The following is a 144,179-nucleotide window of genomic DNA, read 5'->3' on the forward strand; positions in this document are numbered from 1 at the left end:
GGAGTTCCATCGCGTTGGGCAGTCACAAACTAGACGTCTGACGGGCAGGTTGTGTCGCCGCTAAAAGTCAGCAAGGCGAGCCATGGGTTGTGTTAGATCTTCTGAAATGGCCAGAGATTTTCATGGCCTGCCGCAAGATGTCCTGGCCCCCGGGGTATTTGGCAACAAATCGCTGCACGACTAAGTTCAGGACGTGTGCCATGCACGGCACATGTGTAATTTTGCCCTGTTTCAATGCGCTCAGCAGATTGGCACTGTTGTCGCACACCACTTTACCAACTGTCAAATTGAGCGGGGTTAGCCACTGATCTGCCTCCGAACGCAAAGCTGAAAGGAGTGCAGGACCCGTGTGGCTCTTGGCTTCCAGGCACAACAGACGCAGCACAGCATGGCAACGTCTCACCTGGCAGGTCTAATAGTTTCTGGGGATCTTGGGGGCGCAGCGGAAGAGAGGGTAGCTGCAAAAAAGGAGGAGTCAGCCGAGGAGGAGAGGGAAGATGGAGTAGGAGGAGGAGAAGAAGAGGCAGGCCTGCATGAAATCCATGGCGGTATCACCAAATCTACACGGGTGCCACAGGTTGCATGCTTGACAGCCATCAGAAGGTTCACCCAGTGGGCAGTAAAAGTTATGTGCCTTCCCTGCCCATGTTTGCTAGACCACGTGTCTGTGGTCAGATGTATCTTGGCACTGTAATCTCCTGGCACCCCGACCGAGTACCTCCGTCGATAGATGCTCCTAGTGCTTCCCGAGGACTCCAAGCACTCCACTTGACACCGTAAGCGCTGCAGACCCCACAAACCGCTGAAGCTTGGTTGAGGTCTCACCATCTCCTACCCACCCTGGACCTACGACAAGGCTCCAGGCTCCAGTGGGTGAACCTCTCCTAAATCCAGAGAGTAGGAACAGCTCTTACAAGAGCTAATAGTATAGCCAAGGGAGTTCAGCAAATCTTCAGCGTATAGCAATCCCCAGTGTCAATCAGTTACCCAAACACCAGCCTCAACATGATGAATGGTAAAACAGGAACTCTTTATTGAACACACAAGCATAAACTTAAACACATTTTCCAACAAGGTTACCACCCACAGGGTTTTGTAAAAACAACCAATAAACACGTACAATACACTCCCACACAAAATCCTCCCCTCTGCCTGTGATACAATTACCCCACACAATGGGTTGATGCAATTGTATCACAGACAGGAGAATACACAGTGTCTTCTGTCCTGGAGACAACCGAGGGTAATTCAATTATCTCTCAGAACATAGGGAAATCACCAATACACACATGGGGACAATAGGACAGACATCACTACTCAAATATACAATGTCCCACCCTTTACAGTACACATAGACATTTAACATATCTCAAAATGGCACGAATTAGACCAGGGGTTCAAACATTAGTAAAAGCCCTTTGTGAACAAAGGAAGCCTGGCTGATGAGAGGGCCCATAATCCTGGGGCAAGAGGCTGGTAGCCAGGCTTCTCCATCACCCAGTGGCGAGGTTGGTTTTGTCACAGAGATACATTCACTTGCCGCTGAACAAGGCCATATAGCTCTGGGATGCGCTTCTGGGAGAAATATTTCCTTCCTGGGACCTTCCATTGCTGTGTTCCAATGGCCACAAATTTTCTAAAGGCCTCCGAGTCAACCAATTTATATGGCAGTAGTTGGTGGGCTAGCAGTTCCGACAAGCCAGCGGTCAACCGTTGGGCAAGAGGGTTATCCGGCGTCATTATCTTTTTAGGCTCGAACATTTGGGCCATGGAAGCCTGCCTTTTGCCAGATAAACGTGAAGACAGCACGGTGGAAGGTGGAGTGGAGGACAATTGGGAGGAGAGAGGAGAAGGAGAAGAGGCAGGACGTGGAGTGCCAGGAGTGTGGCTTTGTGGGTTCTGATGGCATTGCTCCCACTGGGCTCAGTAATGGGAGACCAGGTGCCTTCTTAAGGCAGTCGTCCCTAGGTGAGTGCTTGGCTTACCGCGACTTATGCGTTGACAGCAAAGGCTTCAGATGGCAACACTATTGTAAGCAGCCGACACGTTAAAAAAAAGCCCACACTGCGGAGCAATGTGCCGGTATCCTGAGAGCGACAGATGTGACGGTGCATGGTAGATATCTCTCTCCTGATACATTTGAAGTCTGCTTTTTGGCTCCTGTCCAATGTAAGTTCTACCTGCTTCTCCTCCCTATCAGCTGCTCCGTCTCTCCCTCTGAACTCCCCTCCTCTTCCTCTCTTGTGGGCACCTACGTGACCTCCATCGACACGTCATCATCGATGTAACCTTCCCCACCACTAACATCTCGGAGTAGGCAGCAACAGCGGGGACCACCCTCCTTGGGCTGATCTGGGTACTGTCGTCAGACTGCTGAGTGGCGGCCGTTGCCATCTCCTCCTCCTGATCCGATGCCAAGAATGGCTGCGCATCGGAAATGTCTTGTAATGGATCGTAAAATAATTCCTGTGACTCGAGCGGAGGGTATATGGTGGTGGTGGTGTTGGTCGTGGTGTCTTTGGGGGTAGACACAGCAGGGAGTGAAGAGGGTGCAGATAGGGAGGATGAGGACGGTGCAGAAGCAGAAGGCTGAGTGAGCCACTCAACCAAGTCTGGGGCGTCCTTTGACGTAATCGCACCCACCTTCTGCAACTTCCCACTTAGGCTCTGGCCTGGTGCTTCTGCCCGACACCTACCACTCCTGCGGAAAGGCCTGCGTCTTCCTCTGAATGTCATTTTTGAAATGACCCTGTGACAAATGTCTCTATAGAAGCACAGTATTTGTGGAAGAAGGTATATAACACCCCACTTCTATCAGCTGTTTTTGGGGGCGACAGTTATAATAATTTTTTACAGTATCGTTTGTCACTGTGTGTAGCAGAGGGAAGCAGCAAAACAGCAAACAAATGCTGCAGTACCCAAATACACTATAAAGAAAGTATATTGGTATATAACACCACGCTTCTATCAGCTGTTTTGGGGGTCGACAGGTATATCACACCAGTTATAATTATTTTTTCCAGTATCGTTTGTCACTGTGTGTAGCAGAAGGAACGCAGCAAAACAGCAAACAAATGCTGCAATACCCAAATACACTATAAAGAAAGTGTATTGGTATACAAACCGGATTCCAAAAAAGTTGGGACACTATACAAATCGTGAATAAAAACTGAATGCAATGATGTGGAGGTGCCAACTTCTAATATTTTATTCAGAATAGAACATAAATCACGGAACAAAAGTTTAAACTGATAAAATGTACCATTTTAACCCCTTAGGGACACAGCCTTTTTACACCTTAGGACCAGGCCATTTTTTGAAAATCTGACCAGTGTCACTTTAAGTGCTGATAACTTTAAAACGCTTTGACTTATCCAGGCCATTCTGAGATTGTTTTTTCGTCACATATTGTACTTCATGACACTGGTAAAATAAAGTTAAAAAAAAATTTTTTTTTGCATAAAAAAAAGTCAAATTTACCAAAAATTGGGAAAAATTAGCAAATTTCAAAGTTTCAGTTTCTCTACTTCTGTAATACATAGTAATACCCCCAAAAATTGTGATGACTTAACATTCCCCATATGTCTACTTCATGTTTGAATTATTTTGGGAATGATATTTTATTTTTTGGGGATGTTACAAGGCTTAGAAGTTTAGAAGCAAATCTTGAAATTTTTCAGAAATTTACAAAAGCCCAATTTTTAGGGACCACTACAGCTCTGAAGTCACTTTGCGAGGCTTACATAATAGAAACCACCCAAAAATGACCCCATTCTATAAACTACACCCCTCAAGGTATTCAAAACTGATTTTACAAACTTTGTTAACCCTTTAGGTGTTGCACAAGAGTTATTGGCAAATGGGGATGAAATTTGAGAATTTCATTTTATTGCCTAATTTTCCATTTTAACCCATTTTTTCCACTAACAAAGCAGGGTTAACAGCCAAACAAGACTGTATCTTTATTGCCCTGACTCTGCCGTTTACAGAAACACCCCATATGTGGCTGTAAACTACTGTACGGCCACACAGCGGGGCGTAGAGTGAAAGGTGCGCCGTATGGTTTTTGGAAGCCAGATTTTGCTGGACTGGTTTTTTGACACCATGTCCCATTTGAAGCCCCCTGATGCACCCCTAGAGTAGAAACTCCATAAAAGTGACCCCATCTAAGAAACTACACCCCTCAAGGTATTCAAAACTGATTTTACAAACTTTGTTAACCCTTTAGGTGTTGCACAAGAGTTATTGGCAAATGGGGATGAAATTTGAGAATTTCATTTTTTTGCCTAATTTTCCATTTTAACCCATTTTTTCCACTAACAAAGCAAGGGTTAACAGCCAAACAAGACTGTATCTTTATTGCCCTGACTCTGCCGTTTACAGAAACACCCAATATGTGGCCGTAAACTACTGTACGGCCACACAGCGGGGCGTAGAGTGAAAGGTGCGCCGTTTGGTTTTTGGAAGGCATGTTTTGCTGGACAGTTTTTTTGACACCATGTCCCATTTGAAGCCCCCCTGATGCACCCCTAGAGTAGAAACTCCATAAAAGTGACCCCATCTAAGAAACTACACCCCTCAAGGTATTCAAAACTGATTTTACAAACTTTGTTAACCCTTTAGGTGTTGCACAAGATTTAATAGAAAATAGAGATACAATTTCAAAATTTCACTTTTTTGGCAGATTTTCCATTTTAATATTTTTTTTCCAGTTACAAAGCAAGGGTTAACAGCCAAACAAAACTCAATATTTCTGGCCCTGATTCTGTAGTTTACAGAAACACCTCATATGTGGTCGTAAACCGCTGTACGGTCACACGGCAGGGCGCAGAAGGAAAGGAATGCCATACGGTTTTTGGAAGGCAGATTTTGCTGGACTGGTTTTTTTGACACCATGTCCCATTTGAAGCCCCCTGATGCACCCCTAGAGTAGAAACTCCAAAAAAGTGACCCCATTTTAGAAACTACGGGATAGGGTGGCAGTTTTGTTGGTACAAGTTTAGGGTACATATGATTTTTGGTTGCTCTATATTACACTTTTTGTGCGGCAAGGTAACAAGAAATTGCTTTTTTGGCACCGTTTTTTTTTTTTTTTGTTATTTACACCATTCATCTGACAGGTTAGATCATGTGGTAATTTTATAGAGCAGGTTGTCACGGACGCGGTGATACCCAATATGTATACAATTTTTTTTATTTATGTACGTTTTACACAATAATTTCATTTTTAAAACAAAAAAAATGTTTTAGTGTCTCCATAGTCTAAGAGCCATAGTTTTTTAAATTTTTGGGCGATTATCTTAAGTAGGGTCTCATTTTTTGTGGGATGAGATGACGGTTTGATTGGCACTATTTTGGGGTGCACATGACTTTTTGATTGCTTGCTATTACACTTTTTGTGACGGAAGATGACAAAAAATGGCTTTTTTTACACCGTTTTTATTTTTATTTTTTTACGGTGGTCATCTGAGGGGTTAGGTCATGTGATATTTTTATAGAGCCGGTGAATACGGACGCGGCGATACCTAATATGTATACTTTTTTTTATTTATGTGAGTTTTACACAATGATTTCATTTTTGAAACAAAAGAAATCATGTTTTAGTGTTTCCATAGTGTAAGAGCCATAACTTTTTCAGTTTTTGGGCGATTATCTTGGGTAGGGTATGATTTTTGCGGGATGAGATAACGGTTTGATTGTTACAATTTTGGCATAGATGCGACTTTTTTGATCACTTTTATTACCTTTTTTGGGAAGTAAGGTGGGCAAAATTCCAATTTCATCATAGTTTTTAATTTTTTATTTTTATGGCGTTCACCGTTCGGGTAAAGTAACATTACCGTTTTATAGATCAGGTCGTTACGGACGCGGCGATACCAAACATGTGTAGGGAATTTTATTTTTTTCATTTTTAATCAGTGATAAATGTGTTTTTTGATTTTTACTTTATTTTTCACTTTTTTCACTTTTTTTTTGACCCAGACCCACTTGGTTCTTGAAGATCCAGTGGGTCTGATGTCTGCATAATACAGTACAGTACAATATATAGTACTATACTGTATTTTACACTTTGTCTGAACAGATCTATGCCTTTCAGCATAGATCTGTTCAGCACCATGGACAGCAGGACGCCTGAGAAGGCGTCCTGTTGCCATGGGAACCTTCCCCGTCTGCTCAGTAGTGGCCAGAACTGCGCAGACGGGGAAGGGTAAGGACGGGGCTTGGGGGGGCTGCCTGGAAGCTCTCTCCCTCTCCATTCGGAGGGGCTGCAAAGGCACAGCAGCCCCCCGATGGGAGAGGGAGGGAGCTCCCTGCGCTGTTAACCTTTTCCATACAGCGGTCCGTACGGACCGCTGTATGGAAAGGGTTAAACGGCTGACATCGCATCACCGATGTCAGCCGTTTATACCAGGGTGCCAGCAATGTGCTGGCACCCTGGTATAACCCACTAGACGCCAACGATTACGCAATGGGAGGCGGGCGGGGGATCGCGATCCCGCCTACCGCACCGCCCGCCTCCCGCACCGCCCGCACCGCCCGCAACCCTCCCCCTGCACCTCCCACCGGGCAAAAATCACTAAGGGGTGCAGGGGGGGGATACAGATGCACTTTAGGAATACTAAAGTTTCTGATCCCCGCGGTCAGGGACCGCGGGGATCAGAAACTGCAGAAATCGCAGCAAACCGCAGGTCTGAATTGACCTGCGGTTTGCCGCGATCGCCGACATGGGGGGGTCACGGGACCCCCCCACGCATTTAGCCTAGGTGCCTGCTCAATGATTTGAGCAGGCACCGGGTTCCGATCACTGCCAGCCGCACGGCAGTGATCGAAAATGCACAGGGCGTACATGTACGCCCTGTGTCCTTAAGTACCAGGGCACAAGGGCGTACCTGTACGCCCTGTGTCCTTAAGGGGTTAAGGGAAAAATATGTTGAATCAGAATTTCATGGTGTCAACAAATCCCCAAAAAGTTGGGACAAGGCCATTTTCACCACTGTGTGGCATCTCCCCTTCTTCTTACAACACTCAACAGACGTCTGGGGACCGAGGAGACCAGTTTCTCAAGTTTAGAAATAGGAATGCTCTCCCATTCTTGTCTAATACAGGCCTCTAACTGTTCAATCATCTTGGGCCTTCTTTGTTGCACCTTCCTCTTTATGAAGCGCCAAATGTTCTCTATAGGTGAAAGATCTGGACTGCAGACTGGCCATTTCAGTACCCGGATCCTTCTCCTATGCAGCCATGATGTTGTGATTGATGCAGAATGTGGTCTGGCATTATCTTGTTGAAAAATGCAGGGTCTTCCCTGAAAGAGATGACGTCTGGATGGGAGCATATGTTGTTCTAGAACCTGAATATATTTTTCTGCATTGATGGTGCCTTTCCAGACATGCAAGCTGCCCATGCCACACGCACTCACACCCATACCATCAGAGATGCAGGCTTCTGAACTGAGCGTTGATAACAACTTGGGTTGTCCTTGTCCTCTTTGGTCCGGATGACATGGTGTCCCAGATTTCCGAAAAGAACTTTGAATCGTGACTCGTCTGACCACAGAACAGTCTTCCATTTTGCCACACTCCATTTTAAATGATCCCTGGCCCAGTGAAAACGCCTGAGCTTGTGCATCTTGCTTACAAATGGCTTCTTCTTTGCACTGTAGCGTTTCAGCTGGCAACGGCGGATGGCACGGTGGATTGTGTTCACTGACAATGGTTTCTGGAAGTATTTCTGAGCCCATTCTGTGATTTCCTTTACAGTAGCATTCCTGTTTGTGGTGCAGTGTCGTTTAAGGGCCCGGAGAACACGGGCATCCAGTATGGTTTTACGGCCTTGACCCTTATGCACAGAGATTGTTCCAGATTCTCTGAATCTTCGGATGATGTTATGCACAGTTGATGATGATAGATGCAAAGTCTTTGCAATTTTTCGCTGGGTAACACCTTTCTGATATTGCTCCACTATCTTTCTGCGCAACATTGTGGGAATTGGTGATCCTCTACCCATCTTGGCTTCTGAGAGACACTGCCACTCTGAGAAGCTCTTTTTATACCCAATCATGTTGCCAATTGACCTAACTAGTGTTAATTGGTCTTCCAGCTCTTCGTTATGCTCAAATTTACTTTTTCCAGCCTCTTATTGCTACTTGTCCCAACTTTTTGGGGATTTGTTGACACCGTGAAAATTTGAATCAACGTATTTTTCCTTTAAAATGATACATTTACTCGGATTAAACGTTTGATCTGTCATCTACATTCTATTACAAATAAAATATTGACATTTGCCATCTCCACATCATTGCATTCAGTTTTTATTCACAATTTGTTTAGTGTCCCAACTTTTTTGGGAATCCGGTTTGTATAACACCCCGCTTCAATCAGTCATTTTGGGGGCGACTGGTATATCACACCAGTTATAATTATTTTTTCCAGTACCGTTTGTCACTGTGTGTAGCAGAGGGAACGCAGCAAAACAGCAAACAAATGCTGCAGTACCCAAATACACTATAAAGAAAGTATATTGGTATATAATACCCCGCTTCAATCAGTCGTTTTGGGAGGCCACTGGTATATCACACCAGTTATAATAATTTTTTGTAATTGCGTTTGTCACTCTGCGTAGCTGCAGTATTGCTGCAGAAGCGCTCACCAGTCACAATGCTGCACAATACAAATCCACTATAATATGCTTTCTATGTTAGAAAGTATATTATAAGTGTATTACACCCCTATGTACTGCACACCTATCAATAGTACACATATACCAGTCCTTATAAGGACTTTTGTGGACCTATTAGCTAGTGATTTGTGTCTCTAACAGTCTGTCCCTGCTCCACACAGCAACCTTTCCCTACACTGACAAAAGACTGAATGTAAAATGGCGGCCAGATCAGGTTTATTTATAAGGTAGGGGGTATGTCCATGTGCTGAAATGTCTCAGTTGGCTGTCCTGTACCACTTGATGGATGTCTCATGGGTCAAAGTTCTTCACAATGTAAAAGAATATGGCGGGCGCGAATATCGCCATATAATAGAGAACACAATCGATGTTTGCCGCGAACTGACCACTGGGAGAACCGCAAGGCCATCTCTACCTGGCATGCTTAGGCCTCTATTAGCGACAGACAATGAGAAGAAGACAAAGCTTCAAGATTGCTTGGAGCCCGGAAGAGTTGCAAATTTAATCACGATTCAAACCAACCAGGGCCCAGTCTCTTCGTCAGGGGTTCCCAGTCATCATGGAATAGAAAGGAGGGCATCCTTATTATATTTATATTTAATACATTTTATAATAAAAATTAAATTTTTCCTAACACAGGAGGAGGACATCCTGTGGTGCACGGAGATGGAGATGGTCTTCGGATTTCCACACACTCGTCTCAGAAATGAACCGCGGCTCCCAAAAGCAGCTCCTGGGAAGATCATGGAACGCCCTGATCATCCGTCATCTATTTGCCCCACTTTATTTTGGAAGTGAGTAGAACCGGTGTGGGACCCCCACACTGCAGAGTGATCATGGAGACACCAAATTTTATAATATATATGGAATAAATGTCATAATATGTTTAATAAATTTAATAATAACTTTTCATTTTTTTCTTAGGAGAGAACCGGCCAGTCTTGAGTTTATAAAACGACGTGGAGGGTGTTGTGATGGAGAAAGCATTCCAAAAAAACAACTCCTCTACACCTGGAGCCATATGCTGTCAAGATTGATGCAAATGCAGTATTGGCTGCTCATCCAGCAAGAAATTTCTGGGGAAAACTGCCTGCCATGCTTAGGCCTCTACTAGCAACTGACAATGAGAAGAAGACAAAGCTTGTTTTCTGTACATTGGATGAATAATTTTTGGGGCATGTACTCAACTGGCCTGCAGTAAAATTGATATCTAATGACAGTGTAATATACCTCCAGCCACATAATCACTTGATGTTTTCTGTCCGGTGAATGCCTAATGTTTGGGGCCTGTACTCCCATGGCCTAAAATAACATTTTTCTAGGCTCCAGCATGGCATATTTTTGAGAGTTTCAATTTAAGACACATAAAAATGTCCCCTGATTAAAATACATATTTGTTGTGGGAATTTTTGCCATTGATCCCCCTCCGACACGTCACTGTCCATGTTGTGGGACGATTTGTGCACTTCTTGTAATTATTTGGTGAGAAGGTGATTTGTGTCTGAAAACACACGATAGGGTACCTCTTTTGGCGCACAGGGACAACCACAGTTTCAAGTTTTTTTGGGTATAAATGATATTTATTGTTCAGTTGACAACGCGTTTCGGAGTTTATAACTCTTTTATCAAGTCTTAGGGGCGCCAACAGCAAGGGGCAACAGGCAGAAGATGGCCGGATGGCTGGGGACTCCTGCTGTGGTAGCTGATGCTGCATCTGGCGTCGCTTCCGTGTAATTATTTGGTGGCTGCAAATATGAGCTCAAGGTTTTTCAGGTTCGCCTGCCATTAAAGTGAATGGGGCCCGCCGCGAACTTGCGGTTCGCAAACATTTTATCACGTTTGCGAACCGTCCCGGCCGATGTTCGTCCATCACTAGTCACATGAAGTGGTCCATCCAACATCGTACATGTGACAGAACAGAACACTGGATATAAAGAATACCATTGTAAATGCAGCCTAAATTTGAACTTGTGGCTTCGGTGGAATGAATGCTGCAATTTCCAAATTTCCAAATATTTTATAAAAGCCAAAAACATTTACTTGTAATAAAAATAATCTAAATATACTACCTTTTTTCATTATCTGTATCTGTTTCTACTTTATTTTTCTGATTAATCCTTTCTATCCATTCTCTTTTTCTCAGACTAAATAGAATTATGAATTAGATGAACATTATAAAATAATTATCTTTTTTCTTATAAACTGGAATAAGAATTAATTTTCCACCCAGTTCTCTGCTGTAACTACTCTATTCTAATACAATCCTAAATCTTTTCTTAGGCTATTTTCACATTAGAGGCAGCCTTCTCCGGCAGGCTGTTCCAGCGGGTAAACAGCCTGCTGGATCCGTGCTGCCGCTAGAGCACGCGCGTTGTAGTTTTATTCCGGCCGCCTTTTGGCATGTTTGCCATGCTACAGCCGGACCTCCGTTCCGCCCCTATTATAGTGAATTTATAACCTCAGTGGATTATGTTTCTTCATAAAAATGCAAATACACATGTATAAAATGTATGAATTTGGAGAGAAACATTTTGACTGATCTGTTAGCCATTAACATTAGACATTAGCATTAGACATTAGTACACCAATCTACTTGCAGACCTTGTGTAATAGGTGCCTTCATGACCCAAATGTGATTAAAGAGGTGTACATGTGTCATGCCCCGCTCTGACTATGCGCGGAGGTCGGCTAGAATAGCAGCACGAGTTAAGTGTTTTGTTTTGGAGCCTTGCTGGATCCGCCTCTTATCAGGTGCACTGGGTGGGGTCATTAGTGTAAATAGCACTCCATCCCAGTGCTCTGAGCGGATTATAGGAATCACTTTGGTCTTAGAAGCTAGGAAGGAAGGTTGTCTGTTCCAGCTCAGAAAGATAAGTGTGGTTTCTAGTTTTGTCGTTTACTGGCTTGGTTGTTTTGTGTCATCTCTCCCATCCAGGTTCTGTGCGAGCAGGCTGCTCCTATTTCCCCTCTTCACCATCTCAGGGAATTTAGGGTGTTCCAGCCCAGGCACCGGGACACATCATACCTACCACCAAGGTTTGCATGTGGGCTGAGCAGTGCAGGGAGAGAGGTCAGGGATTAGCTAGGAGGTGACCCTTCCCCTGCCTCTCGCCCAGAGCCTGGTTGGTGGTTCATCTGTGAGTGCACACCCGCCGTGACAACATGGTTTACAAAATTCAAAAAATGTAGAACAGATGAGGTAGCCAGGAATGCATACTTATGTTATTCCAAACCAGATGACATGATGCCGGAAAATTAAGTATAAGTATAAAGGAAGGTCATCTGGTGTAAAGATGGGGTATGGTTTTTATTAAACATTTATTCAAAAGTTTACATCTTTGATGTCAGTTTGCAAAAATGATTACGAGAAGCAATTATAACAGTAAAATGAATATCACAAACATAATAACTCTAAAATGTATATAATTTAAAGTGGGAGTCAACATACAGTAATTATATACGTGATAAACGTGAAAATAGTTACTTGTAAATCTGTACTTCTATAGCCAAGGAACAGTTACAGATTTATAAGAAATGATCAAGAAAAAAAATATAAGAAAACTAAAGATGGCAGAGAGACATCAGTGACATCCAGTGCACTTTTTTGCATAGATGGTGTCCGCTGCGGAGAGTTAAATTATCTGCGCCACATCTCCTGATTAAAGTGTGCGCATCCCTAAAATATCAGTGACATCCAGTACACTTTTTCCGTAGACGGTGTCCCCTGCGGACAGTTAAATTATCCGTGCCACATCTCCTGTTTAAAGTGTGCGCATCCCTAAAATATCAGTGACATCCAGTGCACTTTTTCCGTAGACAGTGTCCACTTCTGACAGTGGCCTGACCAGGCCCACATCTGCTGTGTAACGTGTGCACTTCTATAAATTTTCTGTGACATAAAATTACATTTTTCAATAAACTGTGTCCTCTTCTGACAGTCGGGAGTGGGTAATTTGCGCACCTCCCACTTGCCTTCCTTGGATGTGGTAGCCATTTCTCAGGCTCCCTCTCTGGAATCGAACACTGATTCCCCGTTACCTGTAGTCACCATGTTAGGTGCATAAAAGAACATAGAAAGTTGATAGGTCAGACATCCAAATGGATCATCAACGTCACGGGGATGTGCGATCAAGCAGAAGTTATCTAGAGTCAACAAAGCGGAAGCAGGCCCTCGCCCATAATGTTTGCAATAGTCAGCTCACCTGCAGGCCCTCAACCATTATTTTTTCGATGGTCAGCTAGGCAGCAGGCGTGCTGAGTCTGGTCAACACAATCCTCACCGCCAGGGGTCACGTAACTAATTAGCACGGAGGAGTCTCGTTGGTTATCTGAATTAACCAGACAAATCGCTCCACCAACTCAGAACGGCCATGCACCACCACCCACAGAATTGAGAAAGAGCTATAAATCTGTCAATCCTTTCCGTGTCTGGGCCGGGTGCGGTTTGTCGAGTTGAGTCAAATTAAGCCACAGGCTCCACTCCTGGTTGTGCCCTTCCGTCAATTAGTTTAAGTTTCAGCTTTACAACCATACTCCCCCCGGAACCCAAAGACTTTGGTTTCCTGGAAGCTGCTCGGCGGGTCATTGGAATAACGCCGCCAGATCGCCTGTTGGATCGTCTTTGAACTTTCGACTTTCAGTGTTGATTAATAAAAACATTCTTGACAAATGCTTTCACTGTGGTTTATCTTGCGCCAGTCCACAAATTTCACCTCTAGCGGCGCAATATGAATGCCACCGGCTGTCCCTCTTAATTATGGCCCCAGTTCCGAAAATCAACAACATTTTTGGATGAACTTGCACTTTATATACAAGTAAATATACAGGAAAGAATGTTTCCTAACAATTTTTCCTCTAAAATCGATTTAATCTTTGGTTTTGTGCGTATTATTGTCAGTCTGTAAAAGTGACATACTAATCGGATAACATCGTTCCCAGCAGCAACCTGGGAGTCCAAGATGCATCCAGACATCCTCCCTATGCTGTTCCCAAACCATTTTCGTGGCGTTTCCATCAATTTCTGACATTTTCCTATGATCCAGACACCCTCCCCTCTTCAGAGCAGGGGGTACCTGGTTTAATACTCGGGCTCTCCCATTGACTTCCATTATACTCGGGTGCTCGGTCGAGACAACACCAGTTTTTTTGTTCTGTTTTTGCAGATGAAGGATGCTTGTTTCACCTGCATGGAAAGCTCCTTTGACCGCATGTTTACTTCTAAGCAAATTTTTCAAAATGCAAGCACCACATCTCAAATCATCTCCAGGCCTTTTATGTGCTTAATTGAGAATTAAATCGTGAAGGAATTGCCCACAACTGCCCATGAAACAGGCTTTGAGTCAATTGTCCAGTTACTTTTGGTCCCTTTAAAAGCAGGGTACCACATGTAAAGGAGTTGAAACTCCTAAACCCTTCATCCAATTTTAATGTGGATACCCTCAAATAAAAGCTAAAAGTCTGGACTTAATGTCCCTGACCATTATATAACTATAACTTGAATATGTTTTAGTAAACAGGTAAACAAAAACTTATTTGTGTCAGTGTCCAAATATTTATAGACCTAACTGTATATGAGTACAGCACTTTAGTGCGCAGATCCGGAATCTATACATTGATAGCACTGGAGAGAAAAACCGCATAATGCAGTTTTCTATCCAGCACGGTTTGACATCCGGTGTCATAAGTGATGTGCTGGATGTATGTGAACAATCTCATAGGAAACTATGAGATCAGTTCTGGCTTCAGTTCTCCTATGGCATTTTCAGCAGCACACAAGAGGGGAACTGAGCCGGATCTCTTGGATATGTGAAGTGGACCTTAGTGCCGTCTTTGCAAAACACATTGCACATAAAATACTTTTTTCATTTTTACATAGTTAAACTGCTTATTTATCAGAAAATAGAAACTTGGGAGGCTGAAACGCTCCTTTTTTTTTAAATGCCTTTTTCATACTGCTCTTCAATCATACAAGGTCAATGAAGGAGTCGGTGAATACAATAATGAGAGATGAATCATGTGCCTACGGTCTCATGCACACAGCCATTTTAGGTATGTCTCAGGTGCATGAGTCATCTACTGTACCTCTGTGTGCCTCTGATGTTATACAGAGTTTTTTTCCATATAACTCTGACAGGAAAAAAAAACATTGCGGCATGTTCAATTGAACTACATATATATGAAGATATTCTCCTCTAGAACAATTACTTCAAAAATATCTATGACTAATTGTCATCCAACTGTTCCTGTCCAGCGAGCATGAGCAACAAATGAGAACAAGCTGGTAGTCGTAACCTCACCAATTAAGTCATAGCATATCCTAGCAATATGTCATCCCTTCTAATGGTGAGAAAACTCTCATAAAGTTACAGGGGACCTGTGTGAACTGCATCTGTGCCCCTGCTACAATACTTTTATTTAAACATTAATTTTATTGACCAAAGCAAATTAAAACAACAGATATTGATTATATCTTTGGCCATAGATCGTCCCTCTTTTCCCCATGCACTTTAACAAGTTTGGAGTGGCATATACTCTATGTAGAAACATACAATTTATGAAAAAAGGTGAATAATTTAAAGAGATTCCCTCTATGGAAACCCCAACTCTTTTCAGTCACTACCAACAAATCCTTTCCCCTGTCAAAGCCGCTTCTAAGGCATCGCACTATACCAGCCAGACTATACCAACCATCCTACTCCGTACTGATGAGGGGCAAACATCTTGAAGCTGTCTACGGATGGATATCTGGTGAGAGAGGGTAAGAAAGGGGCAGATTCTTTGGGGTGTGTACCAATCTTTTTTTAGTCCTACTGTACCTGACATTGTTCCTAGGACCATACTGTACTGTATGGGTTGACCTATTGTTATGTTTATGGGGGTTCCCACTCTCTCTAATGCTCCACTCCAATAAGCATCAGTACTTATAGAGGGTGAGCTAAGAAGAGAGTGGGATTGTCCCTATCAGTGCAGCTATTCTGTTCTTGCAAGAAGGAGGCAAATTCAGTAAGCCTTTTAGATCTAATTTCCCACAAGAATGGCATTATGTTTAATGATAGTCCTTAAGAAATCTTAATACAGAAATAATCTAGTTGGTCAAAAACTTTAAATAGTAATTTGCTGGCAGGGAATGACCTTGTGGGGAAAAAAGCAGGCTAGATTCCATGCACAATGTTTTTATTCCTGACAATATACTAAACTCCTCATACATGTGGATGGCATGCCCCACATGGCACCAGCCTCCAAAATAGAAGCATGTCATCTATTCACATAGGTATTTTATACTCTCAAATGTAAAACCACTTATCTACCCATGAGATGTCATTTTATTAGCTAGAATCTCAAACTAATACATTAAAAAAACAATTGGGATAATAGACAACCTTGTCAGATACCCCTATGTAACTGAAAAGATTGATGGGTCATTTATCCAACTGGTGTAAAGTAGAACTGGCCTAGTTGCCCATTGCAACGACTCAGATTCCACCTTTCATTTTTGACAACTCCTTTGGAAAATGAAAGGTGGAATCTGATTAGTTGCTATGGGCAACTAAGCCAGTTCTCCTTTACACCAGTTTAATAAATGACCCCATTAGTTCTTGTACTATGAACTCCCATTAGAGCTACTGGTTCAGTATGCACCAATTAATAATGCCTTCACCAAGGCTGAACCTACCCATAGCCTCCAACACAAAAAGCCACTCTATTGGAAAACATGCTTTCATTGCACCCAGACAAAAGCATCAAAACACCCAGACTCTTCTAATGGTATCCCCCATAAGTTTCCGTACCTGTAACAATTTCGATAACAGGGGATCTTGGAATTACTTAGACACCTCATGAAATAATTCCTTATTATTCTGAGCTTCCTTCAAAGCCAATGTTAAATCTCATAGTGTTATAGGGTATCTAACATCTGTCTCCCTCCTCCCATTAACCTTATAATATCTATTTGATCCGAATATCTCAAGATATGATGGTCTATTTGACCCTCTTGTAAGTTGGCTTTATACAGTTTCTCATAATACTGTATATTAAAGAATTATTGTGCTATAACCCCTGGTTCTCTAATTGTCTGTGTTGATTTTCTATAGAAGCTAGAAAATTAGTGGAATATTGACGTTTGACAATTCTCTTCAGCAACTTGCATTGAATTACTAGCTTTCAGACAATAGTTCTCTGACTCTACTAACATCTGTTTACCAGTCTGATGTTTAAGATAAGTATCATAACTCATCTGTGCCAAAACCAAGCTTCCTCTTTTCCTTTTATAAGAGTTCCCAAATATTTGCACACTCCACTCTTTCCTTCATTGCTTACATTTTTTTCTTTATCAGATCTTTTTTTTTTTTACATGCAGTTTCCAAAAGAGCCCTCATAAGAAAGCTTTAGCAGATTCTCATATTATGTCCAAGCTAGTTGAACCTTTTTTAAAAAAAAATTGTTGTGAAGGAAAACTAAGTTAGTTGACCATAGCAACCAGTCAGATTCTTTGAAAAATGAAACGTGCAATCTGATTGGTTGTTATGGGCAGCTAGGCCAATTTTCCTTTACAACTATTTTGATAAATCTCCGACAGCATATTCCCTCTTCTTCATTAACAAACCACAAAACTTTTGCTTTAATTTGAAGATGTATCAAAATAGATACTCCTCTATCATCTGATGAATAAGTTGAGTGCATAGAGTTATCACCTCAAGGCCGACCAAACAATTTAAATTTTTTTCTAGACACACGAGTCACCAATATTCTTAGATAAAACCCTGCACATCATCTGTATTAAGGGGATTTGTAATAGATAGAGTTTCCCTTGGTGAGAGGAAACAAAGAAAAAAGATAAATTCCTCCCTTCTCCTTTGGTGGCCATTCACTCCGTAACCTCCTTACAATATTTGCATCCAGGAGCTCCTAATTTTTCATATGCTCCTCCGCCCCACTACACTTCCATATTCCAAGCTACCAGATAAAACACATTCAGATCATCTTAATACAGCTATTTTTACATATCAGAATTCATTAATAAAATATAACAAACTTAAAGAGGACCTTTCACCTGAAAATGAAAGTTAAACTAAAGATATAGCCTTACTTACATGCCCCCGGTATTGCTTATTCAGTCATTCATTTTTCAATCAGTGCCCCCGGCAAATATTCAGGGGGGGCAGCGCGGACAAACGGGGGCACTGATTGAAAAATGAATGACTGAATAAGCAATACCGGGGGCATGTAAGTAAGGCTATATCTTTAGTTTAACTTTGATTTTCAGGTGACAGGTCCTTTTTAACCTGTTCAAACTGGAAAGTAAGCACAGTTTTCTAAACTTTTTTCAGAGTTTTCAAAATTTGTAACAGCACCACTGGTGCTGTTACAAATGGTGTATTCATTTTTGTGGGGTTAGTTTTACTTTTACATTGCTCTGAATTAGAACCAGTACCTTTCTCCACTGTAGATTATGTTCTTTAACAAAGAGGAGAAACAACCCAACCAATACTACTCTAGCAGGCAGTACAAACAAATGTCAATACACAAAGGGACCAACAAATTTTGAGAGAAAGGAGGAGATCAATAAGAGATAAAACCAAAGTTCAATATTATTCAGGATATAATCCAGTAGAAAAGCATTTAGGAGCTACTATTCATTCATCAAAAATGTTTGAAGACTCCACAAATATTATCATCCTTTAGCCTAAGTCTATCAATTCATCAAATTATTAATAATGCTTATTGTTCTGTGTATTGCAACAACTACATTATGTGATTGCATGTTTCCAGACACGGGGTTTTGTTGTTAATAAAGTACTGCTAAAAAGAAAAGGCAGGAAGGAATGGAGACTTGCTGCATATGTACAGAGAGGGAGCTGAGAGAGAAGAAAGCCAGAAGCAGATATGCTGAGATTCTGATCTTACTGAAAGTTATATTCCTATGTTGTGCTGTTATTTCTGAATAAAACCCTGTTAAGAGTGCTACGCTACGCCTGATTAATCAGCTTCAACGGCTTAGCAGGATCAGACAATAATGCACACTCTATTGGACAAAATACATGAATCTGGGTAATCAGTTCATACACATGCCACTTTATAACAGTGGATTAATGGTCGCCTTACACAGAATTATTTTTGGGCACATTATCAGGAATGAACGTTCATTCCCGATAATTGGGCCATGTAAAGGTGCCGCCAATAACGCTTGTTCATCCGGTGAAATAATTGTTGATGCTGACACCATAATTATTGTTTCAAGGCAGCAGATCGTGGTTGGTGTGATCTTGCTGTGGAGTGGTAACGCCATGTCTGGGCACTTCATAAATTCCATTGGGATCAAGTGAGTACGTATGTGAAGATCTGTGCATACATTAAACAGTTCTAATGGCGTTGGCACCTGAAGGCGGAAGCTGATTGGCTCAACAAAAAGAATGTTTGCCTCAACATAAGATAACACAGATGTAACGGTACGAAGGTATCTCTATTACTATACAAGACCAGCTTAATGAAGGGATATACAATAGAACATATTACATAACTCGTAACGAACTGACATAACAGATGATGTATGATACAAGATATCTGCTCATCACAACCACTACTTACTAATACTGCCATATTCTAACGTTATTACCCTACTATTGCACCTTGTAGCAGATGTCAGTTGCTTAAGGTTATGTCCTGCATTGGAGCCATGTAGGATGCACAAGCATCATTGGTAAGAACAAGGAGCGTGGTTAGTGCCAGGACACATCTCACTGCCCTAAGGCATGATGGAGCAGCAGACATATGATAAACCAGAAAGTAAGATTCAAGCATGGGGGATAAGAGAAAATTGCAAATGAGGTAAATTTGGAAGAAGAAAAAAAAAACATAATCCAAGGAGCAATGCTAGAGTAATTGATGAAAATACAGTTTAGAGTGAAAAGTAGTTTATGGCACAACCCCTTTAAAGTAGTTATGTTACTACTTTTTCCCTCATGAAATTTATTTTATGTGACATTTGCAACAAAAGGTAATCTCAGTCCAGTATGAACTGCCTATGTAATCCCCACTCAAGTAGGCCCAGGAACTACTTGCCATAAACTATAGCCAAGAGTCACTAAGATACACATGTCATAATTTTGGCTTAGTTTGTGGCAAAAAACTGGCAATCATGCTCTGCATCATATTTAGTGTGTGTATTAGACACTTTTTAAGAACTGCATAGTTATTGCATCTGTGAAGAGGCCTGGCTTCAGCCATTGTGTGCCAAAATTCCTGGCAAAGTAAGCAAACTAATAGGTGGTAAAATATTAGACAAAAAATTTGATAAATGTGGTGCAACTTTAGTATGTCTAGGAGACTGGGAGGAGCAGACTGAGGGATCGGCACGCACCTTTGGGGTATTTACTATTGCCTGTTTATTTCCACATTTAGTTTACTAACTTTCTTAGCGGACCTTTATGTCCGGGGGCCACTTGTTCCTTGTTGGTTCTATGTGTGGCTTTTTCTTTTGACTCTGGATGCCCCTGTGTGTCGATCCCCCAGTCCCCTCTAGGGTTTTATTCCTCACCGAAGTATGTCTTTTTACTGCCGATTTTACATGTTATAATGTCTGTCTAATGCTTATTGAATAAAGAATCTTCTATTTATTTACATGGTGGAGCAGTAGTTCAACTTTTTTGTGTGTGAGTTTTGATTAGTGGAGGCTCTTTTTAGTATTTTTTCTATGACCTGGTGTTTAAATTGGTGGACGTTTAGTATGTCTAGGCTACATTTACACTCAAGATTAGATACCCTGTCTGTTAGGGTTCTGTCTGTTAGGGCAGATATTTTTACATTAACATGCGGAAGCAACAATTTAGCAAGCTGTTTTCTCGTTATTGTGATCGTTCTCGCTCACACCTAGAGCATTTACACTGCTAATGACTTAAGAAAGACTGTGCGGAGCGCTGCAGTCTTTTCTACATTATATCTTGTGGGACCCAAAAGTCAGGATCTGGGACTGCATGCACCTCCTTAGGAGAATTGGATTTATATCCACGCTTGTGGTTATACTGTTGTGCTGCTGATCGTTTTAGTGCGGCGCTAATTACTGGTAGACTTCTAATTAGATAAGAGGATGTGGTGGCGACTGATGATAATCTTTCAGTCAGGCAGATTTGTCAATGGAAAACAAGGGGTTTATTGCTCATCATTTCATCACTGCATGCTATTAGGCTACTTTCACACTTGCGTTGTTGTTTTCTGGTATTGAGATCAAGCTGCGGTTTTGTGGTGACAGATCCATGAATTTTAGAAACCTAAAAAACTAGATCCGTTTTTTACTGTTTTGATTTCACACAACCGCATCCTAAAGGAACGGATGCATCCTGATGTGTAAAATCAGAACAGATCCGTTTAATTCCGGCATTGAGATCCTCTGCCAGATCTCAATACTGGAATTAACAACGCAAGTGCAAAAAAGGCCCATATTTTTATGCAATGGTGATTTCTTATTGGAATAATATTTTATCTTGTTCTCTGGATTTGATGCGTCTCATTGTCAAATAGGAGCAACACAGACTTGAGGAATTTGATACCACAGTTTTTTGTGAATCACTGAGGGTTTGCACATCGTGTACTGCTTTCGGGATCTTGACACCAAGCCAAGCTTGAAGGAAAACATCAATAAACTTGAGGATACATTAACAAAGACCAAGAGAATTCAATCCTCAGAGACAAAAGATCACACACAGGGAACGGTGCATGCCTGGTTCCAGTCTAAAACACCATGTTCTATCTTTTAAAAAAAACACACACAAAAACGAGGCAAGATCTTTGGCAAATATAGGGTTATGATCACTTCCTCAGAACTAGATTCCACAGATGCATTTTCTGAAATATCTGATTCTGACAGTTTGAACAGGACCCTCTCTGTTAGGGGAAGATTAGAATACAATCGATATCTCCCACTGTAAGTCACTGTCAAAAAATGGACCAGAATGGCAGGGAAGAGACACAGGCAACATAAAACATAGGTACTGTTCCTGACAAGAAGCAGAAAACAGAGTCGCTAGGAGGGCATTTTGATTTTTATTCAACACCGCATCAGTCTGCAACTGATCATGTGAATATTAACTAATTGTTATTGCAGGCATCAGTGGCATTGCTACAGGGTGGGAATTGCCCCCCCCCAGGTCATTCCTTGCCCCCCCCCCTGTGCCCCGCCCCCCACTTCCGCGCCCGGCCGGCCGCACTAGTGATGTCCGGTTCATGAATGAATCGTTCTTTTGAATCGATTCAGTACACTGAACCGGAGGAGTCGATTCCTCTGACTGAGCTGATCCGTGTGAAGCCGCTTAGTCAGATAGCAGAGCAGAGACGCTGGCAGCAGGGAGGGAGGAGTGTAATCTGATCCTAGAGTGGAAGCTGGCTTCTGCCAGCCCCTCCCCTCCCTGCCCACCAACCAATCAGAGCTGAGGCAAGCACTAGCAGCTCTGAGTCTGAGTCAGTGAGTCACATAGCACACAACAGCAGAGATGCTCACGCTGGTAGCAGGGAGGGACTCGGGAGGAGTGTAATCTGATCCTAGAGTGGAAGCTGGCTTCTGCCAGACCCTCCCCTCCCCGCCCACCAACCAATCAGAGCTGAGGCAAGCACTAGCAGCTCTGAGTCTGAGTCAGTGAGTCACATAGCACACAACAGCAGAGACGCTCACGCTGGTAGCAGGGAGGGACTCGGGAGGAGTGTAATCTGATCCTAGAGTGGAAGCTGGCTTCTGCCAGACCCTCCCCTCCCCGCCCACCAATCAGACAGAGCTGAGGCAAGCACTAACAGCTCTGAGTCAGTGAGTCACATAGCACACAACAGCAGAGACACTCACGCTGGTAGCAGGGAGGGACTCGGGAGGAGTGTAATCTGATCCTAGAGTGGAAGCTGGCTTCTGCCAGCCCCTCCCCGCCCACCAATCAGACAGAGCTGAGGCAAGCACTAGCAGCTCTGAGTCTGAGTCAGTGAGTCACATAGCACACAACAGCAGAGACGCTCACGCTGGTAGCAGGGAGGGACTCGGGAGGAGTGTAATTTGATCCTAGAGTGAAAGCTGGCTTCTGCCAGCCCCTCCCCTACCCGCGCACCAACCAATCAGAGTTGAGGCAAGCACTAGCAGCTCTGAGTCTGAGTCAGTGAGTCACATAGCACACAACAGCAGAGATGCTCACGCTGGTAGCAGGGAGGGACTCGGGAGGAGTGTAATATGATCCTAGAGTGGAAGCTGGCTTCTGCCAGACCCTCCCCTCCCCGCCCACCAATCAGACAGAGCTGAGGCAAGCACTAGCAGCTCTGAGTCAGTGAGTCACATAGCACACAACAGCAGAGACGCTCACGCTGGTAGCAGGGAGGGACTCGGGAGGAGTGTAATCTGATCCTAGAGTGGAAGCTGGCTTTTGCCAGACCCTCCCCTCCCCACCCACCAATCAGACAGAGCTGAGGCAAGCACTAACAGCTCTGAGTCAGTGAGTCACATAGCACACAACAGCAGAGACGCTCACGCTGGTAGCAGGGAGGGACTCGGGAGGAGTGTAATCTGATCCTAGAGTGGAAGCTGGCTTCTGCCAGCCCCTCCCCTCCCCGCCGACCAATCAGACAGAGCTGAGGCAAGCACTAGCAGCTCTGAGTCTGAGTCAGTGAGTCACATAGCACACAACAGCAGAGACGCTCACGCTGGTTGCAGGGAGGGACTCGGGAGGAGTGTAATTTGATCCTAGAGTGAAAGCTGGCTTCTGCCAGCCCCGCCCACCAACCAATCAAAGCTGAGGCAAGCACTAGCAGCTCTGAGTCTGAGTCAGTGAGTCACATAGCACACAACAGCAGAGACGCTCACGCTGGTAGCAGGGAGGGACTCGGGAGGAGTGTAATCTGATCCTAGAGTGGAAGCTGGCTTCTGCCAGCCCCTCCCCTCCCTGCCCACCAACCAATCAGAGCTGAGGCAAGTACTAGCAGCTCTGAGTCTGAGTCACACACAGTACAGGGAGTCTAAGAATCGAATGAGTCACAGGCTAAAAGAATCTAAAGACCCGACTTAGAGACTCATTCGATTCTTTGAGTTAAAAGAACCGTGAGTCACTAGAACAGTTTACACTGAGGCTAAAGCTTTTGTTGCAGCAGTGATAAGGTTAAGGGACAGACGGACAGTCAGCAGAGAGATAAGACATGAGTGACAGGACACACAGTTTAGATTACAGGTTGAATTAACCCTTTAGGATCAAATTGGCTTCTTAAGGAGATATATATGTTAAAGGCATCCCTTCTTCTGAAACTTCTGTCTCATTCAGTAGCTATATAACTAAGGGTGGGTTCACACTAGTTATTTTCCTGCGTGATGTCTGTGCGGACTATTTTATTATAAGCCAGTGTTACTGTTATCAGCACATACAGTTTTCCCTGTGCATTCACTTCACTTGGTTGTACTGTCAGACTGTCACTGTGGGTGACAATGCATTGCACAACAATGCACACCACGGCTCCTGAGTCCTGTCCGCTTCCCTTCCTCACTCAATCAGAGCTCAGACAAAGTGCCAAGAGCCGACTCAGCAAGTCAGCAAGTGAATCGAAGCATCCGCGCATGCGCACCACCTAAGCTCTTCGGCTCAGCAGAGTCAGCGAGTGAACCGAAGATTCGATTCATGGATCGGTTCATGTGAAAGATCCGAACTTCCCATCTGTCAAGGAACCATGAACCAGACGTACAACAGAGATAAGTGGAAATAGAAGGCTTTATTGAAAATCAAGCTGTAAGCAAAAGTCCAAACGGATGGCTAAACCGAAGCAGGGTCTTGCGTAGCCAGAGGTCAGGAACCAGAAGGGTAGTCAGACGAAGCCTGGATCAGGAACCAGCAGGGTAGTCAGACGAAGCCAGGATCAGGAACCAGCGGGGTAGTCAGACGAGGCCAGGATCAGGAACCAGAAGCAGCAGCAGTCTTAGAAGCATGTGAACACAGGAGGACCAAGCAAGGAACTGAAGCCACAGACCTCCTATATATATGAGCTGGGCATCCAGCTCCTCCCAGTGGGAAGGAGAAGCCGCAGGGTGGGAGGCTACAAGAAACCCAGAAACCAAGATGGCCGCCAGCACATGTCAAACGAAGGAGAACAGCAAGAAGGTAAGACCATGACAGTACCTCCCCCTCAAGGGCCCCTCCTCCGCGGAGTAAGGAATTGTTTCTGAGGGAAGCGTGCGTGGAAGGCTCGGAGCAAAGCAGGAGCAGGACATCTGCGGAGGGAACCCAGGAACGCTCCTCTGGACCATAACCACGCCAATGGACCAAAAACTGCAACCGACCGCGGACCAGGCGTGAGTCCAGGATATTGCTCACCTCATATTCCTCACGATTGCCCACTTGGACCGGACGGGGCCGAGGAACCGAGGAAGTGAAACGATTACACACCAATGGCTTCAACAGGGAGACATGAAACACGTTGGAGATCCGCATGCCAGGAGGAAGCGCAAGGGCATAGGCTACCGGGTTTACCCTGCAAAGCACTCGGAAGGGACCAACAAAGCGAGGCGCCAGCTTGGGAGTGGGCACTCGAAGGTTGAGGTTGCGGGTGGACAACCATACACGGTCTCCGACCTGGTAGGAAGGAGCGGGCGCTCGTCTGCGATCAGCCTGGAGTCTCTGGCGCTGTGCAGAGACCTCAAGGGACCTCTGGATCTGTACCCAAGAAGCACGTAGGACGGAAAGGTGATCCTCCACAGCCGGAATATCCTGGGGAGAGAATACCTCCGGTAACACGGCAGGTTGGAACCCATAATTGGCCATGAAGGGAGACGTCCCAGAGGAAGAGTTCACCGCCGTGTTCCTGGCAAACTCAGCCCAAGGCAGGAGGTCAACCCAATTGTCTTGGTGATCGGAGACATAACAACGAAGGAATTGCTCCAAGGCCTGATGGGATCGTTCTGCGGCCCCATTGGACTGAGGGTGGTAGGCCGAGGAGAAAGAGAGATGAATCCCCAACTGGGAGCAAAAGGCGCGCCAGAACCTGGACACAAACTGACTCCCCCGATCCGACACAATCTCCTTGGGCAAACCGTGCAACCGGAAGACCTCCCTGGCGAAAATCGTGGCCAACTCTTGTGCAGAGGGTAACTTCTTGAGAGGAACACAGTGGCACATTTTGGAAAACCGATCCACAATCATGAGAATGACCGTATGGCCTCGGGATGCAGGGAGGTCCACAATGAAATCCATCCCCAGGTGTGACCATGGGCGCTCCCCGGTGGCTATGGGTTGCAAAAGGCCCAACGGAAGGTGCCGAGGGGACTTACTCTGGGCACAAACGGAGCATGCCGCTACATATGCGGCGATGTCGGAACGTAGAGAAGGCCACCAGAACAGACGTGAAACAGCCCAGGACAGCTGATTCTTTCCAGGATGCCCCGCGGCCTTGGAGTTATGGTAGGTTCACAACAACCGAGTGCGCAACTCCTCAGGCACAAAACATCTGCCGTTGGGTCTCCCAGAGGGAGCACCAGATTGAGCCGCCAAAATCTGCTCACCCAGGGGAGAGGTCAGGCTGGTGCGAATGGCGGCCAGGATCTGATTCGGAGGTATGACCGAAGTCGGAATCGACTCCTCCCCGGACAGCTCGGAGTACTGCCGTGATAAGGCATCCGCTCTGATGTTCTTGGAACCGGGTAGGTAGGAGACCACGTAATTAAAACGTGACAAGAACAGAGCCCATCTGGCCTGACGTGGTGTCAATCTCTTGGCCTCAGAAAGGTAGGTCAGATTCTTGTGGTCCGTCAGGATGAGAACCGGAACCACCGAACCCTCGAGCAAGTGCCTCCATTCTTTAAGGGCCTGCACGATGGCCAATAACTCCCTGTCACCAATCTGATAGTTGCACTCCGCGGAAGACAGTTTCCGGGAGTAAAACCCACAAGGGAGCAGAGGACCCTCTGGTGTTCTACGCTGAGACAGAAGGGCGCCTACTCCCGTCTCAGACGCGTCCACCTCGAGGACAAAGGGCAACCCAGGGTTGGGATGCGACAGAATCGGAGCCGACACAAAGGCGGACTTTAGAGCCTCAAAAGCTCGGATGGCCTCGAGCGGCCAGACCTGGAAATTACTGCCCTTCCTGGTCAGATCCGTGAGAGGCTTGGCTAGCATAGAAAAGTCCCTGATGAACTTCCGATAATAATTGGCGAAGCCCAAAAAGCGCTGCAGGGCACGGAGACCACTGGGCTGGGGCCACTGTAAGACAGCCGAAACCTTCTCAGGATCCATGGAGAACCCCTCAGCGGAAATGATGTAACCTAAGAAGGTTACCTGGGATCGGTGAAATTCGCATTTCTCAAGCTTACCGAACAGCCTGTTCTCTCGTAACCGTTGCAACACTCGTCTGACATCCATAATGTGGACCTCCATGGATTCAGAATATACCAAGATGTCATCCAAATAGACCACCACACACTGCTGCAACAGGTCACGGAAAACATCGTTGATGAATTCCTGGAAGACTGCGGGCGCATTGCACAACCCAAAGGGCATAACCAAGGATTCATAATGACCGGTCCTGGTGTTAAACGCGGTCTTCCACTCATCGCCCGCCTTGATCCTTACCAGGTTATATGCCGCCCTCAGGTCGAGTTTGGTAAAGACCGTGGCCCCTTTGAGGCAATCGAACAGCTCGGAAGTCAAGGGTATCGGGTAAGCGTTCTTGATCGTGATGCGATTGAGACCCCTGTAATCGATGCAAGGCCTCAACTCACCGCCCTTCTTTTTCACAAAGAAAAATCCAGCCCCTGCCGGGGACGAGGATTTGCGAATGTGTCCGCGTGAAAGCGCCTCCCTCACGTACTCCTCCATGGCCTCATTCTCCGCTACCGACAGTGGATAGACTTTGCCACGAGGAGGAACGGCACCAGATTGTAACTCTATGGCACAATCGTATGGGCGGTGCGGAGGTAGGGCAACCGCGCGCACCTTATCGAATACATCCCGGTACTCTTCGTATTCAGGAGGCAACAGAGAGTCCGAGGAAGTACACAGCAACTTGACAGGCCCATGGATGCAACTAGCCCCACACTGCGGTGACCACGAGAGGATCTCGGCCGATCTCCAATCGAATGTCGGATTATGCTTCTGGAGCCAGGGGTACCCCAAGACCACCGAGTAGTGTGGAGACGAAATCACCTGGAGACAGACCGACTCTCTGTGATCGGCACCAATGGCTATCCCCACTGGAAGGGTCTCATGAGTCACGTGTGGCGGCAGAAGGGGTCTGCCGTCTATCGCCTCAAGAGCCAGTGGGGAACCTCGAGGTTGCAGAGGAATGGAATTGGCGGCAGCGAACACACTATCAATGAACAAACCACCAGCACCAGAGTCCACCAACGCCTGGGTCGTCACCGAGCCCCCGACCCAGGAGAGGACAACAGTGATCAGTGGTTTGTCAACACGGGAAACCGGGGACGAGGAGACTCCACCCAAGATCTGCCCCCGACAGGATCTCAGGTGCGAGCGTTACCCGGACGGTTTGGACATGCCAACCGAAAATGCCCACCGAGACCACAGTACATGCATCGGCCCTCGCGTCTCCGGAGTACCCTCTCCCCCTCGGACAGGCGAGCAAACCCCAGCTGCATGGGTTCACCCCCAGACAAGTCATCCCCAGGAGGCGTGGGAGGAGAGGGAGGCACGGGTGGGACAGCAAACGTAGGCGCCAATCTGTTAGAAGACCTCCGCAGGCTCTCCTTAAAGGAAGGTCTCTCCCTGAGTCTGGTGTCAATCAAAATCAGGAAAGAAATAAGAGACTCGAGCTCCACTGGTAGGTCCTTAGCTGCAACCTCATCCTTCAAGGCATCCGAGAGACCATGAGAGAAAGCAGCGACCAGAGCCTCATTATTCCAGCCCACCTCTGCTGCCAGGGTACGAAACTCAATGGCGTATTCAGCTACGGATCGTGAACCCTGTCTGATGGACATAAGGAGCTTCGCAGCAGAGGCAGCACGAGCCGGCACATCGAATACCTTCCGAAGAGAAGCAACAAAACCGGAAAACTCGGCAACCACCGGATTGTTGTTCTCCCATAAAGGGCTGGCCCAGGCCAAGGCCTTGTCCGAGAGCAGCGAGATCAAGAAGCCCACCTTTGATCTCTCAGTAGGAAAGGCATGTGGCAGCAACTCGAAATAAATGCCCACCTGGTTAAGGAAACCTCGGCACTGAGTTGGCTCTCCCCCAAAGCGCTGTGGAAGGGGGGCAGAACCGGTCATACCCCGAGACACCGCAGGCGCAGCAACAGGTGTCGGGGTAGACTCTGGCGCAACAACCGGAGCGGCACTAGGAGCGGGCCCAGGAGCGACAACCGACCCATCGGCAACGGAAGCGAAATGAGCCGTGCGTTCAAGCAGGGTTTGCAACGCCACAGCGAACCGACCCAACAGGTGATCCTGCTGATCAAGTCTGGCAATCAGCGTAGGTAGCGAGGATGGCCCTGTACCGTCAGAATTCATGGCTTGGTCCTAATGTCAAGGAACCATGAACCAGACGTACAACAGAGATAAGTGGAAATAGAAGGCTTTATTGAAAATCAAGCTGTAAGCAAAAGTCCAAACGGATGGCTAAACCGAAGCAGGGTCTTGCGTAGCCAGAGGTCAGGAACCAGAAGGGTAGTCAGACGAAGCCTGGATCAGGAACCAGCAGGGTAGTCAGACGAAGCCAGGATCAGGAACCAGCGGGGTAGTCAGACGAGGCCAGGATCAGGAACCAGAAGCAGCAGCAGTCTTAGAAGCATGTGAACACAGGAGGACCAAGCAAGGAACTGAAGCCACAGACCTCCTATATATATGAGCTGGGCATCCAGCTCCTCCCAGTGGGAAGGAGAAGCCGCAGGGTGGGAGGCTACAAGAAACCCAGAAACCAAGATGGCTGCCAGCACATGTCAAACGAAGGAGAACAGCAAGAAGGTAAGACCATGACACCATCTCTAGAGTGATTCACAAATCACAACACAGACAACATACACAGACATGACAGATGGGGGTGGGGGCGGCGTTCAGGCCCAGCAGAGGCAGAGCGTGCAGGGTGGGTGCAGGCTGGGAGTGCGGCAGCCACAGCGTTGATGTCACCACGTAAAGCTGCATGCCTGTCCGCCCGCGCGAATGCTTGCTTCTTTTCTACAGCTCTGCTACTGCGTCTGCTAGTGTCAGTGAGCCTGTCTGTGCCCAGCCCAGGCCCCAGCTTCGGACAGGAGAGGAGGACTGTGTGTGGCAACTTCCCAAGAACTCTGCCTGGCCCTGCCCTGGCCGGCCCCTAGGCAAGCTAAAAAGAAAACAAAGCAAGAATAAAAAGTTTTAAAAAAGTATGTACCCCCACTACCTCGTCTCATGGCCTGACTGCTTGCGCCCCCAGCCCCTCCTCAACCCTGATACCCTTATAACTGAGGGTAATCAGGGTACATTATACAGGGCTAATATAACTAAGGACCCCAGTATAATGTCCCCTGATAGCACTGAGTCCTCCTTAGTTATTTTACCCTTGTATAATTTACCCTGCTACCCCTTAGTTATAATATTACCCATAATGTCCCCTGATACCCATCAGTTATATAACTGAGGGTAATCAGGGTACATTATACAGAGGTAATATAACCAAGGGGTATCAAGGTACATTATACAGGGGGTAATATAACTTATATTACCACCGTATAATGCCCGATAGGCCTCCTGAGTAACTTATATTACCCTTGCATAATTATGTACCTTGATACCCCTTAATTATATTACCTCGGCGCCAGGGGCATAGCTGCAGGGGAAGCGGCTGCTTTAGTATTTTTCAGTAGTATAATTAGCTGGCAAAAATGATTAGTGTCCCCCCATTTTTGACACATCTTCTGTGCCCCCCTATATATTGATCCTAGAGTCGCCACTGGCAGGCATACACAGGAACATAAACCTCAAGTAATACCATCAAAGTGATTAACCGCTTGACGAACATATTAAAGAGATTCTCCAGTTCAAATGGCCAACAGCAACATGTCCTAGAATATGAGCAGGGTTGGTTGCCTCCACTTGCAGAGCTGCTTAGGGGGTTGCGGGGAGGGTCTCACTACACTACTCTACAATAGATGGTAATGATGCAATCCTGCCAATGATATGCCAATCTTTTATTCCCACCTGTGCATGCGCCTTGTCATAAATTATCTCTTCTTTTTCTATATTTTGTTTTATTCAAATATATGTACAGAAACTGAAAACTGTCAATTATCTTCTTCTGAGATAACTGGAAAAAATATATATATAGCAAAATGTAATAATAATATAAAAAAGATATAATAGAGACAGATAATAGGACTTAGAGCTAAATACCCTTTCCAAAAAATAACTACTATGAAAATAATACCCTTTCCAAAAAATAACCACTATGAAAATAAAACCCCACTTCTGGGTTTTACATATATAGCTGTAGACAAGATCCCAGGAATATTGTTAAAATGACTAAGTGTCAATACATGCACAAGGAAAAGAGAAACTCAAAGTGCCGACATGTGCAGTGAGAAGAGAAAGAAAAATTATAAAGACCAAACATATGCGCAATGGATAGAAGGAAGAGTGATTTTTCCAAATTTCTAACGCAAGCACCAGGTAAGACAATGAATAGGGCAACAAAAGAAATGTCACTGATGCCCACCGCCTCCCATTGGATGAGGAACATACTATGTCTATTCCTGAAGGGTGAACATCACTGTCAGTAAAAAGATCAGGCGTCCGCAAGTGGCTGCTTAAGAAAGAGGTGGGGAAATCCCCCTTGTAAAACTGGAACTGTAACCCTTGTGTTTAAAGTTCCAATACCCCTGAGCATGCCACATAAGTGGCGAAACATGTTGGGGGAGCTCCATTTTTAAACTAAACAACAGCATTTAGTGTGTGGATCGGCGGGGCGCACTGCAAGCGTCCCAGTAAAACATGAAAGACATTGTATATACAGACTGATAGATAGGAAAACAGCAGCATGATAAACATATGCTAATGGCCAATAAGAGCTGAGCTGATCAGGAAGCCCTACACTCCTATTGTAGCAAAGGATACAGCACTAAGATTAATCAAAAACAGAGCCCCAGTAAAAGGAAATAGCCCTGGGGCAGACAAGTTTTAAATGTTAGTAATAGACCGGAGATAGGTCATTTGTATCAAAGTAAATATAAGTTAACTTATTAGCTACTCAGGAATAAATGGCTTCTATGAAGACTATAAACAAGTAAAGTGAAAAGATACAAGTTGCGGTTCAAATAGGCAGAGATAGTGTGAAAACTAACACATCTTGATACCCCTTGGATCATTGATTACAGCTCGGCCTTTAACACCATCCCTCCTAACAAGTTGGCAACGAAACTTAACAACTTGGGTCAGCTCACACCTGTGCAACTGGATACTGGATTTTCTTACAAAAAGACCACAAATCGTACGCATGGGCAAGCACCTTTCTTCATCCTTAACACTAAACACTGGGGTACCGCAAGGCTGTGTGTTGAGCCCTCTCCTTTACTCCCTCAAATGACTGTAAACCTATTCACAATACCAATACCATTATAAAATTTGCAGATGACACGACCGTGATAGGCCTAATCTCCAACAATGATGAAACAGCCTATAGGAAAGAGGTTGAGAACCTAGAGAGATGGAGTAAGAACAACAACCTCATACTCAATACCAAGAAAACAAAGGAGCTAATTCTGGATTTTAGGAAGAAGAAACGAAATGGACACCATCCCATTAGCATTAATGGTGGAAACGTGGAGATAGTTCAAAGTTTCAGATTCTTGGGAGTTCATATTAGTCAGGACCTATCATGGATAAAAAAACACAACAGAAATTACCAAAAAAGGCCTTCAGAGGCTTTATTTTCTGAGGAGTCTGAAGAAAGCACAACTCCCAAAACAGCTGCTAGTCAATTTTTACAGGTGCACCATAGAATCTGTTATCACATACTGCATTACAGTGTGGTACTCCGGCTGCTTTTCTGAGGACAAGAAGACCCTCAAGCGCATCAGAATGACTGGCAGAATCACTGGTACTCAGTTACCATCACTGGATGACATCTTCACTGCTCGCTGCAGCAACAGGGCAAAAATTATCTGCGGGGATCCAACTCCCCCCGGCCACAGCCTTTTCACTCCCCTACCCTCTGGTAGGCGTCTTAGAGCCGTACATGCCCGCACCACTAGGCTGAAGAACAGCTTTTACCCTAAAGCAGTCTCCTAAATGCTCGGACATTATTGCCCCTTCCTAGGATATAAACTACCACAGACTGAAAGTGACTGCTGCATTCATGACCCCATGATGACCGCTTGTCTGCAGTAGTGTCTGAATCAGTGTATATATACTCACAAGCACTTCCTACTTTGCTCTTGCTATATATATGCTGTGAACTGTGAATAGTAATGCCTTCTAGTGCAATGTTTAGTTTTTTTTCTAGTGTAATGCTTTAGTTTAAATGTCAGTTCTTGTTTCCCTGTCCATGGCATCTAGGATTGCTCCAAACAACATTTCATTGTATTGTACATTGTATTGTACAGTGACAATAAAGGCACCTTATCTTATATTATTTTATCTACTGCCAAAAAACGGTGGAATTAGTATCAGCATCTGAAAAATATATGATAATTACAAAATACTACACTAATGCAGTTGTTCTTTTTTTTATAGTATTTAGGGCTTTATATATATATATATATATATATATATATATATTATTTATTTTTTGGGGGGGGATTTTAAGAGAAGAGATGTAAGATAACCTGTCTCACACTCCGGTGTGACAAAAAAGGGTCCTCGTGGAGTTGCGGGACAGGTTACGCGCGTTTCCATTGATACACCAGCTCCGACCCCTTTGCGAACCGATGTGGGGATGCGTTCGCATGTGCGCCGGAGGGGAAGACCCAATGGGTCGGAGGGGAAGACCCAATGACAGCTTGGCCGGGCTAGTGGCAGTACGCTGCAGGCTAGCTTGTCTCTGGTGCCTATTGCGGATTCCATTTCAACGACCAAATCCAGGGGCCACCAAGCCAGCAGAAGAGCCATCTTACACAAGAGTAACGAGCTAGTCGCCAACAGAAAGGTCTGTGCCTGTTTTGAGGAAAAGCAGGACATCTCGTTAAGACCTGTCCCCTCCTGTCAGCGGGAAACAAATGTATCTAGGGGGCATAGAGGAGAACCTCCTAGGTGCTATTATCCCTCCTCCAACTTGAGTGATGGTACCCATTTCACTACAGTGGCAAGACAAAGTCCATGTGTTTTCTGCCCTGATTGATTTTGGAGCAGCAGGGAATTTTATGGACTCAGTCTTGGTGCATCAACTTGGCATCCCGCTTATCCAACCAAAGACCACCCTGTCGGTGACCGCTATTGATGCATCTCCTCTCCAGGATGGTCGTGCCGTGTGGATGACACCCAGGATGCAGGTAACAGTGGGGGCTGATCATCGGGAGACCTTAAGCCTTTTTGTCCTGGACATGCCATCCACTCCTGTGATTTAGGGTCTCCCTTGGTTGAGGCTACATATGTCCTGAGTTGCCACTAGCCTCCACAGAAGTATTAAGTACATTACCTCAGTATTACCATCACTTCCAGGACGTGTTCAGTCCACAGGGGTCTGATGTGTTACCTCTCCATAGGTCATATGATTGTCCCATAGATCTGTTGCCAGGTACCATGCCACTCCGGGGACATCTATATAATCTCACTGGGCCTGAGATTCAGGCCCAGCATGATTATATTAAAGAGAATCTCGAGAAGGGTTTCATTCGTTCATCCACTTCCCCCGCTGGAGCTGGGTTCTTCTTTGTGGAGAAGAAGGATGGAGGTTTGAGACCCTGCATCGACTTTCGCGCGATCAATCGAATCACAGTGAAGAACCGGTACCCTCTGCCTCTGATTGCCGATTTGTTTTCTCAGGTGGCAGAGGCCTGGATCTTCACCAAACTCGATTTGGGTGGTGCATATAACTTGGTACTCATCAGAGAAGGTGATGAATGGAACACCGTATTCAACACCAGGGATGGGCATTACGAGTATCTCGTTATGCCTTTTGGTCTCTGTATTGCTCCTGCGGTTTTTCAGAAGTTCATCAATGATGTCCTCAGGGATTTCTTAGGTAGATTTGGATCTGGTGTCTCATCGGAGACAAGTGTGTCAGGTTTTCCAGAAACTGAGGGAGAACCGCCTCTTTGCCAAACTAGAGAAGTGTCTGTTTGAGGTAACGGAATTGCCTTTTCTGGGGTACATTAATTCAGAATGGGGACTGGCTATGGATCCATCCAAACTTTCTGCTGTCTTGGATTGGCCTCGGCCTAATGATCTGAAGGGACTGCAGCATTTCTTAGGCTTTGCCAACTTCTACCGCAAGTTTATTAAGAATTTCTCTGCGATAGTGGTACCTCTCACTAACCTCACTAAGAAGGGAGCTAATCCTTCAAAGTGGACGAGAGAGGCAGACAGAGCCTTTGAAACCAGAGCCTTTGAGCCTTTTAAAGCAGGCCTTTTGCACTGTGCCAATCCTTACTCATCCAGACACTTCCCAACCTTTTGTCCTCGAGGTCAATGCCTCCGAGGTTGGTGTTGGGGCAGTTCTTTCACAGTATTCTGGGGTGCCTGAGAGGTTACATCCCTGTGCCTTCTTCTCTCAGAAGCTCTCTCCAGCTGAGTTTAATTATGACATCGGCAATAGAGAGCTTCTGGTAGTAAAATTGTATTTTCAAGAGTGGCGACATTCGCTAGAGGGTGCGGAACATCCTATTACGGTTTACGCTGACCACAAAAATTTAGACTACCTAAAGACTGCCAAAAGACTCAACTCCCGACCAGCTCGGTGGGCATTGTTTTTCACCTGCTTAAATTTTCGCCTCACGTATAAGTCAGGTTCTAAAAATGTGAAGGCAGATGCTCTGTCCTGCTGCTTCCATCCCGAGCTCTGAGCCAGAGACTATTCTTCCCACTAAATGTTTTCTGGCCGCCCTAGGGACCGCAGAGTTAATGGAGGACTTGTCCTCTCTTCTCGAGCCTTCACAGGCAATATCTCCAGTGCTTCGTGTCAGACTGCCAGGAGGAATGGGCCGCGCATCTACCCTTTGCGGAGGTGGCTTATAACGACTCTGAGCATGCTTCCACTAAGATGTCTCCATTCAGGTAAGTGGGGGGCAGGGATCCAAGGCTCTCTTCTCTGGCCTGGCCCTCCACTGATTCACCGGTGGTGGATCAATGGTTCGAGGATAGACGTCCCATTTGGTCGTCGGTTCAGCGGAATCTCGGTAGTGCGGTGGCGTAAACAGAAGAAATTTGCTGATCGTCATCACACTGTAGACAAAAAGTTTAAGGTGGGAGATCAAGTGTGGGTCTTCACCAGGAACATTCAGCTGCGTCAGCCATCCTCCAAATTGGGTCCTCGATTCATTGGTCCATGCCCGGTGATGCAGGATGTCAACCGAGTTACGTACAAGGTTGCTCTTCCACCGTCGATTCGAGGAGTGAACACCTTTCATGTATAACTTCTCAAATCGGTGGACGACTCCACCCCCGTTGGAGGTCCAAGGGGTGTCAGAGTTCGAGGTGAACAGGATTTTGGGCTCTCGTTTTGTCCAGAGGTCTCTCCAGACTGGAAGGGTTTTGGTCCAGAGGAGAGATGTTGGGTACCTCGTCAGGTGCATGCGGATGAGTTGATGGAAGCCTTCCACCGGTATAATCCGGGGAAATCTCGCTTGGAGTCTTCTTAAAGTCAAATATTTTTTATTAAAATATCTGGATGAACAGAGATATGTATTTCCATACCCATACATATATGTATATGGTGTAGCTAGGACTGCTCAACACACGCAGGTGAGCGCAGTCTAAGAGGGACAAATAAATGCCCTACAGAGGGCATGAAAGCATAAGACTACATAGGTATAAAGGTAATACCACAAGTGATGCAGAAATAATATATATAAAATCAAATCAAACAGTAAAAAAAAAAAACCCCATAAAATTCACAATTCCTCAGAGTGTACGAAGAGAAACAGGGGGGGGGGAGGTGTTGAGAAGACATATGAGAGTGAGGATCATCATCCAACATTTAGCAAGGGAGATCAGGGGGGAGCATGTAACTAGACAACTTCCACACATTCCACGTTCTTTCATATTTCTTTGTGTTGCAGGCTATGGTGTTGGAAGCTGAGGCCATGATTTGTTCATAGAGACAAGTTTTGTTGGCTTGGAGTCTTCTTATCCGCCTTCTCGAGGGGGGGGAGGGTAATGTAAGATCCTCACCTGTCTCGCACTCTGGTGTGACTAAAAAGGGTCCTTGTGGAGCTGCGGGACAGGTTCCACGTGTCTCCATTGATACCCCAGCTCCAACCCCTTTGCGAACCATCGCGGGGAGGCGTTTGCATGTGCACCGGAGGGGAAGACCGCATGGCTTTCGGGACAGCTTGGCCAAGCTAGTGGCAGTACGCTGCGGGCGATCTTGTCTCCGGCGCTTATTGCGGATTCCATTCCGGTGTCCATGTCGACGCGCTTGCGCACTCTCGCAGAGCCTGCCGTGCATTCGCATTTACGTTCGAAAACGGGTTCGAAAGGGGATACGCAGTCGCGCTTCTTATGTGCTTCACCAACCAGCGAAGGGAATAGCACCTGGCCAAGTTCAAAGCAGAATAGGGGGCCGGCGTTGGTCTAATTAACTAATGACCGACCAAAGCCTTGTACACAGGTGTAGGGCAGGATCATGACCTATGGGGAGTGGACACTTGGCGCCCTGGGATTTGTTAGCAGGCACATAAAAGGTGGCCTCCCAGGTCGGTCAGTGCCCACTGTTATCCTTCCTTATCCAGGTGCAGGTCAGTACTGCTAGCTACTGACTGAAGTTTGCTGGGACTACGTCTGTTCCAGTGGGACCCAGGACCCGGGACTTTCCGTGACGCATCAGTTTACCTGGCAAGTTGCACAGAGACTTATGCACGGATCGGGACTACTCCTTGCCTTCCTTCGTTTTTTGTTTGCCTGATGTTGCCCAGTGAAGTTAATAAACCCCTTTTACTTCATCCTCACTGGTCTGTTTAGTTGGTGCCTTGCATTACAAGAGATAATAAAAGTTCTGTCTTAAAAAATTAGGACAAAAACAGAATCATCATAGCCTATGGCTATTAACTTTCTTTATTATGAATACATTCTGGGCCACCTAGGGTCACTTTTTTTATGAAGATTATTATAAATTAGGCACATCTACAGCAATCCATGCATCTGGAGTAAAAAAAGAAGTTTATTGCCGTTTCCTAGCATAAATGTTAGTAAATTTGCCGGGCCTGGTTCCAGCCTCCTGAACTCCCAAGTGGCAAGGACGGCATAAAAACATCCATAAGACAAAACATTTTTGCACAGACATTTAAACGGTCTTGCTATTTTTTTTTTTTTTTTTTTTTTTTTTAACGACAAAAAAATTGGGCTAGGGATGTTAGTAAATGACCCCATCCAGTCTACTGATGAGGGTCAAGTGGTTTATGTTGCTCAGAGACCGACCAAGACAGGACATATAATATCACCCAGTATGTTCCACTATAAGCAGGTCCAACAGACTACATAATCAGGGTTCATATAAATATGGTTCTGGGCACAGCACAGAATTAACTCTTTCATTAACTTCTCTACTGACCACATGGTCTATATTATACAATGCAGCGGTTATAATATACAGTATGTGGCATGCATGAGACCACTTGGAAAAAGAATAGGTGAACATATTTCTGGCATAACTGGTGCAGGTACTTGTAACATGTCTGCAGCATCCCGTCGCTTTAATTCATCACATTAAGAAAACATGAACACCATGCAAGTTATAGGTTTGAAGAGGATCTCCAGACCCCGACTAGGTGGCAACTGGGAACACAAATTACATGCAAGGAAGAATTTTTTGATATTGCACCTAAATACTACGGTCGGTCTTCCCCCAAGGAATGAATAGAAGGTGTGATTTCATGTATTTGTATTACATTTTTGTAATATTCTCAATCACATATATTTCTCTTTCATGGTGCTATCTGATCGACTTATTCATGAGGCCATAGTATTGACATTGTTATCCAAGCCCAATATTGGTCTGTTCTGGATTGTTTTGGGGTAATCTTGTTAAGCAATCATGCAACCCTTGGTAGCCAAGTTTGGTTGTACAGTGTTGCGTATTATATGGAGAGCTACGCCACGACTAAAGAATGACTCCTCGTTTGAAGTGCACAGGTGTCTCTCTTTATTGCTACTGTTTGATTTTTTAAGAGGTTTTTAATCATATTGAATGAATAAAGCCCTGGAGAAACTTGCAAATCGTATATGGCTCGCATTTTATGTACTGTAATCTGCTGCCGACGTTAATGAATATGGTTATTCATATGGGCGTATAATTTCTGTCAGTATTTGAAGCCCGCAAAATGTCCACTACAGGTGAAACTCGAAAAATTAGAATATCGTGCAAAGTTCATTTATTTCAGTAATGAAACTTAAAAGGTGAAACTAATATATGAGATAGACTCATTACATGCTAAGTGAGATATTTCAAGCCTTTATTTGTTATAATTTGGATGACTATGGCTTATAGCTTATGAAACCCTAAAGTCACAATCTCAGGTACCCTTTGCTCAGGGGGTATGGATTAATTAGCTGAGATAGAGTGTGACACTTTGAGCCTAGAATATTGAACCTTTTCACAAAATTCTAATTTTAAGTTGCATTAATGCAATTCCTTTTAAGTTGCATTACTGAAATCAATGAACTTTTGCACAATATTCTAATTTTTCGAGTTTCACCTGTTAAGTCTATGGGAGTACATAAAAAGCCAGGAATGAAGCAATGTAAATCCAGATGAATACTGATGACAGTCTGGATGATATATCATCCAGAGTCCATGTGTATTCCATAGGCAGAATACACACGAATTTCCAAACGCTTGTGTGAAAGCGGCCTTTATTGGAGTATTCCCACCTCCTCCCTGCGTCAATTGCTGAATACAAATGCATGAGGTGAGCTGATTGGGATTTTTTGTAACTTCTGCTAATTTTAAACCTGGACAGAAAAGACAAAATATATACAAATACAGGACATATGAATTTTATTTTATACATCAGAAACTATTATTTATTGTATGTAAGATGCTTTAAGACACAAACATATACATATACAATGTAGAGAAAAGGGAGTGGTTATTAATATAATTTTTTTTTAAATTCCATGGCGCTGCACATCAAAAGGGGTTACACATACATAATATAAAAAATACAAATAGAATAAACATGAAACTATGGTATGGTATGGAGACTGGTACAGAGGGGAGAGGACCCTGCCCGTGAGAGCTTACATTCTTCAGCAGAGCTAGCTCATGGAAAGACTAGGCTTCATTGTACAAAAATACTACCTAGACATCAAGTCAGTAAAGTACAACCTGGCCATAGGATAACGCCTCAGAATCAGGGGCACAGACAAGGCTACTGGCTCATTTGTACCATAACAGTTCTCCATGCCTTTTCTTTGTCAAAGTCTCTCAAAGAATTGCTGGAAACCTGTAAAAAGAAAAAGTATCTCATTTAACAACTCCAATAATTGTTGCAATAACCAAAGAAATAAAATATACCTGCGTCATGAAATACAGGAATATAAAAATGACCCATCTACCACACAATAATTTCTCACATTGCAGCTCATTCGTTCAAATGATCCCTCAGTCAGCATGTCAATTTGCGCTTCACATTTCTGCCGCAGCAAAACCCAAGAATGTACGCAACAAAATTTTTGAGGAACATTTTTTCATGGCGTCTGACCAAGTGCCCTGGTAATTTATTGAGCCTATTTTTGCTCCCCATCCGGTACCACTTGCATCTGTGTTTATTTGAATCTCCGGATCTTTTACCCAGGGTACGCCCTTTTGCAGGTTTTCCTCTTTCGTCCACCATTTTAAATCTGATTTCACCTGATTCGAGATGGGGATTTTTTTCTCTAGAGAGCACTGTCTCTTGTCCCAAATTCTCAGGATCCAAGATTGGAGAATCCTGGTGTGGGCCTGAGACCAGGATACCGCTGTTATGCAGGAGGTCATTGTGCCTAGGAGGCTCATGGCATTGCGAATGGAGCACTGGGATTGACTTCGGAATTTTAGTGTTTTTTCCATAAACGACGTGACCTTTTCCTGAGGGAGGGATGTCACCTGGGAGACCGAGTCCAGTATTACCCCCAGAAATTTCATTCTGGTTGAGGGGACTAAGCTTCATTCATCACATTAAGAAAACATGAACACAATGCAAGTTATAGGTTTGAAGAGGATCTCCAGACCCCGACTAGGTGGCAACTGGGAACACAAATTACATGCAAGGAAGAATTTTTTGATATTGCACCTAAATACTACGGTCGGTCTTCCCCCAAGGAATGAATAGAAGGTGTGATTTCATGTATTTGTATTAAATTTTTGTAATATTCTCAATCACATATATTTCTCTTTCATGGTGCTATCTGATCGACTTATTCATGAGGCCATAGTATTGACATTGTTATCCAAGCCCAATATTGGTCTGTTCTGGATTGTTTTGGGGTAATCTTGTTAAGCAATCATGCAACCCTTGGTAGCCAAGTTTGGTTGTACATTGTTGCGTATTATATGGAGAGCTACGCCACGACTAAGAATGACTCCTCGTTTGAAGTGCACAGGTGTCTCTCTTTATTGCTACTGTTTGATTTTTGAAGAGGTTTTTAATCATATTGAATGAATAAAGCCCTGGAGAAACTTGCAAATCGTATATGGCTCGCATTTTATGTACTGTAATCTGCTGCCGACGTTAATGAATATGGTTATTCATATGGGCGTATAATTTCTGTCAGTATTTGAAGCCCGCAAAATGTCCACTACAGGTGAAACTCGAAAAATTAGAATATCGTGCAAAGTTCATTTATTTCAGTAATGAAACTTAAAAGGTGAAACTAATATATGAGATAGACTCATTACATGCTAAGTGAGATATTTCAAGCCTTTATTTGTTATAATTTGGATGACTATGGCTTATAGCTTATGAAACCCTAAAGTCACAATCTCAGGTACCTTTTGCTCAGGGGGTATGGATTAATTAGCTGAGATAGAGTGTGACACTTTGAGCCTAGAATATTGAACCTTTTCACAAAATTCTAATTTTAAGTTGCATTAATGCAATTCCTTTTAAGTTGCATTACTGAAATCAATGAACTTTTGCACAATATTCTAATTTTTCGAGTTTCACCTGTTAAGTCTATGGGAGTACATAAAAAGCCAGGAATGAAGCAATGTAAATCCAGATGAATACTGATGACAGTCTGGATGATATATCATCCAGAGTCCATGTGTATTCCATAGGCAGAATACACACGAATTTCCAAACGCTTGTGTGAAAGCGGCCTTTATTGGAGTATTCCCACCTCCTCCCTGCGTCAATTGCTGAATACAAATGCATGAGGTGAGCTGATTGGGATTTTTTGTAACTTCTGCTACTTTTAAACCTGGACAGAAAAGACAAAATATATACAAATACAGGACATATAAATTTTATTTTATACATCAGAAACTATTATTTATTGTATGTAAGATGCTTTAAGACACAAACATATACATATACAATGTAGAGAAAAGGGAGTGGTTATTAATATAATTTTTTTTTAAATTCCATGGCGCTGCACATCAAAAGGGGTTACACATACATAATATAAAAAATACAAATAGAATAAACATGAAACTATGGTATGGTATGGAGACTGGTACAGAGGGGAGAGGACCCTGCCCGTGAGAGCTTACATTCTTCAGCAGAGCTAGCTCATGGAAAGACTAGGCTTCATTGTACAAAAATACTACCTAGACATCAAGTCAGTAAAGTACAACCTGGCCATAGGATAACGCCTCAGAATCAGGGGCACAGACAAGGCTACTGGCTCATTTGTACCATAACAGTTCTCCATGCCTTTTCTTTGTCAAAGTCTCTCAAAGAATTGCTGGAAACCTGTAAAAAGAAAAAGTATCTCATTTAACAACTCCAATAATTGTTGCAATAACCAAAGAAATAAAATATACCTGCGTCATGAAATACAGGAATATAAAAATGACCCATCTACCACACAATAATTTCTCACATTGCAGCTCATTCGTTCAAATGATCCCTCAGTCAGCATGTCAATTTGCGCTTCACATTTCTGCCGCAGCAAAACCCAAGAATGTACGCAACAAAATTTTTGAGGAACATTTTTTCATGGCGTCTGACCAAGTGCCCTGGTAATTTATTGAGCCTATTTTTGCTCCCCATCCGGTACCACTTGCATCTGTGTTTATTTGAATCTCCGGATCTTTTACCCAGGGTACGCCCTTTTGCAGGTTTTCCTCTTTCGTCCACCATTTTAAATCTGATTTCACCTGATTCGAGATGGGGATTTTTTTCTCTAGAGAGCACTGTCTCTTGTCCCAAATTCTCAGGATCCAAGATTGGAGAATCCTGGTGTGGGCCTGAGACCAGGATACCGCTGTTATGCAGGAGGTCATTGTGCCTAGGAGGCTCATGGCATTGCGAATGGAGCACTGGGATTGACTTCGGAATTTTAGTGTTTTTTCCATAAACGACGTGACCTTTTCCTGAGGGAGGGATGTCACCTGGGAGACCGAGTCCAGTATTACCCCCAGAAATTTCATTCTGGTTGAGGGGACTAAGCTTCATTCATCACATTAAGAAAACATGAACACAATGCAAGTTATAGGTTTGAAGAGGATCTCCAGACCCCGACTAGGTGGCAACTGGGAACACAAATTACATGCAAGGAAGAATTTTTTGATATTGCACCTAAATACTACGGTCGGTCTTCCCCCAAGGAATGAATAGAAGGTGTGATTTCATGTATTTGTATTAAATTTTTGTAATATTCTCAATCACATATATTTCTCTTTCATGGTGCTATCTGATCGACTTATTCATGAGGCCATAGTATTGACATTGTTATCCAAGCCCAATATTGGTCTGTTCTGGATTGTTTTGGGGTAATCTTGTTAAGCAATCATGCAACCCTTGGTAGCCAAGTTTGGTTGTACATTGTTGCGTATTATATGGAGAGCTACGCCACGACTAAGAATGACTCCTCGTTTGAAGTGCACAGGTGTCTCTCTTTATTGCTACTGTTTGATTTTTGAAGAGGTTTTTAATCATATTGAATGAATAAAGCCCTGGAGAAACTTGCAAATCGTATATGGCTCGCATTTTATGTACTGTAATCTGCTGCCGACGTTAATGAATATGGTTATTCATATGGGCGTATAATTTCTGTCAGTATTTGAAGCCCGCAAAATGTCCACTACAGGTGAAACTCGAAAAATTAGAATATCGTGCAAAGTTCATTTATTTCAGTAATGAAACTTAAAAGGTGAAACTAATATATGAGATAGACTCATTACATGCTAAGTGAGATATTTCAAGCCTTTATTTGTTATAATTTGGATGACTATGGCTTATAGCTTATGAAACCCTAAAGTCACAATCTCAGGTACCTTTTGCTCAGGGGGTATGGATTAATTAGCTGAGATAGAGTGTGACACTTTGAGCCTAGAATATTGAACCTTTTCACAAAATTCTAATTTTAAGTTGCATTAATGCAATTCCTTTTAAGTTGCATTACTGAAATCAATGAACTTTTGCACAATATTCTAATTTTTCGAGTTTCACCTGTTAAGTCTATGGGAGTACATAAAAAGCCAGGAATGAAGCAATGTAAATCCAGATGAATACTGATGACAGTCTGGATGATATATCATCCAGAGTCCATGTGTATTCCATAGGCAGAATACACACGAATTTCCAAACGCTTGTGTGAAAGCGGCCTTTATTGGAGTATTCCCACCTCCTCCCTGCGTCAATTGCTGAATACAAATGCATGAGGTGAGCTGATTGGGATTTTTTGTAACTTCTGCTACTTTTAAACCTGGACAGAAAAGACAAAATATATACAAATACAGGACATATAAATTTTATTTTATACATCAGAAACTATTATTTATTGTATGTAAGATGCTTTAAGACACAAACATATACATATACAATGTAGAGAAAAGGGAGTGGTTATTAATATAATTTTTTTTTTAATTCCATGGCGCTGCACATCAAAAGGGGTTACACATACATAATATAAAAAATACAAATAGAATAAACATGAAACTATGGTATGGTATGGAGACTGGTACAGAGGGGAGAGGACCCTGCCCGTGAGAGCTTACATTCTTCAGCAGAGCTAGCTCATGGAAAGACTAGGCTTCATTGTACAAAAATACTACCTAGACATCAAGTCAGTAAAGTACAACCTGGCCATAGGATAACGCCTCAGAATCAGGGGCACAGACAAGGCTACTGGCTCATTTGTACCATAACAGTTCTCCATGCCTTTTCTTTGTCAAAGTCTCTCAAAGAATTGCTGGAAACCTGTAAAAAGAAAAAGTATCTCATTTAACAACTCCAATAATTGTTGCAATAACCAAAGAAATAAAATATACCTGCGTCATGAAATACAGGAATATAAAAATGACCCATCTACCACACAATAATTTCTCACATTGCAGCTCATTCGTTCAAATGATCCCTCAGTCAGCATGTCAATTTGCGCTTCACATTTCTGCCGCAGCAAAACCCAAGAATGTACGCAACAAAATTTGCACCTTTTGGTGCACATTTTGCTGCTGCAGAGTTCTACTGAAAACGAATGTAAAAAGATGCGGAATCCACCCTAAAACTGCGTGTTTTCTTCCCTGTGTTTAATGAAGTTTTACAATCAAAGTATTTTTTGCACATATTTTGATGTCTTTTACAGGCCTCCCATTAATTTCAATGGCAATCTCCATGTACACCTGCATCAAGAATGAACATATTGCTTTTTTATGGGCGACGTAGATTTTTATTTCATATGCGGAAAAAAGACCGTAATTAGACTTACCGGTAATTCTGTTTCCTTGAGTCCACCATGACGGCTCTACTATGAGATTGACCCTTGACCTCTGTAGGGGCAGGAACACACAGAGTTTAAAAGGCCACCACCCACACTCACCCTCAGTGCTTTCCAAATTACCAAGTGGGTGTAGCCTTAACCTAGGCAAGTATATGAATATATAAATTTTTTTTTTATATCTATATTTTTTATTTTTTTTTGAGTATTAATTCATACTCAACCCCTCCTTAAAACTCAGGGGGGGGGGGGAATCTGGGCCGTCATGGTGGACTCAAGGAAACAGAATTACCGGTAAGTCTAATTACGGTCTTTCCATTTCGTCCACCATGACGGCTCTACTATGAGAACTACCAGATTATAAAACAGGGTGGGTAACCGCTTGTAGAACCTTCTGACCGAAGGTTAAATCCGTAGAAGCTGACACATTGATCCGGTAATGTTTGATAAAAGTACTTATATTCGACCAGGTGGCTGCTTTACAGATCCTGTCAAGGGAGACACCTCCTCTTTCTGCCCATGAGGACGCCATAGCTCTTGTAGAGTGGGCTTTTATATTCGTGGGGCTGTCTAGACCCGACTTCTGGTGGCAGCAAATAATAGTAGATCTGATCCATCTTCCGATCATGGCTTTGGATGCCTTTTTCCCCTTGTTTGGACCCCCATACTGAACGAAAAGGTTATCATCTTTCCTAAATTCTTTTGTTGAGTCCAGGTATTGTATGATAGTATCCCGGACGTCCAGGAGCTGGAACTGATCTTGTGATGGGTCGCCCTTGGGAAAAGATGGAAGGATGATCTCTTGGTCTCTGTGAAAGTCCGACACTACTTTAGGGAGAAAACCTGGATCTAAACATAAAACTATTCTGTCCGGGAAGATCGTGAGGTATGGTTCCCTGCAGGACAGCGCTTGGCTGAAGTGATTGCCACTAGGAAGGCTGCTTTTAAAGATAGGTGTTTGAGAGATATCTCTTGCGTAGGAGAAAAAGGCGAATTCGTAAGGTTTTTTAGGACCAGGTTTAGATCCCATTGAGGCGTCCTAGGGGTTAGGGAAGGTCTCAGTCTTGAGGCAGCTTTTATGAACCTCCTTATCCACCTGTGACTGGCCAGGTCCGTATCATAACAAGCCCCCAAAGCAGAGATCTGTACTTTGAGAGTGCTTGGTCTAAGGCCCAGATCTAACCCACGTTGGAGGAAGTCTAGCACTTTTTTGATATTGGGAGAAGAGTTTACGGGAGGAGTCTGGCCTAGCCAACTACAATATTTCTTCCATATCTTCAGATATATTGCAGAAGTAACTTCTTTTCTACTGGACTTAAGGGTGTTTATGACTTTCTCTGATATCCCCTTGCTCTTTAGGATTTCGTGTTCAGGATCCAGACCGAAAGTCTGAAAAGACCTGGATTCTGGTGAAGAATTGGACCCTGAGAGATAATGTCCTCCTGTGGGGGGGATTATCCAGGGTTCTTCCAGAGCTAGTTCTTTTAACACTGGGAACCAATTCCTTTTTGTCCAGTACGGGACAACTAGTATTACGGTTACTGGGTCCGATCTTATCTTCTGCAGCACCCTGGGTATTAAAGGCCAAGGGGGGAAGGCATAGGCTAGATCCCAAGACCACCTGACTGAAAATGCATCTGTCGCCCAAGGGTTGTCTCTTGGGTTTAGGGAGCAAAAGGGATGGACCTTTGCGTTCTTTTTTGATGCAAACAGGTCTATCCTGGGGGTCCCCCATCTCCTGGTAATCTGCTCGAAAACGATTGAGTTTAGGGCCCATTCCCCCGGATCTATGGTTACTCTGCTGAGAAAATCCGCCTGTATGTTTTCTGTACCCTTTAGATGGATAGCAGTGATGGATAGAACATTCTTTTCCGCCCAGGAGAATATTTTTTCTGCCAACTCCTTTAAGCCTAATGATCGTGTGCCCCCCTGATGTTTTAGGTATGCTACGGCTGTGACGTTGTCCGAGAGGATCTTTAGGTGTTTTCCGGAGACCCTGTCCCGTGATAACTTCAGTACCTCCCAGATTGCCCTCAATTCTCTGTGATTTGAGGAACATTTTTTCATGGCGTCTGACCAAGTGCCCTGGTAATTTATTGAGCCTATTTTTGCTCCCCATCCGGTACCACTTGCATCTGTGTTTATTTGAATCTCCGGATCTTTTACCCAGGGTACGCCTTTTTGCAGGTTTTCCTCTTTCGTCCACCATTTTAAATCTGATTTCACCTGATTCGAGATGGGGATTTTTTTCTCTAGAGAGCACTGTCTCTTGTCCCAAATTCTCAGGATCCAAGATTGGAGAATCCTGGTGTGGGCCTGAGACCAGGATACCGCTGTTATGCAGGAGGTCATTGTGCCTAGGAGGCTCATGGCATTGCGAATGGAGCACTGGGATTGACTTCGGAATTTTAGTGTTTTTTCCATAAACGACGTGACCTTTTCCTGAGGGAGGGATGTCACCTGGGAGACCGAGTCCAGTATTACCCCCAGAAATTTCATTCTGGTTGAGGGGACTAAGCTTGATTTCTTCAGGTTTATTACCCACCCCAGGTCTGAAAATCTGTGCATCAGGTCTCTGGTGATGCTGTTTGTCTCCTGCTCCGAGGGTCCCAGGACCAGAAAGTCGTCCAAGTATGGGAAAATTTTTATCCCTTCTGCTCTCAGGGGGGATATCATTTCTACTACTAGTTTTGTGAATACCCTTGGAGCAGATGAGATCCCAAAGGGTAACACGGTGAACTGGAAGTGTCTTACAACTCCTGAGCTGTCCACTAGGGCAAACCTGAGGAATTTTTGCGATGATCTGGGGACGTGATAGTACGCGTCTTTTAAATCTATGGACGTCATGAAATCTCCTGTTTTGATCAGGGGAATGATGGATGTTACAGATTCCATCCTGAATTTTCTGTATGCGACCGCTTTGTTTAATCCCTTTAGATTTATAATGGTGCGGGAGGAACCATCCGTTTTTTGTACCAAAAATAGACTGGAATAATAGCCCCTTCCTCTTTCTGTACTTGGGACTTCTGTCACAACGCCTGAGTCTATAAGTTGCAGGATACCCTGCCAGATTTTTTCTATTATTTTTGGACTGTGAGAGGTTATTTTGAACCTCTTTGGGGGGACTGAGGAAAATTCTATCCGGTAGCCGTCCCGAATTATATTTAGGGCCCATGGATTTTTTGTAATGGACTCCCACTGGGACCGAAAATTCCGCAGTCTTCCCCCTACTCTGGCGTCATTGTTTATCTTTATTTTGGGGGTTAAGAAGGAAACCTCTGCCTTTTCCCCCCTTCTGGTAACTCCATCTACGCCCCTTTCCCTTGCCCCTATAGGGTCTAGTTTGGGGGTTGGAAGAACGAAAGGGCTTCTTTTTGGTCTCTTCCGGGAACCCCTTTTTTTAATCTGCAGCCTTTTCCAAGATAGAGTCTAATACGGGTCCAAAAACGTATTCCCCAGAAAACGCTATGGAGCATAGTTTTGCTTTTGATGCTCTATCCCCTCCCCAGGCTTTCATCCACAAAGCTCTCCTTGCGGAATTGGTGAGGGCTGCATCCTTAGCGGCGAACCTCACCGACTCCGCCGAGGCGTCCGCCAGGAAGGCCGTGGCAGATCTGAGGAGTGGGATAGAACTCAAAATTTCCTCCCTAGGAGTCTTGTTTTTAATGTGTTCTTCTAGTTCATTAAGCCAGAAACACATAGATCTTGCGACCGATGTTGCGGCTATATTGGTCTTGACCCCAAACATAGCTGCCTCCCAGGATTTTTTTAGGAGAGAGTCGGCTTTCCTTTCCATTGGGTCCTGTAGTTGTGAAGAGTCCTCAAATGGGAGGGAAGTCTTCTTAACTACTTTTGCCACTTGGATGTAAATTTTGGGGGTCTCGTTAAATAATTTGACGTCCGCTGGATCAAACAACAACTGGTTTCTGAATTCACGAGATACCCCTAGTCTCCTCTCGGGGTCAGTCCACTCGTCTAAGATCATGTCCTTTAAATTTTCATTCATTGGGAAAACTTTTGACTTTTTTGTTCTGAGTCCCCCGAACATCTCGTCCAAGACGGACTTTGGTTTTTTCACCTCCTCAATCCCCATGGTTGCTCTGACGGCTCCCAATAGCTCCTCCATATCCTCGGAAGAAAATAAATATTTCTTACTATCTTCCATTATCTCCCCCTCTGATAGAACGTCAAAGTCCACGTTCTGTCCAGAGGTGGAGGCCCCCTCGTCCATAATCTCCGAAACAGAGGAGGATGGTGCGGATAATCTAGGTTTTTTTGCAGCAGGAGGTGTAGACGGGGCTGATCTGAGGGAGGCAAAAGAGGACTTAATTTCGTTCTGAATAAGCGTTTTGACCTTGGACAAAATTGACGATTGCTCCTCTTTTATAAGATCTTTTATGCAACTCTGGCAGAGCTTCTTTTTATAATTCTCAGGAAGCTTTCTATTACAAGTTGCACATCTTTGCACTTTAGACCTTGTTCTGGGCTCTTTAACTCCCTATAAGAGAGGAGCAGCCAGGTATCAATAGACAAACCAGCAAGTAAGTCAAATAAAGATACATCATTTTGTCTTTCCCCACAGGGGAACTCACAGTTGGAGTAGCCGAGGGAGCTTCGGGGTCCAATTGGGCTGTAGAGGCGTCCGGGGCTTCAGGAGCAGACATCAGAGCTGTGTGCGCCAGGAGGAAGATCGGTGCCAGTGCCTTATTTGAATCTGCCGCCACAAGTAGTTTGTCCGGCGTCTGACGTCACCGCCGAGCGCCCGATCCAAGCTCCGCCCCTTCCGCCTCCAGCGCCGGAAGCAGAGAGTAATGCTGAGGCCTCCCGGAGTCGGCGTTCAGCATGCTGCTTCCCTGCAGTAAGCTTCCTTACATAGGGAAGGGGGACCGCACTGTGGGGAGGGATACAGGCTCCTGCTACAGAAGCGAGATCGCTCCATATGAATCCCCTGCACAGCTTTGGACCGGACCGCAGGAGGGCAGGGGACGAGGATGGAATCCTCAGCTATCATGTAAAATAATAAACTTTCTCTTCACCTCCACCAGGAGGGCTCTCTGTGTGGTTTGACCCCGTAGGGACAGGAAACACTGAGGGTGAGTGTGGGTGGTGGCCTTTTAAACTCTGTGTGTTCCTGCCCTTTCAGAGGTCAAGGGTCAATCTCATAGTAGAGCCGTCATGGTGGACGAAATGGAAATGCTCTGTTTTGACAACATGTGGGTTTCCCACTGAAAAAAATTGGAGGTGGATTGAGAATGGATTCCACACAAATTATGGTGAAGAAAACACAGCAAAATCCACAAGGAAAACTCACTGTGAGAACATGGCCTAATACAAAAATCTGCCTCCAAAAAGAAACTTAGAAAACAATTTGGTTTTTGAGGAAGATTCAGACACTTATTTTAAACTGTGCGAACATAATAGGGGTCCCTACACATAAAAATTTTGTCCTGTATTGTTTTTTTTAAATACAGTTATTTTGGTCCTTGTGTTTTTTGTCCCATATTTTTTCAAAACAGCGCTTTCACACTAGTGTTTTCTTCATAGTGGTTTTCCGCAGAGAAGTTGGAAAAATGGCGGGTTTTATGGCACACCACCTAATTAACATAAATACCAGTAGAAAAAAAGAAATGTGTGTGCTGCGTTTCATATTTCCTCTAGACCTTCTGCTAAAATCTGGAGATGGCAGGTTATTGTTTTGTTTTTAGCAAAAATTCACACTAAAAAATGCAGGAGCAAAAACCTATATGTGACAGCACTCTAAAGCTGGAATTACACATGCAGGTTCTGATGCAATTTATTTTAGCCAAATTTGGTATAGCAGTGAGTTATTCAACATTCAAATAAAAAATAACTCTATAGCGCCACCTGTTTGTTCTTTTTCTAATGTCTCTGACCTGCTCACCGAGATGGTCAGTTCCGTCCCTCAAATGCCACCAGCTCTCAACTTCTGAGAAAATGCACATCCACTAAGCTGCATGCTTGAAATAAATCTAGCAAAGCATTTGGAATAATGAATGGAGAGATCTCTGGATCCATGTGAGGGACAGGACTGGTTCCAAGTTTATTAGGAAGAGACATATACTATATGATATTGGATTTTCATTTTTCACACAAATCATTGGAAAACCCCTTATTGGAGAATTTGGTCAGAGATAAAAGGTATAATAGAAAGATTTGAAACCGTTCTGTGTTTTTGACCAGCACCTGGTTTTGGCTCACAATCACTGATGAAAATCACTGATCAAACACTTACCATACACTGGCATGTCAAAGAGGCCTGAGAAAAATCTCATGCGTAGGCCTCATGCACACGACCATTGTTTTGGTCTGCTTCCGAGCCGCAATTTTTGCGGCTCAAATGCAGACCCATTCACTTCAATGGGGCCGCAAAATAAATGGGCAGCACTCCGTGTGCTGTCCGCATCCGTTGCTCCGTTCCGAGGCCCCGCAAAAAAAAGAAAAATAGCATGTCCTATTCTTGCCCGTTTTGCGGACAAGAATAGGCATGTCTACAATGGGCCGCCCGTACCGTTCCGCAAATTGCGGAAGGCACACGGGCGGCTTCAGTTTTTTGCGTATCCGTGGTTAGCGGACCACAAAAAAACTCACAGTCGTGAACGGATCCAGTTGTATTATCTGTAACATTGGCCAAGACGGATCAGTCATGAACTCCATTAAAAGTCAATGGAGGGCGGATCCATTTTCTATTGTGTCAGAGAAAATAGATCCGTTCCCATTAACTTGCATTGGGGGGCATGTCGGATGTGTCTTGCTCCGCATCCCAGGACGGAAAGCAAAATACAACATGTTGTGGTTTGCTCTCTTTTATAGGAACACAACTAAACGGAACTAAATGCATTTTGGAGCACTCCGTTCTGTTGAGTTCATTTTTTTCCCCATTGACAATGAAAGGGGACAAAACTGAAGCGTTTTTTTCCGGTATTGAGCCCCTATGACGGAACTCAATACCGGAAAACTAAAACACTAGTGTGAAAGTACCCTTACGGGACTTAAAGGATCTGCTGCTCTTTTGGTGCCACTTTCAGAGGTCTTGTGGAGTCCATGCCTTGATGGGTCAGAGCTGTTTTGGCAACACGATGGGGGCCTATACAGTATTAGGTAGGTAACTTTAATGCTATGGCTGATGGCTGTATTATTATTCAAGAAACAAAACTTTACATGCCACATGCATATTTTCTTTCCATGCAGAAGGCCATATGTGCACACTCACACATATTGGAGGAGATTTATTAAAACGAGTGTAAAGGAAAACAGGCTTAGTTGCCCATAGCAACTAGTCAGATTCCACCTTTCATTTTTCAGAGCTGTGAAATCCGATTGGTTGCTATGGGCAACTAAGCCAGTTTTCCATTACACTCGTTTTGATAAATCTCCCCCACTGGTTTCACTGAAACATTTAAATGGCAAGAGGTATGTGTCCTTCATTTCACCAAAAACTTACTTCATTACTCCTGTAATCAGACTTATCTAAATTTGACACATTCCACAATGAATCCCGTAATCTTGTTTGAGATTTGTAATGTACACATTGGATGATGGTGACATTTGTGAGCACAGCTTGTATCAGCAGGATCAGCATCAGGAGTAGGAGCAAGACCTCATGAAAATTCTAAAAGAGATAAAGTCCACTAGTCACTGGTCCCAAGAAGACACATAGCCATTGGATAATATGATTTATATAATGACTTGTAAAAAAAAAAAATCACAAGCTAGTTCACAGCATGTAACACATATTTATAGATTATATTTTATAGAATATATGTGTGTGTAAAAAAGATAATAGTACACTTACCTCGACAGCAAGTGGGTAGGTTTTAAGAAAATCAATAGTCCTCCCAACATTAACAGATAGATAGGCGGATGTAGTAAATAATACCGGCGATGTAACACTGCTAATAGCAATCAGAACTTCCACCTATGAGAATCCACAGAAAAGTCAACTTATTTAATGCACACAGATGGCAGATTTTTGGGAGGGAGGGTCTCAGGCATTTTGAAAATCAACATGACCAAGCCCTTTTTCGAGCAGGACAGAAGCCACTGATAAAGATATCTGAAAGTTTATGGAGGATTTTGGAGAAATGGCTGTAGGGCAAACATGACCGTTTGACACACTGTGGGGGTGGTCATGCCAGCTCATGGAATAAGCATGACTTCCCTTGGGAGAATGACTGCTGTTATTCAAGATGCTTCCCTGTTTCATATCTCCCACAGTCAAATTCAACATTCACCCATCAGTGGTTTATGGCATATCAACAGGATTTGTCATAAATGTTTCAGTGGAAAACCCCTTGAGAAAGGAAAATACAGCTGGTAGACAGGTGTGAGCCAGCAGGAAACAGTATGCCGTAAATGGCCACCATCATCATAGAGTGATGAAGCTGCTTACTGTGCTGGTCATAGTGAGATCACTATATCTGGATGATTAATGACCCTAGATAAGAAGGGTGTGGACAGCAGGCACATAGCTAAGTGAAGGGACAGTTATCTGCTGAAGGTTGGGGAATTCTCTCTCTGCAGCAGGAGACCAATCTTTTACAGTCAAGTCAACAGACAGAAGAGGGTTCTCACTTACTCTAAGGGGCATCTCCAGAAAGTAATGAAAACAGTTCTTTATATGAACCTTATAAATGAGCAAATAAGGCTAGGAAAGTAGGAATGCAGCCCAGCACCCAGGGGAGGATTGGCCATATGCCCAAGGGGCCGCCCAAGTTCTCCTCTCTGTCTCTGACCAGGTACATAATGAGCTCTCAGCGGTGATTAAAGCTGTGAGAATCAGGTACTAGCTAGTGACTGCGCGTGCCCTGCTGAATTTAACTACTGTAGTCCACACCTCAACCCGTAGTCCCCTGCACGATATCTTAATCAGAGACAACTGATGGAAGAGGACAAAAAATGGCATCTTTTGAAGGACACCACAAAAAGGGCAATATGTTGTGCTGCACTGTGATATATGGTTCTGATGGGACGGTATTTTGCACTATGGTATTGCTCATCCCATCTACAGGTGAAACTCGAAAAATTAGAATATCGTGCAAAAGTCCATTTATTTCAGTAATACAAATTAAAAGGAATGCATTAATGCAGCTTAAAATTTGAATTTTGTGAAAAGGTTCAATATTCTAGGCTGAAAGTGTCACACTCTAGTCAGCTAATTAGTCCATATCCCCTGAGCAAAGGGTACCTCAAAATTGTGACTTTGGGTTTTCATAAGCTATAAGCCATAATCATCCAAATTATAACAAATAAAGGCTTGAAATATCTCACTTTGTATGTAATGAGTCTGTCTCATATGTTAGTTTCACCTTTTAAGTTGCATTACTTAAATAAAGGAACTTTACACGATATTCAAATTTTTCGAGTTTCACCTGTACTTCTGGTGCCCCTCCTTCTATCAGTTTGGACCCGCTTACAACATGGAGCAACTTTTAGTTTTTTTTCCAGGGCTACTTTAAGTTCCCAGTCCATCACTGTCAATACCGTACTACAGGAAAACTTTTCATACGCATCCTGCTTCCATCTTCTGCAGTGAGGAAAGAGAGCACCCTCTGTGTCAGCACTTTCCTCTCCTCATTCTAGCGATCCCAGGGGTATCCGCAATCAGATCCCCACCAACTTTTGATATGCCACTATGACATATTAAACATTTTCCCAAAGCACAAGACCAGTTTAAGTGGGCTTCATTTGTCGGGATATCAAACTTTAGTCTCCTGTTGTATTCTTACCAAACAATTGCTTGGATACTCTGCTGCAACATGACTGGCGATAGCACTAGGAAAACACTGAAAGAGAGCACATTATTAGGTTGTACACAAACAAAGTGAACGTTAGTGCCATAAAAGTTTGTCTTAAGTTTGACTTAAAGGGACCTACGTCATCGCTATTTTTGTAAGGGAGTTGCATAGTAGCATATTACCTTGTTCACAAATATACCTTTCTTTCAGCCATTGGTGGTTCCGATCTTCCAAAAAAGAACTTTTTTTAAATGGAAATGAGACTTCAAAGTCTCCAGCGGGGTGTTAATCTTGAAAGAAGGAGCCCAGGCGCGCCTCTTGCCAGTGCTTATGCCAACTTTTGTATGGAACCCAAACCTGCCTCCTCTCGACTTTGATATGACGCCCGCTGCTCCAAAATGCTCAACCCCTCCGCCGTCACATTCCAGCTCCTCCTGCCTGTTTTCTGCTGCATGGCGTCATTGAGGGCATTAGATTCAATACCGCTACCGGCCATGCCCTGTGACGGCATGCGGAAACATGCAGGTGGGCGGAGTTAGGGCTGGAATGTGATGTCGTGGCGGAGCGGTCAATATATCAAAGTCAAGAAGAGGCAGGCTTGGGCACTGACAAGAGGCGGGCCAGGGCTCCTTCTGCCAAAATGAATACCCTGCTGGGCACTTTGCAGGCTCATTTGCATTTCAAACAAAGTTCTTTTTCTGAAGATCAGAACCACCATTGGCTGAAAGAAAGGAACATTTCTGAACAAGGTGCTATGTGCTACTATGTAATTTTCTTACTTAAATAGCAATGACATTGGTGACAGATTCCCTTTAAAGTACAGGAATCAATGCCAATGCTAATTCCTATTATGACATCTAGCACACCATACATATAAAAGATGCTTAACAGTGTAGACTCTTTTCCTCAATTTTAAATAAATAATTATACCAGCACAAAGTATTGTAAGAGAAAAGATACAGTATGTATTAAACATGTATTGTATTTGACACTTAACTGTAGGATTTTTCCAATTTCTTCTATGAACACTTTCTTAGTGTAGTCAGAACCTTTCCTTTATCCAATGTTGTACTGTTTTGACAGTGGGTATAATGTTGCGTCATACTGTATAAATTTGGACAAATAGGTATTGTACAGAGTTCGTAAGATGAAATAAGATGGAGATATAAAGTTTAACTGCTGCCTAATTCTGACCTTTAAACTCAGGTCTAGTTTTAAAGGGGTTATCCAAGAATTGATAAAGATGACCTCGGGATAGGTCATCATTATCACATCAGCCGATCAGCTGTTTCAGGTAGCCGCCACGCTCCCTAGAGCTCTGGTGAGCACAGCCACATCCCGGCTGCATTCCAAGCACAGCGCAGTACATCATATAGCAGCTGTGATTGGTATTGTAGCTCAGCCCCATTGACTGGAATGGGGCTGAGCTGCAACCAGGCCATTTGACTGATCTACGGTGACGTCACATGGTCTAGGAAGAGGCCTCAGAGCTCATGGAACGCCATTTTCTTCTAACAGCTGATCAATGTGGGTCCCAGGTGTCAGACCTTCGCCAATCTGATATTGATGACCTATCCAGAGAATACGTCATCGATATAAATTCCCGGATAACCCCTTCAAAGCTAAGAATCTAAAGATCATGATGCAGAGACAGGAAGACAGACAGATATATTTCTGTCTTTATGTAACCATACATTACCCCGGGGAAGGGGTAAAGCTGGGTTCACAATGAAATTTTAGTATTTCACCATCAGATTTGCAATAGATTTCAGTCTGGCACACAGACTACTGGAGGAGGCATTTAATTCATTCCCCGTCATAAATGCAATTCCGGCTCCGGAAACACGGGGCACATGAAGACCGGCATAGCGAATGCCAGTCTTGATGAATCAGAGCATATGTAAATTCTTGATCACTTTTTCATATTTTATGTACCCTGTGTATGGATAATATCTCAAAGTTTGCAGGATTTCTGTTAACAGATGTAGAGAAATCCTGGTTTATTAAAGTAATCCCCCATTACTTTGAATTGGGGTGTTAAAGCAAATGTTTTATGCATTTATGCAATGCTAAACAGCTGCCAGCTCAGGCTCAGCTCTTAAGTACAGTACACTGGAAGCAGTGCTTCACTGTGGAGTGGTCTCTGCACTGAGCTGCTTTACATCTCCTCTCTCATGCTCTGAATTGTGGATGCAGCATCCATCCATGGGACCACTACAACTGTCACTCAGAGCAGAAGGGGGGGCTGTAAAGCAGACAACACTTCACAGTGAAGCTTCACATTCAAGGCAGAATAAAACTTCATATTCACACTATTCCTGATAGTAAAAAAATCAACATAACGTATGTTTGCCCTGCTTTGCCCAGCTCCTAACCAGTGCTGTTAGCAGTTTAACATGGTCAAAAATGCTGAAAAAGTCCCTTTACAAAGGACACTGAGTTATAAGGATTCCTTGTTGGCAATTATACATAGGAATAAATCTACCAAACAGCATATAGCACTCATTTCTTAAAATTCCAGATTAGAATTTTTCACACAGGTGCACATCCTAAAAAGTGGATCACTGCAGGTACACTTTAAACTTTTACCAGTAGCTTACCTAACCATGGATGGACTAGCCATAGACCCTACAGAGAAATTTCCCAATGGTTGATGCCCAGGTGGCAGCCATAGCCCCCCCCCCCCCCCCCCCCCTTAGTGTCGCTGGCTGTACATAATGATCTAATACTCTAAGTGTTAATTAACACTGGGATCATCAGGTACTTATGTACCTGGCTGGTGGCCGCAGATGCTCTCCTGAATTAATTTGTATAGCTATCCACAGGGTGGTGATACAGTTGAATACAACGGTGGGGCTCTGTCCCATTATTCCCCCACATAGGCCAAAGGCCACTATATGAGGCAGTGTACAAATGGCTAGGGACACATCCTGGAAGAGGCCTGAGTGGCTTGGAACATGTATTTTATTATTTTCTTCTTTCCTTGGCCACTTGAAGAGCATACTACTGGGACACTATAGGGGTCAATACTAGGGGCAGTCTAGACAGCATGCTGAAGTTAGGGCTGGCTTGTTGTGGCCAAATCTTACCTCTTAGAGCCCCCTGCTCTATAAAACATGGCAGCTGTGCTGAGTACCACAAAAGGGCAGCTTCTGGGAAGGTATTTCGTGTTGATCTCTGGTATTTGGTTCTTCGGGGGCAGTATTTTGTGCTGCATTATGGTATTGCTGAACTGGCCTACTTGTGTTTCTCTGCCTTCAGTCAATTTGGACCCGCCTACAACATGGAAACACTCCTTGCCCTGCTGTTGACCCTCACAGGCCACAAGCCACCATGTAGAAATGGTACAGGGACACATGCTGGAAAAGACTTGTGGCTTTCACTGGAGACAGTGACTTGGAACAGTATTTTATTTTTTCCTCTTTCCGTAGCCACTTAGCGAGCATACTACTGCGGTCCATATAGGGATGATTACTAGGGGACGTCCAGACAGCATGCTGAAGGCAGGGCTGGCGTATTGCTGTGGCCTGCACTCACCTCGTGCTCCATATCTTAAAGGGGTTCTCTGGGAATTAAGAAAATACTTACATATTCCTTTATTATAAATATATTCCCAAATACCTTTGATTAGTTATAATGGCTCGTTTTGTCTTGGAAGCAATCAAGTAAAATAAAATGGCTGCAGTCCTATTAGTGCACACAAACCTTGTCCTAATCATACCGGAGGATAATTACTTCACAACACTGAGCTAAAGAGCTGCCTCATCCTACTCTCTGCTCTACTTGTCAGGGATTATGATCCTGAATGCAGCTAAGAACTTTATACGAATCTCTGTAGGAATGGAGTTCATGAGTAGACATGAAGTACAGAGAGGACGGACAGGACGGACTGTGGTAATGGAGACTGCATACAAGAGCTGCTGCTCATTAGCCACATCCCCACCATCCTCTATATGTATTTCATGTCTCCTCATTAGCTCCATTCCTACATAAATTCAGCTACAGATCATATCATCTGTATTCAGGATCATAATTCCTGACAAGCAGAGCAGAGAGGAGGATGGGGCAGCTCTTTCGCTCAGTGTTGTGAAGTTACTTGTTGTAAAGGGGGAATATTACTCACCAATATTATGCGAATATTGATAATTAATATTCCTAAATAGGAGGAGCCGTCTAGTGAAGACTCCGCCTATTTATACCTTTATATAACAATAACACAATATCTTCGCTATGCCTTACACTAATCACTATACTAGCTGCATGCGCCTTACTTACTACCGCTAACAAGTACACACTACACAAAGGGTACAAGTAACACAGTATTTATTACACTACACTACGCACGCAATACTGACAACACGACACTAAATATACAGTACTCAACTACACTACACGTTCCCAAATTCCACCCACAAACTAACTATACAATACACACATACAAGTAAGGCTACTTTCACACTAGCGTTCGGGCGGATCCGTTCTGAACGGATCCGCTCATAATAATGCAGACGGAGGCTCCGTTCAGAACGGATCCGTCTGCATTATTTTTAGCATAGAACAGCTAAGTGTGAAAATAGCCTAGTACGGATCCGTCCAGACTTTCAATGTAAAGTCAATGGGGGACGGATCCGCTTGAAGATTGAGCCACATTGTGGCATCTTCAAACGGATCCGTCCCCATTGACTTACATTGAAAGTCTGGACGGATCCGCACGGATCCGCACGCCTCCGCACGGCCAGGCGGACACCCGAACGCTGCAAGCAGCGTTCAGCTGTCCGCCTGTCCGTGCGGAGGTGAGCGGAGCGGAGACTGAACGCCGCCAGACTGATGCAGTCTGAGCGGATCCGCTCCATTCAGACTGCATCAGGGCTGGACGGCTGCGTTCGGGTCCGCTCGTGAGCTCCTTCAAACGGAGCTCACGAGCGGACCAGCGAACGCTAGTGTGAAAGCAGCCTAACATTAACAACCCACCCACCTGACTAATTCTATTCCTAAGGTGTATCTACGGTGGTCGTGCTGGGGTAAAGCAGACCACAAACCAATGCAGGGGTGATAACCAAGGGAATGAGGGTATGGCAGGGGTTATCAGGGGGACCAAGGGAATGAGGGTATGGCAGGGGTTAATATAATAACCAGGGGAATGAGGGTATGGCAGGGGTTAATGGGGGTATGGCAGGGGTTAATCGTTGGTGGGATAGTGGGGGGGCTTAATAGGGTTTCGTTGGTGGGATAGTGGGGGGTTAATGGGGTTTAGTGGGGGGGTTAATAGCGATACTTAGGGTCCTGCTCGTTGTCCAGGGGGGCTCGTCAGTCCAGGGGATGATGTCCTGCCCGGTGGTATCTCGGACTACTGAGCGGAGCGCCGCCCGCCTATTTAAACTTGGCGGCGCCCGCTCGCAGTCCCACTTTTGCCGCCGTGCGCATGCGCACGGCCGGCCTGAACACGTGGGCCGGAGCGGTGATGTGACGTCACCGTGCCGGCCCGAGGATCTCGGAGCGCGCTTCCAGGGGGGGGATCCTTTGATCCTCCCGCCTGTGAAGCGGACGCCTACCTCCGGCGCTGTAATTACAGCGCCGGAGGTCAGCCACTCACAGGGGCATGGGAACTCTTTGTTCCCATGTCTCTGTTAGGCGTACCATCTCCGGCGCGATCGCATTGATCCTCTGTCCTTTGTAGAGGCCGACGCTGGACATGATTGTCCAACTGTCGGTCTCCTCCACCCCTCCAGCAGGCAGCATAATTCCGGCATATATGCCCATAGATGCTTGGGGCACATCTATAAGCATATATGAACGGACAGTACATATGGGGGCATGAAGGGGGCACATATATATCAAAGGGGGCAATATCAAGGGGGCACATATATATATCAAGGGGGCAATATCAAGGGGGCACATATATATATCAAGGGGGCAATATCAAGGGGGCACATATATATATATATATATATATCAAGAGGGTACATATCAAGGGGGCACATATATATCAAGGGGGCAATATCAAGGGGCCACATATATATCAATCCCCACAGGGGCATGAATGAGCCCCTGGGGAATATCAGAGGCAGATGGGCGCAGGTGCTGGGCACATCTGCGCACATCGCCCTCTGAGGGGATTATGCACCTGCAAATACATATATATATATATGTATGCCCCAGTAGGCATGCATATCTACCACCCTTCCTCAACACTTGTGCTGCTGTGTGATTAGGACAGGTTGTGTGTGTACTAATAGGACGGCGGCCATTTTATTTCCCCTGATAATTGCTCCCCAGACAAAATGAGCCATTAGAACTTATATGGGAATATATTTATAATAAAGTAATGTTAAAGTATTTTATTTTCTTAATTCCTGGAGAACCTATTTAATTAGAGAGAACTAGAGAAGGAGACAGAACGTTGCAGCTAGTGATGGCCACCACAGCTTCTGTAGCAGTATATTCTGCTGCACTGTGGTATTTGGTTCTGCTGGAACAGTATTTGCAGCTATTGATGGCCACAGGACAGCTTCTGCTGCACTGTGGTAGTTGGTTCTGCTGGGACAGTATTTGCAGCTATTTATGGCCACAGGACAGCTTCAGCTACAGTATATTCTGCTGCACTGTGGTAGTTGGTTCTGCTGGGACAGTATTTGCAGCTATTTATGGCCACAGGACAGCTTCAGCTACAGTATATTCTGCTGCACTGTGGTATTTGGTTCTGCTGGGACAGTATTTTGTGCTGCACTATAGTATTGCTGAGCTGCCTCCTAATCTTGGGCCCATCTAATTGTGTTGGCCCTGCCTTTTGTCAAATTTGATTCGCCTACAACATGGAGGCACTTTTAGTTTTTTTTCCAGTGCCACTTTAAGTTCCCAGACCACCCCTGAACTTAACCCTTCTGAAGTCTCATCTGTGCAAGCAGATCTCAGGAAGCTTGCAATTCAATTATGTAAAGTGAACGACAGAGACCACAAGGCAGCCCTTGGGCAAGGTCCATATTTTCCAGGTCCTCAACGTTAGCTCTTTAGAGGCTCAAAATTGCATATGATCATGTTTAAATGAGGTAGGACAACTGGACAGACATATTAATGAAAGGTGAAAGTACATGGAAGCGCAGATGTGCCATTGTCCTACCTACCATCGATTACGCAGCAAAGAGACCAAGGGGATGAGGACCTTTAAAAGGTGTATCATCCCCCCACACCAAGGATAGGAAGATAGGAAGAACTATATACAGTATGTACATGTTTTATGGTCCACTATTCCCAGTAAACACCTAAGTGGTCTAGAGGATGTAGGAATAAAGACATTTTACTATAGAAGTGTGCATATAAAAGAAAGGATGACTATATAATAAAATAACAAGAGCAGTAATAACATACTCACAGCTGCTAGTACCCAAAAAATGGAAATATATAAGTAAGGACTATACATTAAGGCATCAATGTGTAATGCAATAACCCCTCCAAACACAGCAGAAATCCCAACAACCATTTCAACGATCTGGAAAACATAAAAGAATAGGTGAAATCTGAACAGTAGCGAGACACCACTTATTCCGTTTATAAAATGGGAAAAATATAAATATGTGAACAACAGTGTGCATGTTTTATATACATATGTTCCAACTAAAATATATAATTAGAGATAAGCGAATCGGAGCTGATGAAGTGGAGTTAGTTACAAATTTCAGGAAAAATTCTATTTGCACTGAATGCGAATTTCCTTGCCCTCCGTAGTAACGAATCACATTTTTCCTAAAATGGCAGCTGCCAAAAAAAGGTATTCAAGGTGTAGGGAAAGGTTAGAGAGGAATCATTCCACAGCATTTCTGTTGAACAGGGATCAGTCGGGGAGGTAACAGCCTGGGTAATAGGAATAGTCCGATTACCCCTTGCTGCACTGACTGAGGATCCAAATTGCCATTATACAGATCTGTAATTCCATCAAACTGTTCTTATTAGGGTGCAAGTGCTGTTTCATACAGGCATTAACAGGGTTCATCACAAGGAAATATTTCTACATTTTATTTGCCCTAGTGCGGTGCAGTTACATGTCCTAAAACATTTTTTGGCTTTACTTAGGTGGAAAAAAGGGGCTTATTAGCCGTTGTGTGGTGAAGTGCGAAAATTACAGCCCTTTTTGTCGTGCATTAGTGGCAAAAGTAAGATATATTTTCTGCTCTTTGCTCAGTGGTGAACTTATCTGTTTCAAAGCCCTTTTTTTCATGTATTAGTGGAAAAAGGAAAAATATCTTTGCCGCTCAGCAGTGCAGTGAGATATTTTACAGCCCACTTTGCCATGTATTAGTGGCGAAATACAAATATATTTGCCCTTCATAGTTGTTCTCACTAAAAGTATGTTCACTGCCTATTAGGACGGTTAAAATTTTAATGTTAGTTATGAGATCACCTGGGTGTCAATGAATGTCTTAATTATCATGAAATGTGACTTAGAGTCTCTTAGGTATATACACTATTGTTGAGATATACATTTAGGTCACGCATATGTCTAATATGGGTTTCACTTGTTTTTGAATCATGTATACTTGGTATTTGATACACAATTTAATGAATTTTATCATGTTTTGTACTCAATCATGCTATTGATTAATTGATGTGGAATATGCTATATATATATTAGGGCTGCGCATCTTCACTCGTCTCACGATTCGATGCGATTACGATTATCAAGTCCACGATTCGATTCGATTCGATTCGGCGATGCATCACGATGCATCAAGATTATTACCCAAGTCCCCTTGTTTTTCAATTTTACATCAAAAAATTAATTCAATCAGTCAGAAATTGCACAAAAATATTTATTTGTATCTATTGTCAGGCGGATCCGTCTGACAAATGCATTGAAATACCGGATCTGTCTCTCCGGTGTCATCTGGAAAAACGGATCCGGTGTTTATTTTTTTCACAGATTTAAAGGTCTGCGCAGATCGGAAGAACGGATCCGTCAATGCAGCAATTTTAATGCCGGATCTGGCACTAATACATTTCAATATAAGTTTAAAGCTGGATCCGGCAAGTGTTCAGGATTTTTGGCCGGAGAGAAAACTGCAGCATGCTGCGGTATTCTCTCCGGTCAAAAAACGTAAGAGGGACTGAACTGATGCCTTCCTGAACGGATTGCTCTCCATTCAGAATGCATTAGGATAAAACTGGTCAGTTCTTTTCCGGTATTGAGCTCCTAGGACGGAACTCAGCGCCGGAAAAGAAAAACGCAAGTGTGAAAGAACCTGAGAGACCATCAGTATTAGGCTAGTTTCACACTAGCGTTCGTCGGTCCGTTCGTGAGCTCCGTTTGAAGGGGCTCACGAGCGGACCCGAACGCCTCCGTCCAGCCCTGATGCAGTCTGAATGGAGCGGATCCGCTCAGACTGCATCAGTCTGGCGGCGTTCAGCCTCCGCTCCGCTCGCCTCCGCACGGACAGGCGGACAGCTGAACGCTGCTTGCAGCGTTCGGGTGTCCGCCTGGCCGTGCGGAGGCGAGCGGATCCGTCCAGACTTACAATGTAAGTCAATGGGAACGGATCCGCTTGAAGATGTCACCATATGGCTCAATCTTCAAGCGGATCCGTCCCCCATTGACTTTACATTGAAAGTCTGGACGGATCCGCTCAGGCATCTTGCGCACTTAGAAAATTTTCTAAGTTATTAATGCAGACGGAACCGTACTGAACGGAGCCTCCGTCTGCATTAATATGATCGGATCCGTTCAGAACGGATCCGATCAAGCGCTAGTGTGAAAGTAGCCTTAGTCCTGGAGGTTTCAGGTTGATAGATCCTGTGTATCCACAATCACCATCCTCTCAGTAGGGACTGATACACGTGTGAAGGGGCTCTGATGGTGCAGGATCAGTAACTGTCAGTAAATCTGACACCCCAGCAGTTTCAGATCCCTGCCCTTAGCTGAGAGTTGTCAGTGTGGATCACCTCCTGCTGGGAGCAATCTCCTGAATAGTGTGAGATAAATGTAGACATTCCCAGACTGGCCACTAGGGGCCGCTGTTTGACCGCCTTTCATAGACCCGGAACCTAAAGTTCCGTCCACTGTAGACGGAGGGGAAGAATAAGAAGATACACAACCGGAAAAATAAAGAAGAAACATGGCGCGGGCGGCAAAGGTATGAGAAGCGGCAATATGAGCTGTGTAGGTGGCAGGCGGTAGGTGTATATGCTGTGTAGGTGGCAGGCGCTTTGGAGGTAGATAACTCACCTCGCCGCCAGCCACCGCACGTCCGCACTGCCGCCTGCTTCTGAGTGTCTGACTGGGAGCCGGAGATGCGCGGAAACCACGCCTCCGGCTCCTCCTCACTCAGTCAGACCCGGCTCACTCAATGTTGTGGCCACCCCCTCTGACATGTCAGCGGGAGGCGGGAAAGAAGGCGCCCAAAAACTTTTTTCCGACTCGGCTGCACGGCGGACGCGTCGCTAACGTCATTAACATGCATCGATTATTTAAAGCAACCGCATCGATGCAGAATCGCTGGGGGTCGAATTGCGATGCATCGCTGCATCGATTATATTCGACAGCCCTAATATATATGCTATGTGCACTCCCCCTTTGTAGCACTGCTTGAAAAAGGTTCCAGTGTGCGAACCAAAACTTTGTTATTTGGTGAATAAACTACACGCTTTTACTTAAGGAAGTGCCGTGGATTTCCTTGGATTGTAGCCATTTATTAGCCTGGATCGCTTCATCAGCCGCTGGCACCCGCCATCATTTAATACTGCTGTGCTGTTCACACTTGTTTGATACACTGCTGTCCTAATAGGCAGTGACATACTTATCTGTTTAAAAGCCTTTTGTGTAAAAATATAAAAAAAACTTGGGCCTAATTGCTGTCCAGCTGTGCAGTGAGATATTTTACAGCCCAGTTTGATGTTTATTACTGGCAAAATAACAAATATATTTGCAGTTTAAGGTTGTTCTTATCTGTTGAAAAGCCTTTCTTGTAAAAATTGAAAACAATTAGAGCCTAATTGCTATTCAGCGGCGCAGTGATATATTCTAAAGCCCTGTTTGCTGTGTATTAGTGGCAAAATAAAAAATATTTGATCTAACATTTGGTTATTTGATCTAACAGTATGGCAGGCAGAGAAGTGCCAGGCCCTGCACAGGGGCGTGCAAGAGACCTAAATGTTTCTGGCGCAGGCAGATGTCGCAGCAGAGTAAAGGGCCGTGGCAGGAGAGGTCACTTCCAGAGGCCTGAGCTCCCGGTGTCAGCTAGCGGTCGTGTTGTGACCAGCAACCCAGAGGTTCTTACTTACATCAGACACCCCCAGCCAAGAGTCAGTGGGTTCGTCAGACACAACCCTTAGAGGGCCCTGTGCCCTCACCTGTCCTCAACCTGCCTCTGTCCTTTTCAGTTTCTTCACCGCGAGAAGTATTATACGCTTTAGGCTCTGCTCCACTTTTCAGCGAGGAAGAGCTACTAGAGGCCAGTCAGCAGCTACTGCCCAGCCAAGATGTGTAGAGACATCTGCCGCTTCCTCTGCTAGGCGGGCAAGTAGTGATGAGGAGAGTGGTGTGGGAGCTGGTGTTGAGAGCGGTCAGGCTCCTGATCCAGAGACGGTTGAGGAGGACATCAGTGACGTGCAGACACTATTCGATGATTATGATGTAGCCGATTGCACTTGGGAGCTGGGTGACGAAGCGGCATCATCAGGAGAAGAGGGTGGCAGCTTGCCTAAGACCCAGCAGTGGAACCAGCAAGTCGCTAGCGTGGACGGGAGTCAGCAGGGTGGCAGCAGTGGGAGGTCGGCAGCCAAACGCACCCTGGGTAGACCACCCGCTTCGCGGGAGCCTACCTCCCCGGAAAGTCACTGTGAAGGGGCTCAAGGAGGCAGCGGCGGTAGCATTCAGTCAGTGCGTAGTGTTGGGGGTAAAATCACCTACTCGGCGGTGTGGCAGTTTTTTTTTAAGCCGTCGGAAGAGGTGAACGTGGCCGTATGAAGAATCTGAGGGCAGAGGGTGAAGTGTGGCCAGGGTGCCAATGTTATGCAGCGTCAACATATGCAGCGTCGCCATAAAGAGGCCTGGGACAACCATGGCTCTGATATGGTGGTCCAGCCTGCCGCAGCAACCGCTGCATCACCCACTATCACGCACCCGGTTTCTGGCAGTCAAGGCTTTACTACCTTAGCTGAAGGGAGCTGTCTGTCCTTCCCATTATCTGCCGGTCCTGATGCTCCTGCTCATTCTACTCCTAGTCACGTAGCGAAGCGATTGCCAAGAGACATCAGTATGTGTGCACTCATCCAATGGTGCAGAAGCTGAATGTTGCTGGTGCTGCCGTCTCTCCCTTTCCAAGTGTTGCACTTTGCACCTTTCAGAGAACTGATGGTTTGTGCCGAGCAGAGGTGGAGAGTCCCAAGCCATCATTTCTTTGCCAAAAAGGCAGTACCATCCCTGCACACACAGAACAGAAGGTGGGCCAAATCTTGAGCCTGTCGGTGTCTGCCAAAGTGCACAGCAGCGCCGACGTGTGGAGCTGTAACTACGGTCAGGGACAATACATGTCCTTTACGGCACAGCCACAACCATGTGGTTCCTGCACAGCCACACCAACAATTTGGCCAGGTGACGCCACTTTCGCCTCCACGTTGCCATGCTATTGGTCCAGCGACAATGTCCGCCTCTGTCTCCTCATCCTCCACCCTGTCCTCAGCCTCCACTGCAGGGACAATGCATAGTGCCCCCCAGCATACCACATGTGCAGAGCATGGCTGAGTCACACAGGGGAGGAACTGCTTCATGTCCTTCAGCAAGAAATTGAATCCTAACTTTCTCTGCGACAACTAAAAATCGGAACCATGGTGACAGACAACGGGAAGAACATTGTGTCGGTGCTGCTTTAAGGAGGGCTTAGCCATGCAGCCTGCATGGCAAACGTGTTCAATCTGGTTGTCAAGCGGTCCCTGAAGTCTTCCACCCATCTGCAAGACATCCTAAAAATGGCCAGGAAACTTTGCATGCACTTCAGCCACTCATACACCGCAAAGCACACCCTCCTTGAGCTGAGGCGGCATCCCCCAACATAGGCTGATATGCAACGTTTCCACCCGTTGGAATTCCATCCTCCATATGTTGGACCGACTGTATGAACAGAGAAAGGCCATCAACGATTTCCTGGTGATCCAAGCGGACAGGAGTATTCCCCTGTGTAACGTCGATGTAGGCAAGTGGCAGCTCATGCGTGACCTCTGCCGTTTGCTCAGGCACTTTGAGGAGGCCACATTATTTGCCAGTCGCCAGGACTACGGGATGAACGATGTCATTCCACTGCTTCATGTCCTGGAACAGATGCTGGTAAATATGGCTGGTCAGGGTACTGGAGACATGGTGCCTAGATCTTATGGCCACATGAGCCCTGTGGGGGCTGAACTGGAGGAGGAGGACATTGGAGCACAAGCAATGTCTAGCGAAATGGATGGTTTTGCTACACAGGTGACAGGAAAGGAGGAGCAGGAGCAGCCAGAGGAGCTACAGGGCGAGGAGGAAGATGAAGCAGAGAACCCAAAAACAACGTGGCAGTATGCAGTGGAGATGGAGGCAGGGAGTCCCTCCGAGTCACTTGCGCGAATGGCCCGCTTATTGTCACCATTCGGCAGAGGGATGACTTCTGGATCACCACCTTGTGGACCCTCGCTACTGGTCCAAAATGGGGGCCCTTTTTATACCCGCTGAGAGGGAGGAAACACTGAACTACTATAGAGACATCCTATATAGTCAGTTGGCCGCTGCCTATGTGCGCCATCGCCCGTCCTCTCGCAGGTCTGACCAGGGGGCCCTCTGCGCTCACGTTCCAGTGCCATGACTGCTGGGGAGGGGTGGGGTGGCAGGAGCAGTACCAGCTCTATCAGCAGCAGCCTAAGTCTACAGTCGCTGATGAGCAGCTTTCTTCACCCACATGTGGCCTTCTCATGCTACTCCTACCTCCCCTCTATGTCACCTTGCCACTCTGTGGCCTCCTGAGGCTGCCGTAACCTACAGACTCTGTCATTGGGCTACTCTGTGGTCTCCTCGTGCTACTGCCACCTCCACACTATGTCACCTTGCCACTCTGTGGTCTCCTGATGCTGCCGCCACCTCCACACTATCTCACCTTTCCACTCTCTGGTCTCCTGATGCTGCCGCCACCTCCACACTATGTCACCTTGCCACTCTGTGGTCTCCTCATGCTGCTGCCACCTCCACACTCTGTCATTGTGCCACTCTGTGGCCTCCTGATGCTGCCACCACCTCCACACTCCGCGGCCTCCTGATGCTGCTGCCACCTCCAGACTCTGTCATTGGGCCACTCTGTGGTCTCCTTATGCTGCCTTCACTTCAGCACAATGTCATAGGGCCACTCTGTGGACTTCTCATGCTGTTCCCACCCTCCCTACTTCATGACTGGGCCACTATTGAGCCTTTTTGGCTTGGCTGACATCATCATTTATTTGACCCTTCTTCTGATTTGTCAGAAGGAAGGTAAAATGAGATGCACAACAGATCCTGTCTGTGTAGCAGCTGTAAGGCCTGTATGGTCCCATCAGAATTGGCTTGTGATTTGGTAGCCAAAAGCAGGAGTGGGTACAAAACACAGAAGACTTGCAAATATTCAGTTCACATGTCATCTCTGTTTTAGATCCACTCCTGTTTTTTTGGCATTAGCAATACTGAAAGATTACTGACCAAATGCTGACCGAGTGAAGGCGGATGCTCCACAAACAGGGTCCGTTTTTTGTGGGTTATTGTTTTGACGGATCAGAGGAAGGGCAAAATAATCAGTGACGTCCACACACACTTACTGCTGACACCCTCTCTACTTGTATAAGCGTTTAATAGAACAGGTTCTGTGGACATCTATGTGGAATCAGCTGACGACGGTGTAAAAGGAGTGCGCTTCTTCTTGGCGCTAACATCGACCTGTAAGGCTGAGTTTATACTTGAGTTATTTGGTTAGTTTTGGCCCCGTGACTGCCCAAATAAATGAAGTGCGCAGTGATTCTAAGTGCGACGCCTGTCTTCTGCATGTCTCACGGACTCACAGTATTATTTCACTATCAAAGCAGACTCCCTATGCGTGTTAGTGCAAGGCACAGTATACGTCACCACTATAAAGGCTCTGTGCAGCCAAGAAATAGGCTTTTAACATAATTTTCCCCAAGAATTCGGCGAACCGGCAATTCGAATTTTTACTAAATTCACTTATCTCTATATATCATGTAGTAAAGTAGATCATTTTAATTAAAAGGTGTTTTCCAAGTGTTTGTTTGCTGATCAGTGGGAGTCCGACACCCAGGATCCCCACCAGTCAGCTGTTTAAGAAGGTAGAGGTGCTCGCAGTAGAGCCGCGGCCTTCTCCAGATTTTCCTAGGCAGTGTGACATCACGTTCATCGGTCACATGGCCTAGACGCGGCTCAGCCCCATTAGAATGAATGGGGCCAGGCTGCGATACCAAGCACAGCTGCTATACAATGTACAGTTATACAATGGTAAACAGAGAGAAGGGCACAGCGCTACCGCAAGCACCCGTGCCTTCTCAAACAGCTGATTAGACCTCCAACGATCAGATACCGATGACCTATCCAGATCACTAAAAACACTTGAAAAACCCCTTTATTACAATATTTAAACTGTGGGCTTTTTTATAAAGAGAAAAAAAAAAAAAAGAACAAAAAAATATACATTTTCCACAAATGAATATCATACAAAACATTCATAACAAATCTGTCTTACAGAGTAGGACTTAATTGTTCGAATAGGAAACTGGACATTGTGTAGACTGCTTGAACTTCCGCAGGCAGTACCCTAGGGAATATAAGGTATTTAGACATCACTATAAGTAGAAAACATAACATAATGTCCAAATGTTATTAAAAGGGCCAGTCAAGACTTTAAAATTAATGAGCTATAACATTTACAGAGCTGTGAGTGTAATTTCAAGATCACACCAAGATAACCACTCTGACACTACCCGTGGTAACTTGAAAGCATCAGACGGGAAGAAGATTACACGCCCTTCAGGTAGCTGCCCCCTAGGCAACAAAATTATTGGGGCTTGGCTCTCGGGAACAGGGAAGGGTGGGGCTAGAAAAAAATTCCAAAACTCAGCAGAACAGGGGAAATTCGGGCAATTACTTGATTCACATTTATTAACATGGTGACAGGTCCTTTTTGCCTCATTGCATTCTGTCAGTCATGACTTTTTTTTTTAAAGCTACATATGTTGCACTTTGATGTCTTATTCTTTCTGATGAGTCATACTACTGTATGGTAGCATTTAATTTCTAGTTAAGTATGGTGAAATACAAAAAAAAAAAAAAAAAAAACAACAATAAAAACTGTAATTCTATCTTTTTTATTTTTATTATTTATATACAGGCCAAGTCATGTGCCAGGATGTACCCTATAATATCTACCGGTATATGTTTCTTGTATTTTTGTATTGTGGTGTGATCATTTAATTTGTCATCTGCCATGAATATGTGCCTATTAGAGGATTGCAGATTTAAGTCATACCGTGGGAGTTAAAAAAATACAACATATACAGTATATTATCTACTACTCCTAGAAAAAAAAATCCTTTCAAATCCTAAGGGGTTAAAGAGGACCTTTCATGGGTCCAGACATTATAAAATAACTAGCAGGTTATGTAGGGCACTGTGCACGAATGTAATATTGCTTACTACTTTGTCTGGGCGCCACTCAGTTTGCCTGCTGTGCCCCCCTGCAGTTTTCCTGGCTGATATGCTAATCAATAGCATCGGTACAGGGAGGAGGAGACTGCCCTGTTTCTCAATGGGTGTCTCCTTCTCCCTGGCTGTAGCGTGGTCCAATCACAGAACAGATAAGATAAAAAATAAAAATAAAAAAACTCACCTTCTCCCTGGCTGTGAGGCTCTCTGCTGTGATTTGACTGCGCTATAGCCAGGGAGACGCCCATTGAGAAACAGGGCTAGGGCTGCAGTAAACGATTATTTTAGTAATAGAGTATTCTATCGATTATTTTTTACGATTAATCGAGTAATCTAATAAAATAAAAAAATTAATAGACTGTTTTCTTTTATAAAAACTCATCAGACGCCCTGCCATCAGTCACCAACACCCTTTGTTCCCCCCTGTGCAATCAGCCCAAGTGCATCAGTTCCCCCAGTGCCATCAGCTCCACTATCCCCCCAGTGCCTTCAGCTTTCCCTCACCCCAGTGCCTTCAGCTTTCCCTCACCCCAGTGCCTTCAGCTTTCCCTCACCCCAGTGCCATCAGTCCCTCCATGCCATCCATTGCCATGTCCCCCACTCCCCCAGTGCCATCAGATCAGCCCCTCCATGTCCCCCACTCCCCCAATGCCATTAGATCAGCTCCTCCATGTCCCCCACTACTCCAGTGCCATCAGATCAGCCCCTCCATGTCCCCCACTCCCCCAGTGCCATCAGATCAGCCCCTCCATGTCCCCCAGTGCCATCAGATCAGCCCCTCCATGTACCCCACTTCCATCAGATCAGCCCCTCCATGTCCCCTACTCCCCCAGTGCCATCAGATCAGCCCCTCCATGTCCCCCAGTGCCATCAGATCAGCCCCTCCATGTCCCCCAGTGCCATCAGATCAGCCCCTCCATGTCCCCCAGTGCCATCAGATCAGCCCCTCCATGTCCCCCAGTGCCATCAGATCAGCCCCTCCATGTCCCCCAGTGCCATCAGATCAGCCCCTCCATGTCCCCCAGTGCCATCAGATCAGCTCCTCCATGTCCCCCACTGCCATCAGTCAGCCCCATCCATGTCCCCCACTCCCATCTGCCCCTCCATGACATCCATTCCCGGCTGTCCCCCTTCAGTGCCATGTTCCCAGCGCCAGTGAAATTAAATACTTACCTTTCCTGTAGTGTCACCGCTCCACAGCTCCTTCCTCTTCTTCTCCGCGCACTGCACTGGATCCTTACGTGCACTGTGACCTGACAATGTGTCAGGATCCAGTGCAGCGCGGTACAGGCCGGCGGGTGACCACGGAGCGGTAAGTAATAGCAAGAGCTTCACTCCCGCTTTGTGGTCACATGACACAAAACTAATCCTTGATGCAGATTATTATTTTTAGTTTTTTTGTTCAATTCAATCGAGTAATCGTTTCAGACCTAAACAGGGCAGTCTCCTTCTCCTTGTACCGATACTCTTCATTAGCATACCAGCTGGGAAAACTGCAGTGGGCACAGCGGGCAAACTGAGTGGCGCCCAGACAAACTAGTAAGAAATATTACATCTGTGCACAGTAGCCTAAATAACCTGCTAGTTATTTAATAATTTCTGGACCCATGAAAGGTCCTCTTTAAACTAGACCAGTGATGTCACGACTATTGGTAACGTGGCCTAGGTGCAGCTCAGATTTATTCACATGACCGATGGCCGTGATGTCACTGGCCTAGGATAAGCAGTGAAAAGGCTACAGTGCTCACAAGAGGGTGGGGCTTTCTCAAGAAGCTGATCGGCGGGGGTCTTAGGTGTTCTACTCCCACCAAATAGATGCTGATGACCTATCCAGAGGACAACTGGAAAATAAAATTCCTGCAACACACACACTCATCTGGTTATGTTGATAGAGAAATAAAAAAGAAAAAAAAAGAAAAGTAGGGTTCTCAAAATGTAAAAACACTTTTTTCCATTAAAAATTGTTTTACTTTGCAAAAAATAACATTATACTTTTAGTTCTATTTTACCATTTTCCTATAACACTCCGTCTCCCACTTGCACCAGAGGCAATGGAAGCCCACTCCATCTAACTACACAGATGCCGCAGTTGCTACTGACCACAGCATCTGAGGGTTTAAACCTCTGGAATCAGCACCTTCTCAAATTCTGCTGGAGGGAGATTTCATCTGAGTAACATCCACACATTTCCTTGCGACCTATGACATACATGTATGTCATTGGGCATTGGCCTACTGTGTGCTGCCGAACAACAATGTTGAATGTTTTCTATAATAATAAAAAAGGTACTTACTCCTGTAACCAGGCAACAGTCTACACTCGATCGTGCAGAAACAATCACTGTTGTTGCCATAAAAATTTCCATGAGAATAAGAAGAATCACATTGAAATTTATCTATAAAGAAAATCAACCTTAAGATAAGGCAGGTAAAATGGATGAGACAATTACACAATTTATTAAGAACTCTTAATAGGGGATATTCTATTTAGATTAAGTCATCCACAGGTGCGTCGTGATCAGTGAGGGTCCCAGCGGTAGGACCCCGACCAAATAGTTATCTCCAGGGGTCGAGTCGAGGGGGAACGCGTGGGAACGGCGTTCCTGCACTTTTTTCATTGCAGGAACGCCGTTCCCTTTCAGGGCAAAAGGACCAGGAGGAGAAGCGGTTAAATCAGATTCACAGGGGGCGGAGCGGAGGCGAGGCCCTGCGTGACTCGCACTGTGCAGGGCAGGCTAAGTGAGGAGGGAGGGGGAGCGGCTTCAGTTGAGGAGGGAAGAGGAAGCTGTGTGCAGCGGTGCTGGGTTGGCTGCGAGTGACTCACTGACTGACTCCCCCCCCTCCGGCTGAGAGCTCCTCTCCTCCTATCCTGAGCCTGCGACTGCCTGACTGTCTGCTGAGGTGAGTGTGGCTGGACCATCCGACTGGACAGGGGTCCTGGTGGTCCGGTCCAGACCAGTCTAAGTGTCTGTGACTGTCCCTGAGTGAGTCCGGAGGCCCTAACCCGCCTGGTGGGAGCGCCGGTGGCCAGCAGCCCCAGACCAGACCAGTCAATACCCCCTCCTTTATCTCAGTCAGTACTCTCATCAGATGTGAATGCAGGCAGCACAGCAGCAGGCCAGAAGCGATCGAACAGCCAAGATTAATGTGCACAGCCTGGGTGGGAGGCCCCCCTTACCCTGGCCTTAGGCAAGTGATAACTGCCCCCCTCCCCTCCTCAATCTTAGGCAAGTGACAAACTCAGCTCTGCTACATCTACAATGAGAAACTACAACTAATGTAATGCCAAACTGCAGTTCCTCTATGTGATTGTGATGCCTTAGATAGCTTCCACTGGACCCACAGGCTGTGGGTCCAAAGGAAGCTATCCAAGGCATCACAATCACATAGAGGAACTGCAGTTTGGCACTACATTTGTTGTAGTTGCTCATTGTAGATATAGCAGAGCTGAGTTTGTCACTTGCCTAAGAATGAGGGGGGGCAGTTTGTCACTTGCCTAAGGGAGGCCTCCCACTGTGCACATTAATCCTGGCTGATCGATCGCTGCTGCTCTCACATCTGATGAGAGATTTCCTAAGGGGGTATTGACGGGCTGGTGGATGAGGGCAGCCACCTAGTCCTGCCTATGGATCACACAGTGTGCACTTAGTTATGCCCAGGCCCCATGCCAGGGGGTCCCTGATGTATTAACTGACCAATAACATGGAGATCCCAGTGCCAGCTGCCTTGCAGAAGAAGTATATGTCAATCATCCACCAGCAAGGCAGCTGGCACTGGGATCTCCATGTTTATTTCACTTTAATTCTGCAGTTGTTTGTGTAAACTGGCACTTTACAATAAATGTTGCACTGAATTTTCAGCAATTTTTTTTTTGGGGGGGGACGGGACGGGGGGACTGGGGGTTGCAGTGGATCTTGGGTGAGTTCCCACACTTTTTTTCCCAGGACTTGACCCTTGGTTATCTCCTATCCTGTAGATAGGGGATAACTTAATCTAACTAGAATTCCCCTTTAATAGCAACTTAAGGAATAAACCCAACACACATCATTTGCAACTGATATAAGATTAAGGGGGTTTTACTGCAGTTTTGGCCACTTTTGGTAGCACAAATAATTGTTTTATGTAAAAAAAAATTATCACTAAAATTCTTGTAAAATGATTAGCTCTTATCCCTATATGTAGCCGTACAATAAACTTACTTTTCCAGCAATGGGTGATGGTTATAAATCTAATTGCTACTTACATTTATTGCTGTTGGATTAATTGCAAGTTTACATCCAAACCATATAAGACAGGTTGTAGTGATTGAAAAAGTGGATACAAATAAAATCTGATAATGCGAGATCTAAAAGAAAATAACATTATATCATTTTTAAATCTATTAAAATACAAACCGGATTCCAAAAAAGGTGGGACACTATACAAATCGTGAATAAAAACTGAATGCAATGATGTGGAGGTGCCAACTTCTAATATTTTATTCAGAATAGAACATAAATCACGGAACAAAAGTTTAAACTGAGAAAATGTACCATTTTAAAGAGGAAGTGAGGCCGTAAGTAAGGGGAAAACTCAAGGAAAACAGTGGTATGTGAAGAAACTAAAGATTGCTTTATGCATAATGCTGCTGCAGCGGTAACATATGCCAAAATTGATTTGTTTGATGAAAACATGACAGTTATCCTTTAAACTATACATTCAGAAAAAAGGGCTAAGACATGTATGGAATTACTTACAACATTATCCTTAGTCTTCAGCACTGCAAAATTCACAACAGCCGCAGGTAGACACTGTAATTAAAAATCCAATAAAAAGCCTATTAGCAACTAACATAATCATGGATTTGCTCATGCTCATAAAGTCTAAATTACAACAAGCTGCCAAGTAGCAAAAAATAACTTGAAGACCCTGGTTTACTAAGTGTTCTTTGTGTTATTGAGTATATTTATAACATGGTATGACCACAGAAATAAAAACCCTTACATACTTTTACTTCTGGGCTCTAGGAGAGCTAGACAACAACCCACGTGTTCACATAGTTCTTTTTCTTCAGCCAAAACAAGGAGTAGATCCTAGAAGAACAACAAGGAAGAACGTCTGTTTCTCCTCTTTTCTGGATCCAATCCAAGTTTTAGCTTTAGTTTTTATTCTAGAGACAAGTGTTCTTTACAATCATTGATTGGCCACATATTAAAAAGGTTCACTTGAGTGGTGCTGAGCTGCCAATTATGACTCAGTCCAGTAACGAGAGGAGCTGTTTCTTGGGAAAACAAACCCATAGGATAATGTAACATCACTGACCGACTTAGGCCTCATTTGCCCCAAAATTGCGATCCACATTTTTCTAATTTCAATTAACGGAAATTACTATTCTTTTCCGCGATGCAGACAATATGACATGATATCTTGCGGAAGAGACACACGGATGCAGACAGCATATGGATGATATTTGTGTGCTGTATGGGTTTTTTTTTTTTGCGGACCCATGGAAATTAATAGGACTGTGTGCAATTCGCAAAAATTGGAGATCGGACACAGATACAAAATACAGTTGTGTTCAAGAGACCTTAGGGAAGCTGAAGCTTTGCAAATGGCAAATGATGTTTAATGTGGGTAAATGTAAGGTTCTAGACCTGGGAGAAAGAAAAAAGTTCTAAAGTGTATTAAAGAGGACGTGTCACTATAAAAATGCAGTACAATCTGCAGGCAGCAGGCTATACAGCAGGAGGATCTGAGCAGATTGATATATACAGTAGTTGTATTATAAAAGGATGCAGCAAAACTTGTAATTTATACATTTATATATCAGCTTTTTCTGAACTTAGGACCACCTCTATGTACAGGCATCAGTGAACGACAGCTATCTTAAACTGTTACAAGTACCATAAAAATTATTTTTGCAAAATATTTTATTTATAGATTTTATTGTTTTAGTAGCCATATAAGCCTTCCTGAAGCGCTATTCACTACAGTGCATACAGAATCTGTACACTGCAGCGAACGCTGTACTAGCAGGAGCACACAAAGCTGCTCCCGCCTGTGTCCTCCACTCTGCTGTAGAACATTGGTGCAGGATGCCTTGCATCAATATGCTATGCCAGGCCTTAGCACAGCAAAGACAGGCAGCAGCTCTGCAAAGAACATTACTGCTCATGCCTGTCCTCACTCCGCTATGGCAGGATGCCCTGCGCTGATTTGCTATGCTAAGCTTTCGTGGAGCGAGGACAGGCAGGAGAAGCAAAAGACTATGCAGAGCTGCTGTCTGTCCTCGCCATGCTAAAGTCTGGCAAAGCATATTGATGCAGGGCATCCTGTGGCGATGTTCTAGAGCAGGGCACAGGCGGGAGCCGCTATATGTGCTCCTGCCTGTACAGCATTCTCTGCAGTGCATATCATAGAAGTCAGAATCCGTACATCACGTACATGACTGTGGTATACAGATTCTGTATACGCTTCAGGATGGCCCAAACTTCGGGTATCTGTTTGGCTACTAAAACAATAGCATCTATAAATAAAATATATTACACAAAAATCATTATTATGGCACTTGTAACGGTTTATTATAATGTACTTGAAGGTTTAGCTAAACTTTAAAGGTAGAAAATACAAGTAGTGTTAATTACTTTATACAGTTAAGAATTGGCTGTAAACAATGATATTTACTGAATCATCCATCTACAAGGTCATTTATAAATATAGTAAACAGAATATATTTGGGCACCTGTGTATGAAAAGTACATAACCGAAATAGAGTGGGTATAGAAGATGGTGATCAAAGTAATTAAAGGAATGGATGGATCGCAGTACCAAGACAGGTTAAAGGGGTTGTGTGGTGCAAAAATATTGATGACCTCAGGATAGGTCATTTGAGGGGTCGTCCAAGACACAAGGGGGCAGGTCACCGATACGGCCTGCTATTGGCTGCACCCCCTCCGTCGACAGATGTTGATTTCTGCAGGCAGGTGAGATGCGAAAATGACCTTGGCATCGTTTACCAGGTAAGTATGCATAGTGTAGCGGGCCAGGGAATTGCAGCAGGAGTTATTCAGTCTTGGATAACCCCGTAAATATCACATTGTCGGGGGTCCGACTCACGAAACCCCGCTGATCAGCTGTTCGAATCGATAGTGGCACTCGTGTGCTTGTGCCAGGAGTCTCACCCCTGCTGATTAGATATTAATTACCTATCCTGGGTATAGGTCATCAATATCTTTGCACTGCACAACCCCTTTAATAAACTGATGAACTGGAGGTTATTCAGTTGAGTAAAAAGGTGTGCTCTAGTTACAATGTGCAAATATATGAATAGACAGCGGAGAAATCTTTCCACATCAAGGCATGTTGACAAGGGGTATCTTCTACACTTCTAAAGAAAAGAAGGTTTCACCATCAACATATAAAAGATTATTTACTGTAAGAGCAGTGCGACCATGAAACTCTCTGCCATAGGATGATTCGATGGTTGATACATTGTACAAGTTCAAGAAGCGCCTAGATGCCTTTCTCGAAAAAATGACTACAAGGTATGGGAACTAGATTTCTGAAGACCGGACACTAATTAGTTTGGATAAGGATTTCAACATTTGGAGCTGAGAAGAATTGGAGCTGAGAAGAATTGTCACCTGTGAATCAACACAGCAGGATTATAGGTTGAACCTGATGGACCAGTGTTTTTTTTTTTTTATCCTTATCAACTATAGTACTATGCCAAAGTTTTAGTTTGGAATTTTTTTTGCAAAGTAACAGGGCAGATACTTATCCATCATGCAGTACCATCAGGGAGACGTTTGACTGGCTCCAAATTTATTCTGCAACAGGAGAAGGACTTCAAACATACAGCCAATGTCCCTGCCAAGAATTATCTTCAGCGTAAAGAAAAAAAAAGGAGTCCTGAAAGTCGGGATATGGCCCCAACAGAGCAATGATCTCAACATCGAGTCTGTCTGGGATTACATAAAGAGACCGAAGGATTCGAACAAGCCTATATTCACAGAAGCTCTGTGGTCAGTTCTCTAAGATGTATGGAATAACCTGCTGAGTTCCTTCCAAAACGGTGTGCAAGTGTACCTAGAAGAATTGATGCTGTTTGAAGGCAAAAGGTGGTCACATCAAATATCAATGTGATTTAGATTTCTCTTTTGTTCACTCACTTTGCATTTTGTTGATTGAAATAAATAAATAGAGATGAGCGAATCGAATCCGTACACTTGTGTGAAACTGGCCTTATAGCACTACAATCATGGTGTTACAATAAAGTGTAGTAAGTCTACTCCACATCGGTGATACTTACAGACCCTGCTGCACATCTCAAATAGTCCATTTCTGAAGGGAATAGATTTCCTAGGTAAAGCGAAAATCCGGATGTAGCAAGAAGACAACTCTGCAACAAAACAGCAATGCAAAATGTTGAATAATAATGTGAGTATTAATGAGTGCGGAGAAGTAATAGCGCCATGCTTTTGTTTTCTGTTAAGTTGTTGCAGGAAATGTTTGACTTGTTTGGAAATATGCCAATAGCACATGTAAAAATGATAACTGTGGTTTTTACATTCAGTTTCCTAGAAGAAAGCTACAGTTTCTCCCCAGAAATATATTATAAATATTCAGGTATATAAAAAATATTGTTAAATTAGTTGAAAGCTTAGTGACACTTTAGGGGCCATTCACACGTCCGCAAAAGTTCCGCAATTTTGCGGAACAGGTGCGGACCCATTCATTTTAAACGGGGCCAGAATGTGCTGTCCGCATTCTATGAGAGGCATTTTCTATGAGTGTATGCCTGGCGATGTGCAGTCCGCAAAATGCGGAACGCATATTGCCGGTGTCCGTGTTTTCAGGATCAGCAAAACACATACGAACGTATGTTTTTTTCACTCAACATTTCTTGCTACTTGCATTTTACAGTAGCAGACAGATGTTACATAGCAGAAAGTATATTAAAAATACTTTTAGCTATGTAACATCTGGCTGCTACTGTAAAATGCAAGTGCCAAAAAAGCAGCAAGAAATGTGGAGTGAAAAACACAAAAATTAAAGTGTCACTAAGCTTTCAACAAATTCAGCATTAATCAATAGTACAGGTGTTCATGAGGAATAACACTATTTCTGGCAACCATTTCTGGCATTTTTCAGCATTTTTCCTGCATAGTGAATGGCTGAGCCTCCTAGGCTTCTGTCCATGGCAAACTGGGAAGCCTTTGTAAGGCTTTTGGCTGCCATAGCAACCATTAGCACCCAAATATCAGATTGCGGGGAGCAGATGGAGTCAGACGGAGTCTCCTTTCTCTGTAAACTCCTTAGATGCCACTGTCAGTATTAACCGCAGCATCTAATGGGTTAATCTGCCAGGATCTGAGTTTTCAGCAGTGCCAGTGGATACAGGAGGAGACTGGCTGTTAGTAAAAGCTAGGCCCCTGTCATGTTCTGGCAAGCACAGCTTCTGTGCTCACCCGATCAGAGTGCCCTACATGTATGGCACATTGCATGAACCTTATGTTTGCTGCGCCGTACATGTATGGCTCATGTCCTCAAAGAGTTAAGGCTGGAAATAGGTGGGTCATTAAAGGGTCATAAGCCCCAAATAGGTGGGTCATAAGCCCCAAATAGGTGGGTCATAAGCCCCAAATAGGTGGGTCATTAAAGGGTCATAAGCCCCAAAAAAGTTATTTTTTTTAACTTAATGTGTTATGTTTCCTGCATAAGGTAATTAGGTACCTTTGTGGAACACTGTAAATTTACATATATATTACAGTTTTACCAAGTTCAAGGGATAATACAGGGATTAATGATTCATTCTAGTTATATTAATGCAAAAAATGCTGCTCTCCAGTGTAATTTTCTTCCTTTTAGCTTCTTTAACCGCCTCCGGACCGCCGAATGCAGGGACGCGTCCTGGAGGCGGTCGATTCATTCCTCCTGGACGCATATACGCGTCCTCTCACGAGATGCGAGATTTCCTGTGAACGCGCGCACACAGGCGCGCGCGTTCACAGGATCGGAAGGTAAGCGAGTGGATCTCCAGCCTGCCAGCGGCGATCGTTCGCTCGCTGGCAGGCTGGAGATACAATTTTTTTTAACCCCTTACAGGTATATTAGACGCTGTTTTGATAACCGCGTCTAATATACCTGGTCCTCTGGTGGTCCCTTTTGTTTGGATCGACCACCAGAGGACACAGGTAGCTGTGTAAAGTAGCACCAAACACCACTACACTACACCCCCCCTGTCACTTATTAACCCCTTATTAACCCCTGATCACCCCATATAGACTCCCTGATCACCCCCTGTCATTGATCACCCCCCTGTAAGGCTCCATTCAGACGTCCGTATGATTTTTACGGATCCACGGATACATGGATCGGATCCGCAAAACACATACGAATGTCTGAATGGAGCCTTACAGAGGGGTGATCAATGACAGGGGGGTGATCACCTCATATACACTCCCTGATCACCCCCTGTCATTGATCACCCCCTGTAAGGCTCCATTCAGACGTCCGTATGATTTTTACGGATTCACGAATACATGGATCGGATCCGCAAAACACATACGAACGTCTGAATGGAGCCTTACAGCGGGGTGATCAATGACAGGGGGGTGATCACCTCATATACACTCCCTGATCACCCCCCCTGTCATTGATCACCCCCCTGTCATTGATCACCCCCCTGTAAGGCTCCATTCAGACGTCCGTATGATTTTTACGGATCCACGGATACATGGATCGGATCCGCAAAACACATACGGACGTCTGAATGGAGCCTTACAGGGGGGTGATCAATGACAGGGGGGTGATCACCATATAGACTCCCTGATCACCCCCCCTGTCATTGATCACCCCCTGTCATTGATCACCCCCCTGTAAGGCTCCATTCAGACATTTTTTTGGCCCAAGTTAGCGGAATTTTTTTTTTTTTTCTTACAAAGTCTCATATTCCACTAACTTGTGTCAAAAAATAAAATCTCACATGAACTCACCATACCCTTCACGGAATCCAAATGCGTAAAATTATTTAGACATTTATATTCCAGACTTCTTCTCACACTTTAGGGCCCCTAAAATGCCAGGGCAGTATAAATACCCCACATGTGACCCCATTTCGGAAAGAAGACACCCCAAGGTATTCCGTGAGGGGCATATTGAGTCCATGAAAGATTGAAATTGTTGTCCCAAGTTAGCGGAAAGGGAGACTTTGTGAGAAAATACAAAAAAAAATCAATTTCCGCTAACTTGTGCCAAAAAAAATAAAAATTCTATGAACTCGCCATGCCCCTCATTGAATACCTTGGGGTGTCTTCTTTCCAAAATGGGTCACATGTGGGGTATTTATACTGCCCTGGCATTTTAGGGGCCCGAAAGCATGAGAAGAAGTCTGGGATCCAAATGTCTAAAAATGCCCTCCTAAAAGGAATTTGGGCCGCTTTGCGCATCTAGGCTGCAAAAAAGTGTCACACATGTGGTATCGCCGTACTCAGGAGAAGTTGGGGAATGTGTTTTGGGGTGTCATTTTACATATGCCCATGCTGGGTGAGAGAAATATCTTGGCAAAAGACAACATTTCCCATTTTTTTATACAAAGTTGGCATTTGACCAAGATATTTATCTCACCCAGCATGGGTATATGCAAAATGACACCCCAAAACACATTCCCCAACTTCTCGTGAGTACGGCGATACCAGATGTGTGACACTTTTTTGCAGCCTAGGTGGGCAAAGGGGCACACATTCCAAAGAGCACCTTTCGGATTTCACCGGTCATTTTTTACAGATTTTGATTGCAAACTACTTCTCACACATATGGGCCCTTAAAATGCCAGGGCAGTATAACTACCCCACAAGTGACCCCATTTTGGAAAGGAGACCCCTCAGGGTATTCCGTGAGGGGCATGGCGAGTTCCTAGAATTTTTTATTTTTTGTCACAAGTTAGTGGAATATTAGACTTTGTAAGAAAAAAATAAATCATCATTTTCCGCTAACCTGTGACAAAAAATAAAAAGTTCTATGAACTCACTATGCCCATCAGTGAATACCTTAGAGTGTCTACTTTCCGAAATGGGGTCATTTGTGGGTTTTTTCTACTGTCTGGGCATTGTAGAACCTCATGAAACATGACAGGTGCTCAGAAAGTCAGAGCTGTTTCAAAAAGCGGAAATTCACATTTTTGTACCATAGTTTGTAAACGCTATAACTTTTATCCAAACCATTTTTTTTTACCCAAACATTTTTTTTTATCAAAGACATGTAGAACAATACATTTAGCGAAAAATGTATATATGGATGTTGTTTTTTTTGCAAAATTTTACAACTGAAAGTGAAAAATGTCATTTTTTTGCAAAAAAATCGTTAAATTTCGATTAATAACAAAAAAAGTAAAAATGTCAGCAGCAATGAAATACCACCAAATGAAAGCTCTATTAGTGAGAAGAAAAGGAGGTAAAATTCATTTGGGTGGTAAGTTGCATGACCGAGCAATAAACGGTGTAAGTAGTGTAGTGCAGAAGTGTAAAAAGTGGTCTGGTCATTAGGGGGGTTTAAGCTAGCGGGACTGAAGTGGTTAATCACCCCTCTGCAGCTTTGGTCTCTTCACTATCTGTGGGTGGGCAGTGGGTCATCCTATGTGATCAAGCACTTGCATTTCCCAGGAGTGCACTGCAGTCAGCTCTTGTTAAACCTCCAGCTGCTGGTTCTGTTCTCCTGTCTTCCTCCCCTGCAAAAAAAATATTCCCCCACACATAGTCCCAGCCATTCCACTAATAAAAATACTTCTATTTCCTTCTTTACTGTCTAGAGAGAGTCTGGGATTTTCTGAATGATTCATTGTGAGATCACTAAGCAAAAACAGAAAGAGCAGAAAACCTTCTGCACACGTGGGGTCCATCACTAAATGTAGACGCAGGTGGACAAGAATTTTGACCACAGGAGAAACAGCAGGTGCTGCTATCATAGTAGAAAAAAAAAGTACTATACAGTAAAAAACAATATTTTTAATGAATGTACTATATATTACAATACTATTCATGGCACACTTTCATAAGATAACCCATGTTTAAATGCTGGAATTCTACAACACATAAAAAAAGGATTTGAAAATAATTTGTCCACAATCTGTGGCTTTCGACAACATGGCAAGCATGCTGTGGATTTGAGATTTGCAGCTTGCTGTGGATATTTCCATGCAGATTTGATTTGTTATGCGCAAATGGACTTTTGAAGACCTCATCCACAGCCATTGTACAAACAATTGCCACAGATCTGCCATGAAGAATCCACACCAATTCCAACAAAAGGAGACCCAGTCTAATGTTTCCCACTGTAACCAGGGAATATCTGCCTCCATAACCTCTACTTTATGTCACATTTCTCCAAATTACCAGATATATAGGTGAATAGTTTCGGCAGAAGTCCTTAAAAGCTTTCTGCTAAAGGTTCAGTGGCCGGTTAATGAATAGGAAACTAGTTGAACAACGATTATGCATTGCCTATAGACCAATCTCAATACCTACCCCAATCAGCAGAGAGAAAATCCAGGTTTTATACTTCACGCATGGGTGTACACCATCGGACGAGTCCGGATCTGTATTGTACTTTCCACCTTCTTGCACCCCAAGCTCTAAAGTAGCCATCTTGTCATAACCATATTCCTCACCGTATCTCTCGTCTTTGGTCATACCGACCTAAATGAAAGAAACAGAAGTCATTTACAAGCTGAACGCTAAACACACAGCCCCAAGGACCACGACTGGTTGCATAACCTACAATTTATGGTCTATGAGAACAGTTGTATGCTGGCAACAAACTGAAAAAACGACTGCAGATCACAAATAAAACATACACAAGCGTAATCATGTCACAGATGTTTTTACCCTAAAATCTAGAGACGTGGGGTCACTATTTGTGATAGATTTTATACAAACAGAAGAGATAAGAGCAAGTACAATATTGGTCTTCATAAAAAGAAAAAAGTAAAGAAAAAAAAAAAGCCCTCTACATATTGCCAAACTGAACAAACAGATACATACCGGTACCTAACTTTGGAGGTTTGTCAGACTGAAATAGTGCTGCGTGCAGCCTGGGTGTAGTCTCGGAGACTCGTGGTGGGTTTGAAAAGTTTGCTCTAATGCCTGGGAGATAGCATCTATTCACATGTAGACAAAAGCAGCAAAGAACTGTACTTGGGCCAGGGAACACAAATGCCTCTTGAATTTTAATGAGGAAAGAAGCAGGAAAATGGCTGTTTGAGGTTATTAATCTCCTTCCAAACTGTTCAGTGAAAAGGATATTACGCCAATACCCTGTGCTGAAGGAATAATGTATCTGCCATGCAAAGGCTCTTTCACCTGAGCAAAACATTGCTGCTAGCATCAGTCTTAGGTCTTGTTCACACAAACGTATGGGTTCCGTTCCATGCATTGGGGCCGGAGAACGTTCGTGAGGCTTCCGGGACGGATCCAGACCCATTCAAATTCAATGGGTCCCACATTCCTCCGTTCCGCAAAAAGATAGGACATGTTCTATCTTTGTATGGAACGGAACCCAACAGGAGCACTCTGTAGTGCTTCCGTGGGCTTCCATTCCATGCTTCCGTTCCGCATCTCCGGATTTGCGGACCCATTCAAGTGAATGGGTCTGCATCCGTGATGCGGAATGCACACGGAACGGTGTCTGTTTATTGCGGATCCGATACACGACAACGGAACCCATGCATTCGTGTGAACAAGCCTTTAGGCCTCATGCACACGACCGTATGTATTTTGCGGTCCGCAAAAAAATTCGGATGACATCCAAAACAGCTGGCCCCTAATAGAACAGTACTGTGAAATCCTAAAAGTGACCCCATTTTGGAAAGAAGACACCCCAAAGTATTCCGTGAGGGGCATGGCGAGTTCCTCAAATTTTTATTTTTTTTGGCACAAGTTAGCGGAAAATTATGATTTTTTTTAATATTTGTTTTCTTACAAAGTCTCATATTCCACTAACTTGTGACAAAAAATAAAAACTTCCATGAACTCACTATGCCCCTCATTAAAAATACCTTGGGGTGTCTTCTTTCCAAAATGGGGTCACTTGTGGGGTATTTATACTGCCCTGCCATTTTAGGGGACCTAAAGCGTAAGAAGAAGTCTGGAATCCAAATGTCTCAAAATGCCCTCCTAAAAGGAATTTGGGCCCCTTTGCGCACCTAGGCTGTAAAAAAGTGTCACACATGTGGTCCGTACTCAGGAGAAGTTGGGCAATGTGTTTTGGGGTGTCTTTTTACATATACCCATGCTGGGTGAGCGAAATATCTCTCTATAATGACAACTTTGTATAAAAAAATGGGAAAAGTTGTCTTTTAGAGAGATGTATCTATCACCCAGCATGGGTATATGTAAAAATACACCCCAAAACACATTGACCAACTTCTTCTGAGTACAGCGATATCACGTGTGACACTTTTTTGCAGCCTTGGTGGGCAAAGGGGCACAAATTCTAAAGAGCACCTTTAGGATTTCACAGGGCATTTTTTACACATTTGGATTTCAAACTACTTCTCACGCATTAGGGCCCCTAAAATGCCAGGGCAGTAGAACTACCCCACAAGTGACCCCATTTTGGAAAGAAGACACCCCAAGGTATTCAGTGAGGGGCATGGCGAGTTCATAGAAGTTTTTTGTTTTTTTTTGGCACAAGTTGCGGAAATTGATATTTTTTTTTGTTTTTTTCTCACAAAGTCTCCCTTTCCGCTAACTTGTGCAAAAAAATAATAATTCTATGAACTCACCATGCCCCTCAAAAGTGATCTTTTTATAGCGCCGCAGCGATTTTACGGTGTTTTTGCAGTGATCAGAAAAAAAAAAATTCTGTCACTGCTGTGGGGCGGACTGAACGCAAGTGTGCACACAAGATCAGGCCTGATCGGGCGAACACTGCGTTTTTTGTAGAGCCTATAGAACATATCCTATTCTTGTCCGCAATTACGGACAAGAAAAGGCATTTTCTATATAGTTCTGGCAATGTGCGGATCCGCAAAATGCGGAAAGCACATTGCCTGTGTCCGTGTTTTGAAGATCCGCAAAACACATACGGACGTCTGAATTGAGCCTTACAGGGGGGTGATCAATGACAGGGGGGGTGATCACCCCATATAGACTCCCTGATCACCCCCCTGTAAGGCTCCATTCAGAGGTCCGTATGTGTTTAGCGGATCCACGCATCTACAGCCTGCCAGCGAACGATCGCCGCTGGCAGGCTGTAGGTCAGCTAGTTTACCTGCACTTCCTGTGTGCGCGCGTTCACAGGAAATCTCGCGTTTTGCGAGATGATGCCCCGGCGCGTCCAGGAGGAATAACAGGGCCGACGCAATGACGCAATCCTGCGTGCGGCGGTCCTGTACTGGTTAAAGGGTCAAACATTGACTTATAGGATAGCTGCCTTACATCTGGTGGCATTAGAGGCAGAGCTTGTTAAGAGCTTATTTGCATCCCTTTCTTCCCAGAACTCCAGAGGAACATGTATGGCCTATAAATCTCCTCACGCCAATTAAGGCTCTCCCCAAGGAGAGACAGTACCCCCAAATCCTTTCTTAGGCCTCTCACCCTAAGCCAAGCCAGTATTCTCTGCAATGATGAGGGGTAATCACCCTGAAACAGCTGTCTGTAGATGAGGTGCTGGCTTATTATCCCAAGAAGAGATAGTACCCCCTCAAATAGAATTTAGAAACATGTTGCTATAAAATTAAAAATGTTATTTCCTCCAATAAAATATTGCATTTTTCATTTTCACAAGGGGTAAGGCTACTTTCACACTAGCGTTCGGGGCTGCGCTTGTGAGCTCCGTTTGAAGGGGCTCACAAGCAGCCCCGAACGCATCCGTACTGGCCTAATGCATTCTGAGTGGACGCGGATCCACTCAGAATGCATCAGTCTGGCAGCGTTCAGCCTCCGCTCAGCAGGCGAACACCTGAACGCTGCTTGCAGCGTTCGGGTGTCAGCCTGACCGTGCGGAGGCAAACGGATCCGTCCAGACTTACAATGTAAGTCAATGGGGACGGATCCGTTTGAATATGACACACAATGGCTCAATTTTCAAACGGATCCGTCCCCCATTGACTTTCAATGTAAAGTCTGGACGGATCCGTCTGAGGCTACTTTGACACTTAGAATTTTTTTTACAATATAATTTAGACGGATCCGTTCTGAACGTATCCACTGTCTGCATTATATGAGCGGATCCGTCTCAGACGGATCTGCTCTGAACGCAAGTGTGAAAGTAGCCTAACAGGAACATAAGCATCCCAAATTTTGTCAAGCATTTTCTCCTGAATACAGCATATGTGGTTGTAACCTGCTGGCAGGGATCAGAAGGGAAGGAGCAATATATGGTTTTTGGAGGGCAGATTTTGCTGTAATGGTTTTTGGGCACCGTATCTAATTCGAAGAGATCCTAAGGTACCCCTAGAGTGGAAATCCCCAAAAAGTTACCCCATTTTGAAAACTACATCCCTCAAGGAAGTTATTAAAGGGTGTTTGACTAGGAGACCGAGCTTAGGGGCTGGGCCTCATAGGCCTCCATAGCTGCCAAGCCTCAAGGCATTTGCAAGGCTTGGGGCTGCCATGGCAACAAATCGGGACCTTGCCATCACAGTGCGGGGACCCGATGGGGTGAGAGAGGGAGCCCCCTCCCTCTGTGAACCTCCCATATGCCAGGCCCCTGCAGCTGATCGATGGCACATGTCAGGAACTGCCAGTTAATCGAAGGATGAGAATGCTCGTCCTAAATCGGCAAGGACTATTGTTTAGGAGTATTCTTGTACTGTGTCGTTAAGAGGTTAAAGTGATCCAGCTAGTGAAAGACCAGGATCAGACCATTATCAGTGCTTACATGTAATGAAGGCGATTCCCTTGATGTTGTCTGGTCCATAGTCTTCTAGTCCTTCCTGTACTTCATTCTAATTTCTCCTGACAATTACTATGTCTCTACTTCTTGTTAGAATGATGACAGGATCCAAATTGTGAAGGGATCGACGACCATCTGGTGGACATATCCTACACACATCTATACACCTATACATACTCACATACATAAACAGGGCACCTATCATTATATCCATACATTGCAACTACATTTCGCAAACCTTGGAGAGTTTATTATAAAGAAAATTTCTTCTAAAATATCCCAAGTTTTTTAGTCACTCTCTCCTGAGCTATCAACCACACAAAATACAATGGCAGCATCTCCAATCCGATACGGCTTTATTCACACACGGTGCATGAGACAGTACACACGGTCCGGGTACAGCTAACTTAGAAGTGTAAAATAGGGATATATAAAATAAACACAATCCCTCCTCCTATCCCCATCTGCCAATAAAATGTCTAATTGCAATTCCATAAAATCTGTGTACAAAAAAGTTCACCAATACCATCTGTGCAACAATCAAGTGTTATTATACATAGCCAATCTGTGCACATATATTACCTTAAAAGGGTGGATGCAGCTGGACACCTCATCGCCTCTGTCAAAAAGCCCGCTTGGCGTTCTACAGGCTCTACTGTGTCATCCGACACTGTGACAAAATAGCATCATGTTACCCAGCTCCCATTACATATCCATCCACGTGACCCAGCTCTGATCACATGTCCACATAAGTTCACGCGATACCACCCGAGGTCCTGACACAACAACATCGCCAGAAAACCTGACGTAGCGGTATCATGTGATCCCACGCTGGTCACATGGCTACATTAGCCCCGCCCACATGATCACTGCAACTTATTTAATCTATGCAAATCTGTCATTATCTTACAGAACTCATAGATCCACAAAAATTTATTTTAACTAGCAAATTATCTCATCCATAAATAAGTACGTGTTTATTCAGATATACAGTCGTGGCCAAAAGTTTTGAGAATTACATAAATATTGGAAATTGTATAAGTTGCTGCTTAAAGAGGACCTTTCACCAGAATTAAACTTCTAAAGTAACTATATAGGCATGTAGAGCGGTGCCCAGGGACCCCCCTGCACTTACTGTTATACCTGGGCGCCGCTCCGTTCTCCGGTTATTGCCTCCAGTATCTTTACAGTTAGGCTCCACCCAGGGGAACCTGCCGGCGCCTCCTTCTCCCATGCTGCAGCGCTGACCAATCACAGCGCTCAGCTCATAGCCGGAGAGGCTTTTTTCTCTCTCAGGCTATGAGCTGAGCGCTGTGATTGGCCAGCGCTACAGCATGGGAGAATGAGCCGACGGCAGGTTCCCCTGGGTGGAGCCTAACTGTAAAGATACCGGAGGCAATTACGGGAGAATGGAGCGGCGCCCAGGTATAACAGTAAGTGCAGGGGGGTCCCTGGGCACCGCTCTACATGCCTGTATAGTTACTTTAGAAGTTTAATTCTGGTGAAAGGTCCTCTTTAAGTTTCTATAATAGCAATTTGCATATACTCCAGAATGTTATGAAGAGTGATCAGATGAATTGCATAGTCCTTCTTTGCCATGAAAATTAACTTAATCCCCCAAAAACCTTTCCACTGCATTTCATTGTTGTCGTTAAAGGACCTGCTGAGATCATTTCAGTAATCTTCTTGTTAACTCAGGTAAGAATGTTGACGAGCACAAGGCTGGAGATCATTAGGTCAGGCTGATTGGGTTAAAATGGCAGACTTGACCTGTTAAAAGGAGGGTGATGCTTGAAAACATTGTTCTTTCATTGTTAACCATGGTGATCTGCAAAGAAACGCGTGCAGCCATCATTGCGTTGCATAAAAATGGCTTCACAGGCAAGGATATTGTGGCTACTAAGATTGCACCTCAATCAACAATTTATAGGATCAAGAACTTCAAGGAAAGAGGTTCAATTCTTGTTAAGAAGGCTTCAGGGCATCCAAGAAAGTCCAGCAAATGCCAGGATCGTCTCCTAAAGAGGATTCAGCTGCGGGATCGGAGTGACACCAGTGCAGAGCTTGCTCAGGAATGGCAGCAGGCAGGTGTGAGCGCATCTGCACGCACAGTGAGGCAAAGACTTTTGGAAGATGGCCTGGTGTCAAGAAGGGCAGCAAAGAAGCCACTTCTCTCCAAAAAAAACCCATCAGGGACAGATTGATCTTCTGCAGAAAATATGGTGAATGGACTGCTGAGGACTGGGGCAAAGTCATATTCTCAGATGAAGCCTCTTTCCGATAGTTTGGGGCATCAGAAAAAGGCTTGTCCGGAGAAGAAAAGGTGAGCGCTACCATCAGTCCTGTGTCATGCCAACAGTAAAGCATCCTGAGACCATTCATGTGTGGGGTTTCTTCTCATCCAAGTGAGTGGGCTCACTCACAATTTTGCCCAAAAACACAGCCATGAATAAAGAATGATACCAAAACAACCTCTAACAAGAACTTCTTCCAACAATCCAACAGTTTGGTGAAGAACAATGCATTTTCCAGCACGATGGAGCACCGTGCCATAAGGCAAAAGTGATAACTAAGTGGCTCGGGGACCAAAACATTGACATTTTGGGTCCATGGCCTGGAAACTCCCCAGATCTTAATCCCATTGAGAACTTGTGGTCAATCCTCAAGAGGTGGGTGGACAAACAAAAACCCACTAATTTTGACAAACTCCAGGAAGTGATTATGAAAGAATGGGTTGCTATCAGTCAGGAATTGGCCCAGAAGTTGATTGAGAGCATGCCCAGTCTAATTGCAGAGGTCCTGAAAAAGAAGGGCCAACACTGCGAATACTGACTCTTTGCATATATGTCATGTAATTGTCGATAAAAGCCTTTGAAACGTATGAAGTGCGTGTAATTATATTTCACTACATCACAAAAACAACTGAAACAAAGATCTAAAAGCAGTTTAGCAGCAAACTTTGTGAAAACTAATATTTGTGTCATTCTCAAAACTTTTGGCCACGACTGCATACTCCTATATCGTGATGAAATAAGACATATCAGGTGCATACCGACCACAACCTATAAAACACAAAATATATAATATTAGAAAATAGAAAAGGCATATTAAAAACAACTTTCAAAAACTGACCCTAATCCTACATTCTAATGATAGATATACATCAATTATCTGATACTACTTACATTAAACTCCAAATTCAATCCATATGGTTGTAATGCCTTCAGAGTAAATATCCACTTTAGTTCTTTCTTCCTAAGTATTGCCTCCCTATCTCCACCCCTTTGTAACATCCCTACTGAGTCAATCACCTGGAATCTATGTTGAGTGATTGAATGGCCCCTTTCTACAAAATGTTTCGCCACCGGTTTGTCAATGTTTTTCTTCCTGATGGTACTCTTGTGTTTGTTGATTCTCTCACTGATTTCCATGGTGGTCTCACCAATGTAAATCAAACTACACGGGCACTGGATCATATATACTACATATTTAGATCTACAGGTATAATACCCATTTATCTTAAAAACTTGGCCAGTATAGGGATGTCCAAAGGTATTACCTTTAATCATGTTTTAGCAGTTACAGCTACCTAAACACGGAAAGTTGCCTAGCCGTGGGGCTAAATATCGTTGGCTTTCTCCTTTTATGCTCCCTACCTACGCTAACATCTTCATGGCGGAGGACAAGCTAGTGTAGCAGTCAATGTTCAAGGAGTGTGTTCTGTGCTGGCGGCGCTACATCGACGATGTCTTTTTGATCTGGTGTAATACCCTTGAAGAACTGGAGAGGTTCCATCAACATTTGAAAACAGGGAAACCTGGGCTGCAGTTTACTAAAGAAGTGTCATGTGAACAGCTGCAGTTTTTGGATGTGTTGGGCTATACTAAAGATGGTCAAATTGAAACTGATCTATACCAAAAATCTACGGATAAAAACAATTTACTTAGATTTGCCATCAAAAACGAATGATAGAGTCACTCCCCTGGAGTCAATTACTCCGAGTGAGGAGGATAGTATCCGATGAACAACAATCTAACTTGAGAATTGACGAGATGTGCAAAAAATTTAAGACCAGGGGTTATCCACAGAGATTACTAAACAGAACACGTGAAAGGGCGAGCCATACAAAAAGGGAAAATACTTTAACAGGCACCCCAAAAAATAGGGTTGCACATTCTGCAGAGGGGTTTGCCCAAGTGAAGGAATTTCAGCCACAACCCATAATGGGATACAAGAGACAATTGAATCTGAGGGATTGCTTGGTGAAAGCGGATGTAGGAAGTATCAAAAGGAGAAAGCCAACGATATTGAGCCCCACGTAGGCTAGGTAACTTCCGTGTTTAGGTTGCTGTAACTGCGACAACATGATTAAAGGGAATACATTTGGACATCCATATACTGGCCAAGTTTTTAAGATAAATGGGTATTATACCTGTAGATCTAAATATGTAGTATATATGATCCAGTGCCCGTGTAGTTTGATTTACATTGGTGAGACCACCATGGAAATCAGAGAGAGAATCAACACACACAAGAGTACCATCAGGAAGAAAAACATTGACAAACCGGTGGCAAAACATTTTGTAGAAAGGGGCCATTCAATCAATCAACTTAGATTCCGGGTGATTGACTTAGTAGGGATGTTACAAAGGGGCGGAGATGGGGAGGCAATACTTAGGAAGAAAGAACTAAAGTGGATATTTACTCTGAAGACATTACAACCATATGGATTGAATTTGGAGTTTAATGTTAGTATCAGATAATTGATGTATATCTATTATTAGAATGTAGGATTAGGCTCAGTTTTTAGAAGTTGTTTTTAATGTCTTTTCTAATATTATATTTTTAGTGTTTTATAGGTTGTGGTCGGTATGCACCTGATACCTCTTGTTTCATTGCGATATATATATATCTGAATAAACACGTACTTATTTATAGATAAGATAATTTGCTAGTTAAAATAAATTTTTGTGGATCTATGAGTTCTGTAAGATAATGACAGATTCGCATAGATTAAATAAGTTGCAGTGATCATGTGGGCGGGGCGAATGTAATCATGTGACCAGCGTGGGATCACATGATACCGCTACGTCAGGTTTTCTGCCAATGTTGTTGTGCCGGGACCTTGGGTGGTATTGCATAAACAGAGTTTATGTGGACATCTGATCGGAGCTGGGTCACAGGGATAGACATGTGATCTACGCTGGGTCTTATGGTGCTATTTGATCATCGTTTCGGATGACACGTGACATTGGTCCTGACACGTGATTGGCCGGAATGAGAAGGATCCACAATGTGCGCTGAGTATGCGCAGTAGAGCCTGTAGAACGCCAAGCCGGCTTTTTGACAGACGTGATGAGGTGTCCAACTGCATCCACCTTTTAAGGTAATATATGTGCACAGATTGGCTATGTATAATGACACTTGATTGTTGCACAGATGGTATTCGTGAACTTTTTTGTACACAGCTTTTATGGAATTGCAATTAGACATTTTATTAGCAGATGGGGATAGAAGGAGGGATTGTGTTTATTTTATATATCCCCATTTTACACTTCTAAGTTAGCTGTACCCGGACCGTGTGTACTGTCTCATGCACAGTGTGTGAATAAAGCCGTATCGGATTAGAGATGCTGCCGTCGTATCTTTTGTGGTTGATATCGTCATAACCCCTATGGATCAGGGTAATTGGACTGGCTGTGTCACGACCATGGTTATGGTCGTGACTCCTGATCCGCATGCGGTTGCCTGCGGTTTGGTGTTGTTCTCAACCACATGGTGATGGCTGCTTGTCTGTTGCCTCACGTGTGGTTGCCGCTGGCAACATTGTTACATTTGGCACTATAGCAGCCTGAGCTGTTGCTGGGCAGCTTGCTGCCAGGTGCATGCGGTTGTACCCGGCAACCTGTCTTTATAGGTGTGCCTTTTATCCGTTTGGTGTGCACGGGGTTTATATGTGTGTGTGCACTGTGTTGTTCCTTTCACTTGCGGTTGTCTCTGTACATGTGGTGTCAGTGTCTCGGCCTTCTGGCTGTTTCCAGGACATGGTTGCCACGCATGTCGTTGCCGGCGGTAACAACTGCAGTGTGATACTTGTGTGTATTCCCCTTTAAGTGGTTTCACTCCCCTGGTTTGTGTTGGAAGGGTTAACTCCCTTTTCTGTCTGGGTGTGGCCACGTTGGGCTATAAAGCCTCTGTGGAGATCAGAAGTCTGAGGGGTACTCCAGGCATGTTGCTGGAGTCATCCTCCTGGTATCCTATTCCATCTTCCAGTGAGGGCCACCCTTGTGGTCATAAAACCCATGTATGATGTCTAGTTGATGTGTTCCTTTCTATGTTTATTACAGCTATAGATGTCCTGGTTTCCTGTGTGTTTTGAGTGTTCTGTCTCCTTAGTGTTTGTGTGGACAGCAATACCTGGTGCATGGGTTCCAGTCAGCAAGGCTGTGGCAGGTTAGTTTGGAACTAGTGTTGTTCACCTGCCATATCTATATGTCTGTATATGTCTCCCCTTCCTTGCAGCTTGGCCAGTGAGACTCCCGTTCCTCCGTATCCAGGAGGAACAGGTCGTCTTACCCTGCTCCTAGTAAGGGCCACCCTGAGGGCTAGTAGGGACTTAAAGGTTCCGGAGTATGAGCCCTCCCACCATAAGGGTCGGCTCATACAGCTAGGAGTCAGGGTCAGATTAGGGACGTTATAGGAGGTGACCTGCTCCCTGATCCTGTGCTCCTGGCCAAGTGGCGACTAACATCTTCTGGCATTGCACAGCTGAGGGTTTTCCCCATCCTCAGCCGTGACAGGCTGATGCATTCCTGATATTCCATAACTGAATTGTATTGTGTACGGTATTGTGTGCTGCTCTACATATATTTTATTCTCTCCTGAGTTTTATCTGATTTTGGTAAGTTTGGTCAACAACTAATATGGTCTCTATTATGGCTCCCATATTTGCAAAACGCCTACTATAATCTCATAGTAAAGATACATTCTGGGCCTTTTTCAAAAATTTACACTTTCATATATCAGGTAGAAATCTAATCAGGATAAGTTTTCATGTTAGGGCCCATTCAGACAGCCGTATGACCCTTTCCAAAGTTTTGCAGAATGGGTGCGGACCCATTCATTTCAATGGGGCTGCAAAAGATGCGGACAGCACACCGTGTACTGTCCACTTCCGTGGACACAGACATTAGGGTACTTTCACACTAGCGTTATTCTTTTCTGGGAATTGAGTTCCGTCCTAGGGGCTCAATACCGGAAAAGAACTGATCAGTTTTATCCTAATTTTTCTGAATGGAGAGCATTCCGTTCAGGATACAGCAGGATGTCTTCAGTTCAGTCTTTTTGCCTTTAAAGGACGGAGATAATACCGCAGCATGCTGCGGTTTTATCTCCGTCCAAGATTCCGGAACACTTGCAGGAATGCTGGATCCGGCATTTTTCCCCTCTGAAATGCATTAATGCCGGATCTGGCCCCGACTGTTCCGGCAAAACGCATCTGGCATTGCGGTCTGCGCATGCTCAGACCACAAAAAAATTTGAAAAAATATATAAAAATGCCGGATCCGTTTTTCCAGATGACACCGGAGAGACAGATCCGGCATTTCAATGCATGTTATACGGATCAGAATCCTGATCCGTCTGACAAATGCCATCAGTTTGCATAAGTTTTGACAGATCCGACAGGCAGTTCCGGCAACGGAACTGCCTGCCGGAATCCTCTGCCGCAAGTGTGAAAGTGCCCTTACATATACACTACTCACAAAATGTTAGAGATATTTGACTTGAAATTTCAGTCACTCTTTTACAGGTTTTTAACTTAATGTGACCTTCTCTAAACTTCTGAATACACATGTCCAACTGTTCAATGTTTCAGTACTTTTTGCGCAACTTGATGTTCTCTAAGAAGGAGCTTAACGGCAAAATTCACAACAGGTGTTTGATCCATGAATCGCCCAAACAATTTCCTGGTTCAACTACAATTGGTATTTAAACAGTCCTCCTCATCATGCTGTTCACATTTTGACATCATGAGACCAAGAGGACACCTAACAATTGATTAAGGCCTCTTTCACACGAGCGTGTGATAAGGTCCAGATGCGTTGCGGCAAACCCGAACGAGTAGGTACGCAATTGCAGTCAGTTTTGACTGCGATTGTGTTCCGTTGTTCAGTTTTTATCACGCGGGTGCAATGTGTTTTGCACGCGCGTGATAAAAAACTGAATGTGGTACCCAGACCCGAACTTCTTCACAGACGTTCAGGTTTGGGTTCAAGGTTGTGTAGATTGTATTATTTACATAGAAACATAGAATGTGTCGGCAGATAAGAACCATTTGGCCCATCTAGTCTGCCCAATATATCTGAATCCTATAAATAGTCCCTGGCCCTATCTTATATGAAGGATAGCCTTATGCCTATCCCATGCATGCTTAAACTCCTTCACTGTATTTGCAGCTACCACTTCTGCAGGAAGGCTATTCCATGCATCCACTACTCTCTCAGTAAAGTAATACTTCCTGATATTACTTTTAAAACTTTTCCCCTCTAATTTAAAACTGTGTCCTCTTGTGGTAGTTTTTCTTCTTTTAAATATGCTCTTCTCCGTTACAGAGTTGATTCCCTTTATGTTTTTAAAAGTTTCTATCATATCCCCTCGGTCTCTTCTTTCTTCCAAGCTATACATATTAAGGTCCTTTAATCTTTCCTGGTAAGTTTTATCCTGCAATCCATGGACCAGTTTAGTAGCTCTTCTCTGAACTCTCTCTAGAGTATCTATATCCTTCTGGAGATATGGCCTCCAGTACTGCGCACAATACTCCAAGTGAGGTCTTACCAGTGATCTGTACAGCGGCATAAGCACTTCACTCTTTCTACTGCTTGTACCTCTCCCTATACATCCAAGCATTCTGCTGGCATTTCCTGCTGCTCTATTACATTGTCTTCCCACCTTTAAGTCTTCTGAAATAATTACTCCTAAATCCCTTTCCTCAGATACTGAGGTCAGGACTGTGTCAAATATTCTATATTCTGCCCTTGGGTTTTTACGCCCCAGGTGCATTATCTTGCACTTATCCACATTAAATTTCAGTTGCCAGAGTTCTGACCATTCTTCTAGTTTTCCTAAATCCTTTTCCATTTGGCGTTTCCCTCCAGGAACATCAACCCTGTTACATATCTTTGTGTCATCAGCAAAAAGACAAACCTTACCATCGAGGCCTTTTGCAATATCACTTATGAAGATATTAAACAAAATTGGTCCCAGTACAGATCCCTGTGGAACCCCACTGGTAAGATGACCTTGTTTTGAATGTTCTCCATTGACTACAACCCTCTGTTGTCTGTCACTCAGCCACTGCCTAATCCACTCAACAATATGGGAGTCCATGCTCAATGACTGCAGTTTATTGATAAGTCTTCTATGTGGGACAGTGTCAAAAGCCTTACTAAAATCTAGATATGCGATGTCTACTGCACCTCCACCGTCTATTATTTTAGTCACCCAGTCAAAAAAATCTATAAGATTTGTTTGACATGATCTCCCTGAAGTAAACCCATGTTGTTTTTCATCTTGCAATCCATGGGATTTTAGATGTTCCACAATCCACGCGCGTGATAAAAAACTGAATGTGGTACCCAGACCCGAACTTCTTCACAGAAGTTCAGGTTTGGGTTCAAGGGTGTGTAGATTGTATTATTTGCCCTTATAACATGGTTATAAGGGAAAATAATAGCATTCTGAATACAGAATGCATAGTACAATAGGGCTGGAGGGGTTAATTTTTTATTTATTTAACTGACCTTAATCCACATGTTCGCGCAGTCGGCATCTCTTCTGTCTTCTTCTGTGAGTAATAGGACCTTTGATGACATCACTACGCTCATCACATGGTCCGTCACATGATCCATCACCATGGTCATCAAAGGTCCTATTCCTCACAGAAGAAGACAGAATAGATGCCGGCTGAGCGAACAATTGGATTAAGGTGAGTTAAAAAAAATTTTTTAACCCATCCAGCCCTATTGTACTATGCATTCTGTATTCAGAAGGCTATTATTTTTCTTATAACCATGTTATAAGGGAAAATAATAAAGATCGGGTCCCCATCCCGATCGTCTCCTAGCAACCGTGCGTGAAAATCGCACCGCATCCACACTTGCTTGCGATTTTGCCATTCACTTCTATGGGGCCTGCATTGCGTGAAAAACGCACAAAATAGAGCTTGCTGCAATTTTCATTAGCACTGGGACCCTATCCTTGTCCACACCAGTGGATGCTATGACATGTTACATGGGAGTGAAGCAGTCTAAGTACTGCAGAAAGGCATGAGAGCCACAGGCCTTCCTGCCACTGCCTGCCTCTTACAAACTCCACTGCCCTCCACATGCACAGGGCAACTTCAGAACACCAGTGCCAGGGGCATGCTCCTTCTCTTCTCAGAGCATACACACACTGGAGGCTGCAGTGCCACAACTCTGTGCCTATACATCATGAATGAATACACATACTGTAGAGATAATACATGGTGCCCCTGCCCACAGCAGCTATCACCACAGGAGAAGAGGAGCTAACTTTTTACCGGGCTCATCCTGAGCAGGAAATCGCCCAAGGTGGTGACTGAGACAGAGCAATACCTTTATGTCACCAAATCGCAGGATGAAAAGGGGAAATGCAAAGTTTCATTTGTGTGGATCCTTCTTTCTTCTGAAGGAACAGCAAGAGTAAATAGAGCTTGGTGCATGTGTGCATATCAACAAGCTGACCCATGTACAGGCGTTATTGCGACCTCTGGCCCAGATACATACAAGTCACTGCCCAGATAAATATCACTGCCACAGAGCCCAGATAAATATATCACTGCCACAGAGCCCAGATAAATATGTCACTGCCATAGTGCCCAGATAAATATGTCACTGCCATAGTGCCCAAATATAAGTCACTGCCATAGTGCCCAGATAAATATGTCACTGCCATAGTGCCCAAATATAAGTCACTGCCATAGTGCCCAGATAAATATGTCACTGCCATAGTGCCCAGATAAATATGTCACTGCCATAGTGCTCATATAAATATAAGCCACTGCCATAGTGCCCAGATAAATGTCACTGCCATAGTGCCCAGATAAATATGTCACTGCCATAGTGCCCAGATAAATATGTCACTGCCATAGTGCCCAGATAAATATAAGTCACTGCCATAGTGCCCAGATAAATATGTCACTGCCATAGTGCTCATATAAATATAAGCCACTGCCCTAGTGCCCAGATAAATATGTCACTGCCATAGTGCCCAGATAAATATAAGTCACTGCCATAGTGCCCAGATAAATGTCACTGCCATAGTGCCCAGATAAATATGTCACTGCCATAGTGCCCAGATAAATATAAGTCACTGCCATAGTGCCCAGATAAATATGTCACTGCCATAGTGCTCATATAAATATAAGCCACTGCCATAGTGCCCAGATAAATATAAGTCACTGCCATAGTGCCCAGATAAAAATAAGCCACCGCCATAGTGCCCAGATAAAAATAAGCCACTGCCATAGTGCCCAGATAAATATGTCACTGCCATAGTGCCCAGATAGATAAAAGTCCAGACTCCAGCCAGAGTGTGCACGGGCCATACACCGCCATGCAGTAAAGCGCCTTCCCCACCCTTCGGCGGCCGAGCTCCCGCGGGAGCGTGACGTCATGACGTCACGATTCCCCTTGTGATTTCTCTGCAGAAGACGGCTGCTCTTCAGGTGTTATCGGAGGAGCGGTACCGCATCTGGCCGCGTGACGCCGGTGGACATGCTGAGCCTAATGCAGAGTGTGGCCTCCTTCTTCTGGAGAGAAGCGGACACTTTCGGTGACCAGAGACCTGGCAAGGGTAACTCATAGCTAACTTCGTCACCTAGTCAGAGTGGGGGAGGGTCGCACCGTGTAGGGTTGGCAGCACGTCTGCGATATAACGCCTAATGCACACCAGTTTACTGCCAGATAGGGAAGTTACATACGCCCCACACTTGACCTGCAGACCCCTAGACAGAAAATGGGGGGAAATGAAGCTGTGGCTGCACCATTCTGCCGGTAAATGGATGTTATGTGTGGCCATTGGCTGCTGTGGGTGGAGGTTGTGGCCCCCGGATCGCAGCCACCCTGTGAAAACTGAGTAAAATATCTGATCGACGACGAGACGATAATCAGCTGGACCACTGTTTCTCCGAACATTTGTTCCAAACTATACGCCTGTATAAAAGATTTTTTATTTTTTTTAGTGATGACCTATCCTCAGGATAAGTCATCAGTATCTGGTGGGTGGGGGTCCAACACTCAGCACCCATGCCAATCAGCAGTTTGAGAAGGCACCTGCTTTCCTTTGCGCGCCGCTGCCTTGTTGCACCATACCAAGCACGGTGCCGTAGGTCGTCAGTGATCTCGGAAAACCACTTTAAATGGGATGACTAGTGTTGAGCGAACTTGTGTTTTAAGTTCGGCGTCAAAATTTCGGGTTATTGAAGAATCACGTTATGGATTCTGCTACCACGGACCATAATTTGGTCCGTGGTAGCGGAATCCATTACGCAATACTTTGATAACCCAAACTTTAGACGCCAAACTTAAAACACAAGTTCGCTCAAGACTATTGATGACCTATCCTCAGGATAGGCAATCAATTTCTGATCAGCAGGCACCCCCGCTAATTAGCTGTATGAAGAGGCGGTGAGCGCCGCAGCCTCTTCCTAGGCCTGGGATGGAACCATTATCTGTCACATGGCTAGGGCACAGCTTAGTCCCTTTCAAGTGAATGAGAATGAGCAATACCAAGCACAGCCACTATACAATGTACGGCGCTATGCTTGGTAAGCTGCAAGGGGGCCGTGGTGCCCTGGTCTCCCCAAACAGCTGATCGACATGGGTGCCCCGAGTCCAACCCCTGATATTAAATGACCTATCCTGAGGAAAGGCCATCAATATCTAACGATATGATCCTGTGAGTCACAGCCCGTTTGTCTACTATGCTATATTCACCCACAGCATGTGAATACAGTACAGTAGACGCGCGGTCAGGCTGGAACGCACAGGATCATAAGTTATTATGTTGCGGTGAGTTTGGGTCGGCCGAGTCGCAGTCGGTCCAGGAAATATGGCCATTTCATGACCTTAGGTTCAGGCCCAAACACGTTCGTGTGACACTAGAATAAAAGGGACTGTCACTAGTAAAGTGTTTGATGCAGATACTGGAATCTCCCCACCAGATGTGAGAGTGCGCCTCCGGAAGAGCGGCTGCTGAGGAAGCCATGTGGCGATGAAGGCCACGGCTGCAGGTTTACAGAGAATCTGCATAAACTTTCGTGCAGATCTCTGCATTTCCGCACAAGTCTCACCCTTTCATTGAAAAGAATGAAATCTGCACAAAAGAATCGCACAAAGAATCCACTTGTAACGGTAAAGCTATGTGTGCATGGGATGTGTCTGTTCTCATACACTTTGCTGGTACTGTGCAGGTAGCCATAAAGAGGTGGTCCGTCCTAGTAGTCAACAGACCCTGTGCTCCTAACCAGTGGACCATTAAAAAGAAAAAAACACACCTACCATGCTGGCACCACTGCCCCAGTCCCTGCAGGGACCTGCGACCCCTGTGGTCAGTCACATCTGCCTGAGGCCTCATGCACTGCATGTATTTCGCAGTCCGCAAAAAATACAGATGACATCAGTGTGCATTCCGTATTTTGCAGAACGGAACAGCTGGCCCCTAATAGAACAGTACTATCCTTGTCCGTAATGCGGACAATAATAGGATATGTTCTATTTTTTGCGGAACGAAAATACGGAAATGGAATGGACACGGAAAGAAAATACGTTCGTGTGCATGAGGCCTGCATGGTACCGCCTGTGACTGGCCGCAGCAGTCAGGTGACATCCTAGGACTGCGCTAACCGACTGGGAAAGGGGCAGCGGTGCTATAGCTTGTGACTGTTGCTGTTGACAGATCTTCTTTGAAGAGAACTTTTCACTTCTCCTATGGGCTAATGCACACGACCGTATGTTTGGTCTGTATCTGATCTGCATTTTTTGTGGATCCATTCACCTCGATGGGTCCGCAAAAGATGCAGACAGCACACTGTGTGCTCGCCGCATCTGCACATCCGTTCAACGGCCCCGCAAAAGATGGATCATGTCTTATTCTTGTCCGTTTGCAGATAAGGATAGGACATTTCTATTGAAGTGAAAAAGAAAATGGCAGCACGCACATGGCCAGGATCTGTTTTATGCGGATCCGTGATTTGCGGACCTCAAAACATACGGTAACGTGCATGAGCCTTAACCTGTAAGTAAATAATTGTATTCCCCAATCCCCATACATTGAGAATTGTAAAACCACTTTTCTTACATCTTCGCATTGTGCCATTGCTCTGTTATTCCTCTGGGAAATGTTGACATTGCCTCTTGTCAGTGTGGTTGGCTGACTGCTAAGGACCTAGTGATTTTCAGTTTTTTGGGGGTTTTCTCCCTGCCTTCCTAGAACCATCCCTTTTTGTATATTTTCTTTCACATAGCCGTATGAGACCTTGTTGTTGAGGGACAAGTTGTCCTTTCTAATGGCACCATTTTATATTAAACCACGGATTCGCAAAAAAACGGAAGCCGTTTGTAGAAATGCATATTCTTGTCTGCAAAACGGACAAGAATAGGACATGCTATATTTTTTTTGCGGCGCCACGGAGCAAGAGATGCGGACAGCACACGGAGTGCTGTCTGCATCTTTTGCGGCCCCATTGAAGTGAATGGGTCTGCACCCGAGCCGCAAAAAATGCGGCTCTGATGCGGGCCACAACAACGGTCATGTGCATGAGGCCTTAAAGAGGACCTTTCATCAGTTTATCATCAGTTTTAACATAGGCTAATTATTCTAATGAGCAGTATTGGCGCAATGGGGCAGAGACACAGTCTTCTGCTGTGGGCGTCTTCTTCTCCCTGGCTGTGAGTGCGATCCAATCAGAGCGGACCGCTCACAGCCAGAGAGGAGGAGCTCAAGTTCTCACGACATTCCTTCTCCCTGAAAAAAAACACCCATGGCATCAGTGGGGGCCGCTCTACAAGGTAATACCATAATTAGCCTATGTCAAAACTGATGAAAGGTCCTCTTTAACCCCATAACTTTTTATATTTACGTCTACAGAGCTGTGTGAATTTTGTTTGGGGGACGTTTTGTAGTGCTTATTGTTCACTTTTTTTTAAATATTTTTGGAGGTAAAAAAGCAAATTGAATGTTTTTATATTTTTGTATTTTTATATTCTTAAACTTTTTTTTTCTTAAATCCCTGTAGATTGAAATAAGTTCACATTGCAGCCTATGTAAGATCTCTGCCACAGGCAGAGATCCATAGGAACTTTACTGTGGTAGGCGTTAGAGCCTTCAGAATGCAGCCAAACAGCTCCCTTGATCTCATGAGGGTGCTGTTAAGGCTCCGGGTGTGTGCAGCGCTCCTGGGGTTTCATTGCTCAGATGGTCACAGTTGATCATGACATCTGGGGAATTAAAACAGTTATTACTGATCACAGACTAGGGTTGCATCTGGTATTGAACTTTTTCACCCGGATCGATAAGATACCAGGATTTTCTTTTTCTCGGTACTAGGCAGCGCAGTAGCGAAGCTTAGTATCTTCTCCCTGCTGCGGACTGTGATTGGCTGCAGAGGTCATGTGTCCTCCCAGTCAACGCATGTAGATTTAAAGGGATTCTGTCACCTGGATTTTACCTATAGAGCTGCGGACATGCTCTGCTAGCACGTCCGAAATAGATATATTCCCCGTAGCTTTCAGTGCTTTTATTTAGGCAAAAAAAAAAATAATATATATATATAGCTAGCGCAAGTAAGGAGGCCAAGGGGCTGTTACTAACGTTTCTGGAGCCCAGCACCGCCCACATCCTCCGAATCTCCTCCTTGCTTCCGGACTTCACAAAGTTAGAGCGCTGTAATCTCGCAGCTAGCGCAGTTTGTTCCCTGAGGCTGATGCCAGCACAGGGAAGGAAACTATGCCGGCACTGACATGCCACGTACTCACGCATGCGCGAGATTACAGCGCTTTAACTTGGTGACGTCGAAGAGCAAGGAGGAGATTTGGAGGATGCGGGCGGCACTGGACTCCTTCACAGTGGGTGTGGCTGGGCACCAGAAACGTTGGTAACAGCCCCCTCCTTACTTGCCTCATTTACATATACAGTTGCAAGAAAAAGTATGTGAACCCTTTAGAATGATATGGATTTCTGCACAAATTGGTCATAAAATATGATCTGATCTAAATCGCAACAATAGACAATCGCAGTCTGCTTAAACTAATAACACACAAATAATTAAATGTTACCATGTTTTTATTGAACACACCATGTAAACATTCACAGTGCAGGTGGAAAAAGTATGACCTTTAGGCCCCATGCACACGGCCGTTGTTCACGGCCGTGTGCGGGCCGTGGAACCGCGGCCTGGATCCCTTCCTGTGAGCTGGAGCGCACGGCGTCACTGGTTGCTATGACGCCGTGCGCTCCCTGCTGCCGCCGCAATACAGTACTACACTGGTATGATCTATACCAGTGTATTACTGTACTGTGCCGGCAGCAGGGGGCGCACGGCGTCATAGCAACCAGTGACGCCGTGCGCTCCAGCTCACAGGAAGGGATCCAGGCCGCGGTTCCACGGCCCGCACACGGCCGTGAACAACGGCCGTGTGCATGGGGCCTTAGACTAATGACATCTCCAAGAGCTAATTGGAGTGAGGTGTCAGACAACTGGAGTCCAATCAATGAGATGAGATTGAAGGTGTTGGTTACAGCTGCCCTGGCCTATAAAAAACACACACCAGTTTTGGGTTTGCTTTTCACAAGAAGCATTGCCTGAATTGTTGACTTGCATAAAGCTGGAAAGGGTTATAAAAGTATCTCCAAAAGCCTTGCTGTTCATCAGTCCACGGTAAGACAAATTGTCTAAAAGGTGAAGAAAGTTCAGCACTGCTGCTACTCTCCCTAGGAGTGGCCGTCCTGTAAAGATGACTGCAAGAGCACAGCGCAGACTGCTTAATGAGGTGAAGAAGAATCCTAGAGTGTCCGCTAAAGACTTACAAAAGTCTCTGGCATATGCTAACATCCCTGTTAGCGAATCTACGATACGTAAAACACTAAACAAGAATGGCTTTCATGGGAGGATACCACAGCGGAAGCCACTGCTGTCCAAAAAAAACATTGCTGCACGTTTACAGTTTGCACAAGAGCACCTGGATGTTCCATAGCAGTACTGGCAAAATATTCTGTGGACAGATGAAACCAAAGTTGAGTTGTTTGGAAGAAACACACAACACTATGTGTGGGGAAAAAGAGGCACAGCACACCAACATCAAAACCTCATCCCAACTGTGAAGTATGGTGGTGGGGGCATCATGGTTTGGGGCTGCTTTGCTGCGTCGGGGCCTGGACGGATTGCTATCAAGACATTTTGCAGGCGAACTTAAAGGGAATCTGGCACCTGCTTTTACCATCGCTATGTTCTGTCACCATCGCTATGTTCACTAAAGTACCTTATTTCCAGCAGTCTTCTTTCTCGCCCAATTTCCTTGGGGGACACAGAAGACCTTGGGTATAGCTCATCTCCCTAGGAGGCGTGACACGAAGTGAAAACTGTTAAGCCCCTCCTCCATCAGCTATACCCTCAGCCTGGAGAGAGAGACTGCCAGTTTTTGCTTAGTGTCCAAGGAGGCAAGACACTCCCTGCTCTGCAGGGCTGTTTTCGCCTTGTTTAAATTTTGATTTTTACTTTTTTCTTTTCTTTTTGTTCCAGATCATCAGGGACAACAGAGACGCACTAGACCTCTCTGTTTCTCCCGGGGTTGAGCTGTGCCAGTGCCGGTCACCCGCACTGCTGCCTCCCCCACAGAAGACAAGGTGGATCAGGGCAGCCCAGCTCCCCTACATCCCGCCAGCGCAAGGGTCGCCCGCACGCCAAGACCCTCTCCCAGCGTCCTGCCACTACGGTGCCAGTAGCTGAAGGGGCGACCCTGCTGGAATGGACCGAGGGTGAAGACGACTATGGTGAGAGAGTGGCTTCTCCAGCCCTACGTCCCCCACCCCCCACCCTGGTCTCCTGCGTGCCTGACCCCCCCATACTGGGCCTCTGGACCCTTCTGTCACTGCTGGACCTAGGCTGGCCCCTGGGGTGCTGCGGGGCGACAATCTACTCCCTGCTCCCTCTCCTCCCTTCTGGCCCTCATGGGACATTTTAGCAGCAGAATGCTGCGAATAGGCAGCCACATCGCCTCCCTTCACTTATCAGCGTCCCTCCTGGGAACGCTGTGCTCGCATCCGCACGGGCACCCGGTTTAAGGGTCCCCTCATCCCCTTACCGATGTGCTGCTCTGGGCCGGGGGCCTTTTCCTGACGGCAGTGCTGCTTGAGTTTTTACTTCCCGGCCTGCTCGGCCGCACCTCCGGCGCTTCTTCCCGGCCTGCTGGGCCGCACTCCGGCGCTCCTTCCCGGCCCCCGACTGTTCTGGCCTGCGGGGTAGACTCCCGCGGCCGGCATTTGGCTTGAGCACGATGCTCCAACGATTCCGGCCGGCCGTCGGCGACTTCCGGTCGGCCGGGCGCCGCAAATTTTGGCCCAGGCTTCGGGCCTACTGGGCCGCATTCCGGCGCTCCACCCGGGCCCCTGACTTCCGGTCCGCGGGGTGGGCTTCCGCGGCCGGTTTGTACAGGCAGTCCGCTCCGGTTTCCTGTGCGGCCCCGGTCAGCCGGGTGCCGCAGAAAATTTAGGCCCCGGCTTCACGGCCTGCTAGGCCGCAAACTTCCGGCCTCTGTTGGAGGGGGCGGGAACTTCTCCAGGCGCGAATTCTTCCCGCCTGGAGGTTCCCCGCCCCCAGGGGATCGCGGCGCCGCCTCCTCCCTTCCAGGTTGGATGGCTGTTAACCCTTCGGGTATCGGCGGCTCCCGATGGGCCTATATGGCTGGCGCGCCCCCCCCCCCCCCCTCTACTTCTATGCTGGGCACCTGTATGGTGGCACTTCTTTCTGCCTCAGTGAGGCTATTTTTTATTTAGAAATACATAAAATGGTTAACTAATGGATTTCTTGTGCGCTGCGCAGGACGCTGCAGCCTTATCTCGGTAGTGCCGCCTGTATGCGTGCTCCTTCCATGAGCGGCATGGTGTCGCACTCCCCGGCTGGTGCATGTTTCCCTTCTAAGTGGTTCTTCTCTCACCGAATACGGTGTTGTCCATGTGCACGAGAACGCTGCACTCACTGGATTCGCTGCAGGCCATGTGCACAACCCCCTTCCATAGGCGGAATGCTGCACTCACTGGATTCGTTGCCGGTCTTGTGCATGTCCTCCTTCCATAGGTGGAATCTGCACTCTCACCAGATACGGTGTTAGTCTGGTGCACGACCCCCTCCCATAGGGGAACGCTGCACTTTCACTGGATTCACTGCCGGCCATGTGCGTGATTCCTTTCCATAGGCAAAACGCTGCACTCACTGGATTTGATACCGGCCATGTGCATGACCCCCTTCCATAGGCGGAATGCTGCACTCACTGGATTCGCTGCCGGTCTTGTGCATGACCCCCTTCCATAGGCGGAATGCTGCACTCACTGGATTCGCTGCCGGTCTTGTGCATGACCCCCTTCCTTAGGCGGAATACTGCACTTCATTGGTTATGGTGCTGGGCAGCCGGCCATGTGCATAACCCCCTTCCATAGGCGGTATGCTGCATTCTCATTGGATTCGCTGCCGGCCTTGGGCATGCCTTCTTCCCTCAAGCACCATGCATACACCCTCACTGACTGGGGTCGTTCTCTCGCCGGTAAGTTGCTGGCCGCGTGCATGACCCCCTTCCATGGTGGGATGCTTGCAACTCACTAAATCCACTGCCGGCCATATACATGTTCCCCCTTCCGTGGGCGGTGTACGGCACTCTCACTGGATTCGCTGCTGGCCATGGCATGTCTCCTTTCCTCAGGCAACATACACACACTCTCACTGACTGTGTTTGTTCTCTCGCCAGTGTGCTGCTGGCCAGGTGCATGACCCCCATCCATGGCTGGGTGCTCGCATTCTCCCTGGTTGCAATACTGGCCATGGGCATGGCTCCCCCTTCTGGGCAGCATACTGCACTCTCACCAGATACGTTGCTGGCCTCTAAGATGGGTGGAATGCTTGCACTCCCATTGGATACGGTGCTGGCCTTGTGCGTGACCACCCCTCATTCCATGGGTGGACTTTTGTACGCTCACAGGACTCGCAACTGTCCTTGTATATGCTGTGCTGGACTTGTACTTGTCCCCATTCATTGGCGGAGTAGTTGTACTCTCACAAAATTCGGTGTTTGGTGGATTATTGCACACTCACTTAATGCTAGGATAACCCTGTGCATGTCCCCTTTTCACTAGGTGGACGTCCTGCTGGATGCGGTGTGGCCATGTGCATGGCCCTCTTCTGGGCGGAATATGGTATGTCTTACTTCTCTGAAGTAGGTACTGGTCTTGGGCATCACCCCCTTGTGGGGCGGGCTTTGCACGCTTGCTGCGCGCAATGTTTGCCAAGTACATTGCCCTCTCTTCTGGGCGGACTGCTTGCGTTCCGTCGCATGCCATACTAGTCTTGTGTATGTCCCCCCTTCCGGTTGCACTTTGCACTTCCGTGGATTCTGTGGGACTCTGTGGCTGGCCCTCCTTGCTGTATGACTATTTCGCAGTGGGCGGACGCTCTTGTGCACTCTGCGTTGTTGGGCCGTGTATGCCTTCTCCTTCCGTAGGTGGGTTGGCTTTCTCACTGCTTATGGGGCTGCTTGTACGTATGCCTCCATTCTTCCTGCGACTTGGCGTTTTTCTCTTGGGATACGGTGATTGCCGCCGGCCTGGCACTCTTCTCTGAAGAGATCTTTCTGTTCACCTGACCTGGACGGGCTCTATTGCTCTCTACTGCAGCGAGCTGGGTGGTATCCATTCTCTGTTCGGAGGGTATATTTTGTGTTTCCGTTGTGACGGTATCCACCATATTCGTTGGCCCTTCCGCCTGGGGAGTGTTTGTGGTTCCTAGATGCGTACCCATTAGTTACCCTGTGGCATTGCTTCCCAGCGCAAGCGGTCACATGGTCGAGAGTGCTGTCTCCAGCGTCCCTCGCAGTCTACGTTGGCTCTGGCGGGATTACGGTTCCCTCGCCTGTTGCCATTCCTCCTCTTGGATGCGTTTTGGTTTGAGTCCTTCCTGTTGGCACCCTCCGTGCTTCAGTTTGGTTTTGCTACCAGGTTCTAGCCGCTCTTTTCGAGCAGGTCGCCCAACTTCTCTTGGTTGCTCGATTACCCAGGTCTCAGGGACCTCCACTTTCGATTCATTAGGGTATTCGCCTTCTGCGAATTGGTGAGCCGGACATCTCGGAGTAGCGGAGTTCTGCTTTTGAGCGGTCCTGTGGCTTCCCTGTTGCCCACTTTTCCTTGCGGTTGGAGGGTGTCATCCGTCTTCTCGGCTATTTTCTCTCGACGGCTCTGTTTTGGCTTCTCCTGGGACAGTTTTACTCCGATGTGGCTTCTGCCCCGGCCAGGCTTCAGGGGCTGTTCCTTCACTGCCCTCCCCCCTGGGGAGACCATGGTTGTTCATATGGATGGTCCCGGTGTTCCTTATGACCTCATACTGTCTCCATTGTTCACACTGGCTGTACTAGCTGTGTGCCTATTGCCGGGTTTGCCGCATTCTGTCCTCCCGCTGGGTGCAGATTGCTTTTACCATTCTGGGCGATGGTCCTGCTTGGACTTTGCCTTCTCGGTAACCTGGCAGGCCTACTTTCTTCTGTCAAGATTACCCTTCAAGCCCCCACACCGGGACTGTGGAACACCTTCCTGTGGTGGCTACAACGACCAGGACTTTAGCCTGACTTGTCCTGGAGTCTGTTGGATGCTGGCCCGGTCCCTTTCGGTTCCTTCCGTTTGTCCATCTGCTCCCCCACTCCGCGTGGATACGGGACGGCGTTGCTCGGGGGCCGACGGGACCAGTTTTACCAACCTTTTTGCCCGTGTCACTGATCTGCGCTTACTCGCATTGGGTTTCCTCCCGTCTGCCCAGACGAGTCCAGCGAGCACGCTAGTGTTCGCTCCCGGCCGTGCTTCGTCCAGGTTCTGTTGTCTGACTTAGGGTCTTCCCTGGGGTTCTTTAGGAAGCTGGGCATTCACCCAATTCTGCCTTTCTCTTCCCATGATTCGGTCTTCTCCAGTCTGGCCTGGACCTGCGACTGGGACTCTGTTACTTGAAGTGTCTGCAGTTTTTTGCTTGGACATCTCCGACTTGTCGACGCTCGGTCTCTTGTTTCCAGGAGGTCCGCGCCAAGGTTGACGGCTCCTGGGTGCTTTCCTCCGCTTTAACCAAATGGCTATTGCTGTGGTTACTGCTCAAGGGCAGGGTTCTGTTTTTTTGGTGTCACCGTTCATTTCACCAGAGCGGTTGGTGCCTCCGGGGCCGGAGGCATTGGGCTTCAGCCATGTCATTGTGCAGGGTGGCCACGGTCTTCCTTGCACTCTTTACCAGGTTCTCCTGAGTGCATACTCTGGCTTCGGCGGCGGCTGCTGCCTTGGGCCGCCTGGTTTTTGCAGGTGGCATTTCCTTGCTGCCTTCGGGTGCTTCGCCTTGGTGCTGTGGTCCCTCCCCTCTTGGACTGCTTTTGAACGTCCCAAGGTCTTCTGTGTCCCCCAAGGAAATTGGGCGAGAAAACGAGATTTTTGTATAACTTACCAGTAAAATCTCTTTCTCGCTCTTTTTCCTTGGGGGACACAGCACCCACCCATTCATTGGTTTTTTTTCTGCACGGTTTCCAAGTTTTGTTTACCCGTTGGGTAGTTGGCTTGTTGTTTCCACTTGTTGGTCTTTGCCTTTTCTCACTACTTGGACACGCAACTGGCAGTCTCTCTCTCCAGGCTGAGGGTATAGCTGATGGAGGAGGGGCTTAACAGTTTTCACTTAGTGTCACGCCTCCTAGGGAGATGAGCTATACCCAAGGTCTTCTGTGTCCCCCAAGGAAAGAGCGAGAAAGAGATTTTACTGGTAAGTTATACAAAAATCTCGTTTTTTACTTTATTTTGTTTTGTCTTTTTATGATATGCTAATGAGGCTCCAAGGTGCCCAGAGGGGCGTTTTTTTTTTCCTTCTCCGGTGCCCAGTGACGCCCCCTGCAGTGCCCAAGAACACCTCCTGATCCTCAAATAACCTCCCACAGCCGGCAAACGGTTCCGCCCCCTCCCCACGTCATAGTCTACCTTCTAGAAATGCCCCGTCATTCTTCCTGTCGGCGGCCAGAAAACTTGCGCAGGCGCAATACCGCCTGCGGCCTGCTCCTGCACGATCATCAACCTCCTCAGGGCAACAGCGCTCAGGTTACATCACTGGGCTCAGCGCATGCCCAGTGAGACTTTTGAGGCTGTTGCCCTCAGGAGGTTGATGATCGCGCAGGCCGCAGGCGGTACTGCGCCTGCACGAGTTTTCTGGCCGCCGACAGGAAGAAGGACGGGGCATTTCTAGAAAGTAGACTATGTCCCCTCTGGGCACCTTGGAGCCTCATTAGCATATCATAAAAAGCGCTTTTATATCAAAAGGACAAAACTAAATAAAGTAAAAACAAGTCTGCTGGAAATAAGGTACTTTAGTGAACATAGCGATGGTGACAGCTTAAAATGGTAAAAGCAGGTGACAGATTCCCTTTAAGGCCATCTGTCCACCAGCTGAAGCTCAACAGAAGATGGGTGTTGCAACAGGACAACGACCCAAAGCATAGAAGTAAATCAACAGCAGAATGGCTTAAACAGAAGAAAATACGCCTTCTGCAGTGGCCCAGTCAGAGTCCTGACCTCAACCCGATTGAGATGCTGTGGCATAACCTCAAGAAAGCGATTCACACCAGACATCCCAAGAATATTGCTGAACTGAAACAGTCTGTAAAGAGGAATGGTCAAGAATTACTGCTGACCGTTGTGCACGTCTGATCTGCAACTACAGGAAACGTTTGGTTGAAGTTATTGCTGCCAAAGGAGGTTCAACCAGTTATTATATCCAAGGGTTCACATACTTTTTCCACCTGCACTGTGAATGTTTACATGGTGTGTTCAATAACAACATGGTAACATTTAATTCTTTGTGTGTTATTAGTTTAAGCAGACTGTGATTGTCTATTGTGACTTAGATGAAGATCAGATCACATTTTATGACCAATTTGTGCAGAAATCCATATCATTCCAAAGGGTTCACATACTTTTTCTTGCAACTGTATATAAAATCTTTTTTTTTTTTTTTTTTTTTTTTTTTTTTTGCCTAATAAAAGCACTCACAGCTATTGGGAATGTATATTGCGGACGTGCTAGCGGCGATCTAGCAGCGCATGTCCGCAGCTCTATAGGCAAAATCCAGATGACAGAATCCCTTTAAGCATTGCAGGGAGAGGAAGAGCCAGCCCAGGAGCATCAGACACTGAACCCAGCAGTGGGGACTAGGCAAGTATGATCTCAACCATGGGAGGTCTGTCTAAGGCCGCATTTGCGGATGCGCAATACACGGCCACCGTTCCGTGTGCATTCCGCATCCCGGCTGCGGACCCATTCACTTAAATGGGTCCGCAAATCCGGAGATGCGGAACGGAAGCATGGAACGGAACTCTACGGGAGCACTACAGAGTGCTTCCGTGGGGTTTCGTCCAGTACTTCTGTTCCGCAAAGAGATAGGACATGTTCTATCTTTTTGCGGAACGGCCGGATCCCGGACCCATTAAAATGAAAGGGTCCGCGATCCTCTGCAGCTGTCCCACGGACGGTGCTCGTGCATTGTGGGTTGCAGCATGACCACGGGGCGCAGATGTTCGTGTGCAGGAGGCCCAACCCTTGAATGACCCTGTTAAGGCCTCTTTCACACGAACGTATTTTCTTTCCGTGTCGTTTCTTTTTTTTGCAGACCGTATACGGAATCATTCATTTTAATGGGTCTGCAAAAAAAATGGAAGGCTCTCCTTGTGCATTGCATTTCCGTATGTCCATATTTCCGTTCCGCAACAAAATAGAACATGTCCTATTGTCCGCATTACGGACAAGGATAGTACTGTTCAATTAGGGGCCAGCTGTTCCATTCCGCAAAATACGGAATGCACACAGACATCATTCGTGTTTTTTGTGGACCGCAAAATACATATGGTCGTGTCCAAGAGGCCTACGGTAAGTGTTTAAATTGCATATAAAGAATTAATGGAGTTTTTCATGTTAAATGATCCTTTGCATTGCTAGTGTTGCCTCTAATATACCGTACTCATCTTTCTCTGTGCAGACTGTGGCGCTATAAAGGATATGGAAGGAGTGATCACTCGCTTTTGCAATGACTATGGAATGATAAATGACCAGATCTATTTCACGCATGATGTTGTGATTGGCCGAGAGCCTATAAGCATTGGGCAGAAAGTAACTGTTTCCTATGAGGAAGACAAGACTTCTGGAGGCTGGAAAGCAATAAAGGTATGAGCAGTTCACCAGTATCTAACAGTACTTATGGTGAAGCTGTCAGGTTATTTGGGTGTACCTACCGCCTCTGTCCTAATAACAAATACAGGCAGGTCAGACCCAGTTTTTGATGCAGTAGACAGGGAAGGATTTATCGACCTCTGCATGTGTATTTCCAGTCAATAACCATATACCAGTGCTCCAGACAAAAAAAAATACCTAGTAACCATTGGCTCCTGAACTGAAAAATTTAGGAGCCAAATAAAATTTTTAGTCGCCAAGTCGAAACCGAATCAAAATTTTGGTATCGTGACAACACTACGCCGATCAGATCGGCGTAGGGTTGTTTCAATACCAAAATTTTGATTCGCTTTCTTCACCATAAAGTATTGCAATACTCAATATCATGCAAAAAAAAAAAAAAAAAAGCTGCGTGCATTTCGCATTTTATTAAACGTTCGGCCCATAATAGAACAGTCCTATCCTATTTTTTGGGGTGACAAAAAAATGGCGAATCACATGTTTTTTATTTATTTATTTCTGTTACGGCGCTCACCGCATAGGAGAGATTTTTTTTTTTATAGTTTGGACTTTTCGGACACAGCGCTATGTAATATGTTTCTTTATTTATTGTTTATATATTTTATATGCAAAATTGGGAAAGGGGGGATTTAAACTTAATATTTTAGGGCACTTTCACACTAGCATTTTTCTTTTCCGGCATAGAGTTCCGTCACAGGGGCTCAATACGGGAAAAGAACTGATCAGGCATATCCCCATGCATTCTGAATGGAGAGTAATCCGTTCAGGATGCATCAGGATGTCTTCAGTTCAGTCTTTTTGGCTGATCAGGCAAAAGATAAAACCGCAGCATGCTACGGTTTTATCTCCGGCGAAAAAAAACTGAAGACTTGCCTGAATTTTTCCCCATAGGAATGTATTAGTGCCTGATCCGGCATTCAAAATACCGGCATGCCGGATCCGTCCTTCCGGTCTGCGCAGACTGGTAAAAAATGTGTAAAAAGATACAAGACGGATCCGTCTGTCCGCATGACAAGCGGAGAGATGGATTCGTTCTTGCAATGCATTTGTGAGATGGATCCGCATCCTGATGCGTCTCACAAATGCTTTCAGTCACATCCAGATAGGCGGATCTGGCAGGCAGTTCCGACGACGGAACTGCCCAACGGATCACACTGCCGCAAATGTGAAAGTAGCCTTAGTGTTTGTGTGTTTTTTTTGTTTTAGTTTTTTTTTTTTGTCATTTTTTTTAAATTTTTTTACTTACTATTAGCTCACTTATTTAAAAACAATTTGATACATATGCAAATGAACCTGAGATGAGTCCTGTCCATGAGATGAGTCAGGAACAGGACTCATCTCAGGTTAATTTGCATTAGTATCAAATCGTTTTTTTGACACAATAAAAGCACACAGAGCTATGGGGATTGGGTATTGCGGATGTGCTAGCGGCCATCTAGAAACCTATGTCCTCAGCTCTATACCCAAAATCCTGGTGACAACACTTTTACTTATCTAAGCCATTCTGAGATTGTTTTCTCGTCACATATTGTACTTCATGACAGTGGTAAAATTGAGTACGGTAAATATATTTCATATTTCTTATTTATTTTTTTATACTAAATTTAGCAAAAACGTAGAAAATGTTTTAATTTCTCTACTTTTACAATGGATAGTAATACCTCCAAAAATAGTTTTTACATTATATGTCTACTTCATGTTTGGATCACTTTGAAAATGACATTTTTATTTTTTTGGGACGTTTTGAGGAACATTTCCAAACCCCAATTCTTTCAGGACCAGTTCAGTTGTGAAGTCACTTTCTGGGGCTTGCATATTAGAAACCACCCATAAATCACCCCATTTTAGAAACTACACCCCTCAAGCTATTTAAAACGGATTTTACAAATGTTGTTAACCCTTTAGGTTCCCCGCGAGAATTAAATGAACATGGGAATGGAATTTCAAAATGTAAATTTTTTTTTTGCAGATTTTACATTTTTAGCTTTTTTTTTTTTTTTTTTTTTTTTTAAGGGTTACCGGCAAAAAAAACTCAAAATCTATTACCCTGAATCTTTAGTTTACAGAAACACCCCATGTGTGCTCAAAAACTGATGTATGGGCGCACAGCATGCTTCAGAGTGGAAGATGCACCATATGGCTTTTGGAGAGCAAATTTATCTGGAATGGTAATTGAGAGCTATGTTGTATATGAAGACCTACAGTGGAAACCCCTAAAAAGTGACCCCATTCCCGAAACTGCACCCCTCAAGGAATATTTCAAGGTTTGTAGTGAGCACTTTGACCCATCAGACATTTCACAGAATTGGGAAACGATTGGCTGTGAAAATGAAAAATTAAAATGTTTCTTTTTTTTTTTTTTTTTTTTTTACTTTCACAAGGGGAAACAGGACAAAATGCACCCCACATCTTGTTCCCCATTTCCCCCCCCCCGAATACACCAACACCCCAAATGTGCTCAAAAAATGATGTTTGGATGCATGGCAGGGTTCAAAAGGGAAGTAGAGCCATAGGGCTTTTGGAGGACAGATTTTGCAGGATTGGATTTTGGGAGCTTTGTCGCATATAAAGACACTCTGAGGTACCCCTAGAGTGAAACCCCCAAAAAGTGACCCCATTCTGAAAAATACACCCCTCAAGGAATATTTCAAAATGTGTAGTGAGAACTTTGTCCTCAGTGATTCATGGAATTTGCTATGAAAATAAAAAATTACATTTTTTTCCAGAAAAATTGACTTTAGGCCTAAATTTTTCACTTTTACAAGGGGAACTGGAGAAAATGCACCCCCTGATTTATTGCCCATTTTCTCCTGATTACAGCAATACCCCATATGTGCTTGTATACTGCTATATTTGCATACCACAGGAGTCAGAAGGAAAGGAGCACCAAATGGCTTCTGGAAGGCAGATTTCACCGACCTAATTGACAGGCGGCAACTTGCAATTGAACACACCCTGAGGTACCCCTAGAGTGGAAACCCCCAAAAAGTGACCCCATTCCGGAAACTACACCCTCAAGGAATATTTCAAGGTTTGTAGTGAGCACTTTGACTCATCAGGTGTTTCACAGAATTAGGAAATGCTTGGCTGTGAAAATGAAAAAGTTGCTTTGCACCCACATTTTTCACTTTCACCAGGGGTAACAGGACAAAATGCACCCCACATTTTGTTTCTCATTTCCACCCGAATACACCAACATCCCATATGTGCTAAAAAATTGATGTATGGGCGCATGGCAGGGCTCTAGAGTGAAACAACAGCTAAATATGGATTTTGCTGACCTGAGGTCCCCATAAATTCCTGAGGTTTCCAGAAATGAAAAACCCCAACAACTGACCCCATTTCGGAAAAAGCACCCCCGTACGATCATTTTAAGTGGTAGAAAGGGTACTTTTGAGCAAACGGGTGTCTCACAGAAGACAAACAGTTGTGAAAGCATTTCAAACCACATATTTGTGTGAAAAAAAAAAAAATAGCAGACCCCAATTTTATTTTATTTTTTTCACAAGGGGTTAAAGGAGAAAATGCACCCCAGGTTGTGTTCCCTATTTTCTCCTCATTCTGGAAACACCCCATATGTGGTTGTAGCCTGCTGTATGGGCGCATAGCACGTAAACGGCAAAATATGAATTTTGCTGATAGGCCTGAATTGGCAGACATGGATACATCGGATACCTAAAGCCCTGCTAAAACTGACGAGCCCTAGGATAGGTAGCAGGGGATGAGACAGCTGGTTCCTTCCAGAAAGAAGGAGATCCAAGACAAACCGGCACTAGCAACTCCAAGCAGAAACTATCAACCGCATGGTCAGCAGTCTGAGGCGGATCTAAATAGAGCCTCATCGCTGATTACGAGCGGCACCTGAGGGGAGGTGAGATCCTGCCCAACAACAAAGAGGAAAACAGAGTGACCTGTCAGATAGCCTCTCATGCAGCAAGTCTATCCGATCTTCTCACCGCTGTCACAGGAGGGACCGTGACAGTACCCCTCCCTTCTACAGGTGGCCTCTGGACACCCAGGACCGACTATCAGGATGTGCCTTGTGAAAGGCCCTCACAAAGCGACTGGCAGTCAAGACGGTCGCAAGAACCCACATTCTTTCCTCTGGACCGTAACCCTTCCCATGCAGGAGGTACTGAAGAGATCCACGAAGAATACGTGAGCTCACTATCCTGGCAATCTGAAACTCAAGATCACCAACCACCATGACAGGAGGGGGTGGCAGGGAGGACAGTTCAGCAGGTTCAACATATCTTTTCAGCAATTACTTGTGAAACACATTATGAATCTTCAAAGCCTGTAGAAGCTCAAGACGAAAAGCAACCGGATTAATAATAGAGATCTTGTATGGCCCAATAAACCAAGAGGGTACCTTCAACTTAATGTTTCTTGTTGACAGCCACACAATCATCCACTCTCGGGTCCGGACCACTCGCACATCTCTTGTCAGCCATACGTTTTATACTTTTTGCCCATATTTAAATTGTTTTGAATCTTGTCGGGTATATAAAGCAAATGCTTTATATAAATATAAAAGGGCAAAAAGAAAAATTATGCAAACTATATTGACCTGTGAGATGGACATAAACATCTCAAAAAGAGTTCAATCGAGAACCTGATTATTTTGTGCAATCTGTAAAACAGGGTACAAGCGTCTATGCAAAAATATAAATGGTTTATTATACAATAGTTTAAAATACAATCAAAAATTATTCAACATAAATTTCAATAATATACAATGATATGCAGTACCCAGAATGCACCACTATACCAACAAAACACTACTCAACCAACACAAGAATATGATGCAATACAGCTATAAATTTGTGAGAGATATACAATCAATGGATTATGCGGAAAACTCAATCAAGATGATGACAGATACGAGCCCTTGCTCCGCCCAAAAATGATGACCAATCTTACAGATAATGGTAGTATTGCAACAAAACTTATAAATTATTGGCTTGATAACAAACTAGGGAATACAAAGATTCCCAACAAAGAGTTTCTCCAATATTATCCCCTTTTTTCAGTTATATGCATCATAACTGAAATCAGAGGAAATACTGATGTAGCTACTAACGTTACACGTCCGCAAATGAGCGGGTATCTGGCTAAGTATCAAGCCAATTAATTTAGATTAATACTACATAAAACAAAATATACATTACCCAAGGGTCAAGTGATGTGCAGAGTTTTGGGGCAGCCAGCTCTCAAGAGTTTTTCCTGATAATCCAAATGATTCTCCAGATCTATAATCCAATTATTTTTTTTCTTTCTCTTTTTTTTTGTTCTGGTAACTGGTTTCTTAACCCAAAACTTATCAGATGAACACGCCCTCCGAATTTGGAACTTTCCAATCATTGTTGGATGGGTGTGTGCATTGAAAAGGAGCATGACGTCATAATACTACCCAGAATGCAATTTTGCTACTGATGTAGTATTAACTGCTCATATCTAGGTGTCATTGTTGTATAAGCAATAAGCATCATACCATTAAGGGTTAACTCATACATGCCTGATATTTTCAATACTTCACACCTCTGACATCTGCAGGCCTTGTCTCAGGGCCGAGGGACAAATTTTGATACATGAATATATACTTTGAGGAAAATCTAGACCATTCTCACACTGGAATTCATGTTCAGATAGGAAAAACGGTGAAGCCTCAGAATCTGCAGGTGCGGTGTATCTTCTAACTTTCTAAATGTATAATATATTGTTACTATAACACTAGCTTTTGAACAGCACAGTAATCTTCTCATGGACTTACTTCAGCCTACATGAAGATCCATACAAAACAGTGAATATAAATCAACATTGCTCTTAAAGGCAATGAATACCCATTATAACTAAAATAAGTAGATATAACTGTTTAAACTTATGAAAAAGCACAACAATCTTCCGCCAAATGACAACGAAGAGGAGAATCTTTCCTCTTCAGATATACCAGACTTGGTACCAGAAAATGTGCCAAACTGCGGATGGAACCCATATGCACCAAAAAACCGCGACTTATCAGTGGCAAACTCAGCCAACGACAAAAATAAACACCATTCCTCTTGATTCTCAGAGACAAAAAAACTCAAATAAGTCTCCAGATTCTGGTTAGTGTGCTTAGTCTGCCTGTACGACTGAGGATGAAAGGCCAAAGAGAAGGACAATTGGACCCCCAGACGAGTACAGAACGCCTTCCAGAATCTGGAAACAAATTGCGTCCCTCTATCAGACACCACATCAGAGGGAATGCCGTGTAGTTTCACAATGTTATCGACAAACACGAGCGAGAGTTTTGGAATTGGGTAAGGGTCCATTCACACGTCCGTTTTTTCTTTCCTGATCTGTTCCGTTTTTTGCGGAACAGATCAGGACCAGATCAGGACCTATTCATTTTCAATGGGTCCTGGAAATAATCGGACAGCACAATGTGTGCTGTCCGTTTCCGTTGTTCCGTTCCGCATGTCCGTTTAAATATAAAACATGTCCTATATATCTTCCTGAAAAATCGGATCCTGGTACAATGCAAAGTCAATGGTTCCGCAAAAAACGGAAGACATTCGGATGTCATTCCGTATGTCTTCCGTTTTTTGCGGAATCCGTTCCTGGAAACACATAGCAAATTTTTTTTTTTTTTTTTTTTTTTTTTTCAAAGAAATCCAAACAACTTTATTTGATTATTGAAATGTATACATGTTTCCGTTTTTTGCGGATCCGCAAAAAACGGATGACATACGGAAACATTTTCAGGAACGACGGAGCCGCAAAAAACGGACCGAAATTCGGATTATAGAAAAATACTGACGTGTGAATGTAGCCTAAACCTGATAATGGTATAAAGTGTGCCATCTTGCTGAAGTGGTCAACCACCACCAGAATCAGTTTTCCCAGAAGAATTAGGCAAATCTGTGATAGTCCATGGACAAACGAGTCCAGGGTCGGGATGGGATAGACAATGGAAGTAGAGATCCTGAAGGCAGAGTATGAGCCACCTTAGCACGCGCACAAGTCTCACAAACTGCCAGATAGCCCTTAACACATTTACATAACCCTGGCCACCAGAATCTTCGAGAAATGAGATGCACAGTGGATCTGCTCCCAGGGTGTCCCGTAAGAACAGTATCGTGATGTTCCTTAAACACCTTGTGTCGTAGTTCCGAAGGGACAAACAACTTCCCTGGAGGACAGGAATCGGATGTCTCTCCCTGGGGTCTCCAACACCTTTGCCTCAAGTTCAGGATAAAGGGCGGATACAACCACCCCATCAGCAAATATTGGAGCAGGCTCCTAAGACTCACAGCCCCACCCCCCACCCCCCGGGAAAGCTACGCGACAAGGAATCGCCTTGACGTTTTTAATCCTAGGACGATAAAGACAATGAAATTAAATCTAGTAAAAAAACAACCGGGGGCTAGCCAAGCATGCGAGCGGCTGTGTGTCAGCTGAGCTCCTGCACTACCCCGGCCAAATTATCCTGCAAATATTAGCCTAATCCTGCTGCTTGCACGTTTACCCGGCGGTGTACTCACTGGGGATCGCTTGGGAACACAACAATAGCGAAATTTTGATGCCATGACCAGGAAAAGAGAAGGGAAAGGCACCGACAAGGACTCGCAAGATGGCGCCAGCTCAGCCATACCTAAGCACCAAGACCGCACAGCGGACCTACAGTGGGAAGCTGCAGCGTGGCTGGGACAATATGCTCATTCAGCGGCACCACTGAGCACAAGATGGCTCAGAGACAAGGGTGAGGCTCTACCATCTTGGACTCTGACAGTGAGGGGCTGGAAGCCGTTACATTAAAAGAACGCGTCCCTAACATATATGGCGTCCTACAGACGAGCGGTGCAGACACTGAGTCAGAAGCTCAGGAATCAGAATCTGAGGAGCCTACCCTCAAAGATGTCATGCATGCTATTACTAAATGCGGCAAGTCACCAAATGCGCTGACAATGCAAGTGGGAGCCATGAAAGATGTGTCCATAGGCAGGACTTTAGAAAGTTGGTAGAACGCACAACCGCCCTGGAGGAGCGAGTGGGCGATATAGAGGACGCTATACCTCCTCTCAAGAGGGACACTGGAACTTGATCGCAGGCTAGATATACTGGCTGCCAAACAAGAAAACTTAAAAATCGTCTTAAACTAAATAATGTAAGATTAGTTGGAGTACCAGAAAAAGTGGAAGGTGGTAACCCTACAGAGTTTTTTTGAAGCCTGGTTAAAAGACCGGTTTGGGGCAGAAACATTAACTCTGTGAGTGCGTCCAAGTGCAAACAGCAGAGTGCCTACTCGCCCATTGCCACCGGGTGCACCCCCGAGACCGATGCTCATGAAAATACTCCATTACAGAGATTGTGATATTCTTCTCAGAAAGGCCAGGGATATACCAGATCTTTCAATTAACGGTCACAAGGTGTCACTCTTGGATCTACTATTTTTTTTTTTTTGAAGACCCAAAACAAGCATCGAGATGGCTGGACAGACATGACGGGCAACTGCGTGAGGAAAGAGTCACCAGATTGAAAATGGGCCCTCAGGCTCCAGCGCAAGTAAACAAGTCAACAGATCATACTCCGTGAATGTGACCGACTGGGTGTATGCATGTGCCAATGCTAGAATGTTTACTTTACATGTTATTTCTATAGAGAGTTTGTAACTGAGCGGAACATGTAGCTATAACGTGCAGTAGGAGTATTATACTGTTTAGCATTTGTAATCTCAATATAAATAATGACCTGGAAGAGAGCGGGTAGCTACGACGCAACCGGCCTCTAATAGTTTAGATAACAGTTACTGTTGTGTGTTAATTTAGTTCCTGGTATTACTTGCAGGGCTGCCACCTCTCTTTTCCGGTGGACTAGCTGTCCGGATTACCTGGCCTTGCTGAGGGTTTTTTTTTATCCCGAAGACCTAAAGTTAGGTGTTTCTAATCGGGACCTGTCAGGGAGGCCAGCGCATTCAAATTTTAGTTGCTAATCGCTTAATTTGGGCACGGTTCAGGGATTATTTAGGGTTAATAACACAGGATCTGCAGATAGGGGGGAAAATGTCCTTGTGGTGCTTGTACATGTTATATATGACGTTGCAAAGTTATGGGCTAGGGGTACTCTTCACTGGGTGGGGAGGTACGGCCACAGATATGACACCCCGGGATAGATATGGCTAAACCAGTGAATTTTTTACGTTTGAATGTCAGAGGGATAAAAGAGGCCACTAAAAGAAAGGCCATTATGGAAAGATTGAAACTCTACCAGCCCCTGATATGCTGCTTACAGGAGACTCGTCTAATGACGGACCAGACTCATTTACTTAGACCTCAGTGGGCGGGTCAATGCTTCCATGCCACTTATTCCACTTATGCGAGGGGAGTGAGCATACTCATTTTATAAAAATATAATCTTCAAATGTATATCTAACAAGTTAGATGAAGAAGGGTGCTATGTTTGTTTATATGGAATGATCTTCAATATTCCATGTGTCATAATTGGGATTTATATACCCTCGCCATATTCACTGCTAGTTATTAGGAGAGTGCTTTCATTCCTTGCGGACTTACCTACTGTCCCGATGTTAATATTAGGAGATTTTAATAATGTGATCTGCCCGGTAATGGATAGAATGGGGGCATCTACCCAATTAACTTCTGAGGGGATTACTCTATTTGGGAAGCTCTTAGCTAAGGCTTCCCTGTTAGATTTCTGGAGGTTGAAAAATCCTCAAACAAAACAATACTCATGTTGCTCCAGTACATATGAATTGTTATTCCGAATAGACCTAGTTCTGGGTAATGCTGAAATGGGTCCCCTTTTCAAGAAACACAATATCTACCCAGAAGACTTTCTGATCATTCTCCGGTACTAGCGTCGGTTAACCACTTCAACCCCCCTAGCTAAAACACCCTTAATGACCAGGCCACTTTTTACACTTCTGCACTACACTACTTTCACAGTTTATTGCTCGGTCATGCAACTTACCACTCAAATGAATTTTACCTCCTTTTCTTCTCACTAATAGAGCTTTCATTTGGTGGTATTTCATTGCTGCTGACATTTTTTTTTTGTTATTAATCGAAATATAACGATTTTTTTGCCAAAAAATGACTTTTCACTTTCAGTTGTAAAATTTTGAAAAAAAAAAACGACATCCATATATCAATTTTTCGCTAAATTTATTGTTCTACATGTCTTTGATAAAAAAAAAAATGTTTGGGGAAAAAAAAAATGGTTTGGGTAAAAGTTATAGCGTTTCCAAACTATGGTACAAATATGTGAATTTCCGCTTTTTGAAGCAGCTCTGACTTTCTGACCACCTGTCATGTTTCCTGAGGTTCTACAATGCCCAGACAGTAGAAACCCCCCACAAATGACCCCATTTTGGAAAGTAGACACCCTAAGGTATTCGCTGATGGGCATAGTGAGTTCATCAAACTTTTTATTTTTCGTCACAAGTTAGCGGAAAATGTTTTTTTTTTCTTACAAAGTCTCATATTCCACTAACTTGTGACAAAAAATAAAAACTTCCATGAACTCACTATGCCCATCACAAAATACCTTGGGGTGTCTTCTTTCCAAAATGGGGTCACTTGTGGGGTAGTTATACTGCCCTGGCATTTTAGGGGCCCATATGCGTGAGAAGTAGTTTGCAATCAAAATCTGTAAAAAATGACCGGTGAAATCCGAAAGGTGCTCTTTGGAATGTGTGCCCCTTTGCCCACCTAGGCTGCAATAAAGTGTCACACATATGGTATCGCCGTACTCAGGAGAAGTTGGGGAATGTGTTTTGGGGTGTCATTTTACATATACCCATGCTGGGTGAGATAAATATCTTGGTCAAATACCAACTTTGTATAAAAAAAAATGGGAAAAGTTGTCTTTTGCCAAGATATTTCTCTCACCCAGCATGGGTATATGTAAAATGACACCCCAAAACACATTCCCCAACTTCTCCTGAGTACGGCGATACCACATGTGTGACACTTTTTTGCAGCCAAGGTGGGCAAAGGGGCACACATTCACAGGCCATTTTTTACACATTTTGATTGCAAACTACTTCTCACGCATATGGGCCCCTAAAATGCCAGGGCAGTATAACTACCCCACAAGTGATCCCATTTTGGAAAGAAGACACCCCAAGGTATTCAATGAGGGGCCTGGCAAGTTCATAGAATTTTTTTATTTATTTTTTAGGCATAAGTTAGCGGAAATAGATTTTTTTTATTTTTTTTATTTTTTTTTCTCACAAAGTCTCACTTTCCGCTAACTTGGGACAAAAATTTCAATCTTTGATGGACTCAATTTGCCCCTCAGCGAATACCTTGGGGTGTCTTCTTTCCAAAATGGGGTCATTTGAGGGTCTCCGCAATCATTACATGTATGGCCAGCATTAGGAGTTTCTGCTATTCTCCTTATATTGAGCATACAGGTAATGAGATTATTTTTTTTTTCCGTTCAGCCTCTGGGCTGAAAGAAAAAAATGAACGGCACAGATTTCTTCATTCGCATCGATCAATGTGTATGGAAAAATCTGCCCCCCCCAAAAAAAGGAGGGGAAAAGCGTCTGCCAGGAAATAGGAGCTCCGCCCAACATCCATACCCACTTAGCTCGTATGCCCTGGCAAACCAGATTTCTCCATTCACATCAATCGATGTGGATGAATAAATCATTGCCGGGATTTTTTATTTATTTTTTTATATACAAAGTGTTTGCCAAAGCATAGGAACACCGCCACCTCCTCAGTTCATATGCCTCGGCAAACGTATCTTTTACTGCAGAGGATAAATCTCGTCTTGCAGCGCCGCATACACCAACTTGTGTGTAATCTGACAGCAGCGCAATGCTTCTGTCAGAATGCACATCAGTGCTGCAGCTAGTCGATCAGTTGGTCCACCTGGAAGGTAAAAAAAAAAAGAAAAAACCAGGCCGCAACGCAATATTTTTATTAACTTTTGAACAGAACATATAAACTTTAACTTTTTGAACTGAACATTAACCTTTTTGCTTACTGGTGATTTTTTTTTTTTTTTTTTTTTTTTTTTTTTTTTTTTTTTACCTTTTATAGGACAAACCTCTCCTTCCCCATGGGGCAATGTGTGAAGCACAAATCGCCCAAAGATGTGGCGAAGTGCGTTATGCACTTTGTCCCAGGTGAAAGGAGAGGTTTGCAGCAGCTCTGTGTGAATGGGCCCTAATAGCCCTGTGTGCCTGTCCTGGTGAGATGTGATCCCTATGCTAGGTGTACCTGTGTGTGGTACTTCCGGAAACACTCTCCAGTGTTAGGACAGAAATAGCGGGTGTCATGCCTTATTCCACTCCTGCTACAGACACGACATCTTTTTTGGGGTGACGGTTGGGTTGAGGTACCGGCGACATTGGGGAAATGTCGCTCGTGTAGACGGCTAACTACACTGGTGGATGGGGCCACGGAACCTCCTGGGTACAGGAGGTTCTCGATGATCTCTTCCTGAAATTTGAGGAAGGATCGTGTTCTCCCAGCCTTACTGTAGAGAACAAAACTATTATACAGAGCCAATTGAATTAGGTATACAGACACCTTCTTATACCAGCGTCTGGTTCTGTGGGACACTAAATACAGAGACAACATCTGGTCATTGAAGTCAACCCCTCCCATGTGAAGGTTATAGTCGTGGACTGAGAGGGGCTTTTCAATGACATGGGTTGCTTGCTCAATTTGGATTGTCGTGTCTGCGTGAATGGAGGAGAGCATGTAAACGTCACGCTTGTCTCTCCATTTCACCGCAAGCAGTTCTTGGTTACACAAGGCAGCCCTCTCCCCCCTTGCAAGACGGGTGGTAACGAGCCGTTGGGGGAAGCTCGCGCGGTGCCACAGCAGCCAATCTGTTCTAGAAACAAATGCCTGAAGAGGGCCACACTTGTGTAGAAATTGTCCACGTAAAGATGGTACCCCTTGCCGAATAAGGGTGACACCAAGTCCCAGACTGTCTTCCCACTGCTCCCCAGGTGGTCAGGGCAACCGACCGGCTCCAGGGTCTGATCTTTTCCCTCATAGACACGAAATTTGTGGGTATAGCCTGTGGCCCTTTCACAGAGGTTATACAATTTGACCCCATACCGGGCGCGCTTGCTTGGGATGTATTGTTTGAAGCCAAGGCGCCCGGTAAAATGTATTAGGGACTCGTCTACGCAGATGTTTTGCTCTGGGGTATACAAATCTGCAAATTTCAGGTTGAAATGGTCTATGAGGGGCCGAATTTTGTGGAGCCGGTCAAAAGCTGGGTGGCCTCTGGGACGGGAGGTGGTGTTGTCGCTAAAGTGCAGGAAACGCAGGATGGTCTCAAATCGTGTCCTGGACATAGCAGCAGAGAACATGGGCATGTGATGAATTGGGTTCGTGGACCAATATGACCGCAATTCATGCTTTTTAGTTAGACCCATGTTGAGGAGAAGGCCCAGAAAAATTTTAATTTCGGAAACTTGGACTGGTTTCCACCGGAAAGGCTGGGCATAAAAGCTTCACGGGTTGGCGTTATAAATTGTGTGGCATACAGATTTGTTTCTGCCACAACTAAGTCTAAGAGCTCCACAGTCAAGAACAGCTCAAAAATCCCAGGGCCGAACCGATCTGAGCTGTCTCAACCCGAACTCCAGACTGGGCGGTGAAAGGGGGAACTACAGGTGCGGCTGAAGTTGGGGACTGCCAATCAGGGTTTGCCAGCACCTCAGGGATTCTAGGGGGTCTACGGGCCCGTCTTTGCGGTGGCTGCGACGGGGTAACTACTGCACGTGCCACCGTACCAGCTTCAACTTCCCTTCTGGTGCTCGCCACTTCACCATGTTGTACGGCAGTGCTGGTACTAGGTCCAGGATGGGCTGCGCTGCTGGTGTATGCCTCACCACGTAATCCGACAGCGCCAGCCCCACTCTGCTGCCCTTGAAGCAGATCCTGCGCAACCTGTGGTCTAGCACCAGGCGTACCCGGCCCCGTGTCGCTATCAGGGACCTCAGCCTCCTCGTCCGAACTTTGAGTCAGACTGCCACTGCTTTCTACAGGTTCATATTCTGACCCGCTAGATTCATCAGATGAGGGTTCCCATTCCTCATCCGACTGGGTCAGAAGCCTGTAGGCCTCTTCAGAAGAATACCCCCTGTTTGACATTTGGGCAACTAAATTTAGGGGTATTCCCTGAGACTACCCAAGAAAAAAAGCAAGCCTGTCTTACAAATGGGAGGCTAGCGAAGTAATGGAGTCCGCTGCGGTTGATAAAAAATATCAAAACAGATTTTTTTTTTTATCGCCGCAGCGCGTGTAAAGTGAATGTGCAGTGATCAAAAAAAAAAAATTTTTGTCACTGCGGCGGGGCGGGCGTGGGTGAACGCACGTGTGGGCGACCGATCAGGCCTGATCGGGCAAACACTGCATTTTGGGTGGAGGGCGAACTAAGGTGACACTAATACTATTATAGATCTGACAGTTTTGATCACTTACAGATACTATAAAAGTACAAATGCTGATTAGCGATACGCTAATCAGCGAATCAGTGACTGCGGTGCGGTGGGCGCTAACCGATCGCTAAACTACCTAACCAAGGGGCCTAAACTATCCTAAAACCTAACGGTCAATACCAGTGAAAAAAAAGGTGACAGTTTACACTGATCACTTTTTTCCTTTCACTAGTGATTGACAGGGGCGATCAAAGGTGTGATCAAAGGGTTAATTGGGGTGCAGGGGGTGATCTGGGGCTAACGTGTAGTGTTTTGGTGTACTCACTGTGAAGCCTGCTCCTCTGCTGAGACCAACCAACGAAAAGGACCAGCAGAGGAGCAGGAAAGCCATATAACACATCATATTTACTAATATGATGTGTTATATGGCTTCTGATTGGAGTTTTAAAAAATTGCCAGCCTGCCAGCCATGATCATTGGCTTGGCAGGCTGGTGACGAAATGGTGCTTGTAATTTTGCCGGCCTGCGAGGCGCAGGCGCGGGCTGGCTCAGTCCGAAATCTCGCGTCTCGCGAGATGACGCACGGATGCGTCCAGGAGGAATAAATCATCCGTGCGTTACATGGTCGGGGGGCGGTTAATTTCCTTCCCCCGACCGTGAACAGAGGCGAAATGTGGAAATTTAATCCGCACTGGCTCTTTGTTTTAGCTGATCTGTCGGGAGTGGGAAAGAGGCTGAAGGAATTCTTCACATATAATTTAGCTACTGCTTCTCGTTTGGTGCTGTGGGATACCATGAAGGCCTTCTTAAAAGGATTACTTATAACGGAAGTAAATAAAAAACGAACTGAATATAAGGAGATTATTCCTGAATATTCAGGCGAGCCAGGTCCACGTCTTGAATGCAGCGGTCACATCTCTTGATGCGGCGGAATGGCGATACCTATGGCCATGAATTGGGTGAAGTCGGTGCTGATGCTAATGGCTAATAGTAAGAGGGATGCTTCTGCACATGCGGCAGGTTTACAAATAGTTACTTCCTTTTAAGTATCTGGGCATTCAGATATCGAATAACGATCAGTATTATGAGGAACTAAATTTAATACTGCTTTTGCATAGATTTAGACAGAAGGTCCAGACTTGGACTCGTCTACCTCTTACTATAATCGGTCGTACTAACTTACTTAAAAAGGTGTTAATGCCTTAACTTTTACACATGTTACATAATGCTCCAATCTGGATACCTCTCTGTTTTTTCTATACTGTGAATGCGATATTCAGGGATCTTATCTGGAATTGGGGAGTTCCGCATATAAAACCTGCTACTTTATGTAGACCCAAAACTCAAGGAGGACTGAATGTTCCAGACCCATGGATATATTACTTCGCAGCCCAATTGCAGCATATCGGGGGCTGGGGTGATGATGGTAGCCTTAAAGGGATTCTGTCACCTCCCCTAAGCCAAAAAACGATTTTAAAGCAGCCATGAAGCACAGCTTACCTGGATTAGGCTGTGCTCTTTGATCTTGAAATCCGTCCAGCAGTTAGTGCAAAAAACGACTTTGATTGATATGTAAATGTATCCTGAAGGTGCCCAGAGGGGCGTTTTCTTCTTCTTAGAGAGCCCAGTACCGCCCCTCTTTCAGTGCCCAGCCCGCCTTCCTTGTACTGTCCGCCGCCCCCAGCCTGCCACAGCCTCTCCTCCCTCTCCTCCCCCTCCCTCACGCCGAACGAACTTTCGCACAGGCGCAGTAACCACTGAGGGCTGCGCCTGTGCGATCAGCAGGAGACTGAGGGCAGCAGCTTCATCTTCGTCACTGGGCATGCGCCGAGCCCAGTGACGTCCGATGCTCGCTCTTCCCTCAGTCAGCAGGGAAGAGCGAGCATCGGACGTCACTGGGCTCGGCGCATGCCCAGTGACGAGGATGAAGCTGCTGCCCTCAGTCTCCTGCTGATCGCACAGGCGCAGCCCTCAGTGGGTACTGCGCCTGTGCGAAAGTTCGTTCGGCGTGAGGGAGGGGGAGGAGAGGCTGTGGCAGGCTGGGGGCGGCGGTTAGACAGTACAAGGAAGGCGGGCTGGGCACTGAAAGAGGGGCGGTACTGGGCTCTCTAAGAAGAAAAAAACGCCCCTCTGGGCACCTTCAGGACACATTTACATATCTATCAAAGTCGTTTTTTGCAGTAACTGCTGGACGGATTTCAAGATCAAAGAGCACAGCCTAATCCAGGTAAGCTGTGCTTCATGGCTGCTTTAAAATCGTTTTTTGGCTTAGGGGAGGTGACAGAATCCCTTTAATACAGCTGGAAGGATTGTAAAACAATTGATTAATGGTAAAAGCCTAATGTCCGCAATAGAATATGGTACAATGGTTAAAGTAGGGAACCGATTTGTCCTGCTCCGTACTATACACAGAGTGTGGTGGAGGGCTAGAACTGTTGCAGGACTCACGGGTTATACCAAGTTAACTCCGATTTGCCCCAACCTTATGTTTAAGGAGTTGGATAAAGTAGCAAATGCCCAGATATGGGAAGCATATGGACTTAACTGTATACATCAGTTAATTGATAATGGTACCCTTTATATACCCAGCTACAAAAATAATTTACACTACCCAAAACCTAGTTTTACCTATATTTGAAACTCTGGCATGCCATACAGTCACAGTAACAGCAGGGGAAGATGGCACCTGCCACTAAACATTCTATCATAGACCTTACTAGTTCACAAGGGGGCACCAGTGAAGTTATTTCTCTTTATTATACGAGCCTAATGGAGATGCAATTTAAAAAACACCCTTTAGGGTTATACGATAAGTGGAAGAAGGATATAACTGATCTGACTGTAGAACAATGGGCTAAAGCAGGCATGTCCAAACTGTGGCCCTCCAGCTGTTGCAAAACTACAACTCCCAGCATGCCTGGATAGCTTACAGCTATTAGGGCATGCTGGGAGTTGTAGCTTTGCAACAGCTGGAGGGCCGCAGTTTGGACATGCCTGGGCTAAAGTGTTAGAGGAGTTCAAGACAGTGGCAGTAAGTGAGGCCCCAACTATATCTGCTCCATATGGTATAAAGAACCCCAGTTGTACTGAAAAAAAAAATGGGGTATAGGGAGGATGATGACTTCCCAAGATGTGGGACACCTAACACTGATCTAATTCCTCTTATGTTGAATTACCCTGGACTAAGACGCTACTGGACCGAGGTTATAGACCTGCTACATACAGTATTTCTCGTACTTTTTTCCATTGGGGGACACAGACCATAGGTATAGCTTAGAGGTATTAGTAGGAGGGACACTATGCAAATACAAAAGAGCTCCTCCTCCTCGGGCTATACCCACCCTGACTCCACCAGGAGGAACTCTGTCTTTGCTTAGTGTCTGGTGAAGGAGGTTGACACTTTTGTTATTTTTCTTCCAGCTGGGGACGCAGTTCGGCATTGTGCCTTCCTGGTCCCCCATGGAGTGCCCGCCGCCGTCTGTTGGACGTTGCCAGGCTGCCTCCATTATCACCCCAAGAAGGCAAGTGGATCCGGGCTCGACCTGTCGGCTCCGGCATCCCACCAGCTCCTGGGTCACCTGCTGCCACCCTCTACCAGAGCACTGCTCTCCTGAGCAAGGAGTCAGATGTCTGAAGAGGTGCATCCCTGCTGGTCCTGGAGTCGAGGGAGAAGATCTGCAGGAGCAGATAAGTATGAAGCTGCACCTCTGTGTCCTCCCCCTCACTCCCTCCCCCTCCCTCCCTACCTCTCTGCTCTGAGACCTATGGGCCTCCTGGGTGAATGTGGATCTAGGTGGCATTGTTGTTCTGTCTGGGGTGCAAGGGTCATGAAGGCACTTAACTGGGCAGGTGTCTCTGGACGCTCCTGCTCCGTCTCTGAGCGGCGCCGCTTTATCTCACAAGCAGAGCACTTCCCCCTCCGTTCTCCGCTTCTCTGGGCTTGTCATCCCCCCTGCTGAGGACGCCTTACTTTAGTTTTTTTCCACGCTGAGCAGCGCCGGTGGCCATTTTATTTCCCTTCTTTAAACAGAGAGCGCGCTCCTATGACGCGATCGGGGGGCGGAGCCTAATCGCGACCGGGGGGCCCTAACTGCTGCTGAGAAGTTTCTCATGCTGAACGGCTGCTCCCCCGCTCCTCTCTGGATTGGTTGCTTGTGCTCTTGCCTGAGCGGTAGGATTTTTTTTCTCTCTGTACTGATTCCAGTCACCTTTTGTGATGAGACCATCATGCCTAAGCCTAAGTCCGGTAAGACCTCTTCTCAGACTCCAATGGGGTCCTGTATGGAGTGTCTGCTCCCACTTTCGGTCACTGGTGCCTGTGCCTCCTGCCCAGCCCCTGTCCGGCTCGGACGAGGTCACAAAGCTCTCCTCTCCGCCAAAGCTCTCCACCAAGGTGGCTGTCCATGACACCCTTAATCTCCAAGGGGATTCTCCTCCTTCCACTAGGAGGGAGTTCGCCCTTTTTCCTCCCAAAAACCTTCCTACCGGAGGCTGCTGTCTTTCCGGTCCATGAGGAATTTTCCGCTGTCATAGCCAGGGCATGGAACCGTCCTAATCAGAAGTTTTCCGCCATAAAACGCATGGATACTCTCTATCCTTTTCCGGCGGACAGCGTGGAGAAGTGGTCTTCTCCCCCTAGGGTGAACCCCCCCCGGTAGCCAGGTTGGCCAAAAACACGGCCCTCCCATCCTGGACAGCTCCTCTCTGCAGGACGCTGTGGACAGGCGCCTAGATTCTCTGGCCAAATCCATATTCTCACTGGCGGGCACGTCTCTACAACCTGCCTTTGCCTTGGCATGGGTGGCCAGAGCTCTCAATGTGGCTGCAGCGCCATCACCAGGACTTGGCGGACCAAGGTGCATCTGCGGACACACTGGATTTGGTTCTCCAGATGTCTCAGGCCTCCAAATTCCTCTGTGAGGCTTCCATGGACATCGGTTCCCTTTTTGCCCGCATTTTGGCCCCCTCGGTCATTCAACACAGGGAGGTCTGGTTGAAGGTATGGGACACTGACTCTTTCCTCCAAGCGTTCCCTTGCGTACCTCCCCTTTGAGGGTGCCAGACTTTTTGGGGCTCAACTGGATGAGTTCATATCTGCCGCTACTGGGGGCAAGAGCACTTGCCTTCCCCAGCCTAGGGCTAAGCGCCCCATTCGGGCGAGGACTTCCGGTTCTCGGTACCAGTCCTTTCGCCACTTCTCTGCGAACAAGTCGTCGCCTGCTTCCTCTGCAGGAGGGTCACAGGACTCCCGCAAGAAGCCCTCTTTTAAACCCCAGCCTACCTTGGAGGGCTCATGTTCAGGACGCATGGGCTCTAGAGATTGTAACGTCTAGTTACAAGATAAAGTTCGCGTCCAGACCACCGGAACGTTTTTTTGCGTTCCAGGGGATCCGACCAGAGCCTCAGACCTCTTACGGGCAGTTTCTTCCCTTCTGGACCGGGGGGTTTTTACCCCCGTTCCTCCAGAGGAACAGGGCACAGGTTTTTATTCAAACCTGTTTGTGGTCCCAAAGAAAGAGGGGTCGGTGCGTCCGATCCTGGACCTAAAACTGCTCAACAAATCTCTACGGGTGCAGAGATTTCGAATGGAATCCCTCCGCTCCATTATTGTTTCTCTTCTTCCAGGGGTGTTCCTCGCGTCCGTGGACATCCAGGACGCTTATCTACATGTTCCAATCGCAGAATCTCACCAACGATTCCTGCGCTTTGCCATTGGGGCTCGTCACTATCAGTTTGTCGCCCTTCCTTTCGGGTTGGCAACCGCCCCTCGGGTCTTTACCAAGATCCTGGCACCGATCATGGCACTCCGTACCAGGGGCATTCCTTTGCTGCCCTATCTGGACGATATCCTGATAAAAGCCCCCTCGCTTCCGCAGGCAGAGAGGACAGTGTCCGGATCACTGTTCAGACTCTGGAACAGTTTGGCTGGATAATCAATTTCCCAAAGTCCTCTCTCCTCCCATCCCAGAAGCTCCCCTTCCTGGGAATGATTTTGGACACCTTGTCCGCCAGTGTTCCTGCCACCCTCCAAGTCCTCCCAGATCCAGGGGGCAGTGTTGCATCTACTGCGCCCCCAGTTCCTCTCCATACGGGAATGCATGCGGGTCCTGGGTCTTATGGTGGCCTCCATATGCCCAGTTTCACACTCGCTTGTTACAACAGGAGATCCTTTCCCTCTGGGACAAAACCTCTCGGGGTCTAGACTATCGTATCTGCTTGTCTCAGCGGGTTCGGGCAGCTCTCTGTTGGTGGCTATCCCCATTGAACCTGTGGTCGGGGAGTTCCTTTCTCCTGGACGGTCGTCACCACCGATGCCAGCCTCCTGGGTTGGGGCGGCGTTCTCCAGTCTCGCACGGTTCAAGGGATTTGGTCGGCAGCAGAGTCTCGCCTTCCAATCAACATTCTGTAACTGAGGGTGATTTTCCACTCTCTCTCCCATTGGACCCCTCTTCTTGCGGGCCTCCCGGTGAGGATTCAGTCGGACAATGCCACGGCCGTGGCCTACATCAACCATCAGGATGGGACCGGCAGCCGGATGGTGATGCAGGAGGTGACGAGAATTCTGGCGTGGGCGGAGTTGCACGTTTCGGTGTTGTCAGCAGTTTACATTCCAGGAGTGGACAACTGGACAGCGGACTTTCTAAGCCGCAACAAGGTGGATCCAGGTGGGTGGTCTCTGCATCCAGAAGTGTTCGAAGAAATCTGCCACAGATGGGGCCGTCCGGATGTGGACTTGATGGCGTCCAGGCTCAACACCAAGCTCCCAGTGTTCCTGGCTCGCGCCCGAGATCCGAAGGCGTACGGATTGGACGCGCTGGTGTCTCCGTGGCAGGACTTCAGCCTTCTCTATGTCTTCCCTCTATTTCCTCTCCTACCAAAGGTTCTACGCAAGATCGAGGCGGAAGGGATCCCGACCATTCTCATCGCCGCGTGTGGTTTTCGGACGTGGCTCGGATGCTGGGGGACGCCCCATGGCCTCTTCCCGACAGACAGAACCTACTGTCTCAGGGCCCGCTCTTCCACCAGAATTTACAGTCTCTTTGTTTAACAGCGTGGCTGTTGAAACCGCCATCCTGAAGAATGGGTTCTCGGATTCAGTGATTAGGTCCATGATCAGAGCGAGGAAGTCTTCCTCCCGGATTTACTATCGTACCTGGAAGGCCTTCCTGTCCTTTTGTGAGAGTTCGGGGTTTCCTCCCCTTCGCTTTTCCATCCCGATGGTGCTTTCTTTTCTTCAGTCCGGGCTTGAGAAGGGACTGTTGCTTAGTTCCCTGAAAGGTCAGGTTTCGGCGCTGGCCGTCTCTTTTCAGAGGTCCTTTGCTCTTATGGGTCCTGTGAAGACCTTTCTTCAGGGGGTGGCACATTCGGTTCCTCCGTATGTTCCCCCTTTGCCTCCTTTGGGATCTCAATTTAGTCCTGCGCACTCTGCAGTCTGCCCCCATCGAGCCTTTGAGGAAGGTCTCTCTGACTGTTCTCACCTGGAAAGTGGTCTTCCTTGTGGCCATAACTTCCATCAGACGGGTGTCGGAGTTGGCCGCTCTTTCCTGTCAGGAGCTTTTTCTGGTTTTCCACCAGGATAAGGTTGTGCCCCGTCCGATCCCCTCCTTTTTGCCCAAGGTGGTCTCTCCCTTCCACCTTAATGAGGATCTTGTCCTGCCTTCCATTTGCCCTTCTCCGGCAAACCCCAAGGAACGCACTCTGCATTCCCTGGATGTCATGCGGGCCCTGAAGGTGTAACTTGCGGCTACTGCTTCCGTCCGCCGTTCAGATTCCCTATTTGTGATTACCGAGGCACCTCGCAAGGGTCTGGCGGCCTCCAAGGTCACTGTGGCGCGCTGGATCCGCTCGGCTATTTCCGCGGCTTATCGCGCTCGTGGTAGAGTTCCCCCGGCTAGGATAACCGCTCACTCCACTAGGGCGGTGGTGGCTTCCTGGGCAAGACGCAATCGTGCCTCTGCAGCTCAGCTTTGTAAGGCAGCCACCTGGTCGTCCTTACATACCTTTACAAAGTTTTATCAGTTGCATTCACTGGCTTCGGCTGATGCGGTCTTTGGCCGCAGGGTCTTGCAGGCTGTGGTTCCTGTTTGACCGTTGGACGTTCCTCCTGGCGGTGCTGATATATTTTCCCACCCCATGGACTGCTTTAGGACTTTCCATGGTCTGTGTCCCCCAATGGGAAAAAGTACGAGAAAAGGAGATTTTTTGTGAAACTCGCCTGTAAAATCTTTTTCTCGTCTTTTCCATTGGGGGACACAGCTCCCACCCATTCTGCCTGTTGCAGGAGGGGTCTTCAGTTCAGTTTCTGTTTATGGTTGGACCTAATGGCTTGGTCCGATGGTTTCCATAATTTTTTTTTCTTGCTCCTTCTCCTACTGCTTGTGCAACGCCTGAGTTCCTCCTGGTCGAGTCGGGGGGTATAGCCCGAGGAGGAGGAGCTCTTTTGTATTTGCATAGTGTCCCTCCTACTAATACCTCTAAGCTATACCCATGGTCTGTGTCCCCCAATGGAAAAGACAAGAAAAAGATTTTACAGGGGAGTTTCACAAAAAATCTCCTTTTGGTGTACAGGTAGATCAGACAGCAACACTTTGCATCTTGGGAACCTTCAGTTCAGGGCAGGCCTGGTTCCCGCTGCCGGAACCCACCGCCTGTGGTCTCTGAAACTGTAACAGCCGTGTGGAGGTCAGCCACCTCCAAAGACAGCCCCTGCATACGATCGATGAGGGTAGAAACAGTATCCATAGCTGCACTGATAAAACAAAGGATAACAGTTTAGGCGGTTAATAATGTCACAGGTTAAGGGGGAGGGAAAACACCAAACATGAATAGACAACAATCTAGGCCTCAAAAGCCAAGGGAGAGGGATAGTGACCTCCTAGTAATCCCTATGCATTTCCCTAACTCCTGCCAGTATGAGCCGATCCTGATGGTGGAAATACTCATACACAGGATACCTAAAGCCCTGCTAAAACCAACGAACCCTAGGATAGGTAGCAGGGGATGAGACAGCTGGTTCCTTCCAAAATGAAGGAACCAGCTGTCTCCCTGAGGCCTAGAAACAACACACACCAGATAATAAGAAACAGCGAAGGCAGTACTTAGCTTAGAGATGTATGGAGAAGCAGGAGATCCAAGACAAACCAGCACTAGCAACTCCAAGCAGAAACTATCAACCACATGGTCCGCAGTCTGAGGCGAATCTAAATAGAGCCTCATCACTGATCACGAGTGGCACCTGAGGATAGGTGAGATCCTGCCAAACAACATACATAGAGGAAAACAGAGAGACCTGTCAGCCTCACATGCAGCAAGTCTATCCGATCTTCTCACCTTTGTCACAGGAGGGACCGTGACAGTGTCTTCTTTGTTGCAATCGTTTTGTAAATGTAAAATTTTACGCATCAGTTCTGCGTTGCGTAAGAATCGCAGCATGTTCTATATTCAGCGTTTTTCACGCAGCCCTGGCCCCATAGAATTGAATGGGGCTTCAGTGAAAAACGCATTGCATCCGGAGGCAACTGCGGATTCAATGCGTTTTTCACTAATGGTTGCTAAGAGATGTTGTTTGTAAACCTTCAGTTTTTTATCACACGCGTGAAAAACACTTTGCACCCGCACAGAAAGAAATGAATGCAATCGCAGACAAAACTGACTAAACTTGCTTGCAAAATGGTGCTAGTTTCACCAAACTCATCCAGAGCCAATCCGTATCGTTCGTGTGAAAGAGGCTTTAGAATTTTCAAGAAAATTTCCAAAACCAACTTCAGAACTCAGTTCTGAAGTGACTTTGAGAGGTTTACGTATTGGAAATCATCCATAATTTACCCCGTTTTAAAAACCACATTCCTTAAATAATTGAAAACTGGTTTTAGAATCTGTTAAAGCTTTGTGTTCCACAGGAATGAAAGCAAAATGGAGGTGAAATTTAGAAATGAATGGTGTCATTTATTAAGACCAGCGCAAGGTGGTTTTAATCCTGCCCTAGCACTTGATGCGCCTAAGTTTTATGTAGTGGCGCCGTCCTCTACATAACTTAGGTGCATCCACCACTGACTTACAACAGCCTTAAATCTACGCCAGCTTCCTTGCTAGTGTAGATTTGGATCATTTTCTACTGGCATACAAAATGATAAATGAGATGGGCCTGCTGTCCCTCACTTTTCCCCGCCCACGCCCTGCCCCCTCTTTTGGAACTGGCATACGCGGCGAGGATGGGAAATTAGTCACGGATGTTTCCACAAATCACCGTTGTGACAAAATCTGCTCCAAATATACGCCAAAAAGTTTCATATATTTGGTCATGTATGACCCTCTAAATATTTTTTTTTTTTTTTTTTGCAGATTTCCCATTTTAATAAAAAAAATTCAGCATATACTTGATTTTTCACCCTATAAGACACACTTTTTTCCCCCACCAAAGTATCAGTGTGTCTTATGGAGCGAATACTAATGAGCGCTTCCATTATGGAAGTGCTCATTAGTACAGGAGGACTGGAGACTGGTGAATGCAGCGCTCCTTGTGCGGGCTCTGTACTCACCTCTTCCTGGTCTTCGTCGACCAGATGCTGTGCTATGACCTGAGCACAACGTGAGGATGATGGTGCACTCTGTGTCCTCATGCTGTGGGACGTCTGTTCACAGCACAGGGCGGCAGGAAGAGCAGGAGCTGGATCTCAGCAGTGACATTGTCCGGAACAGGAGAGGTAAGTTGATTTTATTTATTTTCTCTCATCTGAGGGCTGTTTAACCCCTTAAGGACCTATGACGTACATGTACGTAATTTCTTTCCGGGACTTAAAGACCCATGACGTACATGGACTTCTTGTTGATCGGGCGGGTGCAGGAGCTGCGCCCACCCCACTCAGCGGCAGGGGTCCGGCAGTCACAGATAGCCGGACCCCTGCTGCATGCGCCAGCAACGGTGAAATCACTGATGCTGGCGCATTAACCCTTGACGTGCCACGGTCAGCGCTGACCACGGCACGTGCGATGTCGGGCGGGGATTGGAGCTGCCATCGGGTCCCCTTGCTGCTGTGGCATGGAAGGCAGCGCGGTGCCTTCCTTAGGTATCGGGGCTGCCTTCCGGGGGAAAGCCTGTGAGATCCAGCCCCCTGGATCACACACGCAGGAAGCTGTATGTGTAATACACACTGTATTAGACATACAGTGAATGCATTCCAATAGAGAAGTATGAAGTCCCAAAGTGGGACAAAAAATTAAAGTGAAAGAAAAAAGTTGAAAAAATAAAAAATTCCCCCCCCCCCCCCCCAAAAAGTCATTTTCCCCAAATAAAGTAAAAATCAGGGAAAAAAAGAAAAGTAGACATATTGGGTATCGCCGCGTCCATATCGGCCGGCTCTATAAAGATATCACATGACCTAACCCCTCAGATGAACACCGTAAAAACAATAAAATGAAAACTGTGCTAAATAAAAAAACAATTTTTTTTGTCACCTTACATTACTAAAAGTACAACACCAAGTGATCAAAAAGGCGTATGCCCGCCAAAATAGTACCAATCTAACCGTCACCTCATCAGCCCCTACCTAATTCAATCGCCCAAAAAATTTAATAACTATGGCTCAGAATATGGAGACACTAAAACATTATTTTTATTTATTTTTTCTGTTTCAAAAATGATATTATTGTGTAAAACTTAAATTAAAAAAAGTATACATATTGGGTATTGCCACGTCCGTAACGACCGGCTCTATAAAAATACCACATGACCTTAACCCCTCAGGTGAACACCGTAAAAAAAGTTTAATAGCAAGCGATCAAAAAGTCATATGCACCCCAAAATAGTGCCAAACAGTCATCTCATCCCGCAAAAATCATACCCTACCTAAGATAATCGCCCAAAAACTGTAAAAAAAAACTATGGTTCTTAGACTATGAAGACACTAAAACATGATTTTCTTTGTTTCAAAAATGAAATAATTGTGTAAAACTTACCTAATATGTCTACTTTTTTTTTTTTTTTTTTTTTTAATGTAAGTTTTACACAATGATTTAATTTTTGAAACAAAATAAATGATGTTTTAGTGTCCATAGTCTGAGAGCAATCGTGTGTTTTTTTTTTTCCAGTTTTTGGGCGATTATCTTAGGTAGGCTATGATTTTTGCGGTATGAGATGACTGACACTATTTTGGGGGTGCGTAAGACTTTTTGATCGCTTGCTATTACACTTTTTGAGATGTAAGTTTACACAGTTTATTTTTATTTTTTTACGGTGTTCACCTGAGGGGTTAGGTCATGTGGTATTTTTATACAGCCGGTCGTTACGGATGTGGCGATACCTAATATGTCTACTTTTTATTTATTTTTGTATCGCCGCGTCCGTAATAACCTGCTCTATAATAAAAATATCACATTTACCTAACCCCTCAGGTGAATACCGTTAAAAAATAAAAAAAACTGTGTGAAAACGATTTTTTTTGTCACCTTACATCACAAAAAGTGTAATGGCAAGCAATCAAAAAGTCATACGCACACCAAAATAGTGCCAGTCATCTCATCCCGCAAAAATCATGCCCTACCTAAGATAATCGCCCAAAAACTGAAAAAACTATGGCTCTCAGACTATGGAGACACTAAAACATGCTATTTTTTTTTATTTTTTGTTTCAAAAATGAAATCATTGTGTAATACTTGCATAAATAAAAAAAAGTAGAGCTATTCGGTATCGCCGCATCCGTAATAACCTGCTCTATAAAAATATCACATGACCTAACCCCTCAGGTGAATACCGTAAAAAAAAAAAGTGTAATAGCAAGCGATCAAAATGTCATATGCACCCTATAATATAGTACCAATCAAACTGTCATCTCCTCCCCAAAAAAATTTGCCCCTACACAAGACAGTTGCCCAAAAAATAAATAAAACTATGGCTTTCAGAATGTGGAGACACTAAAAAATATATTATTTTCAAAAATGCTTTGTTATGTAAAACTGAAACAAACAACCAAAGTCATATTTGGTATTGTCGCGTCCGTAACAACCTGCTTTATAAAAATACCACATGATCTAACCTGTCAGATGAATGTTGTAAATAAGAAAAAATAAAAACTGTGCCAAAACAGCTATTTCTTGTTTCCTTGCCTCGCAAAAAGTGTAATATAGAGCAACAAAAATCATATTTACCCCAAAATTGTACCAACAAAACTGCCACCTTATCCCGTAGTTTCCAAGATGGGGTCACTTTTGGAGTTTATACTCTAGGAGTGCATCAGGGGGGCTTCAAATGGTACATGGTGTCAAAAAAACAGTCCAGCAGAATCTGCCTTCCTAAAACCTTATGGCGTTCCTTTCCTTTTGTGCGATGCTGTGTGCCCGTACAGCAGTTTACGACCACATATGGGGTGATTCTGTAAACGACAGAATCGGGGCAATAAATATTGAGTTTTGTTTGGCTGTTAACCCTTGCTTTGTAACTGGAAAAAATGGATTCAAATGGAAAATCTGTCAAACAAATTAAATTTTGAAATGTTATCTCTCTTTTCCATTAATTCTTGTGGAACACCTAAAGGGTTAACAAAGTTAGTAAAAATCAGTTTTGAATATCTTGAGGGGTGTAGTTTGGAAAATAGGGTCATTTTTGGGTGGTTTCTATTATGTAAGCCTCACAAAGTGACTTCAGACCTGAAAAGTGGGTTTTAGAAATTTTCTGCAAAATTTCAAGATTTACTTCTAAGCCTTCTAATGTCCCCAAAAAATAAAATTGCATTCACAAAATGATCCAAACATGAAGTAGACATATGGGGAATGTAAAGTAATAACTATTGTTGATGATATTATAAAAGTAGAGAAATTAAAATTTGCTAATTTTTCTACGTTTTTTGTAAAGTTTTTTTGAATTGTTTTTTATAAATCAAAATATTTTTTTTAGACTCAGTTTTACCACTTTCATGAAGTACAATACGTGACGAGAAAACATCTGAGTGGCCTGGTTAAGTAAAAGCGTTTTAAAGTTATCACCACATAAAGGGACACATGTCAGAAACATTGGGAGTCTGAACTGAGGTCTGATGAAAAATATTTTCTCTTATTTTTCCTCCCCTAAAACCTACAGTAGGTGCGTCTTATAGGGTTAAAAATACAGTATTTTATTGAAGTTTAAAGACTTGTACATTCAAAAAAGTGGAGAAAGTACAACGAATTTCCAACTGAATAGGAAGCAAAAGACTGACGATAGCGCAGAATGAAGAGCAATAACAGCCAGTTTTATATAATTTTTTTAAGTTTTGATACTTTTACATATTAAGAGCATTTTTTAAATTATTGTAGAGCATGTTTTCATTAT

The 144,179-nt window shown here is 45.0% G+C and overlaps 1 protein-coding gene across 2 annotated transcripts; it reads right to left on the minus strand.

The window, feature by feature from the left end:
* Positions 1 to 44,778: 44,778 nt before the first annotated feature.
* MLC1 (modulator of VRAC current 1) lies at positions 44,779 to 85,718 on the minus strand. Of its 2 annotated transcripts, XM_044276873.1 has the most exons (11): positions 85,554 to 85,718; positions 80,342 to 80,431; positions 76,788 to 76,841; positions 76,295 to 76,396; positions 74,346 to 74,447; positions 71,094 to 71,165; positions 62,738 to 62,854; positions 55,360 to 55,416; positions 53,427 to 53,549; positions 53,076 to 53,243; positions 44,779 to 45,096 (listed from the first exon to the last, which is right to left on the minus strand). In XM_044276873.1, the coding sequence occupies exons 1-11, from the start codon at positions 85,716 to 85,718 to the stop codon at positions 45,022 to 45,024; spliced, it is 1,125 nt and encodes a 374-aa protein (XP_044132808.1). In that variant the 3' UTR covers positions 44,779 to 45,021. The 2 variants fall into 2 exon arrangements, with proteins under 2 accessions (XP_044132808.1, XP_044132809.1); XM_044276874.1 differs by lacking the exon at positions 55,360 to 55,416.
* Positions 85,719 to 144,179: the final 58,461 nt, after the last annotated feature.

Source organism: Bufo gargarizans, chromosome 2 (genome assembly GCF_014858855.1).
Source record: "Bufo gargarizans isolate SCDJY-AF-19 chromosome 2, ASM1485885v1, whole genome shotgun sequence".
NCBI classification, from domain to species: Eukaryota; Metazoa; Chordata; class Amphibia; order Anura; family Bufonidae; genus Bufo; species Bufo gargarizans.

Excerpts from the sequence above, each read along its gene's own strand:
- MLC1 (XM_044276873.1), bottom strand. The coding sequence starts at position 85,718 with ATGACCAAAGACGAGAGATACGGTGAGGAATATGGTTATGACAAGATG. Across the intron at positions 80,432-85,553 it reads TTTTCTCTCTGCTGATTGGG|AGTTGTCTTCTTGCTACATC; the intron begins GTAGGTATTGAG and ends GTTTTGTTGCAG. Across the intron at positions 74,448-76,294 it reads TTAATCCAACAGCAATAAAT|ATAAATTTCAATGTGATTCT; the intron begins GTAAGTAGCAAT and ends TTTTCTTTATAG.